This window comes from Megalops cyprinoides, chromosome 9, assembly GCF_013368585.1.
Source record: "Megalops cyprinoides isolate fMegCyp1 chromosome 9, fMegCyp1.pri, whole genome shotgun sequence".
NCBI classification, from domain to species: Eukaryota; Metazoa; Chordata; class Actinopteri; order Elopiformes; family Megalopidae; genus Megalops; species Megalops cyprinoides.
The window spans coordinates 2,203,246-2,347,424 of record NC_050591.1 but is presented as its reverse complement, the minus strand read 5'-3'; the positions used below and the strand labels follow the sequence as shown (position 1 = coordinate 2,347,424).

Genomic DNA, 144,179 nt, shown 5'->3' with positions numbered 1-144,179 from the left:
ATGACTGTCTCCATAAACCAAGTCAAGAAAGTTGTCAATTGATTTTAAGTGGTACAAATTCATAATAATGAAAACAGCTAGTTTTGGGTGTCATGATCACACATTTTGCATTGCTATTTACTTCTGTGACAGAGTACCGTCACTACAGTTGAGTATGTGCTCTGACTGCCATACCAACGAGCCTGGCTTTTTGGCGTCGCAGTCAAAGTCACATGTTTGGTACCCCGTAGACCCAGGTTCGAAGCCGGGTGGGGTGACTGCTCTCGCCCTTCACTACAAATGGTGTCAGCGGTGGGATGGCTTGCCGCGAGGCCATCGGAGGCGTGCCCAGCGTGTGACCGTATGAGGGACCCCCAGGTTAGGTTGACCCCGGTGTGAGAGACCCCAGAGATGGGTGAAGCACTAGTGAGTGGGACACCCTGGGATGGGAGAAGTATGGCAGGGGAATGCATGAGGGATGCCTCAGTGTGTGAAGTACATGGGCGTGCTTCCCAAAGGGGAGGGCAGTGTGACAGAGCGCTGTCACTACAGTTGAGTATGTGCTCTGACTATGCGCAAAAGCCTGGCTTTTTGGCGTTGTGGTCAAAGTCACATGGTTGGTACCCTGTAGACCTGGGTTCGATGCCAGGTGGGGTGACTCTCGCCCTTCGCTACAAGTTCTCTGCATATTTGAATGGGCTGAACATTCTGACAATTGGCTAAATTTATATTCAGTTGAGAAATTCATCCTTCCAAGTGAAAAGCTTTCCTGCACATTCAGCCTTGATGAAACATCTGAATATCTGTGGACTTAAACCCATGATCACCCCTGCAAAACATTACTGTGTTTCTCCACTGAGTTCATCCCAGAACTTGAAGCCTGATGAAGCCCATTTCCTAATTGTACCTTATCTTTTCTTCAGAACAGAAACAAGTCTTTGTTGAGCTGTACCAAAAGGTGCCTAAAATGAATGCAAGTCAACAAATTGAGCATTTAATGGTATTCCAAGAATATCCCAGTTCCACTGGTTTGCAAGCAATCGATCTCTAAGAAGGGCCAAAAGATAAGAGTTCTGCCTTCATGTTTGGAAAAATCTAACCCTTGATTTTAGACCCCTTGGTTTTTGTTATGCTGGCATTATCAATGTCTCACTAATTTAAGCAAGCTCTCTCTTTGTGTCATCTTCCTGTTGCCCTGCATCTTATTTATCTCAAAATTGGGAGAGACAAATATGAAACACTAGGTGACAAAAAACTAATTGTCATCTCAGCGCTCTGGAGGGATTGACTAGATTCGATGCCTCAGCAGAATAAAACTAATGACATCTGAAGGAAATGTAAATCAATTGTTCTGTTGACATCAAGATGTTAAACGCAGTGCACTGCTGCCTTGATCAGCACTCATGCATTACGTGCAGCCTGCTGCAGAAGACACGCCACCACAGCACTGGCATATATCTCAGAGTGGCTGCTACACTCAACCTCATATCTCCATGCCATCAGCAGTCAGGGCCACAGAGGAGCTTTAACCAAGAGCAGATTCTCCAGCTGTTTGTGGGTGTCTGTTACTGAGCGACAGGAGCAATAAAAACACAGAACTCAAGAGGTTACCAAACACTTTTTGGTCACATATATTTTTGTAATGTAACAATTCGAAGTACAATAAGAATAAAAGCTGAAGTCTATAAAACTTTCCAGCAGAAATCAATGATGGGCCAGCATCAGCCTTTTATTTTACATACCTGTTTCACAGACAGGTCTTTAATTATTTCTTCATTTTTTCTGTATAAAAAGGAAAAACGCTACATTTTTTTTCTCCTGTGCTACCTTTTATTCTACGTAAAAGCACCAGCTGTCTGTAACTGTATCTTAAAAGTTTATAAAATATAAATTATTTGAAAAATATTCAAATGTTTGTGAAACAAATACATAAAAGATTTCTTTCAGTAACATAAAAAATACAGAAACACTATAAAATATACAAAAAACAAACAACGGTAACAAAAAAAAAGTTTTCCTTGAAGATTACTCTGGTATACACCTGAATACCATTGTATCTGGGAATGGACATATTGGCAAAAGTAAGATCCACAGAGAAAGTAATACTATGGTTCAGTCACAGCAACTTTCTCATGTTAACTTATCCCCTTCTTCCAACAGACATGAAACATGTTTGATTCTGTTTAGCTCAACGCCACAGAGTGCTTCATGAAAGCAAGTCTTGAAGCACATGGTCTATCACAACTTAACCTCTTTTTCCATGTAAGCACAACAGGTCTCTACAATTGCAAGAAACATTCTTTGGAATAACAGGAAAAAAGAAACAGCAATTGCAATTGTATTTTGCTCCTGGCTGCTAAACAGTGCTACAGAGAATGTGTACATTTTGATGAAACCACCATGCTTCAGTTCAGATTGAGATTGTGTATAGAAATCAGAGGGGAAAAAGTCTGAGTGTGTGTGTGTGTGTGTGTGTGTGTGTGTGTGTGTGTGTGTGTGTGTGTGTGTGTGTGTGTGTGTGGATGCCAATAGTTCCTTCCTTGGCAGAAGGAAAAGAGTGTAAAAAACTGCAAAATTCTGTTAAGAAAAAGGGATTGTTCAGCAGAAGCAGTTGGGGGCTTCTCACCTAATCCAAGCACTAGGTACTACAGAATGGATAAAATTGAACCCAAGGCAATAACATTATTAATGCAGAGGAATTCTGGTCATTGTCTTCAAACACAAACTGATGAACCCAAACCAACCAGTCCTACCCAAGACCTCACATGTTTGGTTATTATTAGTACTTTGTTTGCTTGTTTATTTAATTGAGGTCTCTTAATAAAGTATATGAAATACAATCTATACAAATAGACAACTGTAACGCTATCATAATCATGGACACGTAACATTCAGCCATTGTAAACAATAACATTTGTATTTTAAAATGACATTTCAAGACGTTGAGTCCCCCCCCCCCCCCTCCCCAAAGGTCTTCCCGTGGTAATCTTCCCACAGAGATCAAAAATCTGCATTACGCATAAAATGGCTCCATTTTACCTATCAATGAAGTGGACACCAGGCAGCTCACTTGACAGATTTGTGAGGAATTGTAGCACATTGTTCAATCCACGAACAGCAAGTGCATTAGATATGAAAGCTGGAGTCACAGAGTTTACCTACATCACTCAGCTCCCAACTGTTGGTATTTACCCGTATAGCAGACAATACACTTATTTATGTGCTCCTTCCAGACACAATACAAAAAGCTGAAAGACATTTTTGTTTTGTTCTTAATGAAAAAGCCATTCACAAAATCAGCAATCAGCTACATCAGCTATTAAAGAAATACGTAACATTGAAAAGCATCTACAAGTTTGCCGGCAGCTCTCTCGCAAGCACCTCAGTTCTAAGATTTTCCAAAACAGCTGTTCTCCTTCAGGAGTCCCTCTCCTTGCCTCATATGATATATATGCTCAACACTCTCTCTTTCTCCAGTAAACAGTTCACTTGACAACGGCCAGTCCCAAACTTCACAGCCGGTCTCTGAGTTTGAGCACAGCACAGAGAGCAGCTCGATCCACCCTCCCACGGCTTGTCCATCCCCAGCGTACAACTATATTACGGTGCGTTCAACCAACATTCTCAAGCTCTTTGTCTGCAAGAATACCTCGAGTTATATGCCCTCACAATTCAGTTGAGTGCCATCTTCCTAACAGGTTCCTGGAAAATCAACATGGTGTGTCTTGGTTATGCCAGAGATGCAACAGATACATTCTGGCACAGACAAAGGTCAAACAGTGACAGCACGTTACAGGGACAAGAGCAGAAACCTGGGCAGGACCATCTCTGCGTTTTCTTGTAGAAAAAAAGAATATGTTTGTGGTTACACTTAGATCACAGTAGCAGTTGAAAGGCAACGGTCACTTTCGGTTGTGTAAGTCAGCCACTCTTGGAATGAGTAAGTATATTTTTCTGACGTATATGAAAATGAGTTACCCGCCCTGTAGTCTCCAGTGTCATCTCAGAATCCAATCAGTATTACCCAGTTTTCAAATTCTCTTAAAAAATAATCTTACCTGACTGACATACGGAAAGCTACAAGGCAGCAGGAATTTATAATTACATTTCTTAGTTACACCTTTGCAAAAACCGGTGAGGCCAATAATTTTTCATACTGGAACAAGGTATAATTCGTTTTGAGACAGGAGTTTAAGACAATAATACTGGCACAAATCTCTACTTAAAAACAATATAAAATTTATATATATATATATATATATATATATATATATATATATATATATATATATATATATATATATATTATACTTTTGGTCCCAGCTGAGAACTCCACCTGTGTGTTCTGTGTGCAGAAAGGCAGAGACAGTATGTAAGTACATATTATGTATATATTTCTATGTAGTTCCTTTTCTGATTTTGGAACAGTTTTGTAGCAGGAACTCTCCATCCACATTCATCCATTCTAGAATTTCCTCTGGCTCTCTTTCTTCAATGTCAGTTGCTTGTGTTACTTGCGCATTTTTTTTTCTTTTTCAGTAGACAATTTTCCATTAACCTTGAGAGCTTCAACACGATTACATCCACATGTATATGTTATACGTACAAATCTATAATGTATACATCTATTGCTGTGTGTACGGATACATTTCATAGACACAGTCTAGGGGGCAGTCACACAGGTGTTTTCATTTCACTTCCCCCTGAGAGTAGCCCAAATGGTTGAAATTAAAAAAACAAAAAAAACACACAAAGGCAACATGTTGAAAAAGATCCCATTTGGTCCTGACCACTCCCAACAGTCTGCAGAGAAGTCCTTCATGTCCTGGCCCCTCCCACTTCCCCTTTTCAAATCCCAGCCTGTAGAAGCCCCTTCCCCACCTGAGTGCGTTCACTCATCCATTTCAGGCTTAATGTCAAGCATGGTGTGCAGCTCCTCGGGGGTGTAGCCCAGGAGGCTTTTCAAGTCACAGACGAAGCGGTAGACATAGCGCTTCCCAGAGGTCTTGTGGATGATGTTCTTGTCGTAGTAGTAGCGCAGGCCACGGCTCAGCTTTTCATAGTTCATCTTAGGTTTGTTTTTTCTCTTGCCCCACCGCCGTGCCACCTGAAAGAGCCAATGAACACCTTTCGTCAAGAAACGTTCACCAGGGGGACGGCCCTGTCCCGCCACAGAGTGGTCAGGAGGCAAACAACAGCTCGCCAGTACTCCTGGTTGACATTTATTTGTGGCACTTTTGCATTCAGCTCAGCACCATTTGACAGGACTGACATGTGCTGAGATCTGCTCCGCCACTTTTTGCCAGACGATAGTTCTTTTTATCAGATGCACTTTTGTCCCCTCACCTTGCAAGTTGCTCTAGCTAAGAGCAGCTGTAAAGTGGCAAATCATTAATGACAGTGATGCGGACCAGACTCAAGCTTGAGTACCAGCCATGCACTCTAAAAGAGCTCCTTAAGCGATCAAGCCGCTTGAGAGGCTAGCTTAGGGGTGAGCAGGGCCGTTACCTCGTCTGGGTCGGACAGCTTGAACTCCCATCCGTCTCCTGTCCAGCTGATGAAGGCCTGGCATGACTTGTCTGTCAGGAGCTCAAGGAGAAACTGCCACAGCTGAATAGGTCCACTGCCTGTCACACCAAACAGAATGGGGAAGAATGGGTGAGAACCTTGGAGCATGCCTTGGAAACACAAATCCACATGGGCAAACCATTTCTAGATTTTGCCTTCAGCATATTCTTTAGCACCCTATCAACAAACCTTTCCCTTCACACATTCATATGGAATATTCTAGAATTCAAGAATGTTTACAAAGCTGCTGAAAGTTATAGCAAGAAAGGTCGTCTTTTGTTGAAATTACTCAGCGGTCTGTTGGGGTTTGACAGACAAGAACCTCCTTAAACAATGTTGAATTTACCCTTGTTTGCTGTCTTCTACTCAGGAGCAAAAACCCACCACTTTTTTGATTCTCTTGATATGAATTCCATGCCAATGACATCACCATAGCCTAAAAAAGGTTTTCTTCATCAGGCATGGAATACAGAGCACTGCTCAGACTGAGGGCTTGTATGTGAGATGACAGAGCCTTGCCTTCATTCATTCCATTCTTCTTGGTTTTTGCAATGCTGCATTAAAGTCACACTAGTCCCTCGCTCTGAGTTTGAGAACAGTATTATGCAGCTTGCTCCTTATCTTCATGTGCACTGGTATGCTTATTTCACTAACACTAATAGCATCACACTGGAAGTGCGCACAGCCCACCTTGTAGCATACAAGTGTTCATACACTCTGCAAACTCCTTTGTCATTCAATTTCAGTTCCAACTAACTGGCTACATCTCAACAGAAATCCCGTCCTATTTCAAGTTTGTGCCTGATTCAATTTGTTTGTGCCCTTTTGCCAGTTTAGTTTGTGCCAAGTTGGGCCAAGGCTGATTGCTTTGATGATGAGTGAGTGTTTTGATGAGAAAAAAAAAACCCTCAGTGTTTTGTACATTTTAATCACCTGACCTGGACATAAGCACTGTGCAATTTGAGACTGTGAGAAAGTTCTCCAAAAACGACATCTTCCAGAGTGGCCAAATGCCAACCTGGGCTTTCAGCAGCTCTGGATGTGGTTTTGCACTTCAGAGGGCAGCAGGCCCCTCTCCCCATCAAGAGTTTCTACCCTCTTCCTTTTCCACTCAGAAGGAAATGGACGTGGAGCGAATGCGAAAGTAAGATCTAAGATCTGCTCTGCCTGTAATAACTGTGTTCAAACTATTTTGCTCAGTGCTCACTAAGGCTCATGGCAACTCAGACATTGAAAGCACATTTCTCTGAAAGAAAAAAACTCTCCATAACAGGGAGTCCACATGAAAGATTATGGGCAAAGTTAAGTTGTGCCAAAATTTCACCCTTGTTTTCCCACCCCCCAAACAAAAAATCTCTGACTCAGAATGTGTGCAAGCCTCAAAGACTACCCCCAAAAAGGCTGCACGTGTCCGGCATGCACAATGTCATCCATTCACATCCAGTGGTGGAGAGGGGGGTGGGAGCGGAGTGGATATTTGTGGCCATTTTATGAGGAGACATCAGGCCCATTGTTCCTGATGACACTGAGATGGCACTGGCCACGTAACAGTGGTGCTGGGGTTGTGACAGTGTGTGCTAGTTGAGCTCTGAACTGTGCTAAAAACCTCATGAGTGGAGGCAATGTTTTCTCTCACCTCCACATATCAGCCCTTTCATCTCTGCAACAGTGCTTTTTCTGTGCCTGCATTTGCAACAGACAGCCTTATATTTCTATAAAACTTAATCTGATTATATATACATACATGACCAGTTGATCTACCTTCCAGTCCATACTTGACCAGTTCAACCCAGCAGAACACCATTTTAGCCATAGTCCAGAATGTCTATTGTGCAGTGTCAAACGCAATGTGTGAAGTGGCCAATAGCTAAGTTGGGTCAGATGGATCACATGATGTTTCATGAATGTTTTTAATGTGCACTATTCTTGATAAGTAAACTGAACTAATACATACTGTAGTTGTAGTTAAGAGACATTGCTTATGTTGTTGTAATGTGTCCACTTTCCACTGTTGGTGCCAATACCTCAGATATTTTCAGCATTTGGGATTAAAGCAGAAGAGACAGAATTCTTACTTTCTTCACTTTCCCGGTGCTTGCAGCGATTGATGGATGAATGAGTGGCAACAGTGGAACAAGCTGCTTGCCATCAAATGACCTTCACAATATTTCATCATTTCTCCTAAAACCTGACACCCCTCTGCAAAGAGTGCTAATGCATTTATGCTATCTTCTAATTTTTTTCTGTCATGTTTCATTCCATGTATTTCTTGATACTGATTATCTATGATAAGATTATCATTTGTGTTTCTTCCCCAGTTATTTCTGCTCCGCTGGTGTTCTTAAGTGAATAGGTTTCAGATTGCTTTGCCTGCTAACTCTGAATACATCATATTCCTCTCATTTAATTTGGTTATGTCAAGTGCATCATCAAAAATGGCAGGAAAAAAAGTCACATTGCATACTAAGAAATTGTGTTACTCAAATGTACAAGTGAATCCATAGATTGTTGATCATATTGTTGCATATATAAAGATCCATTATATTAACAAAAAATACAGTTCAAACTTTGTAGATGCAACTACAAATAATGCCAGAAAATTGCAGAATGCAAAGTAAGGCCACTTCAATAGTCCACTTAAGATCTGATTTTGTCATCAAAGCAGAAATGGCTTTGAGTTAATTATGACTGCCTAGGAAGGACTGCAACATACTGCTCAACTGCTTCACAGATGTTTAAAGTTACAATTTTGTTTAGTCATTTCTGGACAGTTTTTTGTTGTTTGACAAAAATTCATAGGCTACACAGATATGAGGTGCGTTCAAATTAGCAAACATTTGTGAACATTTTCGAAGTTTTCCATTTGCTTTGAGTTCACTGCGAATGTTTGCGAACACACACACACGATCTCAGGAGGTAGTTCTCGGCGAACAGACATGGACGCTAACAATAAATTTGTGGATGTTTGGAACAATGCAAGTCTTCAGATAATTATGTTGAGTCCTGCTGATCTTTGGCTTGCTAAAGTCCAAGAGAAATTTGAAATTGGAGCAGATTTTATGTATGCTCTGTATCAAATCGACTACATCTCACATGTTTTCCTCTGTAAAATCATCGATAATAACAGAGGCTGCAGCTAATACAATTGTCTTGTTGGTTGTCAACTTATGACAGTTTAAACCGAAAAATTTGGAATGTTCACACAAAACCATTCAAATTTAAAAGTTGAAAGAAAACCTGTTCGCCTGGAACGTTCGGTCTCAGTCTGCTGAATTTGAACGCACCTATGGACAGAACAGATATGGTAAAGGAAAGTTAATTCTGATTAATGAGATGCAAATTAACAGGGAAACACTAATTACTGAGAAAAGTGCGAAGTTTAATGAAATCTGAAGCATACATGAATGGTGACGCATATGTGTCTGGCACTTCCTTCATCCTCTCTCTGTGACCCTGTGACTGCAATTTAACACTGATTAAAGAGATTCCCTCTGGGGCGTTTTACTACCATGCTTTCTGGTGATTTTCCCACCCATGTCACCCTAGAACTGCATCCACTGTCTGTCCCTCTTCTCCCAGCTGTGACTCCAGTGTCTCTGTCCCTTTTCCCTCAGAGCCCCCCTCTGTCCTGCACTCTCCCAGCTGTGACTCCAGTGTCTCTGTCCCTTTTCCCTCAGAGCCCCCCTCTGTCCTGCACTCTCCCAGCTGTGACTCCAGTGTCTCTGTCCCTTTTCCCTCAGAGCCCCCCTCTGTCCTGCACTCTCCCAGCTGTGACTCCAGTGTCTCTGTCCCTTTTCCCTCAGAGCCCCCCTCTGTCCTGCACTCTCCCAGCTGTGACTCCAGTGTCTCTGTCCCTTTTCCCTCAGAGCCCCCCTCTGTCCTGCACTCTCCCAGCTGTGACTCCAGTGTCTCTGTCCCTTTTCTCTCAGAGCCCCCCTCTGTCCTGCACTCTCCCAGCTGTGACTCCAGTGTCTCTGTCCATGTGTATGGCTTTATTTTCCCTGCTTTTAGATGTCTCCCTGTAACCACAGGCCATTTTTGCCTCTTGGCATAGCACACAGACCCAAAGGGGAGCATCTGACACTCATACTTTCCACGGTCGATCATTGGTCAACTCGGTTGCCTTTGCCTCCCAAAAAACAACCCATCCAGAATCACTTCTGGATGGGTCATCTTGACCAGATGGTGATGTACACATATTGTATATCTGGGTCTTTCACAATAAAACAAGATTTGACTCAGCTGTCAATGCTCTGACCTAATCCTTAATCTAAAAAGCACTTTCCATTACATCACCAACATATACAAATCTGACCCTTTGCTAAAACGATTTAGATTATCTTCTGGCTTGTGCCAGAACATGCTTATTTTAGCGGGCACAGCATTAGTAACACAATTATGCTTTCACACACAACACATTTTTTGAAGTTTAAAATAGATTCTGCATGACTTCCTATCCTTTCTTAAAATGTGTGAAATGTTTATGTTTATGGGAGATTTGCTTTGCTATGCCGGTTGAAAGAGGTGCACAACGTCTACAGGCAAGCAGGTATCATTTTGTGTGGCTCACAGGTTGCCAAGGCGACCTGAAAAATAGGTCGAGATGTGGGGTAGATAAAGAGCGCAGATGAAAACTCATCAGGCGAGAAGCAGAGACTGAGAAGAAGGAAGAAAAGACGAGTTTATGTTCATTTCCTGTAAAGTACCTTGCTTAAACTAAGAAGATTGATTCAGCTCTCTTTGTGAAAGTACAAGCAAGATTCAAAGTACAGGGGATGCAGGTGCACTAAGGAACACTGCCTTCTGCCACAGTGGTATCAAACGGCTGTGAAAGAGGTGCCCCTTTTCCTGTACAGTGAAGCTTTTAAAAGCTAGTGCAAGGATCATGCCACCCACTATCTAAGCCAACATTCTTACCACACTTTGATCCTAGCACCACCACTGATAATCTGCAACACATTTGCACAACCTGCAATACTGAGTTATGCTTGGAGGGGAACCTTACAGTACATTATTCACACCCTTGGCACAGTAATTGGTTGCATGTAGATGTGATGCACACGCATCATTAGCAAATTGGCTGATTTTTCAACCACTTCAACCATCAAAAGACTGGCCACCACTAATACAATATCAGTGCAATACATTTTTCTATCCCTTCCGGGAGAAACTAAGAACTGTGGATGTTTTGTGCAAATAAAAACCACATGCTTTACTATATTGCAACAAATGAATGAAAAGGTGGTTCCTGCAACTACTGAAACATCAACAGTTGAACAAGAACAATGATTTCAGACATGAACTAAGACAACAGATCACTGGAGTTAAAATGTTAAAAACATACCTGTATACCCAGCCAGGGCCGCGGCTGGAATGACGGGTTTGTCCTTGTTGAGGTCAGACCGCTCCCTCACATAGTCCTTGAAGGTGCCCTTGGGCTTGTGGCCATGCAGCGCGCTCGGGTAGTCCTCCGAGTCAAAGCTGTCATACGACGGCACACGCTGCAGGCTGCTGAAGGATGACTGGCTGCTCCAGGACTGTGTGAGCCGGTCACAGCTCTCAAAGCTGTCAATGCTCTCAAAAGAGTCCTGGCCACCCAGCTTCCCTGCAGTAACAGAGGGGAGAGAGGAGGGAAGGGGAGCACACATATAAGAAGAGAGATACCCACCATTCCACATCCTGCTATGACAGGCTGTATCCCAGTATACATCATGAATGCAACGCCACACGAAAGGACCCAAAAATATTCTGATAAACATCATTTTCTTGCAGTTAGACACCACGCTTCCATCTGACCACTGATATCTGTCCTAGTCTTGAGATATCTTGAGATATCTTGTCAGAACCACAGGGAGATAATAAAGATCATGCAAAGAAAAAAAAATTAAACGGAAAAAAAATCATAAAGTTGGGTGCAAAAGTATGTTTCATACTGACCATAGCAGTGAGTGATGTGATCCCCAATTCATGCTGAGTACAGCACACAGCTGTACGATTCAGATAGCTACTATAGCTCACTGTTATAGTCACTGTCATTGCAATTGTCTTCACATCACACAATTCATTTTCGATAGTATAATGTTAAACAACAAGGTGCAACTAAGGAACACTTCACATCCTACAGTGAGTTTAGCTGCCATTACAAAGATCTGTCACAGAGGCTGAATTTAACAGAGAAGGATATTACACTTGCTTGAACATTCTCCAAACTTCAGAATGGGAACATACACAAAATACTAGTGTTCATTAATACTGTCCCCTGGCCAAAATGGCCAAAAACAAACACCCTTCCCTATTGGACATCTAACATTGTTGTCTATATATTCACTTACAAATTACAAAATCTACTTATTCATTTACAAATTGCCATTTCTTTTTGCCAAGCCAAGCAGCATTTCCCCTAAGCTTTACTTAAGAATGAAAGATAATCCCTTGTATTGCTACCCCCCCCCCATCTCAAAATTGCAAAATTGAAGCCACATGTATGTTTGACGATGCCACAAATACTTTCCCACATTTATAAACCACAGTGTACTGCCAAATCCTACGATTTATTGTATACTGGGCCTAGATATACATTGCAGGTGAATGTCCTAGCAACTCACAGGTCTACACTCTGCACCACAGATGACACTTGGGTAATTTGTTCAGCAGTGGTTTCACGGAACAAACCCCAGCTTTGCCAAATCTCACCCCAAAAAAATTCTGTTAATTCTTCTGAAAAGCATCACGGGGGGGAAAAACGGACAGATGTGCCAGAGAACAGAGCCAATGGAGGAATTTACGAAAAACACACACCCCCCTTGGCTCTTTTGACATCTTTCGCCTTTTGGTGTGAGCTTCAAAGTCACATGCCCAGGCAGGCTCAAGAAAGGCGCTTTTTAAAAGGTTACCTCGTTCTTGCTCTTTTACATAAAAAAGCCTGATTTAGACAAGGGCCCGTGTGGCTTTCTTCACTCCTCGCTCTGACTGAAACACTTCAGCTTTCTCTGCAGAGTCAAAATGACTGAGGCAGGCTGAGCTGAACCACAACCAAACCAGAAGAGGAGACTTTTTCTCTTTCTCATCTGCTGGTGCTAACAGATGTGGCATTTGCAAGATCAGAGGATGCACACACAATCACACTAGGTGTTTGGCAGAAACCCAAAAGCGCATGAGGCTCACCGCTAACACGATCGCGATTAGCGATAAAAGGCCCTTCTCACTGTTTATCTGCCATTTACATAAGCAGCACTGGATCACTGTGTCCTGCAACAGGGGTGACTCCAGCCTGGCTATAGGAGTTTCTGCATGGCTTTCAGCCAGCTACAGGTGTCCAGCCAACTGGACATTATGCATTAAGTATTTAGCATACACCTACACTCAAGGTGACTAACACATAATGCTTTTCATATAATCCATTTAGAAAAATGGACACTTACAGAAGAAATTCAGGTTAAGCATCTCACTCAATGGTACTACAGCAGAGCCTTAAGTACGATGTTACACAGCCATCAAAATTAGGCCACACTTCCAGGTTTATGCAGTGCACTACAGACCTCCAGGGGTGAGCTAGATAGCTTAAAACAAAAAGATGAGCCTCGTTTTCTGAGCTCACAAAGACTAGTCAAAAAAACAAAAGCTGAAGCTTGTAAGGACACCTTTGACCAAGGTCAGCTTGGGTCGCTGCATTGCACCCCAGTACCTTGCACTCAACGGTTTCCCACAGTTTATTTTTGGATCAGCTGGACTACTGGAGGGCAACAGTTACCCCTTTTCCACCAGCACGAACTACGTGCTAGTTCTGGGTTGGTGCTAGTGCCAGTTCGGAGTTGCTTCAACTTGCAAACCTTCTAAGAATGAGTTTGCCATGGGCTAGAGAGCCACGTCATTATGTCACTGTATATGTCTGTATACGTCTCCGCTTTCCCGCTAGTGCTAAGCTAGCAGTGGTGGCTGGTGAGCTGGAAACAGGGGAAGCCCAAACACTACCATTACATCTATCATTAGTTTCAACCTGTTCCCCTTTATCCTCCTTGATTAACAATAATACAAATAATTCACAGAATAGTCGACACCAGTCGCGTAAATAGAGTAAATGATTATGTTCGCAAAAAACCGCAGATTGTCTGTAGTTTGTGTGCTTGCGAAAGCTACAGTGTGAGATGAATTAACAAGGATGGCATTTATCGATTTAAATTACATTAAATGCTCATGACTCATCACAGCTTTTGTGAGGTCTGTGTTCTAAACATTATTGTTCATTAGCTCTGTTCTGTAATTTGATTTTTGTAACACAAGAAAGCTATACTGCAATACATTTAAGAGAAAGCTTTGGGATTAGTTGCCACTTAATTATTCAAATTGCCATCCTTTTTAATTAAACAATCTCATGCTGTAGCTTACGCAATAGCACACAAATTTCAGACAATGTGCGGTGTTTCGCAACCATAATGTTTCACTGGCTTGCAGCTGCCACTGCAAGCTAGTGGGAACAAACAACAACAATAAAAACAAGAGAACAGTGCTTTAAAAAACAAACTTGTCCACTACACTTGATACAATGTTAGCCTTTTGTGAAGCCAAATGTTAAGTGACATTGGTAGGTGAGTCAATGGCAATGTTAGAAAGTAGCATGCTAACGTTAGCTACTGTTACCACGGTTACGGTAGCTGGCTAGCTAGCTGTTGGTCAGCTAACATTACCCAAGCAAGCATAGCTACTAATTTCTCACATCAATGATATGAATGTCGAACATGACATTGATGTGAGAAATTAGTAGCTATGCTTGCTTGGGTAATGTTAGCTGACCAACAGCTAGCTAGCCATCAATGTTACGTTCGTAACATTGATGTGACAAATTAGTAGCTCGCTAAACAGCTAAGAAATACACAGCTGGCTGGCAACAAGGCAAAACGTTTGAAAAATAAAAACCTCTGTTTTTTTTTTTTAAATGGCGGTCACAAAGTTTTAGTTGGACTTATTGGTCACGATAATCCCACCCCCAGCCCCTGATGTTCTTTGTTCTAGACCAGCACAGAGTTGGTGCCGCTCTCGAACCAGTTTTCCTGGCCGAGAGCCGGTTCTTTGGCTGTCGAAACATGAAGAACTGGTTCAAGATTAGGCACTGGCTCCGAACCGGCCCTCAAACTGCCTTGGTGGAAAAGGGGTAAGTGAGACCAAGACAACGACTTAAAGTGAGGTTCAATCTTGACTCCCTTCTCTGCTGCCACCTATGTGCATGGAGGCCAGCTGTGGTAGGTGGCAGGCATGCAGCACTTACCTCGGCTAATGCGGCCTACACACATGTTGTCAGGGGAGATGACCTCCTGCTTGACAGAGAAGTAGTCCCCCTGCAGGGGGTTGAGGGGGGCATCCCGCAAAATAACATTGGGGTAATCATTCTCGTACTTGAGTGACAGTAGGTCCTCGGAGCTGATTGGGTGCAAAGTCTGGTAGGATTCTGTGATGAAGCCTGGCTCAGAATATTCAGAGGGGGGCACACACTGGGCATGCTCAATGCCATAGCCTGGGCAGGAGGAGGAAAGTTAAGTTAAGTAACCTTAGTTAAGGTTAACTGCTGGGCTCTGTAATGGTAAGGCATCTATGGTACTCTTAAACATTCATCAATGTTGTGTGGGACACACTCCAAAAACAATCATTAATGTAATTTTTATTTTATTAGACATGAAACAGTGTGTAAATTACACAAACATTAAATTATTATTTTTGGTGTGTATCCAATTTAAATAAGTAGGGGACAAACACATTACTTGTTTTTATCTTTGATTTGATTGAGAGAACAAAGTCCATCCATGAAGGCATTCAGACACATTCAGACACACTGAAATTACACTGCACACTTTTAAAAGGTGAGAGACACAATAAGGGCAGCCATACCAGAGACCGTTCATCACAAGGGAGACTACACGCTTTGTATACCTTCTCGGTCTGACTCAGGAGTTCCTGTTTAACTGCTGGCCCTAATGAGTTTTGGTGATGGAATGTTGGGTTCAACAATATCAAGGAACTTTCAACATAAATTTGAAAGAGACTGCCATCCTGACACTGATTATGCAATAGTTTTAGCCATACTTACTGACAAAGTAATCTGAGGTATAGCGGGATTCCTGGAAGGTGGAAGTCAGGCCATTGACAGGGAAATGCTTTGTGTCTTCTTCATGAAAGACGACAGTATCATTGTTAGAAAATAAGGTGGTTCTTAGCATAGATGAGCTGTTGTTTAATCATTTCTTCATCTAGAAAAATTGTCCTGGACTAATGAAGGACTCAAACCCTACTTTTCTATAGCATGTCTAAATCCAGGATTGCAGTCCTACCTCTCTGTAGCACTTCCAAATTTGGGAACCAATACCTTCCTTTCTGCAGCATGTGTAAATTGAGGATTGAAGCCCTACCTTTCTGCAGCATCTCTAAATGCTCCCAAAGGATGTCTCCAACAAAGTCCGGGGCAAGGTCCAGGAAGCGCTCCTTCCCCAGACCACAGAGGCTGGCACCGTTCATGCAGAACTTGTGGAAGTCCACGTTCTTAAGGCTGAACTCATTCACTGTCCATGCCAGCCACTCCCTGACATGGTTCTCTGTCCACTTCCAGGGATCTGAGGTGGGGAGGAAGAGGAGGTCACCATGTCACATTTTACAGAACCCGTACACCCCAAACAGCTACTTTTGTGCAGTTTGGGCGCGGTAGAATTTGAAGTCACCGCATTCAACATCAGAATCAGAGTGGAGCTGTTACACCTCTGCACCAAGTGCAAAACTAATTCTAAGAATTGGTGTCATTTTTTTCTTTCTGAGTGTTTCAGACTGCTGCCACATTAACCCTTGAGGGAAGGAGAAAGCATTCTGAAACACAGAGATAAATTTACCCTTTTCACCTTTTGTGTTCATCAATTCACACTTCTCTGTCAGACAGAGCTACACTGAACAGCCCGAATCTGAACAATGACCTGCTAACTACATTACTACACACTGTAACTATAACAGAAATAACTATGTGCACCGTAGCCTACTGAGGTAACGGTGGCACCGGCCATAAACTATGAATGCATTATTCCCTTAGAAATTCTCTTTGACAAGCAGAGGCTTGCATATTTTGAACTTCAGACTCAATCGAATGCCCTATGGTATTTTCTCTTTACCTTTGAGTAACACATTTAAGTGTTTATCATTACAAGTTCAGCAGAAACTGAGAATAAAATTACTGTGTAAGAATTTGAAAAAAATTTAATACTTTCTTAAATTGGGCGAAGCCAAGCACACACCAGCGTGCCAACGGGGACAGTGAAAGACATCTACTGTCAGCTTGGTGACATGAGAACGGAATGTAGGGCGTGTATATAAAGTATGATGATTCAATGCTGCATAAACTGCTGCCTGTTTCCTCAAGCACGTGGATCCAAATGCTGGGGAATCTGGATGACATGGTGATTCATGAATACATGAATTGCAAATACACAAATTAATAATATATACAAATAAATACACATTAAACTCGATGCTTTGAATAAATGTACACTTGACTCGGATTCCCAATACTCCTGACAACTCCCAAACAGCACTTTTAGGGTTGGGCATAGTTATATGCTTTTGAACTGTTTTCAACCTCAGATTAACTTTTCTGACTTTTAAAAGCCTGATGTTTGAAATGGACATAGTGCACAATACCATAGTAACACACATTGTATTCCGTGTACAGCATGCTGTATACCCAAGCTCTAGTGTCTGGCTCAATGCCTCCAAGGGGGGTGTCTGTGCTGGCTTTCATTCCAACCAACACACATGCTTAATTAGTCCAGCTGTATATTTGTGCATGCAAATTATACAAATACATGCATGCTGTTTATTCTCTATACATTGATGTATTTTACTGCAATATATAGCAGTTTTAATATTATTTATTATAAGAAACATATGTAAGCTTGACCTGTAATGTGCAATTACAAAAATTGCCAAGCCATGTAAATAGTTGGGCTTGTTGAGAAATTAAATATGATTGGTGCAAAAACCAGGATACATGTCTCCTGTGCAAAGTGAGTATGACAACCGCTGGCATGAGACAGTCTCCAATGTTAAATATGCAGAGCATCCCTGAATCAGATCTCCCTCTAATCATTCCTTCCAGACTCCCAGGCTTATTCAACACCTTACTCATCCCTTTCTAGCCAGAAAAAGCAAAAGAAATGTTTCTGTGTGATGTAATATTACTGAGCACTGAGCGCTCCCTTTTTTCTGGCCAGGTGCGTTACCTTTCGGTATTCCCAGTCGCTGTTGCTCCTTTGTGAAGCCACTGAATGTGGCCTTTAATGCCTGGGACATCATCTCTTTGCTCCCAGGAGTCAGCATGGGCACATCACCACATTCCAGATCTGTGAATCAAGAGGAAGAGTGCAATTAACAGTGCAACCTTGATTCAGTCCTGTTCAGGGGGAATATAGCATCACTCTAGATACGATCTGCCATTCCATAACTGTGGCCCTTTCAAATCACACCAGCAACACAGCCATTGGTTGACAGTGGCAAGTGTGCCACGTCCATTTAAATGAGTATTAGAGAGTGGGAGTCAACCTCCACAGCTTTGACTGTTTATTCTGAGTTTGGATGTACGTGACTAAGCGTGTGCAAAGCAATGTGACCCTTGACCCCTGAAACCCTAACCCCCCAGACCAACCTCGCTGTTTGTGGGACACAGTCTAGATGCTTATTAATGAGCTGCATCTCTCTTGTCAGCCCTACCACCAAGTCCAGGCAGAGGACAGAGGGGGTACTGTAGCAACAGACACTGCCAGGGGTCAAATTACTAACGGGGTTTGGGGGTTGGGGGGTGAGAGGTCTGGGGCAAGGGAGCGATGTCACCCCGGGTGCTGCAAAACCCTGGGGGGGTAGTGGGGGTGGGGGGTCTGCCAGACACACAGCCCACTGTTCTCTCCCTGGAACCATTGGGCACAGGGTGGGAGACAAGAGGACCCTTTGATGGCCTAAACCGAACTGATGACTCCTACAGATTCGATTAGCTTCATCAGTCCCTGTTGGGGCACAGAAGGGACAGGATCTCTGAAAGGAAACCCCCCCCAGGGAGAGATATAGAGAGATCACTGACTTGATCATGATAGATAAGCAGATGGTACTGTAAGGTGGTACACTCTTGCCTCTCAGATTCTCAGTAACCCCAACTATTAAACCAGAAAAGGGTGTCAGGGAGGGGGAGGGCTCTGCATCACCAAACCAACAGTGGGAAACAGAGGCTGGGGAGACATCTGCAGGTGTAGCCAGCCAAAGCAGGGACCAGAGCAGGAGGATCTGCGGTCCGCCTGAAGAAGGGCATCCTGTAGTGTCCCTCCCCTCTCTGCTCCTCCTTGGTAATCCGACTCTCACAGCAAGCTCCAAGCTTGCTGACTCCAATGCTAGAAGCTGACAAGTAACATTATGCAGTACATCTAACTGGATGTGCTGGATAATGCTCTACTATGTGATTTGATTTTGATTTTGATAGCCAGAGACACTCCCCTTTTCTACTTAGATGTCTTAATTGAACATTAGAGAGTTTAATTGGTTTTGTGCAATACAAAGGACCCACCATTTTCACATTACTGTCTCAGGCTTGTCTTTTGTCAGTCCCCCTCCTGTGAAAAAGGAACACAAATCTATTTGCACAGGAAAAAGTATCCACCAGGCTTTATGTAAACAGGGTGACCTCCAGGGAGCAGTAATGAAACAGAGGCTCTCATATAGAGCCTATAGTGCCAACAAATTGTTTTATGAATGAAAAATAAGTCAAAAAGACACATCTCTTTGAAAAAAAGGTGCTTGGAACGCCGCTGAGAGGAGGTAAGCTGCAGTCATGTGGATGCTGGACTGATCACATGGAAAAGCGGCCACCAGCTCGTTGTGAGTCCCTTTGCAATGACACCCCTCTCTCCTCTGCATTGCAGAATAGCAGGTCAGTGTGGGAGGCACAAAGCACAGCGGTTTGTGTCATGTAGTAACTTTTGAAGCAGGGCAGGTAATGAGTTCTGCACTTTCAAGCTGCTCTTGCCCCTGCCTCACAGGCCCCTTCATACAAGACCCAAAAAACACTCAACACTCGGGTCCTGCTCAAAGCAGCTCTTTACCCGACACTGTGGGCACAGGGTGATGCCTCACACCAAAGCACAGATTGCTATGTTTTTGTTTTTTTTAAATAAAAAAATTCCCCATGAGAAACATCTTAAAAGCTTGAAATGATTGCAGTCCCCAAACCCATTTGTCCACACCTTTATATCCTATTATATGGACTTACTCATTGACTGTAAGTATTTTCAGCCCACTGGTTGGCTGCCAGTGCTTCCGGTTGTTGTATGACAGAACTGTGAGCTATGCACATGAACGTGCTCCAGTCTGTAACGGTAACCCCTGCCTCTGCAGTTACTGGTTGTTACTGGTGTTAAAGTGAAAAAAACAGTCTGACAAAATGCCTCACTGCTCTCTACAATTACCTATAGCCCGAGACAAGGTGCAAATATGAGAATGATCCCCACGTTAAGGAAAGGTGCAATGACTAGCATCGCTTGTGTTGTTGTACTGCTTGACTGTGTGAATTAGCTGCAGAGCTGACGTAAGAGCTTCCTCCCATGTCAGAGCAGAGGACTGTAGGCCACAACTCAACTGTCAATTACCTGTTTAATGAGCCTGAATATTCTATGGTTTGAACATTCAACCACAAAATCAATCATCAGAGTGGTATTCCTTCTGGATTAGTAGTCTTAGTATGTGTCCTCAAAAATCATGAGTCCTGCATAAGTAACTGATAAGTCATTGACAAATATCAAATCAAATATCCTTCACAAAAGTGCAAGTAAATATACATCTCTTTGTTGCAAGTTATTATTTAGTGAGAGGTGAAGTTTCACACAGTGTTGGAGGGACTAAAGTGGGGTTACACTGTTTGAACATGAGGTCTTTGAAGCCATAGAGCTTTTAAGATTAAATTATGCAAGCCGATCACAAAGTGAATTAATGGGAGGGTTCAGGACCATCCAAAATTCCTGACCTCAGAGCAGAACAGATAACCAACCAACAGTTTCTTACTGCTGCCTGCTTCAACATCATTCATAATTTTGCATTGCAATGATGCAATACCATTCTCAGAACTGGCAACTTTGAATCATAGGAAGGAAAAAAACAATTTGGACTTATTGAGAAAAGCTATATTTAGACACACTTCTAATGTGTGTGTGTCTGTGTGTGAGTGTGCCTCTGTGTGTGTGCGTGTCTGTGTGTGTGTGAGAGAGTATGGCTCTGTTTCTGTATCTCTTTATGTGTGTGAAAAAGAGTAGGCGAGCAGTTTAAAATAGGAACATGTCTAAAGCTCATAGGTGTTGCGCCATTTGCTGAATGCTTTAAAGTAGCAGGGTCTATTTCTACCAGTACATGCGATTCATGGCTGCAGAGTACAATGTAGCCTGTGTGTGACATGCTGTGTGGGGCCCCTCTGGCCCTCAGATGCCACCGTCCCACCCGCAGTCAGCAGCTTGAAGGTTTGAGCATTTCACATCCTAAGACTGACTTGGGTCAACCTCTTCACGATGCCCAGCCTAAGTTATGTGCACTTTCACTGAGGGTGGGTGACCTGGGGTGACCTTGTTGGGGGTGACTGGGCACTGGGCATGACACTGGCTTTTCTGAACTCCCTCTGTCCCATTAAGAGGTGACACCACAGTCAGAGGCATCCTGAATCTGACTTCCAGAGGCTACTATCAGTTTCTTCTTTAGACATAATTACTGTGTAGATATATATAGAAAATATACAAAGTTTAATGATGAGAAGCCATTTAGCCCAGCTGGCTTGATATTTTGTGTTTGTTCTAGAGTCTGTCTATGTAGGACTGTGTTTGTGGACAGTGTTTCCAATGCAGATCCAATGAAAGAGAAAAAGACAGAGTCAGACCAATTTCTGCATAGTTTGAGAGAGAGACAAATAGATACAGACACAGAGAGAGTCAGATAGATTTCTGTAATTTAAGACATAGACAGATGCAGACACAGACAGATTTCTCTATAGTTTAAGAGACAGACAGATACAGACACAGACAGACAGATTTTGTTATGGTTTAAGATAGAGACAGATAGATACAGAGTCAGACATGGTTTAAGTAAAGCTATAAGCATTATTGTGAAAGAGGTTTATTTTACTCTGTTCAGCTGCACATGAGGCACTGCATTTGCCTTTGATCTTCCAGTCAATTTGGAACAAAAAGAAAAACAATATGGGAAGGGAAAAAAAGAAATCCAGCTGCCCTGCATCCCCCGACACATCCTAGGTGTATCCTATCAGCTGTCACCAGGACCTTGCCTTCTGAAACTATAACAAAGCATCACTAACAACACTCACAAAGCCAAAATATGTGGTCACATGCACACAGCCTCTAATTACGACTACCATTCTTATGTCTGTGTCAACACCGCAAGCTTGATGACAATAAACAGTTCCTGATGCCAAAATCAGGTGGCTCACAGTCAATGCAAAAAAGGGGGGGAAAAAAACAGGGAAAGCCTGGACTACAGTGTGACTACATGTCACATGTTCATTCGGGCTGCTAAACCACAACCATAAAGGGACCATATGAGAGACCTCTTAAACTGAGTTTCTACCTGGTGGGCTAGCTCCACTTTATCAGCAAAAGTAATAAAAAAAATACATAAAAATAAAAAACAATATCCTCAACATATCTAATCTCAACAGGGAGGCTTAGTATGTCTAGGAATAGTCAAACAGACATTGGCAGAAGAACTGTGGGAGCTACTACACAGTAGTGACGAATCAGCTGGGGTGTGGTGTGTTGTTTAGAGGAGGCTGGCAGCAGCTTCGCTGGCGCGGCACATGGCTGCAGGGCCTGTGACTCAGTAATTAGCCACACTGGACTGCTGAGGTGAAGAGACACCACATCAAGGGCTGATGTGACATGAGAGAGAGAGAGAGAGAGAGAGAGAGAGAGAGCGAGAGACAGACAGAGAGAGAAAGAAAGAAGTCCATGTGGCCCACAGATTAGAGCAGGGGGGATGTTAAACTTTAAACCTCCTAGCTTGTTAACCTCCAGCTGGTAACACACTTTTTGTGTTGTATTTTTTTATTTCCCAAAAAAGGATCATGTAGGAAACTATTGGGACAGGGTTTAAGAGAGGCCCCTCACTTCACACAAAATCTGATCTTTGAAACAACAATGTCCAGAAGATAAGCACTACGAACTACACATCAAAAGTTCTGATATTGAAATAAGATGGCTTCTATAAGCAAGATGCCAAAGCGTTACAAAATACTGGATATGTTCAATCAGGTGTCTGACACAAATTTTGTGTTTAACACATTTGGATGCGCAACTGTAGGCTTCTCTGGAACCTGCCCGTCCTTTCCAATCCAAACACTCACACATGCTTGCCATTTTCAGCTCTGATTCTTTTCAAGGTAACACAGTCTTTTATGACTAAGCTTTACAAGGCAAAATAAAGCAGAGCAGTCACTGGAGAGGAATTCAGATCAGACTCAGGGAACAGTTTCATGGCCACATGATCAGGGAGCCCTCATCCACAGAGAGGGACTCGGCTGATTGCAGCATTAATGTAAAAGGTGACGTGAGTCCCTTGAGTTCTCCTCCTCACAGGCCAAAGCCAGTTACCATGGATGGTACCTTATCTCCACCTGACTACAGAAACCAATCCAGTCCTTAAACAGACCTGTCCTTCAAGTGCAAATCTCATTCCCAGACTGAGATCACAGGAGGAGCTCTGACCCCACTCAGAACAGCAGGAAGTGATGTCCTGGGCACACATGCAAGGAACTCTGGGCAAAGAGACGTCAGACTTGACGCAGCACAAAAAATATTCACCAAGACAGGGGACAACAAGGATCCAGCTGCCACCCACCCTCTTTCTCAAAAAAATCCCCATTCAGATGACTCGGCTTGGACCAAATTTATTTAATGTGGGTTATAAAAAAGCTGACCCTAGGAGGGACCCAATGCAGTGTCATTTGTTTCCTTCGGCTGGCAACCCACATCAGAAAAACCAGAAACATCCCCGACTGTTTACACAGCTGCCTGCGGCCGGGCCCAATTCAAATGGAGGCAGATTTTTGGAAGTAGTGCTCGCCCCAGCGTGAACCCTGCCATTCTCGGCCGGCCTGGTGCAGCTTGCCCTTGCCGTGATGACAGTGTGGCTCACGCAGGGCTCCCCATCACCACAGATGGAACCAGCCTGCTTGTGAGTGTGCCTGGAGCCACGATACGGGGGGACAGGTGCAGCATCTTAATCAGATAAGAAGTGGGCCCCACTGTTGCCCCCCCAGGCGAAAACTCCTGTTGATCCTGAACGGTGTGCACCTTATGGCTCGGGGGGGGGGGGGGGGGGGGGGGGGGGGGGGGGCGGCACAGCATACTAGCCCTGTTCTCAGAGGGAGGAACTGGGCAATGGCGTGCACTACCAAGGCTTCTCAATCACATGGTGCCGATGGTCAATTCCTGTGCAAGGGTGTGCCCATCTTGCCAATGCCCCACTTTGCACCATTTACCTGCTGCCATTATGCCTTCATGACTTTAAAAGGATTCAACAGCACTGAAAATGAAAACTTTTCAAGGGCCCCAATAGTCTGCTGACAAAATTCAAACTGCCACTCCTGTGCAGTCAGGGGGCATGCTGCACTATAAGACATGCACACCCATGTTGGTGTGTCGGTGCCTAACTCACACTGACCTCCACTTCACATTCCACAACCTCAGCCCGGCACTTCGACCAACAGCACACATCTGTTCCCAGCCACCTTTTTTATTTCCTTTACAAGCAATTCCCGTCACTCACCAAGGCCTGCACCAATGACGCCAAATTTCTAAACCCGACTTGATCGAGTTTCACCACCCACATGAGCGTAGGCCTCCCTGACCCTAATGGTGTGCATTCAGGGACTGTCATTCTGTCTTCATCTGTCCAGCTGTGGTGCTTCTAGGTCTTTTTTTACCACATTGAAATGGATCAAGGGGAGAAATGAATCTGGAACATTCAGACGATCTTCCTACAGCAGCTGAACAAGGTGGCCCCCCAACTGTAGCTGAATACTATTTCTGAGTCTGCCTTTCTGGTTCTCATTGAACTCACCCATCCTGAGCATGATCATTCCTTTTTTACTTAGCTACAGAGACTTCAGGGTATTTTTTGTCTTTTGCTATTTTACTGCATGTTAATCGGCAATGCTGTCACTGCACAGCTCTGGGACCTGTTTCAGAAAATTAGTAGTAAGTAGGGGGAAGAGGATATTTCCACCTAAACAATATTAGTCGTCTGGCCAACAGAGTACAAAAAGCCAGCATATTGCATTTGTGATTATTTAATTGGACATCCGGCGGTACAACACCAAATAATGCAATATAGGGGGAGGGGTCTATTGGCTCCTCTAGGATTTTGGAGAAAGTATCAAAAATAGATTGCCAGAAATAATGTAGTCCTGGACACGTCCAAAACATATGTAATAAGCCTGCAGGGGCTTGTTTACACCTATCGCGTGTAGGGTCCAAATTTGGTCTAATTCTAGACAGTCTAACCTTGCACCAATGAAGTCGATGTACTACTTTGAACTGTATAACAACATGCCGTTGACAGATGGATGATGAGTAAATTCTTCGAATAATTCTCTGCCAGGTTTCTTCTGAAATTTGTTCATCTAAGTCCTCTTCCCACCTGCTCTTAAGATCATCTAAAATTACCAAATTGTGTAGATTGAGAAGGTCGTATATCCTACCTATAATCTGCTTGAGGTCTATCCTGAGTTTGAAAATAGAGTCTAACAGTAACGTGGAGGGATATAAAGGAAAACAATCAAAATGTGAGACTACAAAGCTCCGCAGCTGTAGATATCTGAAAAAATGTGATCTAGGAATACTAAATTTATTCACCAGTTGTTCAAAGGATGCAAAATTATTATCTATATAGAGGTCATGAAATGATGAGATCCCACTCCTAGACCAAATATTAAATGCTCTATCTGATGTTGAAGGGGTAAACATGTGGTTTTTAACTATCGGAGCGAATAGTGAGAGATTGTGAAGTGCAAATGACCGCCTAAACTGATTCCAAACTTTTACTGACTGTACAACAATGGGGTTGTTGGTATAATAAGAGATGGGCTTTTCCAATGGGAGTTTGGACCACAGTAACGCTGGTAAGGAGGTAGGGCTGCAAGATGAACTCTCTAAGATTAACCATTTGGGGGCGTCAATACCATCTACGTCCTTCAGCCAATACATCAACGCCCTAATGTTAGCTGCCCAATAGTAATACTGAAAATTTGGGAGTGCCATACCACCCCGAGGACGAGGCTTCTGCAGTATGCATTTCCGTATACGCGGGGGTTTTTTATTCCAGATGAAAGTTGATATAAGTGTATCTATGGACCTAAAAAAAAATTTGGTCAAAAAAATAGGAAGACTTTGAATAAAAATCTAGGTAACATATTCATCTTAATTATATTGATCCTTCCACTTAAAGAAAGGGGCAGCAAATCCCAACATTTGATGTCCTGTTTCAGACATGACACCAAGGGCAGAAAATTGGTCTTATAAAGGTCTTTGTAATTATGTGTAATCCAGACTCCCAGATACTTAAACTTCTCTGCGCTAATTTTAAAAGGAGTTGAACTAAAGGACGCACTTTTGGCAGTTGCATTAATTGGCATCAACTCACTTTTAGAGAGATTTATTTTGTAGCCAGATAGTTTGCCAAATTTGCTTAATAAATCGAACAATCTAGGAGAGCTCGACGGAGCGTCCGATATGTACAGGCGTAGATCGTCCGCATAAAGCGATAATTTATATTCCCGACCTCCACGACCAATTCCTTTAATATGAATATCCTGTCGAAGGGGTTGTGCTAGTGGTTCAATAGCGACGGCGAACAGGAGAGGAGACATAGGGCAACCCTGTCTCGTGCCTTGTTGCAGTTTAAAGTAAGCGGATAAATTATTGTTCGTACGCACAGCAGCCATTGGGGAAGAATATAGAGTCTTAATATAAGATATAAATTTTGGACCAAAACCAGACTTTTCAAGAGTGTAAAAGAGATAATCCCACTCCACCCGATCAAAAGCTTTTTCAGCATCAAGTGATAGTAAAATCTCTGGAATGACGGATGGAGAGAGATTATAAAGGATATTTAAAAGGCGCCTTATGTTAAAAAATGAGTACCTGTTCTTCATAAAACCTGATTGGTCTGTAGAAATAATTAAGGGAAGGGACACTTCAAGACGAAGGGCTAAAACCTTTGCAAGGATCTTTACATCTGTATTCAAAAGTGAAATTGGACGATATGAACCACATTGAAGGGGATCTTTATCTCTCTTTAGAATAAGTGAAATGGTTGCCTCGCGCATAGTAGGAGGGAGGGATTGAGAGGAAAGCGATTCCTGAAATACAGAAAGGAGAAGGGGGGCAAGTTGTTCTGAAAATGTTTTAAAGAATTCGGCCGGATAGCCATCCGGTCCTGGAGATTTGCCGCTTTGCATAGTTCTAATCGACTCTACAATCTCTGCGATAGAAATATTGTCCTCCAGCTCCGCGGCTAGTTTCGGATCTACTCTGGGGATATCAAGATTATGAAAAAAATTATTTGAGGCATACTCGTCATCTGGTGGCTCTGACGTGTAGAGGGAGGAATAATAGTGCTGAAAACATGAATTTATTTTGAAGTGATCAGTGTGCTTTAAACCTTGTCCATCACTTATTTCGGATATGTAGTGATTAGCAGTTCTCTGACGTTTCTGGTGCGCTAAAACTTTTCCAGCCTTCTCCCCATGCTCATAGAGGCTGTGCCTAGATTTTAAAATTAAATTCTCCACTTGGCGCGTCGAGAGAAGATGAAATTCCATTTTAAGTGCCAAACGTTGTTTAAGCACATCATCCGTAGGTGAATGGCTGTACACTACATCTAACTTCAAAATATCATCTGTCAACTGCCTAAGGCGTTCAGTGTCCGCTTTCCTACGTATTGCAGAGTACGAAGTATGCTTTCATCGACTCCCAAACCGTTGAAGGCGACATTCCCGGGGTCTGATTATGGGCGAGAAAAAGAACAATTTCGGATTTTATGAAATTTACGAAAGGTTCTTCAGAAAGAAGTAAAGGATTAAGTCTCCATGAGCGATAGTTGGGCCCTGCATTAGGGATGCGCACTCTCATTGTCAAGGGGCTATGGTCCGAAATAACTATGGGTTGGTATTCACAGTCAGTTAACATAGGGAGAAGCCTCTTATCAATAAAGAAATAATCTATTCGTGAAAACGTCTTATGGACTGAGGAAAAGAAAGAATAACCTCTAGAGGTAGGATTGCGGAATCGCCATACGTCTGATACGCCGTATGTCTTAATAAAAAGTTTGATTGATTGTGCTGATTTCGACAATGCTGTTGCCATAGGGGAGCTACGGTCCAAATTTGGAAAAAGCACACAGTTTGCGTCCCCACCTAATATAAGGTGATGCGTCTCCATACTTGGCAGTCGGGAGAAAAAATTAATGAAAAAAGCATTGTCGTCAAGGTTTGGAGCATAAATGTTGGCCAAAATAATTGGGAATCCGTATAATCGACCTACTACAATGACATAGCGCCCCGTGGAGTCAGATTCTATGCTTGACATTAAAAATGTTAAATGTTATTAATTAAATGTTAATTAAAAATTCTTACTAATTAGAATAGCCACCCCCCTCTCCTTGGAGCCGAAATTAGAATGATATGCTTGTCCTATCCACCCCCCCCCCCCCCCCCCCCAATCTGAATTGGTCAACGGTACGGAGATGAGTCTCTTGGAGGAAGGCAATATCAGTTTTGAGATGTTTAAGATGTGTGAGCACCCTTTTGCGCTTCACAGGATGATTTAAAGACTTGACGTTCCAGCTTACAAAATTAACCAGGCAACCTTTAGATCCTCCTAAATTATTTGTATCCCCCATTAAAGACCATATTGTATAATATACTATAAATATGCCCCCAAAAAGTAAAATAGCAAAATTGAAAATATATAAAACAATTACCAAAATAAACCAATACACGTACAGGTCTGATAGGTCCCCAACCCCTGTCACCTAACTGAACATGGTGACTGTAACACCCCTCGCAGAAAAACTCCACACATTGTGTGTAAGTAGTGGGGTACAGACTAGCGTCCAACAAACCAGCCCCTGCCAAACCCCCTTCAATTTGAAATTAGAAAAAGCGCATCGAAACATATAAACATTCAATGATGCCAATGGAGCAACAATGAGCTGCCCGAATAATAAAGAAAGATTATACTACCTGTCATCAAACCTTACAAATTAAGACAAAAAGAACAAGATGAATCAAATTATGAAGAGTCAGTGTACGGCGTCTGCTACTGTGATGGTATTTTTCACGTAGGCCAATGCTTTTTCCAGGTCCAGGAATTCCTTGGTATCCCCGTTGAACGAGATGCGGAGTCGAGCAGGGAATAATATACCATAGCGAATGTCACGTCGACCTCGGAGGAGGCTTCTAACGTCGTTGAACGCAGCGCGGGCTTTGGCAACGCTCGCGGTATAATCCGGATAGATGGCGATCGGTTCTCCCTTGTATCGAAGCGGGCCATTCTCTCGGGCTCGGCGCAGCACATCAACACAGTCCTGGTAGTAATGGAGTTTGGCGACGATAACCCGTGGTTTTCCATTGGTCTTTCTCGGTGCGAGACCTCTATGTGAGCGATCGACCATAATGTCTTTTTCCAAGTGCAACACTTCTTTCAAAAGCTTGGAAACTGACGCAGTAGAGCACGAACCAGGTTCCTCCGCAATACCTACGATTCGGATATTACATCTCCACATCCTCCCCTCCATGTCCTCGCACCTCTCCCGCAACTTCGCCATCTCAGTTTTGAGTCCAGCCACTGTAGTCTGTAGTGCAGTTACCTCACCCGACCATGTTGACAGGCCTTCTTCCATGTCCTTGATAGTTGTCTTCATGGCATCCATTTCAGAGCGAATAGCCGCTGTGCTGTTTGCAATTTGAGATTTAACCTCTTTTAGCTCGCTTTTAAGAAAACTAAAATCTTCAGCGAGTGCATTCTTTAGCTCCAATTTGATAACAGCAGAAATGTCCGCTCTCAATGAGGAGAGAATATCAGCTTTGAGAGCCGCGGTGTCCATTTTCGACTCTGACCGTGGGATAAGTGGTGGATCACAGCGGTCCGTAGAAATTTGTGGCGCGGAGGCTTTGGGCCTACTGTTTGAGGTATTGCCGTATTTATATTTACGGAGACTGGCGGCCATCGGCGCAACAGATACAGCCCAAACTTGCTCCGAAATATTCGTGCATGTATTAAAGAACAGATTTCACCTCAAATGTGGGAACAATGCGCAACAAAACAGTGATTTGAAGAAAGTCAGGCAGGAGCCTCTCTCAGTACGTCCTACTCCATTACCAACTCCGAACTGTTTAATTACTAATTAATTAATTAATTAATTTGTGCTACAACATTTTGGCTATGGGCTTAAAATTTCATTATTAGGTTACATATTTACATCAGACATCAACACTAAACATCAGACTATGGAATCTGGATCGGTACGTGAATCAGTAACGTCAGTCCGATATCCGATGAGTGAATTACGTCAGTATCGGCACCCAATACCAACATTGGATCGGATCGGTCCCAACTCTAATTAGGGCTGGGTGATATCACAATATATTGAATAGCTATTTTTAGTGCAATAACAGCTATCCCCGGTATATGGTGTTAGGTTTCTTCACGTATTTTCCCTTCAGTCATACCTGATGCGGGAGCACACCTCCAAAGTTCAGTGAAATGCTTCCGGGGCAGTGGCGGCAGGTGAGCTGGAAACAGAAGAAGCCCAAACACTATCATTACTTTCAACCTGTTCCCCTTTATCCTCCTTGATTAACAATAAAACAAATAATTCACAGAATAATCGACACCAATCGCGTAATTAGAATAAATGATTACGCTCACGAAACACCACAGATTGTCTGAAATTTGTGTGCTATTGCAAAAGCTACAGCATGAGATTGTTTAATTCACAAGGATGGAAATTTGAATAATTAAGTGGCAAGTAATCCCAAAGCTTTCTCTCAAATGTTTCTTGTGTTATAAAATTCAAATTACAAAATGGAGCTAAATTTAGTTCAATCGTTTTAAATTACTGAGAATAAACTTTTAGGTTAGGCTTGTTAATTAAACAATCTCACGTTGTAGCTTTCGCAAGCACACAAACTACAGACAATCTGCGGTGTTTCACGAGCATAATCATTTATTCTAATTACGAGATTGGTGTCAATTATTCTGTGAATTATTTGTTTTATTGTTAATCAAGGAAGATAAAGGGGAACTGGTCGAAAGTAATGATGGATTTAAAGGTAGTGTTCGGGCTTCCCCTGTTTCCAGCTCACCCGCCACCACTGTTCTGGGGCAGAAAAATATCACTTGTATCTGTATGTTGGTTAACATACCTATTAGCTTTGAAACACACATAACATATGTTTTCACTCTTTACCTTTGTAGCCATGTGTTTCTATCTACCGCATGGAAGCAGCATAGTGCTGTTGCTGTGATATCAACATTGAATAGATACAAGTGGCGTTTTTTCCCCCGGAAGCATTTCACATGGCCTCAGAAAACTGGAGGTGTGCTCCCAAATCAGGTATGACTAAAGGGAAAACAATACGGGAACAAACCTAACGCCACATACCGGGGATAGCTGTTATTGCGCTAAAAATAGCTATACGATATATCGCAACAGCTATATCTCCCATCCCTAGTGCATATGTCTCTATACATATTAGTTTACATTATTGCCAGCAAGCGTGTGTGAGTGTGGGTGTGTGTGTGTGTATGTGTGTATGTATGTATGTCTGTATGTGTGTATCTGTGTGTGCATATTACATCTGTGTACATCTGTGTGTGTGTGTGCATGTATGTATATATGTCTGTATGTGTGTGTGTGTGCATGTATCTGTGTGTCTGTGTGTGCGTACCTGTGTGTGTGTGTGTGTGTGTGTGTGTGTGTGTGTGTGTGTGTGTGTGTGTGTGTGCACGTGTTGAGTATATCTGTATGCATGCATGTGTGTTCTGCAACAGAACACCAAACACTGGCAGCACAGTGGACACAGATGAGACATATGTAAACACACCTTATGAGGCTGATGCTAGAGTTGCCCCCCCCCCCCCCCCCCCCCCCCCCCCAAATATGTTACCAATCAAAGCAATTGGGCCAATACCCAGTGCACCATACATGACCACACATCAGAAGCCTGCAGACCCATCATGATAAGACCTGGTTCAAAGAACACGGTGAAGAGTGCCAGGAGTAAAGCACATTGCTGTGCTGCTGACCTACTTGAACCACAGGTTTGCAGGAGCCACAACAGGTGCATCAGTGCAAAAGCCCACATATGCAGGACAAGCATGGGGCCATGGTTGCCACCCACCCCTGATGGTGCACAGAGAAAAAAAGGAAACATGCTCAGGCTTCCAAAATGATTTTGCATGAAGTTTTGGCAACCTCCTAGAAGCTGTCAGTAGCTATATGTGACTGTGCTTGCTTTTGGTGTGTGTGTGTGTGTGTGTGTGTGTGTCTTCTCCAGGTGTTTTTGAGGGTAAGCAGAAGCACATAGTTTCAAGGCATCCACCCCCCCCCACACACACACACACTGTTGTGTCTCTCTTCAGCTTGAGGTGGTTAAGAAGTGAGACCTGCGTTTCCATGACGTCTCCAAGCCGAGGTTCCCGGGTTGAGGGTACTTGGGCAAGCAAACAGGGCCCTTTGCAAAAATTAATCTTTAGAAAAAATGAAAGGTAATGAACATGCCCTGACCCTGAGGGAAAGGGCTCACATGCAAAGAGGTTTGGAGGGGGAGGAAACCACCAAGGGAGTGATCTCCAAACGTACTGTATATACTGACAAACGAGCCAGTTCCGTAACACCTCACCACGGGGCAGAGGGATGCTGGTGAGGCTGTGCCAAAATGATGCCCGGTCCCAAACCTCCACATCAGTCTACCAGGCCTCCCTTTGCAGCATGCAACTGCATGGCTTACAGGGCAAGGTGTAATGACCATAAATCCTGTATGACAACTGGTAGATGGTAGATGGCAGCTACCATTATGTAGCAGTCATACTTACACAGATTTACTGTTCTGAACCAGAGCACTGAATATTCATAAAAATATATTTTTGACCAAAAACAACCCTGGACACTATGGAACCTGGGACTACCTACACATTGGAGCATTTAGTTAGTTTTTAAAACACGTTCAACATGTTTGCAAGTGATTAGGTTTCCAACTCCATTATGACATGACCGTTAGTTTTGCCAGAGTGAATACTGCACTCCAAAGACTGGTAAATCCAATCCAAAGCATTAAGCATGGATTGAATTTAAACGTTGGTTAGTAAATTGGAGAGCTCAACACATGTGTATGATAGCATAAGTTCACTTGCAGGCATCTGGAGCTTCACTTCAAACCAACCCTCACCGCGTGCGTCAACTTCAGGCATGAGCTAGCAAGACATGCTGCTCCATTTTCGTTTGATGCAACCGAAAAGGCCCGTCTCTGTAACGCATAAAACAGATGAGAGGAGACAAGTATGTCTGCGGCCCTCCATGTTTCTTCCAGGCTGTAGTTATCTGTCATATCTTTAACTAATGTCCAAGTCTATCTTTAACAAATGTCGAAGTCTGAATGAAGAGTTGAGTTGCTTGTTTGGCACTCGAGTATAATTTACATTTTATATTTATTCATTTAGCAGAATAGCAGAATAATAATAATAATAATAATAATAAATCACAACTGGATTAAAGAAGATATGACAAAACTCACAATTTATATCATTTCATTCATGTAATTTAATTCACCTAATTTGACAGACAGTAGCCACCTGAGCTGAAAACAATACACCACTAAAGGTTAAAGATATTCAAAGCAGAATTATTCTTACAGTAAGAATAATAGCAATGGATTTTTTACCAACTACCCTTGCATGTTTTCATATTCTGATAAGAATATGACTTAACTAATATGAATATAAGTTTTAATATGATGTCTTGTAGTGTCCCTTCGGTCGGTTGAATTTGAAATGAAACCCGGGCAAACCTTTACACACATTCCTCTGCCCACACGCTAAAAACGCAATACTCGGCAGGAACTCTACTCATTTGTCCTTTACAAAAGTTGGTCTCTGCGATGCTTTCTATGGTCATTTGCGTTAGCAGTCAGTGACAATTCAGCAACGAAGGCGACAGGGAGAGTGCGTTCTCTCCGAGCAGTAAGAACTGCGTTAGCTACTCACCATCCACCTTTTCAGACTTTATGATAGTTAACGTCGGTTTCATATCGATAGCTGCCGTCATGACCGTCAGATCAAAATGTTCGGTAACGTTTTCTTCTACAATAGTCCCAAAAAATTGATTTCACTTTTTCTCTCGCGCTGCCAAAACACTTGAAGTGATTTCGCACGCTCCTTCCTTTTCCTCCCGCCTCTACACTTTTCCCCCCTTTGAACAGATTTAATTTCACCAGTACAAACTTCTCTTCTCCCCTCTCTCTCTCCCAATAATTTACTCGCTCACTCACTCAGTCGCTCTTTCCCTCCCACCCTCTAACTCCGCCAAGGCGTTTCTGTCCCTCTCGGCTCGGAGGAGGCTGGCCTCAACCGCGTTTACTAGCGTGTCGTAAGGGGCGAAGGGGGCGGCGTTAGCACGCTGAATTCAATTACATTCCTGTCTGCTCTCTCACTGACAGAATGCAGTGACATTATCACACAGCCCCGTGGGGGACAGCGATCGTGCTGAACATGTGTTTAGCAAATTACTCATCCCCAAAAGACCCTGATGGTTTATTTGGAGTAATCTGAGAAATCTGCTCATCAGTTCCAGGAGCTACCCATGCTATGTGTGTTTTCAGGCCTAGTACACACAAGTGCCTGAAAAAGTTCAGCTGGGAGAGCATATGGCAAAGTGTGTTGCAATGAAAAAGCAAGGCTCTGGCACATCATCACGTGAAGAAAAAAATGAAAAACCGTTTAAAACACAGAGCACAGCCCAAAGTATGATGATGGAAAAGGTGGCTTAACTGACCATTTTCATGCCATAAAAAGTGCACAAAAGATACTGATCTTAAATACTGCAGTCTTCCATATAAAACACACAATTTCTGATTCCACCCTAGAATTCAGCTCTTTTTTGGGGTGCAGAGACATATTTAGTTTTCAGTGGTAGTTTTCAGAAAAGAGACATGGCTGAAGTGCACAGTAATCACAGCAATGAACACAATAAAAACAACTTTCTCACAAGTACTCACAAAGCTATTTTGTAGCCTGTACTGTGTGGCCCTGTGACTGTGTGTGTGTGTGTGTGTTGTTGGGGGGGGGGGGGGGGGGGTAGGCCTATAGAGGGCTTGATGGACACACATAAAATATCATTTAAACCCAGGAAACTGTCCAGCTCAAGGGGGCCCCATATCCCCAAACTTGTACTTCTCCTCTTGCACCTTGCACTTCCTTTTCACATAGTGGGGAAAAATAAATATCACACTGGGCTTACAGCTACAAAACACAACCACTGAGAGCAATTTGTGGTGTCAATTTTTTCTCCTGTCCATTTTAGTCGCAAATGAAAACATCCAAAAGTATGTGTAGGTCAATGAGCCATTTATTGTCACAAATTGAACTGAATTGAGAGAGCCCCGTTACCGCAGCCCACAACAGGAATTTGCTTTGTACAAGCTTCTGTTTTATTTGTTGGACTTTATTTATTTTTTAATTATTATATTATAATTATTTCATTTTTAGATGGTAAATTTAATTAGCCATAATCAATATTTCATTTTGGTGATTGAATCATGCTGAGTCAGTTGGTCTTATATAGACAGGCTACGAGAGAGATTGTGAGGGAGAGGCCAAGAAGAGGAGGAGGTAGGAGGAGAAAGGGAGAGAGAGTGAGAGAGAGACAGAGACCCTCTTTGGACAATGAGAGCACTAAGCGAATTAGCTGTCATGGCAACAGAATGTCACTGCGGTTGTCACGTGTTTACGGTCCGCTTCCTCGAGAAGTAATAACACACTATGTTTATGTTAGCAATTGCCAAGAATCGTGCTGTCTCCGTCTCCTTTCCTTGCATTTCTATTACTTCTATTGTGTGTATTTCCCATGAACCAGCATTTCCATACATTTCCATTGCATTTCTATAAGTTCACACCACATGGCAGTATTCAAGACATTCAGGTCTGCATGGACATTCAACACAGTCCTGTGGGAGAAGTCGATACAGTGCTGCAACGCAGTCAGCAGCACAACACTGTATTTCCACAAGTGGGACTGTGGCTGCTGGGGGGAGGGGGTGGTGCAATGCAGATGTATTGATCCGGTATAGATTTTTAAACAGGAATCTTTTTGAGTTTCCATTAGCTCATTACCTCACTCATTCACTCTCTCTTGCTTATCCCCGCCCCTTGCCCCCATTCACTCATAGCCTCTCTTTGTTTTTGTCTTAATGAGTTCCTTGTATGTACTTTTAAAAGGACGGCCTGGGTCTTTCAATGCCTGGGGCCAGCCATTAGGACTAATGGTGTTTCTTGCTAATATCTGAGCCGGAGCTTGCTGGGTACCCCTTTACAGTCTTGGCTGGCTCCGTTTTCATCCTGCACATTTCAAGTTTTTGTTTGGCTGCTGTCTGTGGCAATGTGATGGAATGGCCAAGCCCTGAAAATGTGTAAAGGAACTCATGCATTGTATGGAGTTGAAGCGGGATGGCGTCAAGGAGGAAATCTCAATGTTCTTTTGACGTGAAATTCAGGAATGCTATGAGACGGCAGAGAGAGATGTCACTTTTCACAACTGTCCTGCGTTAGGTTCAAACCTAAAACACTGACGATAAAAGTGAGTAAAGTTTGTGTGCACGTGTGTGTGTGTGTGTGTGTGTACATGTGACCTTTAATCATCATAAAAATATGAAAATAAAGTAATTGCAAAAAAAAAAAAACACTTTTCCAAACATGCATTTATATGTTATCAATGCATGTAAAATAGGTACAAACTGCAGTACCATTTGAGTGGAATTATTTCATAATCTTGTTTATTACAGGAGAATTACATCATAATCTTGCATGCATGGCAGAGGAGAGGAGCAAGAGAGTCTGCTACAGAAGGCAACATAATCCCCTTGAGTAAGAACAGAAGAGCAATGGGGCCTTGAGCCTTTAGTTCAGTGAGCTACTGCTAACTGCTGTTATGTTGTAGACAATGAGGGTTGTGGTTTCAAAATGAGCAGACTCCCCATCCCTGTTTCATTTGTATTTAACATGTCGCTGCATTTCAAGAGCTTAACCAGAAAAGAGCTTGACTGGGAGGAACATGGAGTCGGGTTTTCTCCCAAAGCCCTTCTCAAATGAAGCCTGTGAGAAATTGCGGGAATGAACTTCACAAATCATAAGTAATAATTTCAACGTGGATTTCATTTGTTATGAAACTCATTCATATGACAGGACTCAAGGCAGGCCTTAGCTTAACAGCCCACAGTGTGCTGTGACCAGAGACGAAATGGCCAAGTGCACGCCACTAGCTGACCCTCTCTCGTTCTCCAGCAGCATCTTGCCAAATGCATAGCTAGGCAAAGGATGCTGGGAGCCTGTTCCATACCTCCAGAAAATTCTCCCGATATGTTCTCACTTGTCATGCGGGAACAGACCTGATGGAAAAACATGCTGTTGTAAGGAGGGACCTCATTGCAGCTGGCCGCGTCCCGGGTGAAATCAAGCTCAGGCCATGGTCGTAACCGGCGATCTTGGGTTCCAGCCTCTCTGTTTTTAAAACCTGGCCAATGCTGTTGCCAGTTTATAAAATAAAGATCTGATATTTATATCTGGATATTTATTGTCTGGACTGGATTCTAAGGTTGTCCAACCTGGTACATCCAGCTGCTGGTAAAAAACTTCTGAGATGAATTTGGTAACAAAATTGTTAGTGTGGAAACACAACTTGTAAATCTAAAACTGATTTGCAAAAGCAAAAACTTTTTGCAAGTCCACAAATGAAAATGTAACCCTGTGCTCACACTGGCAGTGACTACGAGCAACAAGCCAGCTTGTGGGCGTTGCTAACGTAGTTTTTAGGAAGTGGGCTTCAAATGTATCAACAAGAGATGTATCAATTTTCTACAAAAATGTATATACTAATAAATATTATAAATATATATTATATTTCATATTTATTTATATGTTTTATTTACATTGTCTTTACTATATTCATTGTGGAGTTGTATGTTCGTTTGTTCTTAAAGCAGGCCTATTGATATATATCGCCCAATATATGCGTGAACCCACAAATCAGGTGCATTCCCAATGAAAAATATGTTTTGGAGGGAATTTATTTTCCTATAGCCTAAAGAGTGTGATCTTGCTTCAAACACTACCTTTCACCATGGACAGCAAAGTAGCATTCGCAATCGCCGCTATGGGAACGAAAATGCTAATATATGAACTAAAGTTTAAGAAAACATTGCACAGCGAAAGAATATAAGAGGAACACATCTGCCCTAATTGGCCATCGCTCAACTCTGTCGCTGGTTATTTGCATGAAGTTGAATTTTGCTTAACTTTTTTTAGTCGCCAAGTTGAGGCGATCGCATCGCCAGGCTATGCAATGCGTCATGTTGCTCAGTGTCATCCAGCGACCATTGTAAATGAATGACTTCCAGCCACTTTGTCGCTTGTTGTCGCTGCCAGTGTGAGCGCAGGGTTGGCTCTTGTGTCCCAGAAAATTAATTGCCAGGACTTGAACACAGGAGGCTGCAGGTTTAATTCCCAGGTGGTTAATGTGGACTGCTTCAGGACATACCCAGCTGTTTAAATGTATAGCATGTTAAAATGTAAGTTGTGTTTGCTTCCAGATGAGGATGATTACTAAGCCAATCAACAGTGTCAAGTGAGGGCTCCTTTTTTCACAGCCAAAAGCTCAGTCTTGGCATACCTTTCACAGTTTGACAAACTTCTGAAACGAAATGAAACGTGGAAAAGAGGAATGTGGGTGCACTACACACTTCAACCCAGGACACAACACTGCCAACACCATGCATTGCACAATCATAGGCTTGGGAAACAGTTTTAAGTTGTTACTTGCTTATCTGACACTAAAAACAGAACCCTGACATTGATATTTTGGCTTTTGCAACATCTGGATGTGCTCACTGTGCAGCTGAGTGCAATTGTCTGCGGTTGACCATGAAACAGCTCACAGAGAAGCACCATTCACCAGAGTAAATAGTACTTACTGCAGCATGTATTTATCAGTTGTTCTGGTGCTGATACCATCTACAGCCACTTCTCCTTCCAACGCACACCCTTGTGTTACCTCATTTCCTTCCATCAGTGATTACAAACACCTCTACTTATATGCAATACCACCCTATATATCATACAATGTATATGTAGATACAGATAGATACAGACCTATATACACACATTTAGTGGAACTTTTTGACTCAAAAACTAAGCAGTATGTGTGGCATAAAGATATGTTCTTTATGATATGGCTCTGTTATGCTGTGGGGGGCATTTTGCTGGCATGGTTTGGGTCCACTTGTACCTTTAGAGGGAAGGGTCACTGCAAATCAATACAAAGTTGTTCTGAGTGATCACTTTTATCCTATGATGAAACATTTCTATCCTGATGGGAGTGGTCTTTTCCAAGATGACAATGCCCCCATCCATAGGGCAGGAGGGGTCACTGAATGGTTTGATGAATATGAAAATGATGTGAATCATATGCTATGGCCTTCGCAGTCTCCAGATCTCAACCCAACTGAACACCTATGGGAGATTTTGGAAAAACGTGTTAGACAGCGCTCTCCACCATCATCAAAACACCAAATGAGGGAATATCTTTTGGAAGAATGGTGCTCCATCCCTCCAGTAGAGTTCCAGAGACTTGTAGAATCTATGCCAAAGTGCATTGAAGTTGTTCTGGCGGCTCGCGGTGTCCCAACACCTTACTAAGACACTCTATGTTGGTTTTTCCTTTAATTTGTCACCCATCTGTATATACTGTATATTCACACAGACACAAACATAGTGGCCATACCCCTACCCCCCCCCCCCCCCACTTCTCCTGCCACTCCTGCTGGGTCACAGCCTCTTTGGCTTCTTGACCATCCACACGGGATGCAGGCTGGACATAGACTCCTGTGGAGACAGGGCCAGAAGGAGGGGGGGCCATGAGCAGAGGCCCACCTCTTTCTGATCAATTAGTTCTGCAAAAGGACACCTCTCTCCCCTCCCATTAGCTGCACCACGTGCCGTCCATCACTCCATTGTGCAGATAATTCAATTAGCTCTACCCCTCTCCTCCTTTGGGCTCCAGTGTGACTCAGCCCCCGCCCATTCAATTCAAATCCAAGCCCCAGCAGGAAATCCTATTGCACATTGTCTGCTGCCAGTCTGATGCACTAAACTGCCCCTGCTATTCGCTGTTATTAAAGGTGGCTATGCTGAGCTCGGGAGCGGACCTCTGCATTTGTTTCCTCCAGTTTCTTTTAGACATAGGTGCAGTAGCTCATGTAGACAGCAGTACTGCTGCCAAACACTGAGCGAGCTGATCTTAAACACAGAGGTTCAATTCCTAAAGCTAGGTACTTACCAGATTTGCTCATGTAAATATCCAGATATATAAGTAATTACATAATAATAACATACTATGTCCATTCTATTCAGTTGTTTTTTTAATTCTTTCAGCCCAGGAGACTGACTGACACCGGAATAGCTTCTGCTCAGTCTCAAAGGCACTAGGATACAGCTATAGGAGATTTTAGGAGCAGCGTGTTGAGAATATTACATAGGACTTACTTTTGTCTCTCCAGGTTGCTCAGGTTGTAACAGCAACACTGCAGCAGGTTTCACCAAAGGGTGGAGCAGTGCACCCACCGAGATGCAAGCAATCCCTAACCATAACCCTAACCCTAACCATTAACCTTAACTCTAAACTTAAACTATGCTTCTCCTCAACCAGAACCCTAATAACCATAATTCTAACCTTAACCCTAACATTCACCAACCTCATCCATAACCCCCACCTTACCTCTAACCTTAACCATAACCCTAACCATAATCTTAACCATAACCATAACTCTGATTGAAGAAACAAATATCAGATGTAACTAAGTAATTAAGTCTACAAGGAGCGCTATTCATTTAGGCAAACTCAGAGAGGGAATATTTGTTATTTGACACATTATATATAGCAAAAAGTCAAATCTATTCACAGGGTGGCTTGGGCAGTGTTGTATTTTGGACCGATTTCCCCCTTGCCTACTGACCTGAGGTCAAACAGAGAAGTGACATGCTTTCTGCAGAGTGTCCCCTAAGCTACAGGATAGCTGTGTCACAGGGAGGTGGTGTTTTTTTTTTGTTTTATTGTAGGGGGGAAGTGTGCAGCAGCCTGATTAGCATTGCCATTTCCTCCTTTCCCATAACCTCCAGACCCCCACGGGCCACCTATTTACTTTTCGAAATAAAAAATGTGTCTGCGCCCACAAGGACGTGCCCCCCCATCAGTGGCAACTCCCCATCCCTCTCCTCTCTCATATTGTCAAATCACATCAAATGAAACACAGCACCAAGGGCCCTGCGTATACGTGTGTGTGTGTGTGTGTGTGTGTGGGACAGACGCACAGTGACACACACTCTAGCAGTTGTTAAAGGCTAGGCGCAGAGTGTGAAAGTCTACAGGGCACTGGGGTGAATAGCGGGGAGGAAAGTGATTATAAACACCCCTATGGCATGGTAGACATCAGACGACTTTGTGTGACAGTAGGCTTAGCACCAAATATGGCCCCATAAATCACCCCTCTAACCTCTGGAGAAAGGCAAGGAACCTTCAAAAGAAGGTAGCTTTTTCCATACATATATTAGCACTGTGTAATGTCTGCATGTTATATAGGCTACCTATTACGTGTTCTAACAGACTTCATCATGGAGATGTATATCAGATTTATGCATGAACACTATATGATTACAAGAGTACAAACTACTTTTTGTTCTTATACGGTGTTAATTTGTCAACATGGTTCTTGTCTGCATTCCCAAAAAACAATTCTAATAAAACGTATGGATTTAGCAATAATAAGCACTGTTTAATTACCTGGCCTTATACATTACATTATTGGCATTTAGAAGACTTACCCACAGCGACATACAGTATGTCAGCTCCATTTTTTTTTTTTTTTTTTTTACAACGATATCCGTTTATATAGCTGGATATTTACTAAGGCAATTGTGGGTTAAGCACCTTGCCCTAGGGTACAGCAGCAGTGCCCCAGCAGGGAATCAAACCAGCAACCTTTAGGTTACAAGTCCTACTCCTTAACCAGTATGCCACTCTGCCGCCCCATCGCAAAAATAGCAAGCCTTGAGTGTGAGAAGTGTGGCATCAATTGACTGTACGTTTCAGTCCTCGTTTGAGGAAGTGGGAGACCGAAGCTGAGTGTGGAAGTTGGTTGAAGCTCAGGTGGCTTTGGCAGCAGGGCTGCATGGGCATTACTTGTGATCCACAGACACCGGGGGAGGCACAGCTGCAGAAGTGTGGAGCATCACCTCCTTCAAATGCCAATCACTAACTTGCATCAACCAACCAAATGGCATGCTCCCCATGGAGAAGCACAATAATTGCTTCAGATCAGGTGTCATTGACCACACAAGATAACTCCGCCCAAGTGAGGGTTCATGAAGCCTCGCTTCATTGCTCGTTATGAGGGACAATCATTTTCTAAGATAAAAGAGGCTGATGAACAATCAGCTCATTCTGGAGGCTAGTAAGGCTTAATTAATTAATTTGCTTTGCAACCCCCCTTATTGAGAGGAAATAATATAGATTATTATATTACATTATATTTATATTACAACTGGTTAATTTGCTGAAGCAATTTTAACTACACACCTTGCTTGCAAAGGGGCAGTGCCCCACGCAAGCATCTCAACCTGCAGTTTTTGTGCTAAGACTGCTCCCTCAGCACTATGCACCACTGTGAGAAAGCTGAACATGATTTCATTTTTCAGTGTGGGGTTTGGCTAAATAGATTCATATTCTCTATTATGTTTTTGCCACTTTCTTCACTTATAGCACTTTCACTACACAGACAGCACAAACACTGCAAATCCATCCACTGCTCTGAATGTTGTTACGAGGGGGTAGTGTTTCACCCACACACCTACACATGTATACTTTTGTTTTGGGTTTTTCTTTTGGCACCTGCTGCTATGTCATCACAGCAGCTGACGGTCCCTAGGGGGGTGGGGCTACCTCTGGTTGCCTTCATAGGAGCTCCAGGTGATCAGAGGTATGGAGTTTGGCGTGGTAATGGCGGCAAGTTTGAAATGAGTATGTGGTTTGCCTCCAAAGAAAAGGAGGGTCCGAGATTGATCAACTTGTGGGCACAAAGCCGAATCAGTGTTTGAGCTAGCGATGAAAGTAATTTAAGTTATGCTCATTTCGGTTGGTAAAATAAAAAAAATAATGACGGCACGCCAGTGAACCACATGACAGACGCCAACGCCATCCCCGTCCTCCCACGGGTTGAGGGATTTCTTTTTGCCTTTTTGTTTTGCATGGTGGGTGCTAACACTTTTAGGAAAAAAGGAAAAAACATAAATAAATAGAAATAAAATAAAAACAAAACCTGAACGCCTACAACGACCGCGGAGCTGGCCGCCACCGCAGGGCAAGACCAAGCTGGCCCAGACTGACACCGAGAACATGGAGCCGAGGGCAACAGGTAGGCTCCATCCCTTCCGAGGGCCGCCCGGTGCCAGTTTTATTTTGAATTTTTTTTTTGTACATTTACACTCACGTCAGGTCACGTCAGCCCTACTTAGGAAGTAGCGAGTTGTAACAATGTGCACACACTGCCTTGCCATCAATGACAGACTTCCCTCAGAAATGCTGCCCCAAGAGGGAGTTGGGCCGTGAGGTCTTTTTTCCATCAGACAACGTTCAGTCAGAGGTCCAGCGCCAGGCCTGGTAGAGGCACACAGTGCATCTCTGTAACCAAACGTCAAGAGAGCACTGTCAAACGCATCCCAGGCCAGCATCCCTGGGGCCCAGGAGGCTTGGGAAAAAAGACTACAGGCCTCATGCATGCACTTCCAGTAAGCGAGACAACAGACACACACACACACACACACACATCCAACCCCCGTGGCATGTGTCCCCATCTTTGCAATAAATCACCCTTTAAACAAGGGAGTCAAACGGAGGCGACGCGCCAGGGAGGAATGTTCCAGTTAAAAATAAACAAAAAAGTAAAAGTGCAAAAATGCAGGGCATGTGGCAATCCCCCAGGCGGAAAGTATGAGGCATCTGGTAAAGGCATCGGCCCCGAGTTCAGTGTCACACGTCGCACGCCCCCCTGAAAGGAGCGCTGCTGCCCCCTCTTCCAAAGGGCTACTCTCAATCTGGAAGAGAGCTCCACACTCCACAAGTGTGTTCAGAGTTAGAGCACATTGTGCATTTGTGTGTGTGTGTGTGTGTGTGTGTGTGTGTTTGTGTGTGTGGAATGAGTGAGTGGAAGATCTGCCAAGTGAACTGAGATTCAAAGACCTTTGTTGGCTGTCGAACTTCAAATTTAACAATCGAAAATCTGTTTTAGCTCTGCGTTGTTTCGCACATTAAGTTCATCGCACTTTGTGTCACTGTCAGCACTGTATGATCTCTTTTTGTGAAATCTACATTACGTGGGCCTCGGAGGAGATCGAAAAATATCACATGGTCAGATCTCTGAGCAGTACGCATGTACACAGTGGATTCGCTGCTAATTGCCTCAGGCCACTCTGCGGACCCTTACCTGCAGGACAGAACTCTGGGCCATTGGGGACTTCCTGTAGGGTCACTTCTTGTGGGTAGAGGGGCCATGCTGGGTAATGCTGCTGTGATTGACAGGTACCAATCACAGAAGCTTGTGGACTGACCATGCCTCCACTCTGTCTCTGCAAAAATGAGACACAATCTGTGTTTTTTTACTGAGTATGTATATTTTACAGAGTATATGTTTAGTGAACACTGAGAATAATGCAACAAATATGTAAAAAGTGAATATAAATATGAAAATTGTTCTTCAAATATTCACACTGACATTGCTTGTTGTGTATTTGGCAGTACAAAATGGTTGACCTTTTGACTCAGGTGTATGTATGTATGTGTGTATGTATATAGTCTGCATATAAGTATGTATTTACCTATGTTTTATGCATGCATGTATTTATATGTGTAAGCATGAATGTACACTGTATGTATATTTAGCACTGGTGATCATTCCAGGTGTAGGCATGAATGCAAAAGAAAAAATGGAACACTTTACTAGGGCTGTCCCGAATACCATTTTTTGGGCTCCAGAGCTTCGGTAATAATCAACAGCGAATATTCGAAGCTTTGGGGCTTTGGGGGGGGGGGGGGGGGGGGGGTGCTGAGCATGACTCAGAAAGGATTCACCCAGACATTTCTCCGTTTTCAGCTGAGATGGATGGCATAGAGCTGCAACACATGTCTTTCAGTTTAATTAAAGGCATCAATTTTTAAGGATTCTGTTATTCTACAGTATTGTTTATATTGTTATTTGTTAATAAAAACATTTTCCAAAAGGTTTGGTGTGTTTTATGCATGTTTGTAATCCCGAGGGGTTTGGTTGAACAAGGTCCTATCTATGCACTTTTTGTGACATAATAACAGCTTGTGACAATTTTTCTTATTATGGATAAATTAAAGACTTACATAAATGCTCATAATAATAGGCTCTGAATCAAAGACAACGCCTGACAAAGCGCTGTGAAACAGAAGCACAGAAACAGCATACTAGCTCCAACAAATTTAACATTTGAGATTTATATTTATAATATTTATAATATTTATAATTTCTTTATTGTCATTTCTCAGTACTCGCAATCACTAAAATGAAATTTGTCCTCTGCATTTAACCCATCCTATACACTCATCACCGTCACTGCTTATGGAGCTGCGGTATTTAAAAATGGTCTCACGCCCCACTGGAAGCAGAGAGAAGCATGCCATCACTGCAGCTAGCATCCTCCCAGGGTGACAAACTTAGCTAGGGGTCAGTCGAAACCATTACGCCCTCTGTTCGAGTCCCAAAGTAGGAACTAGGCGAACGCCAGCTACTTTTTATTTCCCATCACCATGACGTTCACTCTTGTGAGTGAGAGGGATGTCAGGCACCCAAGCTCAGATGGTATATACTTCCACATTTTAACAGTGCAATTAAAAAGTATAAATATAGTACAAGAATGTGCTGCCAAAATGTATTTTGCAGTTCGCCTTGCAGTTCGCCTATATCCATATGAAACATACCAATGCCTTTTGTAGAATAGAGAGGAAAAAGACCCTATGCCCATGTATTTCAGTAAATGGCCAAGAGTCTAAGTCGTTTGTAGTTTTCTGCTTTCTTTGTGCATAAAATCATTCTCCTGATTTAGTGACTGCAGCAAATGTCATTATATTAATTCACTGCAATTTGACTATCTCTCCTCTTTCTGAAAAAGCAGTCCATTGTAAGCTGAAATCCTCGTGTCTGACGAGGATCCAGCCTAACTCTGGTTGGAATGATTTAATGGGGGGGGGGGGGAAGTGTTGTCATAGTGACCTAATCATACACAATGATAAGCTCTTGTAAATTTGTCATTTATTTGTCATTGTCTTAACACCAGTCACAGAAATAATTAGCCACATTAGCCACAGACTTAAATAGCACTCAAATTCAAAATATAAACGTGCTTAATTTTAGACAGTAAGGGAAGGTGAGGTCAACGAAAACACCACCTACTCAGTAGCACCCTGTGTTTGGAAAATTGAGCTAATTGGGGGTGGGACAAAATATCGATACTGGAATGTATCGTATTACTTCCTCATGCGATACTGACACCAAATATCAATATTTTTATTAAGACATGCAGGTGCTCTCAACGGATTCACCCACCGATTTGACTTACTAGAGTCACTACATCATCATGACTCCTCGTGGTAGCGCTTATCAAATGAATGAGGGTAAACTTGCAGTGAAGAAATGGGCACAACTTCTCTTTCTCAGTCCTCCCTGGAAATGAGACCTGTCCAACTCAATTTCAGTAACGCTGACTAAACGGTTTGGATGGCAGAGACTGTTGTTTTATATAAATAGCTAGCTTCAGTTGAGTTAGCCAACTTAGCTAGGTAGCACCTACTTACAAAATTGTCTAAATTGAAAGGTACTTTACAATTATATCGCAAGTATTCTGAGTGATTAGGCATTTAAACAAAAGCTTATCTACCTAACATTATCCAAAAAACAGAATGTGGTTAAGGCATCACAGTCTCAACTCGAATTCGTCATTGGTTCCCGTTAGCAATTACTTAACTAATGTTACCTAGTCTTTTCCCTGACCACCCTGAATGACCTACACCCAGGTGGTAGGTACTAGCTAGCTAATGGCTAGCTCGCCAATTTACACCATTACGTTGCATAATCCTTAAACTTGCAGACGTTCATTTTAATAACTTGCTTTATGGTTAATTTGATGACAGGTCTACTTAGTTATGTTATTATCGGACAACTGACCGCCATAAAGATGTGACAATTGTAGGATCAATTAGCTAGCCAGCTAGTTGGCTAGCTATAATGTCATGGGTTGATGAAAACAGGGCATCAACTTAACTGAGATAACGTTTCTTAGCTGGCAAAGTAGTAACGTTATGCAATTTAAAGAGGAAAAATATATCTTCACTTACGGCTGTCAAATCGGCCAACCGGTCCCTCATCACACTTTTTTTCAACCAAAGTTGGTTTAAAAAACATCAGCTAGCGTGCTAACTAACATTAACTCTCTCTTACGATGTAATCCAATGTCTTGGTTTTATTTCCCAGAATGAAGTTGAAAATGTATCCACACACATCGGTTGTTGTATACGGTGATTGTCACATTGAATTTTGCTGTTAACTTTTCGCTGTATAAGGATGAGCAGCAATGCTTAGGGCTTTCCATGGTTTGTGTCTTCCCTTACAGTTAGCCAACCTCCCAACTCCTCAAAACTAATATGAACGGCAGCTTGGCCTTGGAAACGCCTCTTCACGGTCACGATTGTCCACACACACCATCACCACATCAGTTGAGACTGGAGGAAGGGTGTATTCAGTAAAAACATTTTCGTACTGATGGTGAAACTGACACCACAATGCAGTGAATACATACATAATTCCTGCTTTTGCCTTTTTAGGGGTATTTTTTCTTCTTCAGTTAAACAGATATTGTGATGTATCGTAGATGATTGTCTTGCAATGTATTGAGTATCGCAGAATCGCTGTATTGTGATACCATCATTGTCGTGGGCAGCATATGGTATTAGTATTGTATCGTGAGCTACTCTATGATTCCCACCCCTAGAGCCAATCCATGTCTGCGCTGCAGGTCTAAGAAGGTGCACCTTGGTGCAGTCCTCTATTGTGTCTGCTCTCCACCCAGCACCTTGGTGCTTGGTTCACCCACTGCCTACTGTCCCCACTCATGGTTAAAGTGGACATGAAACAGCCTCATTTTGACAAGTTTTGTACAGAATTAAGTGTGTTGGAATTTATTTCGAGAAAATTTTAGATATATAACGATTACATGTTAAATTATAATAGATTTATGTTTGGTACTAGCTTATGCTTTCGCTCTGGCTCGCTGCCATATTGCCATTGCGTCACTCACTACGTTATGAGGTTGGTTAGTTGGAAAGTCGACCAAGGAAGACAGCAGTCACGGTGGCGGTACGTAGAATTTCAAGAGAAACTTGCTTGTTGCTTGAGAGAAAAGTAATAAAAAATCAATAAAATCATTTTTAAATCAATATTTTGTGTCAAATTGATTTCTTTAGTAAGTAGCCGTGTAATAAGCGGATAATGTACAGCTTTGCGTCGGGGTCCTGCATCAACCCGTCGGGGTTTATTTTGCAATAATGACTGGCTCGCTGTACATTATCCCTTACATATTATCTAATCATTATCTTATAAACTAGATGGCTGTGCTTTGACGAGAAAAGACGTAACATAACCCTGGTCGTACCTCTCTCTGCTCTGCCAGATGGGCCCTTTCCTCACGGCGCACAGCTACTTCTTTGCTATTAGACTGGGTTGGATGGTCTGTACACCCAATCTTATAAGAGGAAAAGTCAAACACAGAGGGATTGGCCTTGGACAGCTTGTTGGTCCGGCGAACCACCAGTACGCCTGACTCTCGTCCACATCGTCCTCGTTTACAAAGAGCTCGCTACAAACCCTAGCATCACGGCTAACTGGGGGATTCTTTCGTTTCAGTGCAGCTAGCCAACGATAAAGAACCGCTTGCTGCTTAAGAGGCACACACGGGAAGTATGAAAGTGGACAATCTTTCTTTGGTTTTTGACTCTATAAAATTCATTGCTGCATCCAGGGGCAATACAAAAGTGACCCCCTTGCATCGCATTTTAGTTTGGCTTTTCTTATTTTCCATTGAGTCAGTGATTGTCAGTGCTGTCACTAGTTAGCTAATGTGAACTAATGTAGAATGTACAAGACAACCAACCTCATGATGTCACATTCTACACTAAAACAAGATGGCGCTACACTTGTTTCAAAAATGTAACTTAGATTACTTATTATTTTTAATCCAGTTTCACTGACAGTGTTAAACCTATAAGAATTTTTAGAGTGGGAATCCATCTTGTAAATTATGCTAACTAAATCAAGTGTTTCATGTCCACTTTAATGGCCACAGCTCTCTTACAACAAGCATGGAGCCACCACTTCAATAAGTACACTTCTTACAGTGAGACCAGGCTTATTGGATGCACTGTGTGAACTTCTCAACATGTTGTGGGTTGGCACAGCTTATCTCTGAACAAGCGCATCATGCTCCACATGTCAAACTCGTGGTTTTATGGGGGGAGGGAGTACGCATGGATCTGAGACAAAGGGACACGGGGTCCCGCTGAAACAGAAAAAGCTGGACCATTCAGCAATCTTGTGCTAAACAAAGTGGTCCACTGTCATATTGGTCATTATATCCCCATTTTATCATGATTAATTTGATCTTTGATAAATTTCGATATGTCATTGCAGACATTACAAAAGAACCAGGGAGTTTTTGATTCTCAAGGCTGCAGACAGCATTTCACCACACCACACATGGTGAATTGGATGCCAAGCTCTCATGGGCTGGAGTGAGCATTAATATTAATCAGCTGTATTGGATGCCCCAGACAGATCACTGTATAGTGATAACAGTGTGTTTGATGAATGGATTGGCCTCAGAAGGGCCATTACCATTCTTTCTACAGCACTATCTCCCAGTCAAGATGTGCCAGAGAGAGCAGCAGGATGACAGTGCTCATGCAATGTTTCTGACAGAAGCCAAGGTGAGCCAAAGACATAACAAGCTAAAATTGAAGACATAACCACCACTGAATCTAACCACTGTTTTGTCCTAAACATCGACTCTCAATTAAGCCTAACTCCTTTTTTTCTCAGTTTCTGTGATAAAAATGAATGAAACAAACAATGTTTTTACTGAAAAAAGAAACAAAGTCAGTATTTCACTGTCAAGTTAAGGGCAACCTGAGAGCCAAGCACCACTCTGCCATTGCCATTTGTAACGTATAACCCACCAATTTTCTAAGCTCCATGACTGGCAGATGCATGGGCAGTGTCGAGGTGGGGGGTACCGGGGGATGGGGGGATAGAAAGAACAACAACCCTTTTCTCTTTTAATTCATGTAAATTTAAAAGAGAAGGGAGAGCGGTGTCGCAGCCCACCTTTTGACCACGCCGGGCCTTCATGCAGTTATCTCAATTTCAAAGGCAGCTAGGGACCACCTGAGCCAATTAGGTGTGCAGGAGCTTTATTCCAGAAGATTCTGAGCAAGGCCAGGCTGGGTGGCTATTAGCATGTGACCTCCCCTTCTCACATCTAATAGGTTTTCTTCTGCATACAAATGAGTGCATTTTTTGCCAAGGTTTGCACTGGTGGTTTACCTGATGCTAATCCCTATCACAACCACCCCCATTCCCCACAATCCAACCAAACACACACACAAAAGCCTGTATTATCTTTTTGTTGTTGCAAGGTTACTTCTCTGTTTCCATTCTTTTTGAACCAGAGAGGGGATAATGCGGGAAATTTTCACCAGGTGTCTAACCCATATTAGCTGTAGTAACAAACACCCAAAAGCTTGACTGCTGCGTCGTCTGAGCACGAAAGTGCTGTGGTTTTTAAATGGGCTTTCTATTGCAGATCAGACTATGTATTGGCTAAACAGAAACAAATGTGTTATGGTTTGGCCTTTCTCTCAGCCGAATACACAGCCCAACATAACATTTTCATTTTCATTTTTGATTTCATTACCCCCATGGTCTGAGGACAATGGCTTCAAACGTTTTTGCTTGCATAAAAGGAGGAGGCAGAGGGGGTGTGTTTGAGCTGGACCGATCACCAACAAAACTCATTTGCATTTGCATCCTAACTGGTCGGCTCAGCCTGGACAGTCCTGCAGTGCATGCCATCACACTCAAATTCACACTCACACACGCATGGGGTGGGGGTGGGTGGGTGCAAAAACCAAAAACAGGTGATTCACGGTGGGGTCTTACCATCAGGTCCTGACAGTCGCAAGGGTGAGGCATCGGGGAGGCGGAAACAGGATCCATGTAGTAACTCATCATGGGGGTCTGCAAGAGGCATGACACAAATTCAGACTGATATGAGAAGGGCCCATCAATCAAAGGCTGTTTACCCCTAAATATGGCGCTCAGATGTCCCCACCATTTAGCCCATGTTCTGGTAACCTGCTACCATGCACCTGCCAGTTCTGAGGTCTGTGTTTTTACTGAACTCATGGAAATGGGTCTATTAGAATGTACTAAGCACACTCAGATAGAATGGCTTCTGGAGGTCAGATATATTAAGGTTTGGTATGGTATGCCCTGTTGTTTTATTTTCCTGTACATGTGCTTTTATTGTAATGCAGCCCAAATTACCTTTGTTGGTGCTTGGTTTAGCAGCTCAGGATCTGAGAAACAAAAATGCAATGAGACGACTTAAATGACGTTTGTTTTTGTGCAAATATCATCAATTTCTTTTGTTGGTTTCATATAGCAAGTGAAAGTTTCTGTCTGCATTGTCTTAACTGTTTTTCACAAGTCATCTAATTTATCAGAAAACGTCCGTTACACAAACCAGTCAAGATTAAGTAGAATAACCCTCCCAAAAATACAAATACAACATCGCAATTTATGCCTTTTCCTGAATCGACACGATTCTCCAAGCTATTGAAATGTTCGTTTCTGTCTGGAAGACGAATGTACTGTAAGCGGAAGGGGGCGGAGTCAGCCTCTGTAATCATTAATATTTCAGTGATGCAAACTCACGCCCTATACGTTTAACGTAGTAAAGGGTGAACAGTACAATACACCATGCATTCGTGAAGTATATGTCTCAGCTAATAAAAAAGGAACTGTAGCATGTGCGAGGAAAGAGAGAAACAAAAGCAAAAAATTAAATCAGTACGACATTCAGTATTTAAAAATATTACTATTAAATATTAAATGTCTCGTGAAAGTTATATTAGACGAATATAAAGAATCTATTGACAGAAACAACAAAATAATTCTTTATTAATATCTATCTAGATAAATATGTTTACACCTAATAAGCAGAACAAATGAACTATATATAATTTTTTGTGTGGATTAAGATAAAGATATGGGACATATTCCTGTCTTTGCTCACGGGCATACGAGGTATGTTATGAATATTAGTGCATGGGCATGTTATGATGTCAGTGATAAGCAATCTGAATCGCAGCCAACCCATTGCCAAATTTGTTGTAAATTTAGTTAATCCAATTTCGTTCGGCTCTTGCCATCTAAACACTCCAAAGATGTTCAACCTACCTGAACACATGCGCAAAGGTCACCCTTTTTTAAGTAGCGCACGTTGAACAGCAACTTCAAACCTTGCGTCTCCACCTGAAACCTCAACCGCCAAGTATTTGTGGCAAGCGTCACAACCGTTGCTGAATCGAAAATTATGCATCCATAATCTGTATTTTGCTTTCGAGACGTCTCATATTATACCAGCAAACAATTTTTTAAAAGTCTGAAACCTACCGTTGTTTGTCAGTGAAACTCTTGAAGTGTGTTCTCTCAGTTCCTGCGCAGCTTGCTGACTGACCGGACGGTGGCTCTTACCTGCCAGTTGCAGCGTTCACTGGGAGGAGGACAGAAAAGACACTTTCCAGATTAGTCCCACCCTCTGCAATTGCAGGGGTCCACTCAAAAACCGATGTGGGGGTTTTCCCGAAAATATGAAGAAGGACGTGTCAACATTTCTACTGGGCTAGACATAAGCAGGGTGCTGTTGAGGTGTTCATAAATTATTAGATGCTACCTCTTTGCATGTTATCGTCCGAGCTTTAACAAAACCATATGTGGAACCTTTTCATTTTAATTTAATGCGGTATTGCGCCGTTCAAATTAAAAATGAATGGAACTTGAACTTGAAGAAACACTTAATTGTAGCCTCTTACAGGGATAGCCCCAATAATGTGTGGGTTGCTAAAAGGTTTATATTGTGAATAATATGTTCGTGCACGTGGGACTGTAAGCCAAGACCAAGGCATTGTGACATTAGTTGGAGAATATCTTAGGCATGAATATTGCTTGTACGTGGTCTGTATGTTTTCTGGGGACATTCCAGTGCAAACAGACAAGAGTAGGAAATTACCCCACAACCGAACATGAACTGTGAAAATAAAATTGAAATAGCATATGAATTTAGCTTTAATGCTGCTCAGTCATGGAGCCATTTTACAATTGATAACGTAGTTCTTTCAGCTGATGAGGTCTAGTTTGTTTAGACCTGAGTCTCTCACCACCCAAGGTAATCAAAATAGAGACATAAAATGGAACTCCAATATTTCCCCTAAAATACTAAAGTCTCATAGATTTTCTCGTTATCTCTCTCATGTTCAAAGGTTCATGCTATCACACACACCCACACCTTTTAGGCCTCCCCATATCCCGTTATCTATGGTCGATTTACGAGGACCCAATATTTCCATAAATTCCAGGGAAAAATTCCATATAAAGTGTTAAAGGAAGGAAAGACCACAGCTATTAGGGTGACTATAATTCCCCTAAAGCATCCAGGAAGAACACATCAGGCGAGTCAGAAAGAATGGGAAAGAGTGGTCAGTCAGGGCAAGGTGGTCAAGGCCTCTTTCTGATTGCGTGCTTTCTTTGCAAGTGCATGGCTTCATAGCAACCATACAAACAGCACCTGAAAATGCATGCCGTAATATTAGAAAGCAATCTTGTGGGAAATGGAAGGGTGAGCCCTGTGCTCTACAATATTTCTCGGCTGATGGTGGGCCGAGATGCACAGGCAGCAATGAAAGGGGTCTGGGGTGGGGTACAAAAAAGACATTTTCTCTGTCAGTGGAAGGCTTCACAGCCAGAAGAAACATGTTATGGGTAAAACACTTGCATCTCCTGCAAAACACCTTGTGATACGCCAGTGGTCTCCAAACTCGGCATGCCATTTATTTGAATTAAAAGGTGCGTGGTCAAAGTCGGGAGCAGCAGCACTTGGGGCAAATCTGAAAGAGTTTACAACTCCAAGGTTAGGCCACACTGGGGGGTGCCAGCCGGAGCCCAGTCTTTCTCTGCCTTTTTTTGAAGCTGTAAGGTAGGCTCCAGCAGCACAGGTGGGCAGCGCAGCCGTGGCAGATGAAAAGAAGGGGATGAATTATCACCGCGTGGAGAGGTGACTGCTCCCTCCTGACAGCGTAAATTGAATCAAGGGAAATGAATGTGATCCAGATCCTTTCCTGATGTCATGGTATTGTTTCGATTAGCGACCCCGTCAGTTCAAAGGTGAGGCTTTGATGCAGTTTTGCTCCACGTGAGCCTATGCACTCATCATTTGCCTTGTTTTTTTTCATCTCCTTTGGCACCCTTTCTCTCTCCTCCTCCCATCACCTTCAGTCATGCTTTTACACTAAATAGACTGAGAGACCCTGTTATTAAACCCCATCACTCAAAGACCCCAGGCAGATTGTCAGTCAAACTTAAGTCACAGCGCTTCACAATAAGTTTTTAGCTGTAAGAGCACAAGAATGTCCAGCTTTGGAGCAGGATTTGTACAGCATTTTATATTCCAGTTGTGACTTCTACAAACGTATATTTTATACAGTGGGTGGCCACAACAGACCTGACAGAAATCATGTTTTTTGTTCCATGCAGACTCTATGTTATGTGTCTAGTTTGGGGCCAGTGCAGTGTCCTTCATGCCTGTGCAGTTGTTATGAGTACAGAGTCTGTGCACTGTTCATTCTTTCCTTCCCATTGAATGTAACTCTGCTTACACTACTGCAGGAACCCATAATAAGGCTTCTTATCTGAGAATATGCATTCTGATTCCCTTCTAAATGATCTTCAGAGAGCATTCAAAAGTCAGCTGTAAAAGGTGAACAGTGTCCACTGTGGTCATTTACATAACATGAGATGAATGGGCAGGATTTGATCATCTGTTTGCCAACATTAAAGTGCATTCTAAATTCAGTTCTGTATACAGCTGAATACTAGATTAAAGCATCCTCACTCTAAAAAAAATTGAATCTAGATCTTTTAATGTGTACTGTTTCTACATGTCACCCACCCGCTCTCCCAACTCTGCTCACTTTGACCGTGGGGACCAGCCTGGAAACCTCATCTCCCAGCACACTTTTTTGGTTATTTTTAAAGACACCTCAGATAGGTGATATTAATAGTTCTTTATTACACAGATCTGATTGCTGTAGGTTTGTTTTCTGTGTTCCACTGGCAAGCTCTCCTCTTGCTCCCTCTCACAGGAGTATCGACGGTTACTTTGATATGTTGCCCAAATCTTTCCCCTTTAGAGACTGCCCTGCAGATGTTGCTACACCAACTACAAAGAAGGAGCCCTTTATGAGTGGAAGGTTTATTTTGGGGGCCTGGGTTTCCGACTCCTGCGCTCTGAGAGGTAGAATTCTAAGCTTCTCTGATGAGGCTTTTATTTCATGCAGGGGTATTTTTAGATTAAAGCCCCATCGTAATGAATAAAGCAAGGATATGATACTTTATGACACTATCGACTTCTGATCACCAGGCTAGATTTAGACCTCCAAAAGAGGTCTAATCCCCCCCCCCCCCCCAGCTATAATTTATATATATAATTCATAATTTTTATATTTTTTAAAAAAAAATTATAATTTTTATAATTTAAAATTTTATAATTTATAACAAAAAATATTTTTGTTAGAACTGTTTTTCAGTAAAAACAACCTGTGTCACTGTTTTATCAGCCAAATCATCAAAAATGCAGAGCAAAAAAGAAAAGCTGTTACAGCAGAAAAAGAAATTTAATTCCACATTCTTTAGTTTCCAATGGTTTGTCCACAGCAATCCAGTTTTATCATCTAAGCTATAAGTAATGGCTTACAAGCAATATGTATTGGCTCATATGTATTCATAGCATCACACTGTTCTACAGATTGTTTCCTGAATGAGCAGTCTTTTTGTGACAGAGAAAGCTGGAGCCCCATTGTCAGATTTGGGTATCCAGGACCGTTGGTTCCACCTCTGCCTGGAGAGCAGCAACTTTGTTAAACCGTGTGAACAGAAATTCTTTGGAGCGATATTAGGACCTGATATTATCTTTAATTAAAGCGCCAATCCCCTCAGCAAGTTGTCTAAACATCTCTAAATAGGTCTCTTAAGTCAAACAAACATCTTTGGCTCTTTATGGTTTCAGAGCATTGAAATGGGTCCAGATGTTTCATGTTTCGCGTTGAGCACACGTTGTGACAGACCGAGGCAGTAATCTTCTATCTCAGAGCCACTCATAAAGGGCAGTTTCACAGAGCCATATACTGGTATTCTTTGTTAGGGGCCCCAAAAGTTCTATTTTCTGAGCATGCTCAGAAGACCTCTGTTTGACTGACTGGAGCTAATCCTCTGTGTGACAATATCTTGCTTATCAAACCAGTACTAAAAAAATTTAAGATATATTGGAAAACTAATTCTGGAACAAACTAAACCTCTGAAGGCACAATATAGACTGCTGACAGAAAAACAAAACTTTTAAAATGTTGCGATGGTGGTTCTGTGAGAAAGATGGCCAGGAAATTAGCTTGTTAAAGACCCTTGGGCTGTTTTGTGCTTAGAGCATCCAGCTTATTACTGTCCCCTGGGCTAATACAATATGTCAGTCTTTGAGGGCTGAAGTCCCTGAAAACAGTGATGTTTAGTTAAGGACACCAAGTTTAAATTTCTGGCTACAATGAATTCAACATGACTTTACCATGTCCACAGGGGACAGGTATGGGATTTATTGATATTGCAAGATTTCTCAGATTTTCAAACACTTTACAAGTTTGGGATAAGTGGTCTGACATAAAAAATAAATCTAAAATCAGACATAATAAAGATAAAGATTCCTTTATTGTCACTGCACTGAGTGCAATGAAATTGTGTAGCAATTCTGGCAGTGCACATAACACATTACACATAACAAACAGCAATAAGAAAAATACAAGAGTTCAAGCTAATTAAAAAAAAAACCTAGATATATAAATAAAATATGAACAATAAGATATGAAACAATAATGATATGGTAGATAAACTTATAGCAGCAGCATACATATTGCACATCGGGATATTGCACGTTTATTGTAATTGCAATGGCCCTGTGTTCAAAGTAGTGCAGTTTGGACTATATGAATACAAAGGTGCAAATATTGAAGTACTGAGGTGAGGTAGGTCGCAAACAGTCAGTATCGGTGTTTGGCAGTATTCAGTTCTCGTATGGCTCTGGGGTAGAAGCTGTTCCTAGGTCTGTTTGTCCGTAATATGATGGACCTGAAGCATCTACCAGAGGGCAGCAGGTCAAACAGATGATGTTCAGGGTGGAATGGGTCTTTCAGAATGTTGGCTGCTCTACTGAGGCAGCGAAAGCTGAATAAGTCCTCCAAAGAGGGCAGTGAGCAGCCTTTGCCCTTCTGGGCGGTACTGATGACCCTCTGAAGGGCTCTCCTGTCCGCTGCTGAGCAGCTGGCATACCACACAGAGATACAGTACGTCAGCACACTCTCGATGGAGCAGCGGTGGTTGGACACCAGCAGTTTCTCCTGCAGGTTGTTTTTCCTGAGGATCCTCAGTCACTGCTGTGCCTTCTTGACTACTGCGGTGGTGTTTGTAGTCCAAGAGAGATCTTCCGTGATGTGCGTACCCAGGAACCTGAAAGCAGGGACCCTTTCCACACAGTCCCTGTTGATGTGTAGTGGATCGGGGTCTGCACTGTTTTTCTGGAAGTCTATTATGGTTTCTTTTCTTTTTGAGGAGTTCAGAGCGAGATTGTTCTCTGAACACCACACTGCCAGTCTTTGGACTTCATCCCTGTAGGCTGTCTCATCTCCTCCTGAGATAAGTCCAACCACAGTCGTGTTGTCCGCGAACTTGATGATGGTGTTGGTGGGATAGGTGGGGGCACAGTCATGTGTGTAGAGGGCATAGAGAAGGGGGCTCAACACACAGCCCTGTGGGGTGCTGGTGCTGAGTGTGAGGGTGGAGGAGAGGTGGGAGCCTACTATAACAGTCTGGGGGCGGTTCATCAGAAAGTTCTTGATCCAGTGGCAGGTGGGTTGGGAAAGTCCTAAGTCAGTGAGTTTAGTGACCAGTCTGCTCGAGATGACAGTGTTAAAGGCAGATCTAAAGTCTATGAAAAGCATCCTGACATAGCTCCCCTGGTGTTCAAGGTGGGTCAGTACAGTGTAAAAAGCAGTAGCGATGGCATCTTCTGTGGACCTATTCACTGTGTAGGCAAACTGATGTGGGTCGAAGATGGGTGGGAGGAGTCGAAGGTGGGTGGGAGGACATGAAGAATCTGTGTTTGTTTAGATAATTAAAATGTGAAAAGAGACAATACAACAAAATCAAGTTGTTAAATTCTTCCAGTGAAAGGGTAAGAATTATTTGAATTTACTCTGTTAGATAAATCTCCATCAGCAAGGAGTGATAAAAATCACATGGTCATATTGATGTCTGATCCAGCGTCATGATTAAAGAAAAACATGGAATTCGACCTCTTTCTAGCACTTTAAACACGGAGCAGCCCAAGAGTGAAACACACCAAAATGAAAACAGAAACAGTAAAAGGAAGAGTTGGGGGGGGGGGGGGGGGGGTGGAAAATGAGGAAGAAAAAACAGGAGGTAGAGAAGAAGGGGAGGCATCCCAGTGCTTCAGTTAATGGAGGTCCAAAATAAACATGCATCGCTCTCCACCACCACTACCACCACCCCTTGTTTAGCCTCAACGTTCCATTTTTCTCTTAATTAGTGATGACTCCAAAGGAACATGCTTGTCTTGTAATGAGGAAGGGAGTGTGCTGAACAGTTTGGTAACACACGCTCATTAACAATGTGAAGAACAACCACAGAGCACCGCTTGGGGTTTGTAGAAGGGTCAGCTTGGTGCCTGTTGTGGGAGGGGGTGCGTCTGCTGTATGAGCATGATGTTGGGGGTTGGGGGAAGCAAGAACTGCAAGCAACAAATCTATTGATTCCCTCTCCCTACCAATTTCCTGGTGGAGACACTCTTTCTTGACAGCAGAAAGGAGGGACAGCTCCATTATCCATTCGGAGGGAACCTGCGGCCTGTTCAGCATCCAGGAGCACTTGGCCTTCAATCGCCACCAGCTAGCATGAGGAGAAACAGCCCTCTTCTACTCATTCAAACCAGACCCAAACTCACTACTGGGTGGGGGTTGTGTCAAAAATATTATTTTAATTTGTCCCCCTCAAAGACTTGAGTGCTTCAGTTTCTCAAACTCCCATCCTGCCCTGCCTCCTCCCCAGCTATAACGGATAAACCTGCTAGCAGCTTCATCCACCAGGCTGTTAGGAAGTTGAACTCTCTTCCCTCCCTCAGCCATCTGCTCCAACACAGGACTGAGCTTTGAAACCCACCCCCCCCCCCCCCCATACTGAAGCCTGGACTATTCTCCACCCATCCTTACTCCCAACATTAATCATCACACACACACTCACACAGATTTGCACAGTCACTTTACTTATATAAACAGTCTATATCGTATTCCTGTGGAATATGTAGTTATATTTATATTTTTTTATATTTATTCTTCATATTTATAAACCTACAATGTGCCTGGATGCCCTTGCTGTAAATATGTGTAATTTGTAGCAATTCTTGTTCTTGTCTCTCAGTGTCTTCATTGTGTTATGTCGAACTGTTGTATTGTCACCGTGGGCCTGAGAGAAACGCAATTTCAATCCTCCGTATGTCCTGTGCATATTGGAGAATTGACAATAAAGTTGACTTTGACTTAGCTCAAACCTTGAGAACAGCAAAAGAAGCCCCTTATCCCGATCCATTTCTCATCCTCACTAAGCCCAGCCTGGAGAAATGTTTATGGAGCCATTCCTGCAATTAATCACTGGACCACTGTTCTGGTCCCTGGTTCTGACGGGTTGGGTGCTGCTGGGAAGCAAAATCACTGCTGCCCTCATACTGCCCCCCCTCATACCGCCCCCACCCCCCAACCTCCACCACCATCCTAGGCCACAATCCTTGGAAAGTCTATGTCTCCATAAATCTCACCAACTTTGCTAGCTAAACCCTCTTCCCCAAATTGTACCCCATCCAACTCCCCACCCAGTCCCCAGCCCCCAACTGTGCTGCCCCTGGGATATATTTAGCCCACCACTGAGGTTTGAAGGATGTAAAGTCTATCCTGTGTGTGATTTCTACAAGGAAACAGCCTGCTCTCCTCCCTCTCCTGCTTTCTCTCCTCTCTCTCCATCTCTGTCACTGATTAAAAACGTGGAGAGGTCTTATTAACAGTGTGTCAGAGAGTTTTGTTCTTGGCCTCATGTTTAATTTGGGCCCTCATAAATCTGCAAACCCCCACCCTGCCACCTTCCCACAAACCTGACCCATCACCCATCCCCCAAAAGAAAATCTTTCCAGCCAACTACAGATCTGTTAAACTCCAGACTGCATCACACATCACGCAGTCATGCGTTGTAAAAATAATTTAACATTGGACTGGGATCAGTCATGCCTTCTCCAGAGCTAATGCACCTATCAAAGCTTTGCATAAGCTCAGTTCCCCTGCTGTTCTGCAGGGAGATGATATTGTTCTGCACCTACCCTCAATTCATTGATTTATTCCTGGGAAATGAATACGGTGCAGAAAAAGAAGGATGAAGGAAAACTGTCAATCAAGGTGCTCCAGGAATCACCTCCTTGAAACCAACTGGTGATAAGTGACCTGGAACAGAGGAAAAAAGGAAAGGCCCAGGCCCAGCTGTAAGTGTCAGTAATGGCACTCTTGAATGGGTTTAAAAACATGAAAAGACAATGGGGAATGGGGCTGGTGTTACCTGTCATCTGGGCCTGATTCCTCTGAAAAGCTACTGCCAGGTAAGGTATTCCCCAAAACTCTACAGTCATTCGCAGTAGTTGTGATGTTTAGAGCATTGAAAATTACTGAGCATGGTGCAGCAACAAAAAGGAACCCAGGGAAAGTATTCAACTGGACAATGTGAAAATGTGAAACGTACAAATAATCCCCACAAGGCCCAAAGGCCTTGTGTGTTTCATTCACAAAAACTATTGGGCATGGGGGGCTGATGGCAGCTCTAAAGTCAACTTCAACCTTACATCTCAATTTGACTTAAATATCTTTTAACTTTCTATGAACTTATCACTTCTGAGAAAGCAATCCACTGTCCACTGGCAGTCAATACATGTTTGTGTTTCCATACAAGGATGTCTGATGGTGATCCACAGGATAGTTGGTCTACATTCAAACTGAAGTTCTATTTACTTAACAGGAACCAGCAAATGGATGAGAAATTCAATCCCCTGATATTCTAGGAGCCAACCAGAAGGGTTGAGAAGGGTCTTTATGACTTTGGGAGTGAGGGTCTCCAGGGCCAGGAGTGGACGCTACCAAAGTGCAAGAGCTGAGGCGGGTGATTCCAGCTGTTCATTTTGAGTCCCTGGGATTTAAGTGTTAACAGCTGGATGTCAGATAACTCATCAAACATTTTTAATTTTTTAATTTTAGAAACTTATATTGTAAAACTTTTTAAAAGGTTTGTAAGTTTTTAAGATATCAGTTTCACATTAGCTGTTCTAAGATGATATTAATGATGTTGCTTCATGATGACAATGTGACAGACTACAGTAATGGAGTATCTGTTTGCATTTATGAATATCAGCATAAAAGCCTTAAAGTGTTTCAGGAACATTTTTTCCTGTAAGTGCAATCAAAGGGCATCATGTTTGGTTGGATGTGGCTGTCTCTAAAAGCAAACATTAGCATTTGTGAAAATGCTATAGTGGGTTGGAGTGACTTTTCAGCAATGGCTCCCAATCTTAGCTCAACTGTGCCCTCTATCAGCACAGTCCAAGAGCACAGGTCTCTCTAAAAAAATTGTGCAGAAGTGTGGCATGTATTGCATTACAACTGCATTTTGTTAAGCAGGCAAGTCTTTTGCAAGCCCCATCACTATAACACTGACTGTGGGTTTGAGTGTATGTTTTCTGTTTTTATCCAATTAGTCTGACTATTACCTCTCTTTAAATTCATTAGCAAGGATAGCAATCGTGTGGAGGGATGCCACAAGCAGTATCTGTGCTCACTATGGGGGGTATTCTCCGTATAGTCCGTAAGTCATTTTTTGCACGCCTCCAGTTACAAGCATTTCAGCTACGCATATTCTCCCCTACGCGCTCCAATCACGCCCACAGCGCTTAACTTCAGAATGAAGGCGGGCTCATGAAAGAGGCATGATTTATTTCAAATATAAGTGGACTGAGTCACAACCTCGTTTATTTTGGCTGTTGGGAAAACATGGAATGTAGACTCACATTTACCATGTGAATGTCATTGAAATCCATTCAAAACATAAACCATACTCTGATTTTGAAAGTAAATGCAAAGGGAGAGCTATATTACAAATCGCCTCAAAGGAAAACAGTTGTTTCTATGTATGACATAAACACAAAAATAAAGTAAATATACCAAACGACACATGTGCTGGGCCAATGTGTAAAGACATGTTTGACGTGTGGAGATTCATTAACCCTTTCGCACGTAACTTATTTTTAATGCTATGTAGAGCGCATGTTAGGCTACGTTACATGGTTCGTTATGTTTTCATTAGCGTTATTAAACTTCTCATAGTTTTCAGTTAGCATTTGCTATATTTTTAATGTTAAATCGCTGTTTCATCACAGCTAAAATTAGCTAGAATTTTTCCAATCTAGTTTTCTAATCGCACCGGTTTTAGCATACGAGCCAAACGTCTAATCACACCGGTGTGACCGTACGCGCGAAAGGGTTAATAAAAACGCACTATTGAGGAGCAACAAAATGCATGTTCCAGTGTCCACGCTTGAACTCATGCTGAATGGCCTATTATTAAATTTTATTAGTAATCACTCATCATGACGCTTCCAAAGTACTCTCTATTAGCTAAATTGATTAATGAATGGGTAACGCGCTGCTATTTATGCTCAATTCAATAGATATTTCTGTTTTATTCTAATTGAAGTAATTAATTACCAGGCTTGTTCACAACACCATGTGATGTAAAACGTTTTTTTTTCCTGTTTAACAATGTAATATAGGGTTGAAAGAAATGTTATGGTAGTTTAAAAATAATGACAACAAATATTGTAAATTTTGAACTTTATTTGTACATGTATAATAATGTTAAAAGTAGGCCTACCGCCGACTTAAAAGGCAATATGGTGTTTCGTCATGAAGAGGCGCTTGACTACAGCCATCAGAAGCGCATAGCTGAAAAGCGTGTAAGTCAAAGGCAGAATACGCGTAAATGGTGTTTACATAAGAAACGCCCAGATTTTGGGGTTGCTCCGCCCGAAGCGCGTAACTACCTTAATGGCGCGCAAATCGTAGACTTAAGTCAAGGGGAGAATACGCGTAGGCAGAAAAGTGCATAACTGAGCACTTTTTTGACTTACGCGCATGGTAGAATACCCCCCTATATGAACAAACAAGGAGCCACATATCCCCCTACTACCTCCAGGCATTCTTCATGCACTGTTTTTGCCAGTGTTAAGTCAATTGCCGTTTTCGCACATGAACTCCGGACAAATGTCTGGAGAATCGGGTCCGGAAATTGGCCGGAATTGCCCTTTCACACATGTAGCACACAACAGGAGATTGTCCGTGACAGACGCGTTCTCACATATTGGAAATATTCCGGTTGGTTTAGGCGAGGGGCGGCACCTGGGTAGGGCGTGCAGGAGGCAGGACATGACGCAAAACGTACGCTGCAGAAAGCGCAGTGGCTGTATTCGAAACCACCTACTGCATACTGTGTACTACATACTACACAAGTATACTGTATACGGCATGCTATTTTTCAGTGTAGTACCCAGTATGCGACCATTAATGATTACATTTGTAGTATGTTACATTGTCGTGCAAAATCATTGCGAGTTTAGAAACGTCCAGATTTAGATTTCCTCGTGGTATTTTCCAGTTAGACGCCACTTGCATTCTCACGAATGAAAAGTATTGACAAGTTCACGAAAAGTATTCATGGGTTGAAGTATTTTCAGGTTTTTTCTTTTCAATGTCTTACCTTTCGGTGGTACGGGCACATAATGTGGCACACAGGAGGAGAAGGCGAACATAGCTATTGTACTTTTGGGTAGCCTATAAAAAATATCACACATAGCCATCCAAATGGTGCTACCGGTAGGCCTACACATAATCATTTTTTAGATCAGCAGAAAAAAAGGAGACAAATATAACTTTGCTTTCCATTTATTACTTAAAGAACACTTAAAGCAAGGAACTTTTGCCCATGGTCATAAATGAAAACAACATTCAAGATGTCCAATAAACTCTTAAAATAAAATATTCAATACTCAATTGTTGAGTGCTTGTTCTGCTCTTCTTAGGCTGTATCCGAAATCGCTTTGAACAGATGAAATTGAGTGCTAGTAGCCTACTTTATGTTAGCTAGTGATAGCTAGATAGGTAGCAGTATTATCTAACTAGCAGGTTAATGTAAGTTGCAACTAGATGTTCATACAAATGTTCAAGTAAACTTGCAAACATAAAACTATATCCAGAAAATTATTAATTTATTCTAAGTCTGTGAGTGAGTGAACAAGTGAGAGGGCCTTTATCTTAGGAAGCAGCCTTTATCTTCACAAGTAAGGTTGCTGGTTTTTAAAATGGCGCTACGGTCCGTTTCACCACTATTAATTATACATTTATTATAACAGGAAGGTAAGGTTTTGTCTATGTTATGTTAGGTCACCAGTTCACCTATCTCACTATACCTATCACTATTAGCTACAGCTTAGCTAGCTACTAACCAGATAATAAACTACTAATCAACGTTATTAATCATCGTAAGGGACACGTTTTGGCAGTATAGCTATAGCTCACTATCTCTTTAACGATCGTTGGACTCAAAATAACATGTATTTGGAAGTATCCGCAATATCAACGGAAGAGTGGAAAGAAATATACAAGCAAGCAGAAGAGATTACGAAGCAGATGTTTGTATTCTTCCGGTTTCACACCAGTCACATGATAGAAACGTCATCAACACACCCACTCTCTCGCTGTGAACTGTCCAGCATATTACCTGCTCTATTCACACATGGGTTCACTCCAACATGAGACGGACTTTGTACTAGGGAGCTGGCAAAACGAAGTCCGTCTCATGTCCAGTCCAACTGATTTGGACGTTTGCGTTTGTGCATGTCTGAAAGGGGCTTTTCTTTCTGAGTGATGTAGAGAATTAAGGTGTTGGGCAGTGTCAGTTCCTCACAATATGTGATATAGTGTTGTGTTTTGGGATGCTGTCTTGGTGCATTTCTGGCGCTGTGGCCAGACTCAGGTTAAGATTCAATCTAACAGGCTGAATCTAATTGGCTGTCTTTATTTTTATTTCTTTTTTTAAATTATTGTATTTCTTTTTTAAGAAAAAAGGCAACAAAGATGCAAAGATGAAGCCCGGGGAAAAAAAATCCAAATCTGAAACCCAGGGGAAAACGAAATGACTCTCATATGGCTATTCATGAATGGTTGGTTACACAAATCACTTTCCCTGAGTTTTAAGGTCTCATAGAACAACCAATGGTGTCATTTAAGATAACGTTACCTATTTTTGGTTTCTAACAACACTACTTCTTTTCTGAAAGTTAAAAAATGCTTACTCAAGGTTTAGGATGGAAAGTACAGTGTAGATGGGCAGCGTCTGCATCTGCATTGTGTCTTTAAGAGAGGCAAAAGAATGCAGTGGTTCACTCCAGGCGTTCGGGGCAGTGCCCTCACAGTTGTGCACAAACAGGACCCCAGACCAACTTTCCCCATCCCCTCACTTTGAAGTCTGCTGCTCTCCTTCTTTGTGGGAGTGTGCCATGTTGTGCCTGGCCTATTTTCGTTTCATCCCAGTGTGCATTTTGAAAAAAGCAGTGGATTGGGCCACATTGTCTGGCCTGGCTCTGCGTGCATAAGACGCAAATCTGTTTCCCATTTTGCATGTTCGTGTTAGCCGGAGGGGGACTGGGGAAGGGGGCTGTAATTCTTGTTGTCCTGCGAATAAACATCACAAACTGTGCACGTCTTCACAGCAACACCAAATAGCTGCCACGGAACATAACACTTGCCAATCTTCTGACTGAACTGATGCCTTTTGCACAATATTCATGAGGAGCATCTTTTTGGGTGTCTTGAGTTTACACAAAGGTCAACATATACAGTATACAAACATACAGATATCCTGTCTAAATTGACAAGGAACTGGATAGTCTTAAAAACACTTCATTAATGTACGCAGGCTTTCTAGTGTTGTCAACAAGAATTTCAAATTGTCACGAGAATCTGAGGACTGGTTCTTATATTGAACTTGTGCAGTGAAATACGCAAGAGGCTGCATTTAGCCTAGAGCAGAGAGCCCTCTAGTGAGCAGTTTGTGTAATGATGGTCCCTCTGAAAGTGAGTTCAATAGCCAGTCACTTTATTGAATCCAGACTTGACCCTCTGAAGGCACAGATCAATGAATTTTGTAGTTTGGTGAGCAGCCCACAGTGAGTTCAGGCTGGCAGACTGTCCTCCTGTCTGGGGGACAGAAGCCTCAAAGTCAATGCCTGTGAGGGTATATTGTTGCAAAGGGGAAAGCAGGGTCCACTTTCACACGTATCTTCTTTTTTCATTCCTTTATTTCAAAGCAATTGAATGACAAATGATTCCTGGGTTTATTAGATGGTACCATTTTCAGATTTTAAAAGCAGTACTACTATGCATTCTCACTGAAAGCAAGCTGTTACTGGTAGCCAAGGTTTTAGTATTTCAGTTACAGGCCTCACACTAGTCTTTCTGTGTGGTGGAGCATGAGTGTATGTGTTCCTGTGTTTGTGCCCGAGTTTGGTATATAAGCATGGCAATGCATGCAGTCTCACACTTACAGAACATAAAAACATACTGCACGCACACACACATGCACACACACTTAGAGTACACACAGCCACTCACACATACATATGGTATACACAGACACACATAGTAAACATACCCATTCTCACACATGCATATAGTAAATACAAACATACAATACACAAACCACCTTGCACACACATATAGTACATAAATTCAGTCACACATACACATTCACACATATACATGTATCCAGCCCAGCTGGTTTGATCTTGGTGCGCATTAATCCTTGCCATTCAAACGCTGAGTGTGGAGGGTGACCGCTCACTGGTGACCCTAAATCCCCTCCAAATTAAGACCTCTTGGGGCAAACAGTCTTCCTCTTCTAAAAGCCTGCAGACCGCAGCTCTAGTTCTCCACTTCACTGCAATTTCATCATCACCGCCACATAACTTTCAATTTATAGACTGCAGCAAAAATGGCTTTCAATCCCAACCCACTGTCTGAAAGAGACCCTCATGAAAGATCTGCACTTTGCTTTTGCAATTGTTGCTTAACATACATATCCAACAGCAGATTGAAAAAAAAAGTTCTGTGAAGGATGTTAAGGTATTTGAAACTGAACCACAAGGAAAGTGTGCAATTGGATGCACCAAGCATACGCAAAGTCAATGGCCAATAAACAGCAGCTTTATAATTGCATAAATGCTTGGTACTTCCAAACAGAATATTCGACAGGGTTTATGTTCTTACAGAACCTAAATGCACCCTTTAAGCTACTCACCTATGTTGCAGTGTAAATTGTCTGAATGATGAGTATTTTCCCCTCCATTTTATTGTTTCCTATATTGAGCATCATATTCCAACCCAAATTAGTAAGTAGTAGAAACCAAAGCAGACCTCTACACAGCGTGTCCTTCAACTCCCTAATTTACACCGTAATCTCTGGGCATTGCTACATCCATTGGAATGATGAAACTTTTCAAGCTGATCTCATTAATACTTCTCTCATGGGAGGCAATTGCACTTGGTGTGTGGGGGAGAGAGAGCCCTTACACAGCATACATGATGGGAGACAGTTATGCAAAGCAAGTTGTCTTCACGTCTTCCCATCTCTGAGTGCACACTTATCTCTTAAAGTGCACTTGCTTTTGAAAACAAGTTCATCACTACTCACACCGAGCAGCAGAGCATCAGGTGTTTTCAGGCTCCTTTGGATGCCTTCCTAGTCTTACAAAACATTCACCATCATTTAATTTAATACTTCCCTGGCAAAATTATGGCACATGTGAGCTCCATACTGTGCACAGGGTAGAGTCTGAGACATCAGATTCTGCCTGCAAATTTGTACCATAATGCATAAATCTGGAAAACTCTTATCCTGGTCCATGAAACAGTATATCAGTCTGTGTGGATGTAAAAAGGACAAGGTCATGGCTGCTGCCCCGTGCGTTCTCATTTGACATTTGCTCACCAACTCAGCACAGAACTCTCCCAAAATATCAGGGTTCAAAGGGTACCAAGGGCTGTTCACTAAAAAAAATAGTTTTATATCATGATTTAACATCTGCTTGGAGCTTGAAATGAATTTGTTCTCCAGAAAATCAAACACCTGAGGATGAATTCTGGATGTATCTAAAGTTGGATACAGCACACTAAGCACACACCAAACGAAGACTGCAGATTTATACACGCTTAGTAAGTCCACATGAACATTTCCCTGGGGTTCAGCTGTATTGCAAAAGGTGCCCTCCAGGCTGAGAGCTTGGAGCATGTCACTATGTCAGCGTCCCCAGGGCTGGCGTGAATACAGTCTGTATCATGCCCCTGGGCAGAGATGGGCACAAATACATCAAAAAGTATCTTGTTACAAATTACAAATACTTGCTTATCAAATGTATCAAAATAAAATACAAAATACTGGTGTGAGAAAATGTATATAAAATACGAGTAATTTGTAATTTGAAAATACAAAAATACATACAATTAAACTGACCCTCCACAGACATAGAAAACTCATTAATAAAAAATATTATCCTCAAGAAGATGGCACAAGCTATTTCTCTGACAATGAAGATTAACCGCTATAAAAACACCTAAATTTAGCTGTTAGAAATTTTGTCCTTAGGAACAAAAGTAGCTAGCCTGATTTATTGCTAATGAAGTCTTCCATATATGACTAACCACAAGATGCCACTGTCCCAGGCTGTCTGAACATGCCTGTGATGTTAGCTGGAATGCTACTAGCAAGCTAGCAAGTAATACTGCATTCAAGACAGCTCGGAACTAGTAAAAAAAAAAAAAAAAAATGAATTGAATGGTTGTCAAACTAGGAATTATCGGTCGGAAATTCGGGTATCATTTTTGAGCTCCGATTTATCCACCCTGAGCACCGGTGACATAAGGAAAAGTTTCCAGCATTTGGGTTAAAATTTATGGGTTCAAAGGAAAAAAGCCTGTAAGCTACTGCATATGTTTGCTAGATAAATATCTTACTTCTAGAAACTTAAATGTTGTATAGGCCTAATTATTTTATATATATATAATATATATATATATATATAGACATTTATTAAATTTGCACTAATCTAATTTATGTCCCCTGTTCTTCAAAAAGTTCAGCAAGAAGCGGAGAACTGTAGCCATTAATCAACTAGTCATCGCACGTTTGACATAAGGAACGAAAGAAACAACTGTTAACATCGTCCTGACAGTTAAACCTGACTTGCTTCTAAACTGAGAAAACACTGACACGGCAAACTTCAGGATGTGTTAAAGTACTAATTAATCTGTCAAAAGATCATGACTGACACATGAAAGACAACTTGTCATTCAAAAAAAAAAAAAAAAAAAAAAAAAAAAACCGCTCGAGTGAATTTACTTTCCGTAATCGAAAACCGCTTCTCGGTTATAACTCCGCGAAAGTATGACATATCCATGCAATTTTTCAGGGTTCTGATAAGCGTTGCATGCTGTACATTGACGCAGTCAGGCATATCAGACTTGTATTGTTGTGTTAGCAAGTAAATAACTAGAAGAGTTATTACTGCCCCCTACTGGTGTTAGGAGAATGTTCAATTGTATGGAGATGTTGACACGTTTCAGTAAAGCTCCAACTCAAGTATAATTCCACTGTTGCCTACTTATATTTCATACATCAAGTCTGCATCAGGTAACATAACAGTATGGGCTCAGAGAAAATCGCAGTGTTACTTTTGTACCCCGACATGTTTGTGATAAGTCATGTTTGAGGTTGACGAATGATAGGTGAATCGTTGCATGTCATTTTCTTAGGGTCGTCCTTTACACGCTCGAAATGATCCCACACTTTGGACGATTTCCTGCCCGACAAAGTCCAATAACCTAAGGCGCAGCTCTCAAATGGAGTTTGAGGGGTTTTTTCCTGTGACTAACTGACCAATGAAAACTTGGTCAACTAAGACTCTTCTCATCGACTAACGTTTGGTCGACTATTAGGGGGCAGCCGTACATTTTTCCTATCTTTGTAGGCCATGGTGCTCTCCTCCTACTAAATCGGTCTTTCAGCATCTCACAAAATGTGCCATACTGAAGTTAAGACCATAAGGAAGCTACACTTTTACGATAATGTGGCAAGAGTGGAGGGGAGGGGGAAATTTGTAGTGTCGACTACGGCACCTAGGGGAATGTCACCCCACGGAATTAATTCAACCGCTTTACACCCAAAAGGATCACAGGTTTGAAACACAAGACCAGAGACATGATTTCACTGAAATAGAATTGTCAATTTTTACATCAAGACAGACAACCCTAACAATTGATTGACAATTCCATTTAAAAACCCAGCAATGCCATTTAAAAACAGACATCCCACAATTGATCAGACAGTACAGGAGTGACAGCTTAGGCAGACACAAACATTAACACCAAGGGGCAATGGGTAATAACTGGTTCCTTAATACAAAGGCCACTTGTTCTTAAGCTAGGATAGTACAGTGTACTGGGCCCAAATGAGTACAACCCAAGGGTTGGCTGTAGCTGAAGGACACAGTAGCTCCAGAGTAGTTAAACCCAAGGGAAAAGAATCAAAGAAAAATGGAGCAGGCAGCAATTGCTTAGCCACCTACACCCTGGACAGGAAACGACTGAACACACAAGCACAGAATGGCAATACAAAAACAGACCTCTAAATAAATCAAAGAAATGAAGCAGCCTTCGCTCAGCCACAGACAAATATATCCAATACAAACACCAAAACTGGATACAAAAATAAATAAATATAAATAATACCAGCGCCGCCAGGGAGAAGCGGCCGTGCATGTGGAAAAGACCATCCACCGTCGTGCACCACCAGAACTAGGAATGCCAGGGAGCAGGCACAGCTTCCCAAACGGCAAGGGGTGAGAGCTGCCAAGGCCATGGCTCAATTGCTCGCAGCGGCCCAGGTACTTGAACGAAGCGAAACTGCTTTAAGCAGAGACTCACAGCAGCAATGCTACTCCATATCCGCAGCAAAGACACGCGCCAACTATACTTAACGTCGTTGGAAAGCAAATCGCGAAAAGGTCACGGTACCTCAACCAGCCAAGCCAAACTGTACACACCACCAACCATCGAAACCAAGTTCCCCGAGAAAGAAAGGGAGTGCGAGCAAGCGTACATCCAGAAAGCGGTAGCCTACCAAGATATAATGCTGAAGAGGGACCGCCCGACAATTAAACGCTTGTGAATCGGCACATTCCGCACGAGGACGCTTAAACCCAGCACGGAGACAATTAAGTAAGCAGAGGGAGGAGGAAAACCTAATCTGCTACAATAACACATTGGATAGTCATTTAAGCATACTTCATATTTCAATGTATGCCCACTGAAATGTCTCTCTATAGTAGAAAACACTCTCTGAACAAGTCATCTTTAACACTTTCTGTACATTATTTTGAACAATTTGCTCAGAAGGTTTTCATGGTTTACGGTTTGTCAATAGCAATGGTAGGCTATTTCATTGTTCACCCAATGGGTCCCGCACTACCCACATGTCTTTCACACATGTTATTGATAATATCAACGTAAAGGTGCACTTGTTGCTGGGAATTTCAGGTTCCCTATCCTTTAGCTTTGTGTTCTTCCTTGTTTTCCTGCTAGGAGACTCTTCTATAACAGTATGATCAAACGTGAAATGTTCAGCCCAACCTAAAAGTGTCACTGGTTCGGCTTTATTAGTGAAGAACAAGGCTTTCTTGTTTTCCTATTTTTGTAAACTAATAGACATTAGTTTACAAATAGAAATCCAATGTGAGGTGATGAATATGAATGACAAGCAGAATGCTTTCCTGCTTGAAAAAATATAAAAATGTAGGCTACAGTTTTTATAAAATGTAAGGATTTGTTTAAAAATTTACGTAAATCATACGTAAGAAAAGCTTTAATTACAAATTAATCGCTTATATCCATATTTTTAATGTTCGTTGTAAGTCGTTTCCAGTATGACTGCATAGTAGGTTACTTGATGAGGTCTGCAAGCATACAATTCACAAATAAACATAAATATTGAAAACAGCATACACTGCACCGAAAGCTAGGTGTATTGTTTTAGCGCAAATATTTAAACAAAAATTAAGCTTACTCATTTGAGAAGGCACACATCTACATCAACAGAGAAGTTGCATTTCGTTTTCCTGAACACGTTTATTTAGCCTCAGAATAATAGAAAAACAATTAAGATAATATATCGAGCAATCGCAGCAGCCCAATTCTCTCATCCATACAACTCAGGGAAAGGAGTGAATGATCAATAAAACTCGTAAATTTTATAACCGCCATGATTTGCACGACATACATGAAACAGGCCATGAGACGCAAAAAAAGCATTAGAGAGCAAAAAGTCCGCTTATTAGTTCTTTCTCCTATCGATTTCTTAGATTTCTTCCATTTTCCGTCTGAAAAAGCCGCTGTGCACGACCTAATTTTGCAGTCCTCGGAAAAGTTCAGAAATCTTACGTTTTAAAAATGTTTAATTTTTCTTATTAAATTATTAAATCCGATATGGCTTACATATTTAGAATTATTACAGGTATATAAACATCCATCACCACCACTACATGTGTCCACTACGAAAGCATTCACACAAAATTAAGATTATGGCTGGCATTTATTGTTAAATTATCTCCTCTGTTTGCAGACAGGCCTCAGCAAAATGTTGACAGCAGAACAGAACCGGAATTAGATCAAAGCTATATTTTTTTATTCAAATGTATTCAATTTATTCAAAGCAAATTTGAGACTTATGGAAAATAATTAAGAAAAAATATAATGGATGCAGATAATAACACCATATTTGTTAGATGGTTTGGTCTGTCTGTATTGACATTTGCCAGTCAACTTTGTTTCAGCGAGGACAAATGTAAGATTTTGTTTGTCTTCCACTACTCTTTTGGCCTCCTTTTTTTTTTTTTTTTTTTTTTTTTTTTTTGCTGAAACAACAGATGACGATTGCTTCTGCCGGTAATTTGCATTTGGTAAACTACGCTATAAAGCGCATTCTCGACCGCCTACAGATAAACCACTTAAAATGATGACCCGGGGAAGTTGAGAATCCTATGCTTGGACAATTTCTGCCCATTTGCATTAACTAACTTCCTTTTACATTGAATTGCGGGTGGAGGATACAGACGCTGTATAGGAAGTTGAGTCAGTGGCCTGACTGGGGTCAGCAGAACAGGAAAGAGAGGCTCGCTGGGGACGCCTGTCTGTCACGAAGCCAAGGCGTGCAGATACTGTCGAAGGATTTTCCTCAGGGAATTATCATACAAAGTGGGTCCTGCAACTTTTACACTAGCTCTTGGACTGCTCTCTGAAAAAAAAAAACTAAAAAATATACTACTGAAAGAATAAAAACACAAACACCACCAGAGAAAAGTTCCTTGGCCACTAAAAACATTTTATCAAAACCTCCCTGGTGAGTTATTTATGCAATCGATTTGGGAATGTGACAGTCATCACTTTTGTGAATTTGATTGGGAGCGACATGGTCAAACATCTGCACACTTGGTTTACAATAGTTCTTGGGAACTGTTTCCGCGGAACTGTTGAAAGGACACCTATAAAAGACATGCTCGATCGGTTACATTAATTTGGGGAATAATTCTAGTGGCTGTGTATGGACTGCATATCTAATATCTAATGGATAACGTCAAAGTTAGCTTACTCTGTCTGTGGCAAGGAACTGTTTATTTACAGTTTTATTTCTATGTTACAGTGATTAATTAAACATACTATCCGCTATTTTATTAAATCAGTAGGAGTTATGGGGTGTAGACACTACCTCTAATTCAGCATAATGTAGCTAATATCCAAACCCAATATGAATGTGTCGTTAAACAGCAGGTGTTTTAAGGTGAATTACTTCTGTTATGAGTACCACTTTGATCAGCCAGTTGAACTCACTTGCCTTTGTTCTACAGCGGTAAGTGACATGTTGAAACCAGTTAGCAGCCGGGGAGGGAGGTGACTTGTTTTCGAACCTCACGCTTTTTTACGGGGCTGTTCCCATTTATGCTGAATTCCCTTATTTCACGCTTCATTGGACTTGGAGTCCAGACTCTTTCTTACGCGAGGATGCTGGGGGAGGCTTGTCACTCGTTCTTCATTGGCTGTCGGTTTGAAGGTCCCGCATCACAGAGACGATTCCATTCATACATCCCACACACCGTACGCTTTTCAAAATAATTTAGTCATCCATGGTAGCAACTTTTTCGTAGAAGGGACTGATTATTTAAATTGAGGAATAATTTAAGGGAAAGAGATACCGACTAACACGAAACAATCGAAAGGTGAGTGAGAGAGTGCTTAATTTCCACAACTTTGGCATCTGTTCTACTCAGCTGCAGCGTTCAGGTATCGTTCCATTAATGCATTAACATCACTGTAAATCCAGTGTTTTTAAATTATAATTTTTAATTTCTTTTCCCTGATCATTGTGCGTGCATATCTTATGTGTGTCAGTCAGAGTTTCCTTCACGTTTGTCGCTTGGAGATATTTTATATTTTGAGCTAACTGGTGCAGTATCTACAATTAATTTTTCTTTATTTTGGGGTGGCTGTAATGTACTATAACCTGCATACGCTTATTGTCGTATTTTCCTGAATGAATTCCGGATTAGTTTACCTCGAATTCTTTTTCGTCAGTCAGCCGAGCACAAGAGAAAATGCGCACAATTGAAATATGTATATAACGCTTTTCTGGGAAATATGTTTGTTCTAATTCATGATGGATAACAGCACGGTTCTCGTGCAAGGAAAGATTCTTAAAATGTAACACTAGAGGCACTCAGTCTTCGGGCCGTCCCAGAGGAAAGTCGAGGTATTTATTTAACAGTCCTCCCGAGCCCCGAAAAGGGTAATTGGGTGCAGATGCGAAATCGTACTCCTTCTTACCATTTAGGAATTGGATGCATTCGAGAAAATTTATGGAGCGAACCCAACGAACAGCCTACCTTACTGTGCACTGCAATCGATAAGCGACTATTTTAAAATGATGCCGTGATATGGCTTTATTGAATTGACGCTTGTTGCAAATTAACAGCTGGAAATATTGGCATAAAATAACAAAATCAGTTTGTGTGTGCGTGCGTATCTGTATTCATAATCTCATAATGTATTTTTCTTATTCTTGAATTTCTTCAGATGAATGCTTTTATTTAAATTCCGTTGAGTTGTTGACCGAGTTAAACTTTAGTTAAATCCTTGTAGTTGTTCAAAGATGGTTAATGTTTTCAAATGTTTTGTGTAAGGGGAACTGATGATGTCTAGGGAAATAATTTAAAAGTAACAACCAGTTTTGGTATAGCTACATTTAATAAATTGGGTGTTTAAATTTCAGTCTGTTGCTGCAGAAAACATTGCGGCTCTTCGAATGTTGCTCAGATAAAAAATGTTACCTGCCAGCAATGACAGAGAGCATATATTTCTGTTTTCCCCTTTGCCCACAAGCCCAGTCCTTAGATAGTAGTGTGATAAGCAACGATAAGCAAGTAAATTGCGGTATGGCTTTTGAAGATTCTGTTCTATTAATGGATAAATGAATAAAGAGGCCCTAACACTAACTTGAAAATAGAAGCAGTAGCGGTGGTAGCAGTAGTAGTAGTGATAGCAGTTAAAACTGCAGCTGTTGCAGCAGTAGTAGCTCTTAGTAATCTATCCAGTTCATACATTCGCTCGCACATTGCTTATAGCGTAGTTTTAAGCAGTAGCTGACGTAATTTCTCATGGTTATGTCTGTTAAGGAATGCTAAACCGCGTGCTCGATAATTGCAAGGTGAAGCAATGCCTATAGACACCGCACTCGCTGGGCCCTTTCACCCCAGACTTTGTAGGCTGCACTTATTAAAGAGGAAAGTGCTTCAGTATGTGGGAAGCGTTTGCCAAGAACCTGATGGAGAGAGGGAACGAACTAACTTTAAATAAATAAATAAATAAATAAAAACAATAATAATAACAACGCCATGATTATGGACCGCAACATCCCCAATTTCGTAGACTGTCGACTGCAGGTTGAATATTACAGATCTCAACAAGTCTATTATGTACGATCTGGACAACGACAGAGGACATTTTGTTATCATGTCGTGGAGATGAGGGAAATTGCCTCTAAGCATCCGCATATAAGTAGCTACCGTTTCTGTGTTTTTGTGGTTGGTCTATAAACCAAATTTTAAATATTTTCTTTTTTTCTTGGAAATGGTTGCGCAGCATGAAACTCGGCCCATGCACAATGGTGCAGAGTAGAGTGTTACGTTCCCCTCGTGCCAGGACGTGCTTATTACCATCTATAGGCTACTTAATATTAATATTGAAAATATTCAAACATTCTGAATGGTGAAACGTTTAGCTCAAAAATAATCGGCGGCTGGGACAATTGCAAAGAAACTGAAACTGCAAATGAGGTCAGTGGCAGAAATAATTATGAAATGTTGTATGCCATAAAAACAGAGGAGGAAATTTGGCGGTCCTGTAAGATAAATTGCATATAAAATAAATCCAAACAAAAACTACAGTCTGGGGAAGATAAGAGATATAGGAAATGTCTTTGCGATAAATATCAAAAGTGGACAATTTGTATTAGCCATAGGAAATGCACATTATGCAGGTGTAAAAGGGACGTTGTAATTGTAAAAGTTGAAGGTATTCTGCGAGTTATTGGATGCTGGCAAATAAAATAAATGTTTACGGACACCATAAGTCTTACCCCGTGATAGGTGACTGAAATATAGTGCTGTGAGCGATATGCTACTGTCGTGATCCAATCAACTATACTGTCAAGGGGGATGTGGGTGGGATAGTGGGATTACTCAGTTTATTCTTCAGTGACCAACAAGAAGTGTAACAGTCCATGTACCTCCGTTCAGGCCTACACTGTGAACGTCAGCACCAACGTGATGTGCTTTGGTCAGGACATTTTTGTTTCAGCCAAGTCATGGATGGTGGTGTTATTTAGTGTTTAGTGTGTGTGTATGTGTGTGTGTTGTGTGTGTTTCCAGCATGGTTCTTGCCTCTCAGTACATGTTTGCAACAATAGCAAGAATTTTAAAAATCATAGTTGTTTTTCTTGCATTTATATCAATGTTTTTTTTTTCTAATGTACTGCCCTCCCTGTATACAGGGCCTGTGAAGTGAGTACACCAACACATTTTCTGACCCTTTTTTCCAAAGAAAATGTTTCAGACTGTACCAGACACTGCCTCTTACGTCAAGGTAAGACAACATCGCCTCTTCGATCAGGTTGTGGTGGGGAAAGGGTCTGAGGCCGTTCTTTTTATTTCTTAACCTTCTATAACTCTTGTGACATATGCATACGTATGTGTTGCTTTCTGTGCAAATAATAATACACCTGTTTCTGAAATTTATTCATAACTTACCCCATTGGCCAAATTGAGAGACTAAGTGTTGGGCTGTAGCAATTTACATTTTAAAAAGCAACCAATGATATGTGACGTCATGATGTTGTGGAGCAGGGAAGCAAATTCTATTAAGATTGCTTATGTCATTGCAGTTGCTGATGTGTTACTGTGGAGGAAGTCTAAATGCAGATGCTTATGTGCTATAAATAAGATTTTTTTTTAATTTAATAAACATAGATGTCAGGATATATTTAATCCCATGGCCTCTGTGCTGGGTCACCCTGATTATTTTAAAACAATATTAGATTTGACATCATTTTCCTGCTCTCCTTATCTCTAACACAGTTTCAAAGAATGTAAACAAACCAAGAAGCAGACATCTGGTTTACACATTTTTAAAATATACTCCACACGTTGGGGCATATGGAGCAGCATGGAAATCATCCAGTAATGTTAATGTCTTGAGACAATTTGATGGGGATGGGGAGAAGTTTTTGAAATTGTCTGTGGCCAGGCTCCAGAATATGAATAATGTGGACTAAGACCCACTGCTATCATTGATTGTCTCTGAGGTGGAATGTTTGAAACTTTACTGGCTCATATAAAACACACGTCCCGTATCCTCTTCAATCGTTTCAGCACTGTACGCTCAGAAAGTGATGGAAATTGTCACAAGTGAAAGAACTATGGTTTTAGTCCAATTGTGTTATTTATTGCAAAGTGTCTTGTCTTGTTATATCCAGAGGGAGGAAAGTTTGGGTAATGTTCACAAACACATTTTTGTCAATATAACATAACATATCAATGTAGCTTGACTATGGATTCCAAAAAAAGTTTAAATTGTATTAAGTTTAACATGAACTTGTTTTGTTCTTACAATTTGTTGTCATTTTCATAACATAATGTCTCCAAGTGTTCAACAAACAGGGTGTTGTGGAACAATGAAAAGGAGTGTTTGCTTGAATTCCTCAAAGACAAAGCACATTGCAGTTTCATTGAATCTGGGCCTAGCCATCAGGCCCAAGCTACGGAGTGGCATACAGAGTTTGTGCTCATGGAATGGCTGTGCACCCACAGATTGCACCATGTAAATATACCAATGAGTAGCAAATGATAACATGGTAACACTGAGAACCCCTTCAAAGCAGCAGTTGTGTTATGAAGGCCTATTGCCCCTCACACTTGGACTTTTTTGTGCGATCGCAGTGTTTGTATCGCTTTGCACAAAGACTGTTTTTCAGACTGAGCACAGGCCTTGGTCCTAGGGACAATCCTCCATTTGTTTCAGGGTGGCGGGCTGCTATGGAATATTCAAGGTGAAAATATGCTTTGAAAATCAAATTTTTGTTCCCCAAATGGATCTGGAGTAGCCATCCATCAGAAAAGAGAACATCCAGGAATATGAGTGCTTTTCCCTGACCTTTTCATAATTCTGAGGCTACAATATGACATTGAAGATAACATAAAAATGAAAAAAGCCTAGATTTAAAAAAGAAGACCAGATGCACAACATTTAAATGGTGCACTTCAAAATTTAGTGATGCTGTTACCATAAGGGGATTTAGTTTATTTTGTTTAAACAGTTGAAGGTGATGCCTGGAGACAAAAGTCAATGCTGTTCTTCAGATGCCTTTATTTTGTCAGAAGCCCACACAACATTCACTTGAGTTCAAACGACTGAATAGGTAGTGATTTACTTGATGTGTGAATCAACAATCCAGCTAATGCTAAAGCAATACTCTGAAGCAGAAAGCCCTGTGTTTCCACTGTAATTGTAATTGTTACGATGAATATGATGAAAGCTATGGCACCGTTTTGAGACACTGAATGTCCACATGTGGACACTGTGTTAAGAGCATTGGTACATATTACAGTAAATTTACAATTTCAGATTCATTTCAGATTTTGAGTCATGTCCATCTTTCACTGGAGACCAGTGACCCTATGCTTATGCAGAATGTTGAGGAAATATGGCTTAATTGTCTATTTTAGGTAACCATTTTTCCAAGAAGCGCTACGTTATTTCAAATGGCAGCAAAATATAGGTCAGAATGCAAACCAGACATGCCTCAAGAAAGTTTTAAAGAAATATTCAGCTTCATTCAAGCAATTCTATGGTCTAGCTGTAGTTTTGTTTGGTTAAGGCCAGGCAAGACTCAAGTTCTCCAATAAAAATAAATCTCAAATTAATTATGGCCTCAAGCAAGTGGCCAGACAGTGGAGCTGTGTGGAATAGTCTCTGTGTCAGAACTCAGGCAGGGACTCAAGCGCAGACAGAGAAAACTGGGCACACAGGTTTATTAAGTCCAGAGGGCAAACCAGCAACGAGACAAGACACAAGCAGGACTTAAATAGGGCAAGGCTGATGAGAAGACGGGATGCAGGTGAAGACAGTCAGGCAATCAGGTGGGCGGTGACAGGGCGGAGAGCAGGGCAGGGCTGGAACACAGGGAAAAACAAAAGCACATGGACAGGGAAAACAAAACAACCGGCTAAGACGCCGCAGTCCTGACACTCTGTTTTTTACCCTCAGTGTTTTAACTTTGGCTTTCCTTTTACCCGAGAAAGGGTGCGGGCTTACCAGAACACTCCAATCTAATGTGCAGGCTGAAAGCTTTGATCCATATTGGCCGCACAATTTCTTGACTGAAGTGAGATGTCTTAAAATGTTTGTGACAAATTTTTAAACTGGTGTAAGGTTTGCATTTTCTATCATGGATAAACAGGGCAACATTCAGAAAAAAATAATAGGAATTTGGAATTTACCATTGATATTGATATCAGTGATATTACCACTGATATTGGTGATGGTCACATGAAAAAGAAACTCTCTGGAGATCTAGTTTAATTTCCATAACTGACTGACTGCTTCATGAAGGCGTACAACCTGCACGCAGCAGATACAACATGCTGTTCTACTATAAAATAGACAAGAAGGAGGGTGAGAATGATAGGAACAATAATAGTGTATTTTTGTTATTATTCTATCCTTTCATTTGACATAAATATCAGTTTTAGTTTAAGAAATGAAAAAAGAAGCTTGAGAGTGCTTGGAGGGGTGCATGCTCACCCATGCAAGGTACCTACTATCTGCTAGAAAATAACCGGGAAGACCTAGCCCATTTTTCACAGTTTCCGCCCAGTTTTGCATCCCTTTCCAATGGAGCAGGATTCTGTGGCCTCATGCAGTGTGCAGTGGGAGGACATGTTTGGCTGTCAAACCCCAGTGTCGATCCAGATGTTCTGTGGTTCACTGAATTAACCAACTTGCATTTGTTTACTGCCCTTCCAAAAATGTTTGCTCCTACATCATGGCTTAGAGACGTGCCTGGCTGCCTCTTCCATACATTTATAATTATATACATACATATATATATATATATATATACAGTGCAGTCAAATGACACACTGGACACACTTTTCGTTATTTATTTTTACCATTTTCCACATTTATAGTATAATAATAGTAAAGACATCAAAACTATGCAACAACACAAATGCAGTCATCAAAGTCTTAAAAACAAAAATCAAAGCTATTTCATATTTTAGATTCTTCAAAATAGCTAAAAATCAATCAATTACAATTTAATTAAACCCTCACGATTTATATTTGTCTAAGAAAAAATATATATGTGTTTGTGTGTGTGTGTGTATACAGTGACGTATTTACTTATTTTCATTATTTTACCATTATAAAACGTGCATAAAACACCCCACATTTACTGTGAGGTGGCAACGGTAACCTGAGTTCTGAACACTGAAACGTATGTGGGGTCTACGGGCGCTGCGCCACCGCTAGTGCTCTGTCACATCTTTGACACCTCAAAATAATCTTTCGCTTCAGGACTGTTTTGACCTACGAAATCTTTTTTGTGTGGTGACATGTCTTAATTAAAAAAAAAAAAGATAAATGAAACATATGGGTGCGATGCAATTCATTGAATCAGAACCACCCAATCACAAGTTGCTTTGCTACACTAAACTTTAAGTATATCACCGTGCACTCTTCGGTTTTGGTTGATCATCAAAGATTTGTGCTGTAATGCCATCCAAACATCCGTTCGCACCTTTGGTTAGTTTAGGTGTACTGTGGTTAATCTGCGGTAACGGATCAGCACGCGGTTGCAACCACAAAATAGGCTACATTATATGACATTGCTTTGGCCAGTATCGGTCAAGCAATACATTCCAGATTTCTTTTACTTGGATTCTTCTTCTTCTACTGTCGTCGGTCGTCGTGGGTTCTGTGGTATTGTGGCATTGGCTACTAAAGCTAAGTCGGCTTGGCCTTGACTAAGCAATTTAAAGCGCAATAAATTACCAAAACATATCTTTAGAAATACATTTCGTTTTATTTTTGTGTGATGTATATGAAAATGTATATGGATGTATACATAAAAATTGGATTTTACAAAAAGTGCTTTGATATTCATTCTGCTCTGTTCGCTTTACTAATTTGATTTTTGTGTTCTTACAGAGTTTGCATGAATATGTGTATTTGCATTGCATTGTATTTTATGGTATTGCGTAAAGAATATTGGAACGAGCATTTCATTTCTTAGCCGTATGCTTGTTTGCTGGCAATGCGTTGATTTTGTTAAACAATCCAGACCTATTTGTAATGGGCTATTGAAGCGGGCATAAAATTTCATAAGGAACTTGTGCTCAGGACATACGAAGCACGCTCCTCAAGCTCCCTCATCATTCGAGCCAACCGCCTCATTCCTCCACCCCCAGCCTAGGAAGACTCTGTCTCGCCATCCATTCAGAGATAATTTTATTTTAATTAAAACAATGGCGGGTCCACTTTTTCAGGCCCTCGGGTAACCACATGTTTCACGTCCAAACTCCCTATTAAAAAACATGCCTGCGTGCTTACAAGAGTTATACGCATATCTTAATGTAGAGAGCAAGGTCTGTTTGAGGACACAGTACTATTAGATTTGTACAATTACAGCCTGTAGGGCATCTTATATATATATATATAAGATTGCACTACGCTGGGCTAGCCCGAGGCAGGAGAAGCCTTGACCCCTGGCAGGATCCAGATGTGGCGATCTCGAGGGGGCCTCTCTCCGCGCAGACCCCCACGTCGACAGCAGACAGTCCGACTCCCTCGTGTCAGTCGCGGCGGTGCAGACTCCGTTTGGTATAGCTGCAGCCCCGTTCTTCGAGGTTGAGCCCCCATTGGTCTGGTCACGTTTAGCGTTGGGTCTGTGTCGACCATCTGCGCTGATATTTGGGCTGAATTGAGGAGTGTAATTTCAAGAAGCGGGGGGAAATGGGCTCCAGAATGCTCCCTCTCCAGACTCTGTTTTAGAAAGGATTTAAGTCAGAGACAATCCCCATTGGCAGAGATTTTATAGCCACGCTTACCGATTTCCAATATATTCTATTCTTTATAATAATAATAATAATAATAATAATAATTGTGTAAATGGATAATAGACTAGTGGTAAATTTTAGAGAGCATCCGGACTGTTTTGGCGTCCTTAGGTGAAACCATACGTGAAACCAAATTGGTTTCATTGTTGTAATAGGGTGTGTATTTAAATTTGCATTATTTACGTTGAAGCCTTACATCTGTCTGCTTGTCATTTTTATCTTTAGCTGTCCGATAACAGCGTGAGGGGTTGCGGGGAGAATTCAGCACAAGGGCTTCTCCTTTAGATGCCTTCAGTCTTAAAGAGATATAGAATCCATCATTCACTTCTAAGTTAGATAGAGGAGGCACGTGTAGAGCAGACTTCGAAAATTTTGCGGCAGGGGCGCGCGGAATTTATTAATGGTGTTTCAGGGAAACTTTACCGAGGTCAGGACTACAACAGCAAAGGAAAGATTGTTCAGTTCATTGTCGCAGGTAATACTCTGAGCTTGCGTTTTCCTTTCTTTGTTCTACTGTTCGGTTATTAGATGTTTAATGAAATGCAGCTGCTCCGACGATTTAGTCAGTCTGTTTTGGCCCTTTGTCTAGCAGAGTCCAGACTTACACGGACATTTACATTACATTTACATCTAATATAAATGACAGTTTGAACGTTTGAGTTGATCCAGATGAATCCAAGCGTTTAGACTCTAAGAGTTTCGGAATTCATTTGAGATTTTCAGCGAAATTCTAAGAGGAAATAATAGAACATCTCGCCGGCGTTTATACTACAGAGAACAACACACTACTCTAATTACATAAATGCTTTTTAATCTTTTGAACTCCTGAGAAAGCTGGGAAAATGTTAAAAGACAAACCCCACCTGAAGCCACTATGACATTTTGGTGTAAAAACAAACGAACACGTCGTATGCAAAACGCTCTGAACAATTCCATAAACATTTCCAAGTAAAAACATTTTAAGAAGGAAAAACTTCCATTGTTTACTCCGCTTATCTCCTTTGGACAAGTATCCTGCTTTTTGACGTTGTAATGAAGGCAGGGCTAGCAGTGACACACATAGCTTCCTACTCAAAAGGAGTGACTTCACTTCCCAAATTTAGAAAAAAAAAAACCATCCGGTTAACTGTCTCTTTCTCTCCGCGACATATCGGGCTCTGGAATTAATTCAGGAGCGTGTCATGTTTGGAATATTGTTGGGGTCCACTGAAAATTGCCTAAAATGGACGGAACTATTAAGGTAGGGTGAAGAACGGGGATCACGGCTTCGGGTGAGCCTGGATTTTGGCGTTGCGCCTCCTTTTAACTTGGTTCGGTCTGCTAATGAACTGTGCAGTGTGAGTGAAGTGTCGTTTTCTTTCGCCCCGAAAGCGGTAACCAGATTTCCTTCTTTTTTCTTTCTCCTGAAGTTTCCTTTTCCTTTGTACCGAAACTTTGTTGAACATGAAAAGGCGTTGCAAAAAGAGAAGGAACGTTTACCCAGAACCTGGGTAGGTCGTAGCTGGACAGCGCACCGCAGGCGCACGTCTGAAGTCGAAGTGGTTAATTTGTTTGAGGGGAAAAAACATTTATATTTCAAAACGCAATAGCAGTTGCGTTACATGGACGAACGTTGTCATTCTGCCGCGTTAAACAAAAATGTACTGATTGTGCGTTAGGGAGAGGGTTAATGGCGTTAGTTTTTATTATTTTGAGGTGTCAACGATGTGACAGAGCACTAGCGGTGGCGCAGCGCCCGTAGACCCCACATACGTTTCAGTGTTCAGAACTCAGGTTACTGTTGCCACCTCACAGTAAATGTGGGGTGTTTTATGCACGTTTTTTTTATAATTGTAAAATAATAGAAAATAAGTGAATGTTTCACTGTACACACACACACACACACACGCACACACACACACACACACACACACACACACACACACACAGTTCACTTAACTGTTTGTTCACCAGATGTGGTCAAACTGTCAAATGAAAATCCCAACTTTGTTAAAACCGCGTAACCGTGTAGTTTACCGTAAAACTAGTATAGGTCACGAAGAGAGGACGTAGCCTGGATGAGAGTACAAGAATGATTTCAGAAACGTTAGTCTCAGCCTGTAAAATACCAGATGCAGAGCTGAACACAGAAATACGACTTCTAGTTTCAGCTTTGCGTAATACCTCGTGCATCATGGTAAGGATGTTGTGGCTGAATACATTATTCGGAAGTCTCGAAATATTCGGAATATCAAACTACATTTTAAATGGGAAACAGTGCGTGAATGTTTTCTGCTATAAAAAAGGAATAACCATTCTTTTCCTTGAAAGCAGAAAGAGCGGGATTCTTGCGGTTGAAAAAGTAGGCCTATTGGGTGCGGTGTGATTCTAGGGTCCGCGAAAGCACTGACGGCGCATAATTGCCCGCTCGAGGAGAAATCGTTTTCAGTTCACCCTTCATCAGTGCTTGCGATTGAGATTGCAAAGTGCGCAACAAGGGCATCTAAGGAGAGTAGCAGTAAATAACGTGAATTAAATGGAAGCCTACTGAACATGCAATACTGCTACGATTTGCATGATCGAAATAATATCGGTAATTTCATGATAATTTTATACTATTGTTGTACTTCTGCCTCACACGATTGATATTAAAATAATGTGATTAAAGTATAAATACACTTAGCATAGTAAAACCAGTGTATGGGAAAGTGAGGACCTGATTTTACGTGTGATTGCGATATGATTATTTGCTTAGTTTAGTTTTTGTTATGATGGAAAGCTTTGACTATGATGTCTGTATGTGTGTATTTGTGTGTGTGTATGTGTGTGTGCGCGCGCGTTTTAGTTACTCGTATGTATATAGTACACTGTATATTGAATTTGACTGCAAACGGTTGTGTTTTGCTAGTTAATGTGTCTCTTCAAATTACGTTGAACGCTTTGCAGTCAGAAGGAAAAAAAAAACTCACATTGCTGCCCACACCCCCACCCCTATAAATATGGTTATGTCGCTCCTACACTAAAGAGCAGCATTCTTGATTGACTGCTAACTGTAACCAAACTAACGCATTAAAAGGGGACTTTTATCAAGCTGTGCTAGGCTTCCTGTTCTACACAATCTCGTTTCCGGACAGGTTTCCCTTTCCTCCTCAGACAAAAGACAGGAATGCTCGCAAAGGGTGTGTGAACAAGTTTTGTTTCTTAGCAGATCAGTGAAGTCGTGTCTGGCAATGTAGCCCTAGCGTACAAATCCCTCGAGTCGTGACGCAGTCGCTCCTGTCTAGCTGTGGCTGTGGCGAGTACTGGCTCCTCACGTGGCAGTTTTAGCAATGCATCTGCACATTAACGTCTCCCCAGGATCCGTTTATTCTAAATACCAGGGGATTGGAACCACAAATCCTGTCCTCCTCCCTCTTCTCCTTGTTCTTACTGTGGTAGTAAGTAGAACTACCAACAGGTTAATGGCACTTTTGTGCTTAGCAAAAGTAAAGTCAGTGGGGACTGCACATTCTCCTTTTGCACATGAAAGGTGTATCCTCTTTCATTCCCCCAACATGCATGCATGCATCCTGCACCCTCTCCATTCCCATTTTCTGTCACCTACCGTAAGGTGCACAACTGCAGTGAAAAACTATGCCAGCATGCTGTTGAGTGTGTGCAGGCAGATGTGTGAATTTAGACAATCCTATTTTTAAGACACTATAATCTTGGTGGAACATGCTGCATGCCAGGCATGAATTATGTGGGGGAGAATGACGTGTCACTGTGTAAGTAACGTGCAACAGCAGTGGTGACAGAGTTGTTCTTATCTGGCAACGCTGAGCAGGGCTGTGCAGAGACCTTTAGAGGGGCAGATGCTCAAATTTAAAAAGGGACACATGGATCAAGATGTTAGAACACCAACTACTGCGTAACCTGCCAAACTATAGCAACCAATATTCAAAGATAATGTAAAATAGAATCTTATAACAAACCGCATCATACTTTATGATTACACCCTAGCAGAGTTTGACATTTATCAAAATGTATTATTGTAATTATTATTTGATGATTACTCAGTTGCAGACTACTCTCAGGCTGTTAGAGGACATGGTCAGCTGGTGTACCTGGACATTGCTGTTTCTTGTCAGCTGTCTGCTGGGGCTGTAAGCAGACAAGAATGCATACCAGAAAGCTCTGTTGTGCACAGAGCAGTCCCAGATAAGTAAGGTAAGGCTGGGAATGTGTAAGGCTGTTCAGTTATGAATCTGTACTGTATATGTAATGTATAATGAAGCAAATACAAAACAATAGTATATTTTAGCTGTAGTTTACTATTGAAATAGACACAAAACAACAAAATAATAATAGTACTAAATAACAAATAAAATCTTTGGTGCCCACTCAAAACAGCCACACATGCAATGTTACTGTGTGTTACCGTATGATGTTCAATAGATGCATAACAGAGCACACACACACATACTGATCTGTAGATCCTCTCCTCCTGGTTACATTCACAGCAGAATCTTCCTATTGGCCATGTCCTGGAAAATGTCTATGACATCATTGTGGTTGATTGGAACAACACAATAAGACATGCACAAGTAAAACTGTAAATTGCAAAGTGAACTATGATAGATTTTAATTTAAACTGGCAGTTATGGAGAACAAGAAATTACTTACCTTCCTGTTTGCCAGTGTCACTGACTGCTGCTTCTTCAAATTCACTGGCACGTGCGAGCTGGTTGTGCGCTTAATTTTCTGATGGCCCAGTGTTGATTCAGATGATCAAATCGATACCACATCGGACCATCCATCACTATGCTAGCTTAAAAGGGGGGATTGGTACAGCCTGCTCATGTCTTACGTCTTCTCTTCATTTAGATCTCCCAATCTTTGCAAGCAAAGACACCACAAAAACTGAGTTTGTGGGATCTAACCCTACATTAATTGTATGGCTTTTGCTCAAGAGCAAACACACGTAAACACAATGCAGTTGCATAAAATAACCTGGTTGGATTTTACTTTCTGAAAATTTCTCACTATCAAAAACATGTAAAACGAATTATCAATATATTAATTTAGAGTAATTCATAATGCCCCTAAATGTTAAGGTCTCTATTCAGTCTAGCCACAATGTGCTCGGTTCTCAACTCTGAGGGGAGAACAGAAGCAAGTGTATGTCTGTATATTTCTGACACAAGGGTGTGAGTTTGGTGGTTACTGTAATAATCCAGAATGTCATGGATGAAGTGTAAAAAGGGTTTCACTTCCTTACTTTGAGGCAAAGTGCAATGCAGTTAGATTGAATCTGGATCTGGAGTTTGGTGTCATCTTTATCTTTGGGTTTCCTTACTAAATGTCATGGCCTACACTATTTCCACTTGTACATTTTTACCTCTGCTTGTTTTGCTTTCATGTAAGAGAAAGAAGGAGGGAAGTTGAAAGGCATTTTATTTCTTCATGCAATGTATTCTTATTATTTTGCTAATCTTTTGTGTGTGATACATATAGTGCTGTCACGATAACTGCAATATTGCAATGCCTCGCTATCGACAAGCCAACCGCAGGGTATGACAAGCAACCGCCACAGCCGCTACGCATGAGAAACTATTAAAAAATAAATTAAACAGTTTCCCTTGCGCATGAGAAACTTTGATAATTTTTTTTTCCTCATGTCCCCTAATTTGTTTTGCTCATGTCCCTTTAGGGGCTCTGTAGATTTGTACTTAAAAGATTTAGCCTAAACAATTTGCTTTATTTACAGTAGGCTAGTCCCCCCTTATCCGCGGGGGTTATGTTCCTAGACCCCTAGCGGATGCCTGAAACCACTGACCGAACACTATGTTTTTTCCTATACATACATACCTATGATAAAGTTTAATTTATAAATTTGGCACAATAAGAGATTAACAACAATAACTAATAATAAAATAAAACAATTATAACAATATATAGGGTTACTTGAACACAAGCACTGCGATACTGTGACAGTTGATCTGATGACCTAGACAGCTACTAAGTGACTAACGGGTGGGTAGCATATACAGCATGGATACGCTGGACAAACGGATGATTCACATTTCATCATGCTACTCAGAATGGCTCGCAATTTAAAACTTATCAATTGTTTATTTCTGGGATTTTCCATTTAATATTTTCGGACTGCGGTTGACCACGGGTAACTGAAACCACGGATAAGGGGGGACAATTTATATCTAGCCTAGGCTATAGTCTAGGCTTAATCCTTTTTTTTTTACATAAAGGAAAAAAGGCCTGTAGCCTACCTTGCATTCTTATTGCGCCTCATTGCCCTTCTGTGTTCTGCATTTAACAATAAACACGTATTTAATTTGTTTTAAAACTGTCATCTTTGTCATTTAAAAAGAAACAATATACCTAATAATGGCCTAACAATAAAGCTTATTTATATAGCAGTAAAATCAGGATAAATTAAGTAATTTGAAAAAAAAAATGGCGATAATACCGCATATCGCGCTGTTGACCCAGCCTAAATTACCGCAGGGGAAATTCCTTCACCATGACAGTCCTAGGTGCTCGTTAAATTGTCCCATTACATGTAAATGAACCCCGGGAAAATCAGCTTCTTTACAGCATTTTTACTGTAATGGACGCCATTCTGGGAACAGGTATCAATTCAGTCATCTCTGAGGATCCTGACTAGAGTTAAACATCTCAAGCCTGTCTTTACCTGTCTGTACAAACTAAAACTAAAACATACTTAAATCTTGTCTTTAAATATCCAATTTTTAAGGCTTATGTTTGAGTGTTATGTTTAAACATATTTTTTTTCACACGATTGGTCACTCCTAGTCTGGATCATGATGCAATAGTACTGCAGGAAAACTGGAGTGGAGTGCAGTGCAAATGAATACAAATATCTCAATGCCTTCTACCCACCTCTCAACACTGAATGTGTTATGATAGAATTACGGCTGACATCACTTGGTATCATCGATAATCCTTCATAAACTCAAAGGCCTAAGTTCCATTAAACCACAAGGCCCTTTGTCCTTAATTTTGACAAACTTTGTGTGACACTTTTTATTTCTTACACATTACACATCTTACACATTATGACTTTGACTTTGAAAACTGTTCCTTGGTAGGGTTATTTGTTCAAATGAAGTCATTGGTGATGGGATTAAACTCTCTTCTCCTTAAAAGTGGGCATGTAATACTTTGCCTTATGAATGTGGTCTCTGCTGACCATTCCACATTGCATTTTTCAGTGCAAATCCCCCGGGATTTCTGCTTATCTGCTTGTGTTTTGTGGCAATTCCCTGCAAAACACCCGTTTTGAAGCTGTTTACTGGTAAATTGCTTCAAAATCCCTCATCGAGTTAGCAGAAGTTCCACTCATTTAAAGCAATGAAAGCAATATTAAAACAATGTAAACAAGTAAAAAACAAGCAGAGCAAACAACTGTACAATATTTCTCAGAGCAAATGGTATACAGCACAATTACAGCAGGTATATCAGCAGAAACATGACAGGAGAAAAACAGACTTTTTGCTGTTATTCTTTCTCTGCACCAGTCAAATGCTGTTTTGCACAGGCAGGACAGGGATTATTGATGACATCAGACAGGACTTGTTTTAAATCTGAGTACATTGTGTAGTAGCCATCCTGTTCAGTAATGAGTTCACACAGGTGGAATGATTTTTCACTCATTTCAGGAACAGTCAATTTATAATGCTTTGGAAGTCACTCAATGAAACTAACACTCAATCAAACTGAGTTGGGTTAAGCTCAGCACCAGTCACATTGTTAGATTGAATAGCAGCATTACGGCAATATTTTAGCGGTTGGCCCCTCATGGATTTGTATCTGTCTGAGGCCTTTGCTCCAGACAGAGAGACGGGCAAGTCTGACAGGGGAAGGCCAACACATATCATCTCCAGACTACGGGTTTATTTTTGTTTAATAAAGTTACATTGCTCTCATTGAACCTCCACAGCAGGGTCACGGCAAAGCTGACCCCTTCCACCCCCCCAAGCTCCAGGTGTGGCCGTATGGGCCACAGGCAGGGGTATGATGAGAGCACCCCACTCACTTGCATGGCTTGCATGGCAAACTTTAACTGCTTGCAATTTGTTTCTGAAACGTTCTCGGGCATCGTCTTGTGTGTGTAAGCACGTATTTGTGTATATGTGTCTGTGCGAGAAAGAGAGTACGGTTTTGCTTGTTTTTTGTGTGTGTGTGCACATGAGGAAAACAATGTAACTCTTGGGGATGAGTTAAAGAAAACATTGACTGATTAAAAAAGGCTTACACAACATTATGAAAAGCTGAAATTAATGTGAAATACCAGGGAAAAAAGCATCTGCTTAAACTTAGAGTGAAGGGAAAGGTGCATGGCAGTTAGACAGAATACTGGCAAGAGTATGACAAGAGATGTCCAAGAGAAATTTGGTGATCATTTATTGCAGTTTTGGAACATTAAGCCATGTTAAGCGTTTTAGAATGTCCGAACTTGAGATGCCTGAGCAGTGTTGACATACTAATATTAATGCCATCCAGATTAAGTAACATTAATATTTCCCAGTGTCTCATACTTAGAAGGAAATAAAAGCAGATTAAATGTGGTAGTGCCATCATTGCCCTCTGTCTTATGCTGTAGCCTAGGTTAGCGACGACTGATAGCTACCTTAACTTTTCTCATAATTACAAGATCCTGATTATGAGATCTTTTCTCATAATTACGAGATAAGGTGTCTAATTTTTTTTTCTTTTGTGAATGCAATACGCTTCTGTAGAGGACAGCAGAGCAAAAGAGCCATGAAAAGAGCGCTTCGTCTTCTTATTTCTGATTGGTTCACCCCCCACCCCCTGCTCCCCCCTCTGCTCTTTCACTTCTGAAGCTACAAGTGCAAACTGGTTTTGCAACACGCTTACTGCAAGAAGTGTTGCAAAAGTCAAGGTGCGCAGATTTGAAGTTGGACCGTTTCAAGGGGTTGTAATCAGTGAGTTGTGGTTGTACTGGAAAATGGACTCAAGTAAAAAAAAAATAAATATGAGTAAATGTTGGATTACAAGTTTGCAGCTGTCATTGTATTTATGTAAATATCAATCTACACATTTGTGAATTTCAACATACAAGTTCACATTTTCTCTACAAGTGAAAATTTAAACATATGAGTTCAGATTTTTGTTCTAGAAGTTCTCACATCGTATTCCACAAGTTCTCAAAATCAAGTCTACAAGCTCTCGCATTTTGCAACATATTTACCTTCATAGTTTGAGGTGGAGCTGGGTGAAAAGGGCCCATGGGAATTTCAGTGTAAATCTCACATATCTACAAGTACACCAGGGCCAAGCTGTCTCATTGGGGAAAGGCTTTTTGAGAAACTTTTGCTGGTTTGGGTTTCCTCTCAAAATTATGGATTACCTGAGCAGTCAATGTAAATATGAATATAGAGATTTGCCTCCACTGCAGAGAATTGATGCATGTGATCTATAAAGATGAGGACAAACACAGACTGTCCTAATTCAGATTTTTTTTCCCTTTGAGGTTTTACTTGGGTCTGTACCTCCTTCTACAAATGACATGTTGGTACACCACTCAAATACTCCTGTAAACATCTTTAAATAATGTGTTTCACTGATGGGTCTGTGGCATCCTGTTTCTCACTGTAGACTTCATACAAGAGTCTACAACTCCCAGTGATAAAAAAATTCAAAAACAGCCCAAGGAGGATGCACTCCAAACATAATCATCTATTTTCCACTTCACCAGAGGTTAACAAAGACAAGCCAAAACGTCAATGCAACCATGAAAACTGTTGTATGGTGCAATATTTTGAACACAGACAAAAAATGATATTGACATTCATAGATTATTATTTTTGGAGCATGGAGCTCCCATTGTTTATTTTGATTATTCATTTGAGTTTCTTCTTGACCTGTTACGAAGGCTTTTTCATGTGTGAAGTAGATTCTGGGTCATTAAAAATATGAATATAAAATAATTGGATACATAACTTCAGAGCCTGAATTTTCTAAAAAGGCAAATATCTTATCTACTAGTTGCAGATAATGTTTTAATGTAATAACACATTTTATAAAGCATATTTTCAAACTCAAAATAATTATATTGTTTTGACAAAGACAGACTCGTGAATGTAAAATCATCTTTGTCAAGCTGCTATAGCTTTTGTCATTTCACAAGTGAAAAACATCTGAAGAGTGGTGTAGAAAACACAGGTCATTTATGCCTAACATTTACTTTAAAGTTACAAATTTGCTCTTTTTTGGCTTGAAAAATATCTCTTTTCGCTTTTTAATCAGAAGGAAATTCATTGCCTGGTCTGTTTTCCCTATCAGTGATGTGACATTAACTACACAAACTGGCACTGTGAATACTAGTCTGACAGTGCACTGCATCTTGAACAGAACAAACATCTGTTATGAAAATCTGAACCAAATTGTATACTTTATGGTCATAGTTTATGGTATGTGAATGAGGTAATCTGCCGATGCACAATAACAGAAAGACATTATAGAATGAGTGTACATTCTCCTCCTGTCCACTAGGAGGCACTGTCAGTGGTGAGCGAAGACCAGTCCTTATTTGAGCCACCATATGCTGCTGCTGCTGCCCCCCTCCCCAAGCCAGACATGACTGCATCAGGCACTCAGGACTATGGACAGCCCCACAAGATCAACCCTTTACCGCCTCAGCAAGAGTGGATTAACCAGTCTGTTCGAGTCAGCGTGAAGCGGGAATATGACCACATCAATGGATCCAGGTAGAGTATAACCCAGATCCTCTAGCCTTTCCCTTCTGTGTTCTATCCACTTCATTCTCCCATATGTTCTTCTCACTGTTTCTCTTTTCCTCCTTACAACTGTACCCCCATCACATGTGGAATGGTGAGGCAGCGATCAGACACACACATGTGCATATAAACATCCACACATACATGTGCACACCCACACATGCATGTAAATGCAGACATGCAAGTGTGCACACATACGTACAGATCCCCACATACAAACACGTGTGTACTTCTGTTAAGTCATGGTTGGCCATACAGTGGGAAGAGACATCACGTTTCTTACATAGTTCACTGAGGAGCAGTGCTGGATGTGGGAGAGTCTGTAAACTCTCTCTGTCTGCCACCTACTGTGCGGTCTCATAGACCCACATACATGAATACTCTGCCCTTCCATTCACACTGTGCACCGCCCTCTGCCCCTCCCCTCAGCTCTGTCCCCCACTCCTGCCACAGGGAATCCCCGATCGACTGCAGCGTTGGGAAATGCAATAAGCTTGTGGCTGGGACGGATACCTCTCAAATGACCTATGGGAGCTATATGGATGAGAAGAACGGACCACCCCCAAACATGACCACCAATGAGAGGAGAGTGATCGTCCCCGCAGGTTAGGACCGCCCAGGTGCTCTTTGGACTTCTCCTAGCACTCTTCCTGTGTGCTGAAATATTTCTCATGTGCCAGACATATCAGATCCCCCTTGAAAAAAAAGATGTCAGTCTCAGTGGGGTTTTCCTGTATAATAAAGGATAAATAAAACAAAAAATAACCTAAGAAATAAAAATAATTGTAATTAGCGTGTGTAGGCACAGATGTACTGTATGTTTTCAATATATTAATTCATTCAAATATTTCTGCAAAATATGGTATGCTAATAGAGAGTTTCAATTAAGCTCAATTCACTTATGCCTTTATGTTTTTGTATTCATATTTTAATGAGCTGAAAAATGTCATAATGGCTCTTTCCACACTGCTTGTTCATAAGCACCTCCAGCAGGTGATATTTCATTGTTCTTTAGTTCATTGGTCAGGTGGCTTGTTTTTTTTTTTGGCTCTCTCATTTTAATGGAGACATCCATAATCGCATTCACCATTTCCATAAATCTATGCCAAGGCTGAAAGGACATGTTTGCTCCTGTGTTACCCATGCATCTGCTCAACTGGTGGACCGGCGAGTGCTCTTTGAAGCTCACGTGCAGCTCTCTGACTAAACACATAAAGACTTCAGTTTGGTAAATAGCCATAATTAACATTCAAATAGGCCAATTGGTTCATGCATAATAGCTAAGTAGAAGCAGTATGAGGGAGACCACCTTCCCTGAGCCACTTACCACGATGGGAAAGTACCTCCGCTTGTGGGGACAGTGTCACAATTGACTGCCTGCTAAAGCGACGGGCAATATTTGTGGAAGAGGAAGACTGCCGAGACCAGGTAGCAGCGGACCAAAACAGGTGTGACTGAAATGCCAAGGATAGTAACCGGTGTGTCCCCTCATGGTGTACAAGCAGCAATGGCACAAGAGCTCCTCTGAGTCAAGCCAGACTAAGGGGATTGTTCAGTTTAACTGTAAAGTTGTTTGCTCTTGACTTTGAGGAAGAGGTGCAATGATTGAGCATCAAATTGGCCATGTGACCATCAGAGGTAGAAGAAATATTGAGAGAAAATAAATGAGTTATCTAGAAAATCACAATACATCAAAACCAAGCTGAGCTGAGCCAAAAAGGAAGACCCCCAATAATAACCACACACCTGTTTATAAAGCAGCTGATTAGGGCAGGTGTGGCTCGTTAATCAGTTACTAGTTGGACACAGACAATTCACAAACAATTGATGGAACTGAGATCTGTCAAAAATATGGCAAATGGATATGGACGTAGGCTCCATTCACACACATTTATATGAACAACTGTAAAAAGAGATAACATACAAATGACAACTAAATGAGCAAACAGTGTAGCTAATCTATAATGGAGGAAATAAGCCCTGAATGAACCAGCGCCTGAGCAGATGACTGAATGAAAAAGTGAAGGAATGTTTGTGCCATGACCATGTCCTGTCTCTCCTTCCACAGACCCCTCCCTCTGGTCACATGACCACGTAAGGCAGTGGCTGGAGTGGGCAATCAAGGAGTATGGCCTCCTGGAAATTGACACATCGCTCTTCCAGAACACTGATGGCAAGGAGCTGTGCAAGATGAGCAAGGAGGACTTCCTGCAGCTCACCACTGTCTACAACGCCGAGGTCCTGCTCTCCCACCTCAATTACCTCAAAGAAAGTAAGTGCTCTCTCCATCAGCTGGGTCCACCGAGTCTGAATCCAGCACAGGGTGAGGTCCACTGTTCTCCCAGGCTGAACACCATGCATCATCCATCCACTCATTGATAGCATAAGTAACAGTTGTGTACAGCTGTGACATAGGCTGTCAGTGGGTGACACTCAGGCAGGGGCAGCCCCTTTTATGGTGTTCCTAGAGCAGTATCTGACTGTGCTGTGATCTAACGGGAGGTGTCCTTCCAGCAGGCCCTGAGAGTTTGCTGTGTCGTGTGTGGGAGGGTTTGTGCCCCTCACCGCTGTGGACCTCTCTAGGAGGAGTTTTCATTAGGAATGGCCACTGCAGGACTCAGACCTGCCTTACAGGGCAGCCTGTTCTCAATGAGTTCAGTTCAACCGGTGTGTGTCTTGGAAGGAGAGGGGATATTTCTCAGCCCTAGGCTTGGCACCATAAATTGCTGCAGATCTGAAGAGTTCTGGATGGACTCTCAAATTCCTCTCAAGGCCACAGGGGTGGGGTACAGGGGGTTAGCTTTTGGTGATTATAGGCCTAGCGGTGTCCATCAGACGCTCTCCCTTACTACCGGGCTGTGGTTTGTGCGAATGGCAGGGACCAGTTGTGTTTATACTGAGCTTGATTAACATTCTTTGGTGTCATTAAGCTCCTCGGCAGCCGTGCCAGGACATTTCCGCACCCTGAAGGCAGAGTGGAGCAGGGCAGGGGCCAATCACACACACAGGTGTATTTCAGAATCAAAATGAGACATGCTCGGTGTATTCAGTCTGCTCCTTGGATTCTCCTGCCCCGGCTGTCACCGCCAGTAATAAGCCAACCATCAGCGCAACAGTCCCAGCCCCACTTCTGGTCAGCTGTCCACATTTCTGTATGCGATCATCAACACAGCACCAATGTGCTTTTAATTTGGCCGCAATTTGAAAATTTGTCCAAATTAATCTATCAGAGAAGAGTCTGCAGACTGTTTGCACTATCACACCTGTGCATGTGGGATTGGTGCCACATGATCTCCTGGTCAAAATCTCCCTGACAAGGAGATATCCAACGATACACATAGAATTGCAAGAATGATTGAATGTCGCTTCAATACATTCAGTTCTTATTCCAATCCAGACGTTCTGGCCGGACCACACTGCTTATCCTGAGATGAGGTGCTCTCATTCCCTCTGCGGGCTACACAAGCTAGGGCAGGGAGGGGATGTGGGCCAGAGCTCCCCCCTCACTTTCCTCTTCTCTGTCTGTGTCTCTCTCCCCTTTCCTTTCCCTCTCCCTTTTCCCCCTTCCCCTGTCTCCTTCCCTGTCTCACTTCATCTCCCTCCCTTTCTCTCTTCTTTCTTACCCTTTCACCCCCTCTCTCTGTGTCCCTCACTTACTCTCACTGTTCCTGTCTCACTCTCCCTCCCTCCCTCTCACCCTCTCTTTTTGCGCTTTCCTTCTTTTTCCCCCACTCCTTCCCTCTCTCCCTCTCTCCTCTCTCTGGCACTATTTTATTGAGCTCCTTGCTTTAGTCATTTCTTTTGGCAGATTAACACTGGTGTGTAGGTCCTGGGGCCTGGCTGCCTGCCTCCATGCCTGCCAGCATTGCCGCCCGCACTCTGGGCTGGCCTTCTAGTACAGGGTGCCAGGGACAGGGAAAGAGGCTGGAACAGGGGTCTGTCTGCTGTACTGGGATCAAGGTGCCAGGGACACTGAGTGAAGCGAGAGGTCAAGCAGGCTAGTACAGTGGTCCACCTGCTCCACTGGGATCAGGGAGCATGTGCTGCACACTTCCAGGCCCTGGCCTAGCAGACAGCACAAGTTAGCTACTCTTCCCCAGCTGCAGATAACTGTTGTCACTCTGTGCCTCCCAAAAGATGCCATAATTAAACAAACAGCCTACAGGGCTGGCACAGGTGGTGCTCAGAAAGGATGAGAGTGGCATAGTGTTTCTAGTGTGTGGGTTGCCAAGGACAAATTACAAGGAAAGCAGGACCAAACGTCCCTCTCACAGCATAGCCAGGCACTGTCTCATTCTGTCCCAGGTCAGATTTACTGCGTGGGGTTGCAGTGCAGTTGTCCCTGGGTTTACCAGCATCCTCTCCACAGTGCAGAAAGGGAAGGGTTAACCCCCTCTCTCAGGATCTGTCTCTGGCTCACAGGCCTGTCTGCACATGGAATTATTTTTGTACGGGGAACTGTGTTTGATTGCCGTACAGGGACTGCACCTCACACAATGGCAGCCCTGTTTGACTGCAGCAGGTCCAGGAGACAGGCGGAGCTGCGTATTTGCACACGCACTTGTGTGTGTATGTGTGTCTGTGTGTTTGTGTGTGTGTGTATGTGTGTGTATATATGCATGTGTGCATGCGTGTATGTAGGTGCATCCATACATGTATCTATGTGTGTATGCGTGTGAGTGCACATGTTTTCTTGTGTGTGTGTGTTTAAAATACAAGTGCTGGCCAGAACACTGCAACCCAACCCCGCAAACACAAGCACCTAGCACCACCTTGGATCCTTTCTGTCCAATCCAACAGCCAGCTTCATCCTGCTTTCCTAAAAAAAAGAGAAAAACAATGAGTTGTATCTTGTTATTCGTGTCCCATTCAGAAAAGCTGAGTTCCCTCCCAAAAGGTACCTCCCCACATCTCCTCTGTGTTCAGTCTAATACTTCCCCAAAACCCATGTTCTCTCTAAATTTTTTTTACTGTTTTCTTACCCGATGATTTATGTTTTAAGGCAGCTAAAATTAAGACACAGTATTACCGCCCAGGGCAACAAAAGAATAAGAAGCTTGTAGAACTGTAAGCTGTGAAAGATGTGGCTTTGTTATTCATGAAGTTGATACTGGATTTTCTGTAAGGATCACATAACACTATATTATGGAGATATACTGATTACCAATAAAGATATTTATTCAACTCTCTGAGCCATTATGCTGAGGACTGGACTTAATGGACTATGTATGCATTGTGATTACGGTGGGGATATTGTGATCTGGAATTAAGATTGAAACTGAACTGAAATGATTTTCAGTGATTCTCTTGGACTGGAAATGATCCATGAAAACTGGAATTCTAAACCAAAATCTATTTTCATTGGAGTTAGGTTTAGTGCCACCTACTGGTTCTGTAATTGTTGGACTAAAATGAGTTTTATAACAGGAAATGAACTGAGAAATTTCTCATTTGAAAATGATTTCATTTGATTTCAGTCCTAGTCTGTTTTCCCCTGCAGACCTCAATTGACCAGTTTCAACAAACTGAGAAATTAAAAAAAAAATCTTGACTTAAAGCAGACAGAAGATGAAACATCAACTAAAAATAAAATTGACACTTCACAGCCCAAGTTAATGGGGCACCAAATGAAGAAGCTGTCAGTGGATCATTGCAACCTCCACCAAAGTATAGCACCTGGCTACATATTTCTGTGTTTGATATTCCTCAGGGCCATGTCCCTCTGACCTATCGCCTGTTGTTTTGTGTCTTTCAGGCAGCTCGTCACTATCGTACAGCACTCCATCTCACACTGACCAGTCTCCACGCCTGGCTAAGGAAGGTAAGGCTATTCACCTGTCTGCAAGCTTCCCTCACTTTCTATTATTTACACTATGTCCCTCGTGTCCTCTTACAGATGGCTATCTGAATCCCTGCACCTGAGTGTCAAAGTGAGCATTTCGCGTCTGCACCCAACAGTATTGCTCTCGTGAACATTTTCTACTGGTGAATTCACATCTGCAGCATGGGGAGGGAGAGCCAGACGGTAGCAGGCAATGTAGTACCAATGTAGGAGCAAAGTAGCTCACATTCATTTCATGAAAAACAATAGATGTAACATTATGTTCTGGGAAGCTCTTCAACCCCAGCCATAGAAGGCTGCCAGTAATCCCCTCTCTACAGCAGTCGGGTGCAGATATGACCATAAACAGAGCTATCGGCAGGTGTGTTCTTTGTCAGGATGGTAATGATGAAGCCTCTCCAATCTCCCTTTCAGGGCCCTACCTGCAAAGAGTTGTGGGGAGGACGGTGTGGTGTTGAGGGCACCACAATACAAGAGCATTAGCAAGACAAAAGGCAGGCGGAGGCCTCCCATGCAAGGCCAGGGGAATTAGAGGCAGAGACAAGAGGGAGGCTGTGTGAGCACAGGGCCCAGGGAGAAGGAGACTGTCTCACAGGCACATTGTTTGCGGAGTTGTCCGAGGAGGGACAGGTGGTGGGGTGCACAAAGGGAGGAGAGCCACATGTCTTTATTTTTTTGGAGGGTTGGAGGGTGTGGGGGGGGAGGATGTGGCGCGGAAAAGGATGTAGTTCTTAGTTTGTGTGATCATATGGGTATGAGTGTGTGTGTGTGTGTGTGTGTGAGTGATTGCGGGTTGTTTTTGACCCCTTCCATCACTCTGAAATAGGGGCTGTCTCTGTAGGGTGGTTGTGTTGAACACCTGGTCATTTAAACAGTCAAATCAGGGTTTATTGTGCCTATTCCAGGGTAATGCCTCTTTGACTTGAGAGTCTGGGCTCAGTATTTTCATATCTGTAGGCCTGCATTCAGCATTATAGCACAGTCCACTTCACTATCAGCATATATGCAGTGCAGTCCTGCAGGCTCTTAGGGCAAAATAAACAGCCTCTGCAGACTGTCAAAAATTCCCTCTGCCTTCCTTGGTGCAACATAGTGTCTGGAAAACTAACTCTGAGGCAGTGGCTGAGACAGTGGCAAAGCTGCACAGCAAGCCCGCCATCTCACAAAGGAAGAAAAGGCCAGAATATCCAGCTTTCCTCTAGGGTTGCCGTTTATCTTGCAGATGCAAGAAGGCTTCAGCACTGCACCCTGGGGCAGGGAGATTGGTGGACAAGGCAAGTCCAAAGGCTTGATGGAAAGGGGCTGCAATAATAATGATAGGATCAGGAACCTGGGAGCAGCGCTATCCTGGACGGAGCTGGAAGAATGACAGCCGCGATAAGATCCCGGATGAGCCCCACTCACGTCCGTTGCATTCCCTCCCGCTCTGCCTTCACATGGACTTCGGTAATTCAGCTTGCCTAATGGGTGAGTTGTTTGACCTCAGAACAGTGGTGCACTTCCACCTACACCTTCACCTCACCACCGCATCCAGCCGCAGAGATCGGATCTAATCAGGGCACCAGATTGCCTCTGCCATTGCCACTTTCTCTGGCTTTAACCAGATACTGCCACTAAAAATTAATACAGCTTGCTTTGTTTAAACAGAGCAGTAGATGAAATGAAAGCATAAACTGACAGATTTTTAGATATTCTGTTGGGAGTCTGGTAGAGAGAGTTTCAATACAAAGATGTGAAGTATACAAATTCACAATCTATCAAGATCTCAATCTCATCATGTGTGTGGCTGCACGTGTGTGTGTATATGCTTGTGTTTATTTGTATGCCTGCATGTCAATGTGTGTGTGTGTGTGTGTGTGTGTTTTTGTAATCATGTGTGAGAGCGTATTTATGCATGTGTGTGCATGCAGGTGAGTGTGGATGTGCTTTTTTGCATGTGTGTGCATATACGTGAGTGTGTTTGTGTGTGTGTGTGCTGGTGTGTCTAGTGTGTCTGCATGCATATGCACAGTGTGTGTGTTTATGTCATTGTGCATGTGGGTATGTGCGTATGCATGCATGTATTTGGGTGAATGTGTATATGTATGTATATGTGTGTGTATGTATGTGTTTGTGTCTGTGTGTGAGTGTATGTTATAGCTTCAGTTTGCTCTCTCAGTGGTGGAAATGGGTATTGGTCTCATGGTTCTTACGTGCTGGCCCATAAAAGCTTGTCCCGCCAGCAGAGGGGTTTTTTCCATGAGTCAGTGAGTCTGCAGACCACTCTGAACTGGCCTCCCGGGAAAGCATGGCCTTGTTTTGACTGGCTGCCTGGCCATGGAGTGTGGTGGGGTGGGACAAGGGACATGTGCCCCTTCCTCTGGTTCAAATTTGCCGGCCATATACCAGGACTGGATCATGGCTGTTTTCACCGGTACTTCCCTTAACCCTGTCTGCCTAATTGAATTAGAAACACTCATAGCCTCTTCAGCTGACATCACTCGCCATGAGTCCTTCACATCCACGGGTCCCCTTGTTATGTAAAGGCAGACAGTCAGAGGAACACCAGCGCACACCCCCCACCCAACCCCACCCAGTCTGCTCCTGGCGACAGTAGCAGAATCTATTGTTATTGTTTTCTTTTCAAATTCCAAACTTGTGTTTCGTCTGCCTGGCTCTTTTTTCCCCTTCCTCCCCCCCTCTCTCTCCTTCTCTCTCCCTTTCTCATTTTTCCATGACCCTTCCCTTCTCCTGGAAGGAGGCAGCCCCTGTGTGTTGTTTCACAGAGGGAAAAAAATGACAGAGAGGGTGAAAGAGGAAGGAAAAAACGAGAGAGAGGGAGAGGGGGGGGAAAGGGTCATTTAAACAAAGAGGGGCTGTCCGCAGGCAAGGCAGGCAGGAAACACAACTCTCCCAGGACTTTCCCCCCTCCTCCAGCTATCGCAGCATGCCCATCCCTGCAGCCCTGACAGGCTGCACAGCGCTCTGACTGGCGGCTCCTTATTCCTTGACCCTACAAGCCCCCCCCCCAACCCCCACACCAAAAAGCACACCCTGAGGGCAGAAAAAAAAATTCTGCTTTTGTGTTTTCACAGCTTTCAGTCAGGCGGCTGAGGAATAAAACAAATAAAAGAGAAACAGAAACAAATAAAATGTTCAAATTAGGAGGCGACCTTTTGCTCAGTGGGTTAACAGGATGCCAAATCCACAATGGAGCGGGCGCAGAAGGCAGTCTGTCGTATGGTGTTTGCAGCCATTATTGAATATGAACTGTTTTCATGTAGTTTGCGTTTTTAAAATATGTGATGCAGCAGTGGGGTGTCATAGCAGTTGGGCAGTGTGTGGTGATATCTCATGTTGTTTTTTTCCTGTTTTTAAGGACCCATCCAAGTGTTTAATGGATGTTCATAGGGTCAGACAATAAGCCCAATGTAATTTGGAAATGGAAGGAGTTTTCCTTTTTGTCAGTGTTACTGCTCCTCCTGGTTGACAGTAACCCACACTTAAAATATGAATAATGTGGCGTAAGCTGTGAAAATGAGCGATGCTAGGTTGTTTGCCTAATGAATGACTCATTAAATGACCAATGACATGATAAAACTTTGTACATTTGTTAATCCTTTGACTTGAACACAAACAGCAGAGCCAAACTAAACCACACTACCACAAATACCAGCAAACATATGTGATGTTGTTTTGATTTTGTAGGCCACAAGAGGGCACCGTTGTCCTGTGTTTTGAAATCCGAAGGGCTGACACTGCATAGCAAAATGTAGAGGAGTCATTGGTGAAGTCATGCGTTACAGACTTTCTGAGCCATGCAAGGCAGCTAGGGCATAGAACATATGAACACTACACTTGTGTCAAGAACAGATAAAAGAACTGTCTGAATAAGTTCATGATGTCTTATTTTATATACATAAACATACAATCACACTTGACAAAAAAGATGCCTGATATACATACAGTATATACCTGATATATAGGTGTGGTGCAAGTGGTGAAATTTCTAGGGCTGTATCGAATGCCATTTTTTGCCATTCGAATTTTAGCCAACCTTTTTCGAAAAGAAGCTTCGAATGTCTGTGACGTGAAGTCATCGTTTTGGCGTGTTGTTTCGGCTATTTCGTAAGAGACGAAATGAATGTAACAAACAGTTCTGTCTCCAAAAGTTCAACCGGATTACTTCTGTCAACAAATTGAGTTTCTTTTGTCCACAAAATGAAAAGCACAAGGGTCAATTTAGTGCATGACAGGAATCATTCGTTTTGTTTTCTGTGCAGGAAAGTATGTGCTCTCAGTCTCTTCAGTATTTCGTGGACACAATGGTGTTACATGGTTTCGTATTGAATTTATGTGTTTCATAGCACAGAAGGCATTTTGTCTACGAAAAAAGATGTTACACTTGGCGGCGACCCACAAAAATTATGTTAAATGATAATAAAAAGTAGGTCGCTTTAACATCTAAATTTCTTGTATTACAGTAGCAATAACCTTAAAACTGCAACTGAGTACCCATCCTAAAAATCAAATGCTTAATTTCACAATCTAATGCCAATTCAATGAACGAAGCTTCGAATTTTTCAGTACAGCCTTAGAAATTTCCCTTTGTAAGTGACCTCAAAGGCTGCCTAAGAGCAAGCCAAGGGTTACAGTGGCAAGGACAATATTCCCTCCCTCACAAGCAGACTGGACAGTTCAGAGAGTGGGTCATGCCCAGGAGAATCAGAATGAAAGTTTTATGGGAACATCAGGGCTTTGGGGATAAAAAGGCAGTATAACAAGGTCTTGGAGGGTGGAAGCTGTGGGTAGAGGCATATTGCAGCCCCCTGTAGCTGCAAGTGTTGTAGCACAGAGTGTGTCCCATACTCAGAGGGCAGACCTGTGATGCGAGGACAGCTCTGTTCATCCCTCTGAGGAATGTGGGATCACATTTGTAAGAAGCTGAAATGTCTGTGCAAAAGCGAGACAAAAAGGTCAGTGTCATGTGGGAAAGCACACTCATTGCTACAGTAAACTTGAACACAGGAGGCTACAATCGAAAGCTGAAAGGCTGAGAATGGATTCAGTCACACAGAAAACTCTGAGGTTGCATTAGTGGTTGGATTTGGAGAGAATGGCAACACTAATGCATCCTGTACCTTAACTCAACTAACTAAACCTAACTAACTTTTTAGTTAGTTAGGTTTTTAGTGTATTTTAGTTAGTACCTAACTAAAATACAAACTCTTTGCTATTTCTTCTGAGGCTGGAATGAATAGTAGCAACTGGTGAAATTCCAAAATTTCCTGACTAAACCAGGTTTGAAGTGAAACAATACATAGCAACCTGGCTTGAATTAAATGAACTCAATGTAGTGTGTGTGCATGTGTGCATGCATGTGATTACATTTGGGTTGGTATGTTGGTATGTCTCCAGACTGCGGGAACCTTGATTAACCTTAATGGATTTGACTCACATGACCTTGTTTTCTGTAAACCATTTTTGTGAGCTTCTTCTGTGTTGAGGCATAACTGCATACTGACTCCAACATCAGGACCCCAGCCAGATATCCTAAGAAGTTCCTCTTAGATGGCGCTCTGCATATAGCCATCTCTTTGCGTGGGTATCCTCCTCTTTTCCTGTGACAATCTGGTTACTCACAAAACCCAACTTTAAGGGTTGTTGGGTTAGGTTTTGGGGGTAAGGGAGGCAGTTCTGTGTTATACACAGAATCCTGCCCATCTTTCTGAGATGTGGGCCAGGGGTTTCTTCATCACGCTGTCACTCTTCACTCCTGAGCATATGCATGGGGAAGCTATCAGAGGTGTGAGATGAGGGCTGATAGCCAAATCCCATGTTTGAAGACTGGTCACATTTGCATCTAAGACCCAAGAGTTTTTTCCCTTTTTTGGAATTGCAATTGGTGGTCATTGTCCATCCATTTTAGGATTGTTTCAAGATATGAGATGCTTGGGGATGCACGGACAAAATGTTTTTGTAAACATATGGCTTATTATTTTTGCTCTCTCTCACACATACTCTTTATCTCTCACATCAACAGACATTCTCCCTTAGTTCAAGTTCAAATACACTTTTAAATTATGGCCATAGGATGTTATATAATACATGAAAAAGGAACAAAGAACAAAAAATAACAGTTTTACGCCTAAAGTAAATGACATATATAATGATGAAATACTTCAGTTATAAATTGATGAACAGCTACACTCATTGTTCCTATAAGTTTGTAGTTGGTTTCTAATTGTCCCTCAGGTAGAGATGGGCTGAAATGCCCTGCCAGACTAGTGAGGCTGTTAGTCCTTCCCGTAGCAGGATTCAGTTTTCAGAAACTGAAAATGATGTGGAATATAAATTCCTTATTTAGGATATTTTGTCAAAGTATAGAAGGAGGTGCATCTCTGTCTCTACTAGGGGTGGAGCCGAATCCGATTACGGTATTCGGCAAAGCACAAATAGTGGGGTTTTACGAATATTTATTTCGTACAAATATTTTTTAAATTATTTGTCTTCGGAAAGAAAAAAATATCAAATAGACGGTGTTCCTCATAACTCTGAGCGCGGTTAGGGTTATTTGTTTTTTAGTTGAATTATATTTAAAGTTCAATAAAAGCCACTGTTAAAAAGACACGGTTTTTTTTTACCCTTTCGCGCGGACGGTCACACCGGTGTGATTTACCGTTTAGTACGTATGCTAAAACCGGTGCGATTAGAACACTAGATTGGAAAAATTCTAGCTAATTTTAGCTTTGAGGAAATAGCGATTTAATGTTAAAAATATAGCAAATGCTAACTGAAAACTATGAGAAGCTTAATAACGCTAATGAAAACATAAATCAGCAAGAGTTTCCTCTAGTCATCATAATATTAATAATTCATTGATTATATTTTTCCTAAACATGAAATATAGTTAAGTGTGCAGGGCGAGACATGGTGAAAAAGGGTTAATGACAATATAACGATTAGGAATTATTTGTTTAAGACAGGTATAGCAGAGAACAGGAGAGTTCGCTCTGTAGGTAAGTTTTAATCCTCAGTTTTTCGATACAAATAAAGACTCACCCCCTTATTTACTGAGGTAGGTGCAAACCAGGTAGATTAAAAAAATAATTTTTATGTTTGCGCCTAAATTAAAACGTGCTTTCACTGGGCGGTATAGTGTGATTAAATAATAAATAATAGATGTTTTTCCTTTAAATCAGGCGCAAGGAGCTAATATAATAATTAGAATAAACCCATCCTTCATTTTTGCGCTCTCTGACTGACACTCCTTGAAATACATAGCCTATTCTTCACTTCTACAGCTCAAGTTGATCCCCGGGAAATCCCCGCAAATAAGTAATAAATATATTTTTCAATGTTATAGCAGATACACTGGAATTATAGTGTGTGTGTGTGTGTGTGTGTGTGGCAGGGTGCGCCGTGATGTCTGTCAGCCATCGACGATGGCCCAGCCCTACTTGACATGAATTGAGATATTTGCATAGCCTGTTAGGCTACTCTCCCTTTTTCAGACAGCAAGATCTATAGTTTGACAGGCTCAAGAACACTTATATTAACACTGTAATTTCCTGAAACTAGAAGTGTAATAAAAACAAAAACAGGATTGTTATGCCTATTTCCACTTTTATTTGAATACAAATACAAATAGGCCTACAGATAATTTTGCTGCCTCAACAAATACAAATACAAATACTGGACTCCCCTGCACATGCCTATGTCTCTACTAACCATGACTTTTTGTGTCTGCCTTTCTCAGTAGCTTTTATCAATTAAAATTAATTTTACTATTTGATTATCCCTAATTCACAGTTTAAAAGAATTGCTGACATGCAGCTGTTTTGTATCAGTAAATGTTAGTATAGAAAATGTTCAGTACTAGCTGACTGAAGGAACACTTTTCAGGTGATGTCTTGGCTTTGAAGAGTTTTGTATTGGAAAATTTGGGCTGGATTTTAGGTGCTCTATAAAATTGAGTGTGCTTTCATGGATTTTTCATGCCTTGCATGCATTATTGCAAGTACTTGCAGAATGTTCTTGCAGAATTCTGCATACAGGTGTTCAGTGGAGTGTTTTTCTGATTAGTGCAGTCTTGCTGGCTGAGGCACCCACATATTTCATTTCCATATGGTATAATTGGCATCTGACACAATTCAGATCTTTTGACCAATTCGAATATATGTTTTATAGATTTTTTTTTTGATTGCATGGAAATCTCTGTAGGCTTTTTCTCTAAATGCATTGACTGCCAGACCGAAGCGTCCTGGATGCACAGATTTTCAGTCCAAAGTAAAGGGCAGTGTTTCCTAAAGTAAAGCATTATCTCCTTATCTGAGATCTAGGCTTCTTTGATTGATCTTTGTCTTTTTAAACTGGGTTCTGGCAGTATTACTGAACGTGGTCCAGGTTCTGCTGTAACCCTTGTTCAGTTAGGGACGGCAGGACTGAATCATCTTCGGAGAATAGGAATTTAAGTTCCATGTCATTTAGGATGAGACCAGAAACTGAAGATTAATCCAGTAACACCGTGAAAAAAACTGATATTTTTGCCAAGTTTTACTCCACACTTGGTTCCAGACCTCAGGGAATTAAGTATTTATGTTCTTAATACCATCTGATACTGTCCCTTGCTCTTCCTGATTTGAGTTTTTGGAGTTTTATTCCTTGATTATTGATTCAAGTGTTTTCAGTTTCTCTTGGATTAGTTTCTGTTGCAATTTTAGGTCTTTTGGGCTATATTTTTCCAGTTTTGCAGTTCTTTTGTTACTTATGTTGATGGTAAATAGAATCTTCCATTTCTGCAAGTTTCATGAATGCATTTTGTTTCTTCTGTTTTAAGTTTTGTTTGTACAATTTAAGGGTTTCACAACATCAGAGGTGTAAATCCGAGTTTTGTGATTGGTGGTGTTTTATGTTTGATAGTTGTCTTAGTTTACCTCTTTTTTCTTATTCTAATTAATTATCTAATTCTCTCTCTCTCTCTCTCTCTCTCTCTCTCTCTCTCTCTGTCTTTGTCTCTCTCTGTCTTTGTCTCTCTCAGACACCTCCTATGAAGCTGCACGACAAACGGGATGGTCGAATAACATGCACAGTGGAAAACGTGAGTGACAGGAAGACTGGTACATTCCAATGACCATAGTTATCAAATCCTTTGATAGACTTCCTTTCGCGTAAAAGGTATAGGAATGGCGCTCACACAGGGAACAGCCACCTGATGCAGAATCACTACAGTTTTTATTCTTTGAAGAAGAAATCAATTTTATTTTGTTGCTTTCCAACTACCTACATCAAATACATATTCAACGTCAATTTAAATACCTTCCATGAATGTACTTGAAATACAGTATTTTATTTTAATTCAGGAAAGTATTTGAAATGTTTAAAGCACTTAACACAGTTTTCCAAAACAATGGATTTGATTTCAGAGATGCTTTTGAAAATACATTCAGGTACCTTACATCTTTATGTGAAATAACAACAAATACATCTATGAAAAACATAATTTTTTTGACCATCTAAGAATTAGTGCTATCCTTTGTTACCATTCCAAAACAGGGGTTCAAAGAGGTTGTCTGACAGTGAGCAGGTATCAGTACTGTGTGAATGTGAGACTATGAAATTAGCTTTGCAGGTTTTGAAGTGTAATTGATATTCATTTGAAAAGTACTGGATAAAAGTATTTGACACCTGTTTTGAAATATTTGCGAAGCAAGTTAAATACATTTGGTTACAAGAAAGTATTTAAAAATACTTCAAAACACTTTGACAACATTACACATGAAAAAAATGCTTTTCAAATACAGATGCTGAAATACTTATGTATCTGACCCAGGCCCGCATTGGACCCCAGGAGCAGAAGCTCAGTAGTTGTTTGGTTTCTATGGGCACCTCTCTGTCCCTTTTAATAAGTGGCTTTGTGTGACCACACACGACAGGCTATGTCCCAGTGACTCAGCACTCATAAGGCAGGTCTGGGACGGGAAAGGCTTCCAGCTCCATTAAGCACTTAGTGGTGCGACCAACTCCTGCCCTGTTTTCTTTGGAATTGTCTCCTCGTGCAGTGAAAGTGTGCTGTGACTGTCCGCGCCAGCCAGCCTGACTGTGACTCTCCAAACCCCCTTCCCCCCAGGCTCGCCAGTGGTGACACAGAACATGTCCAAGACGGCCGAGCAGCAGCAGCAACAGAGGCCACAGCCAGGTAACACTTCTGCAACATTGCTGTTGTGCCCTTTACAGACGCCCTCTGACCCATTTCTAACACAAGTTGTTAATTACTTTGGTTGGGACCACAATGGCACTGGGCCCACCTGAATTTTTCAAGTTGCGGTTCCCTACCCGCTGAGCCTCATGCTCTCTTGTCCCATGGGCATGCTTCTGTACTGAGAGATGCACTGCAGCTTGATTCTAACAGATGTGTTTTTGCGTCTCTGTGCCCCCAGATCCATACCAGATCCTGGGCCCCACCAGCAGCCGGCTAGCCAATCCTGGTAAGAGAATGTTAGGGGAAGGCACAAGTCTTATGGCCTTGGATATAAAACATGTTGTGCCTCCAGGACCCTACCTACATCTACCTCTCGTTTTAATAGAATGAAACATAAGGATATTGCCAGCTCTCATGTCAGCATTAAGTGATACTGGACGCATGGAAAAGGATGTTCAGTGATAGTGGATGTTCAGAGATAGTACATGTCTAGTGACAGTGGATGTTGGAAGGAATGGAGATTTTGATCGGGACATTGTCCCACACTCCCCTAGGCTCCGGTCAGATTCAGCTGTGGCAGTTCCTCCTGGAGCTCCTGTCCAACAGCGCCAATGCGGGCTGCATCACCTGGGAGGGCACCAACGGCGAGTTCAAGATGACAGACCCGGACGAGGTGGCACGGCGCTGGGGCGAGCGCAAGAGCAAGCCCAACATGAACTACGACAAGCTGAGCCGTGCACTGCGCTATTACTACGACAAGAACATCATGACCAAGGTGCATGGCAAGCGCTACGCCTACAAGTTCGACTTCCATGGCATCGCCCAGGCACTGCAGCCCCACCCCACGGAGTCATCCATATACAAGTACCCCTCGGACCTGGCCTACGTTCCATCTTACCATGCCAACCAGCAGAAGGTCAACTTTGTCTCGCCGCACCCCCCCTCCATGCCCATCACCTCCTCCAACTTCTTTGGACCCACTGCCCCCTACTGGAACTCACCCACTGGGGGTATCTACCCCAACCCCAACGTGCCTCGTCACCCCAGCTCCCATGTGCCGTCCCACCTGGGCAACTACTACTAAAAAACTGCCCCCGCCCCCGTTATACCTGCCCACTCTCACCTGCACTCTCTAAGAACACAAAAGAGGTGGGGGGTTGGTGGGGGGTGGGGTGGAGTCCTCGCAATTGAAACCCTCCCTAAATTGGCAGAATGAAATCAAGGATACTTGATTTAAAGAAGAATTTATTTCTAAAAAGGAAAAAACATGGATTTCACAATCCACTTATAAATGGAGTACTGCTTAGTCACATGTAAAATTACTTTTTTTATAATGTGTTTTTGTGCCTTACTCCCCTGAAAGCTGCATCATACTCAGGGGTGGGTGTCAGAAATCCCCATCCTCAATATTTGTACATCCATATCCAAACATACATGGGCATTATGGAACCACAGAGACGTTTCAATGTAAAGCTGTTCTATGGCAGAAATAGGCCCAGCTTTCCTTGGTCTCAAAGTATCCTACTACCGAATACCGCTCAAGCCTTCTGACTTACACCCTCCACGGTCTCTGGGGTCCAACTGCAGTTGTCGCGTCTGTCTCGTGTTGTGTTGTCAAGTCTGTCCGTCTTCTCATGCCTGAAACTGCTGGGATGCCCAAACAGAAAAGAACAAGAATAAATGAGGATATCTCAAAACCAGAGTGGATCTGGCAACTGGAAAGACTTCTCCTCCAAACTGGAAGTTGGCAAAAGCCAGAGATGGAGCACCATTTCATGTTTCAGGTTCTCCCCTACCAGCCCCTAACTCCCAACCCCCAACGCTCAACTGGGAAAGGAAGCCAGTTGGCATGGAAAACCGCAAAGTCAGTGCCCCCCACCCCCCCTCCAGACCAGTCTGAATATGAATACTCTGTAGTACCATTGCACGCCCTCCCCTTCAACTGTGGTGGTGCTTCGGAACATTCTGTGGTAGTTCCATTTCATGGTCAGTGGTCTGGTGGCTCTGGGCTGTTCCACTAACTCGGGTGTGTCCACAACTTCTGTCCAATGGACACCCAGCCATGGACCCAGGCCACTTCCTGTACAGCTCAGAGGGGTGGACACTTGCAGTGGTTTGTCATGTTAATTTGATGCTCACATTCCACTCCGTGTGCCTACACAGAGTTCAAGTCATATCCTATTCTGACTATTTTGAAAAGCTTTTACACCAGTGAAGATTTTTTTCAATGGCCAAACATATGCCGACATACCTTAAAACATTTGTTTTACATAAAAGCAAAACAGATGAGATTAAAAAAACAGAAGTCCTCAGATTCGCGAATGCTGTGCGTTCGTTAGACCTATTTTAGACCTTTTTGCTTGGTTTTTTACCTTGGTCAGCTAGGCATTAAAGCAACTTACTGTATAAATTATGCATAGATATTTTCATATATGACAGTACTGAAAGATCAAGAGAATTAAAACGAGTTGACCTCAGTCAAAAAATGCAGATTTTTTGGAAAAGAGTCAGTTGCTAATATGTAGTATGTACATCATTATATTGAGTATTTTTTATCTGTGCATTATGAGCAAAAGATTTATACTGATATTTTTTTTAGCTGTGGCTGAGCAGCGCTAAAAACAATAATGGTCTTCACTCAATGACTGACTAATGCCCCCAAAGTAATGACTGTACCTTTCTTTTACAAGTACCACTAAATGGCAAAAAGGCGCTACTGCAGGATTCCACCAAAGTCACAGCCTTGAACAGTGATGGTTATTGCTTTTGTTTTTAAATGGAATACAATTTCTTCTTCTCCTCATGCCTTGCTGTGGCAAATATTATACAATCCCAGATGCCTTACTTTGTCTTTACCCAAACCAAAAAAGGATTTACATCATACCGTCCAATACCTGAAGACAATCAATGCTTATTTTCATGCTAGGATTTTGATCTCTTTGAAATATTTGTGGGTAAATATAACCAATGCTTAAAAATCAAGCAACCCCCCCCAAATAGGCAGATTTTCTCCCTGTGTAAAAATTGACCTGAGGCATCAGACAAGCAGCAATACAACTGAAGAAATTGCTTCCCCAAAGCAATATCCACTTACGTAGCAGAGGAGCAATACTCTGAATATTCAAAACGGCTACCCAAATTAAAGGGGGAATGTGCTTCTTATATATGCAATGTACTTTGTATTATATATATATATATATATATATATATATATATATATATATATATATATATATATATATATAAATTTTGCAAGTAATCATGTTATTGTTGTTTCTGCTATGTATTGAGTATTACCTTTTGAAAAAGGGATTGGTGTATAGGGAAATATATATACAAATATGTGTTTTTCTTCCAAAAAATAAAAAGACCTACTTTTATTGCTACTTTTGTCTTAGTTGAAATATTATTATCTACAATTTAGTTCACTTATTCTTATAATCAGAGTTTGAGTTTTCTCCTGCTAAAACTTGTATTCACTTATCAATCATTTTATTTTATAAAGTTTTCCATGAAATGTCTAAATATAATCTAGATGACTGAATCTAGATAACTTTTTTGAAGGAACTTTTTAGGAACTTTCTCCCCTCTGACCTGTGAACAGATATAATTGTGCAACATATTCATTTTTGTAACATCACTTCACTGATGTCAGATATAGGAAGGAAGGAAGTAATGATTAATTTTGGTTCGTGCAGAACAGTGAAAATACATTCAATATGGTAATACAAATTAAATGTGTGTCTGATAACTTTAAAAGAGAGCAGTTGAAATTTTATCAATTCTGAAAAGTAGATTAAATGATGAAATGAAGCTCATGTCTTGGGGGGGGGGGCTTCTTCCACTGAAAATAAGTGGAAAGATATGTGGAACAAGTGGGGTGGAAGCAATGGTTTGGTGGCCAATCTGTGGAATCACAAGCAGAATTGAAGTTGATGGTGAATTGTTGGTTGTAAATGTCTAACCAAAGGGATTGCATTCACTCTGACTGCTACACTGCGTCTGCATTGACTAACAACTTTGAACAGGTGCAACATTATTTTATGGTTTCATAAACCCAATCAGTTTTACTGTCCTTAAAGTAAATCAAAATATTCTTTCAAAACTAAAACGTTATGTTTAGGTAAATATAGTCATGGAGATGCACAAATGTCTTTGCAAATGGAAGCAGAAAGTAGAAGAATATTCTTTTCATTGTTGTACACAACTAGTTTAATGTCATTCACCAACAGCAGACAGCAAAAATAAACAGCAAACAGCAAATCAACAGAAACATGGATGAATATTCATCATGAACCAATCTCCTTCATTACAGCTTCTGACTTCCTGTTTCCTGTTTCCCTCTAGTAAACAACATAGGCCAATACCAGAAATACCCAGACTGGCCTAGTTCAGTGTTATTATTAGGGTGGCAAGTTAACCCTCAAGGCATTCCAAAAATGTTTTTCGGCAGAGTTATCAGACTGATTGTCTTCATAAATCTGAGCGTAAATCAAATCAGCGTGAGATATATGCACATGAACGCGCTTAACGTCCACTCCCGCAATAGTTCTTATATGGACTGAGACAATCCTTTAAGTCGTCGAATTAGCATATTAAAGATCCCAGGTAAATCTGAGTGAAATGCAGAGACTGATGTTGAGGATCAATGGCAGGACGTAAGAAGAGAAGTTATTCGGACACGGAGATAGAGGTGATAGTTGATGAGGTGGAGAGGAGAAAAATGTCCTTTTTTGGAGGCCAGACTAGCGGCATGTCAAATCGACGGAAAAATGCGGAGTGGCTCATAGTGGTGACTGCTATGAATGTAGTTTCACCAGAGGTGCATACGGTGGAGGAAAAGAAAAAGAAGTGGTCAGATTTTAAACCTGAGTGTCCTCGCACCATTTAGGGAATCGGAGCATTCGGAACGTAGGTGTACAAGACGCAAAATAATAGAATTTATGAATGATTCTAACCACTGAGAGATGACTGCTCAAATCAACAAAATAATAGCCAACAGTGTCAAGGTCATTAAGTAAAAAAAAAGATAATCGGATCGTTTTGTCTGTCTTTCTGCTCATGCCATGCAGCTCTCTTGCTCGCTCTCTCTCTCTCTCCCTCTCTCTCGTTGACCGAAACTTTACTTCCCTGTGTCGTTTCTAACGAGTATTCCAACGTTTCCAATATGTTTGTTGTTTGTGCTATTTTTCTATAGGGTACATAAAACTTAAACTGGGGGGGCAGAAGATACAACTGAGGGGGCAAAGCTCCCTCTTGCCCCCTCGTGGCACCGGGTGCAGACACACTGGTCCTGTGTGCGCTTATTCGTTTTTTCGCCACTCTTTTAGTATTGGCTTCACCACTGCTGTGAAATAAATGTATTGTTTGATTTTGAAACAGTAGTCTTATGTTGTTGTTATTTAGCCTTTCAGATGCTATTGCATGGTTAAATCAAAGAATATCATTAAACCTACCACCAGACCAACTTGGTGGTGACCTGGCAATCTGCCCCAAATATTCCTATTTCATATTATGGCCATGACGCACAAACACATAGAAAAGGTAAGGTAGGGAATTGTTCGCATCTAATCAAAACGCCACTATATTGCCACTCGCAGGATGAAAAAAATGCAGAAATAGGCAACAGCAGGATGATAATCTACTGTCTTACTATATGAAAAGATTTGCCCCTTCGCCATTTTATCCTGGCGCCGGGGCCTGGCGCGATAACACTCATCAATGATTGACACAACACCCGTTTACTTGCATCACCGTTAGTTCCTCTTGGTGTCGCCAATCTGCAAATTACAAATTTTATGCGTATTCCACCTCGGGACCATGCGCAGAGGTACGCATGTTTTCCCGGGAAGTATCTTTTGATAAATACCGTTTTATGTGTAGAAAAGTGCTCAGCACGATTTTAGCGCGTACGCACCGTTGTGGCCCCCTGTCTTCTGACCCTGTGTGTTACGTGGCATGTTTACTCTGCATATTCCTTCCTCTGCTTTGCCGAGAAAGCTGATGCATGCCACAGGGACGGATCCTCGGCTTTGTGTCTTCGTGTCTTCACTTGAAGGACCCGCTGTGCTGCTCTGCCTCTCTTGTGAACTGAATGGGGGTTGGGGGGGATCGACACTGCCCTCGTGCGGCGGTTACGCGGGAAGGTCATTTCAAATGACTCCGTATTCAGCGTTGTCAGCCGAAAGATTTCGTCTCCGGAGTCTGCGACATATGCAACACACAGTAAGTCAGTTGAAACTATTCTGTTGGTAGTTTTTACAACAGAAACACTAACACGCAGTGCATGTGTTAATCATACCCGATCAAAGTACTGAAGATGTAAAGAGAAGAAAGAAAGTCACAATTTCCTCCATACGGAAGCCGAGAACGGCCGTGCTTGCCATTGTTTGCTTGCCGTTATCTCGAGATCACGAGTTAATTATTTCGTTATCTCGAGAAAACAAAGCTCGTTTTCTCGTGATAACGACATAATTATTTGAGGAAACAAAAGGTCGTTTCCTTTTATTATTATCATATTATTATCAGAGATCAGGAGTGCCATGCCAGCATGCATAGATGGCATCTTGACAACTGTAGCAACTGATTTAAACTGAAAATGTCAGGAGTACCAATGCATCAGACTGTACTTCAGTCAAGGTCTAACACAGGCAGAAATTGCATTGTGTCTTTCTGTTACAGATAACATTCAGATCCTCCCCGACAGTCATGACAGCGATCTTGAAGGCTAAAATCAGGTGTGGTCAGATACAGCTGTGAAAAAGGCTCGCATGTAAGATTTGAGTGCTGCCAACCTCCAATCTCCTTTATCGAGCTACATCGGACAGCCCACCAGCAATTCGTCACCACGAATCCGAACTTTCCGCCAATCAGGGCGAATTATTCGCCCCCCCCCCCCCCCATCAGAACTCCGCCAGCAGCAGAGTGAGGAAGACGTGCGCCATCGGCAGTTGCATAGAGTTACGAAAGTCATGTCTAGTTGTTTAGTTAATATGGGGAGTTGTCTTTGAGTGTTGTCTGTGCGTTCGTCTACCAGTGAGTATGGTTGTACATATATTTATACCATTAGTTATCTTGCATTTGTACTAGCCAGCTATGTTGCGCCATTTGTTTTGTAATTGCTGTAGACGGGTAGAATGTTTAGGCGATAACATTCCAATCGCGTTTATATTTACCGGAGAGGAATTACCGGTAGTTTAGCGCATGTTTGTAGTAATTGTAAATGAAACTTTACGGAATTTTCGGCTTGTTACAACTTCCTGCCGTGACACCGCCATAGTAAGATAACTAGCTAGTTAGGCCAGGTTCACAGTACACGATTTTAGCTCTGATTTTCCACTCGCTGACAGTTTTTGGATATCGCCGACAAAAGCCCCAGATCAGAGGCAAATCGGCGTTTGCTCGGGGATCGGAAATCGGCTCTCGATCGGTATGTATGAATTGTTCAAAGACGCCATCCAAGAGACTCGCCGATGTCTCGTAGACCCCCGACAGATATCTAGCAGGCTAAATATCTGGACCTGTCGGGGATTCCAAATCCTGTAGTGTGAAAAGTGTAGTGTCTGGCAGTAAGTGCGGCGACGAGCTACAGCCAATGGACAGCGCAAGAGACTGGGTGAGGGGAAACCCGGGGGATCAATAAGCACGGCTACAACAGAAGTTCCGCGATCTGCTTGGATCCAAGAAATGGAGGAAAATTTGGTTGAACTTTGGCAGGAGCACCGATGCCTTTTTGATGTTTCCAAAAAAATAATAAATTCCTGCAGTACTGTGAATATGATTTTATGACTTAGGACTGTCCAGCCGACAAATTTTCCAAAACTAAAAACGTAGTGTGGAGACCAGACAGAGTCGTCGGAGATTCCTTCTGGTGAAAAATCTTGTAATGTGTGACCGCCTGTCGCTGATCAGTCATGTAATGTGCAAGCCACAACGAGTTCAAAATTCCCGATTTTAAAGTCATGTAGTGTGAACCTGGCCTTAGCTGCTAGTCGGACTGAGGCAGAAATCCTACACCTTTCTGGTTAGGCGCGCATGCGCACTGAATGTTTGGCGATGGCGTTGGTAAAGGCAGCTGCTGTGTACACAATGGTAGATACGCCTAGTACTCCTATGCTTTATGCACAGTTGAAATGTTTGTTTGTTGATCTGTTATTTCATTTAGAATGTTCTAATTCAGTAGATAAACTCCTTATTGTTGTGATTTATTTATGCATCAAGACCAATACTGTATTTTGTTGTTTTTGCAGAACCACACATACCCACTATCACTCAATAAAGAACATTTGAGAGAAGATCACGTTGTGGTGTTTGGCAACCCCTCATAAGGAAACGGACATCACGTTCTAACCGGACACCTTACAGCGATTCGTACGATCCGAACCCAGCAAGTCCACCATTAGCTCACTCCAAACTCCACATAATTTACAGCAGCATTTCCCAAACCTCTCCTGGAGGACCCCTTGTCCTGCATGTTTTAGATTTCTCCCTGCTCCAGCACAACTGATTCAAATGATCAACTCACTCCTGAAGCTGCTTAATAAAAAACTGATCATTTAAATCAGCTGACTGGAGCAGGGAGAGATCTAAAACATGCAGGACAAGGGGTCCTCTGGGAGAGGTTTGGGAAACGCTGATCAAACAAACCAGACACTCCTTTTCGAGTTCTCCATAATTATCCCGTGATGTCAAATCTGCCTTTTGTTTTCTTGAGATAGGGAAATAATTAACTCGTGATCTCGAGATAACGGCATTAAAAAAGTAATTGCAAGCACGGCCGTTCTCGGCTTCCGTACCTCCTGATATACCATTGGTATAGAATTTATTTATATTCATTATTTATTTGTATACTATTTGGATATAAAATAATTTCACTATGACGCAGGCATGTATCTTCTGCCTGAGCTTTAATGAGCCTTCAGGAAAAGGGCCATAACAAACAGTAGAGTATATGAAAATTTGTATTGACGTTACATTTTCTCAAGATGTGGGTCAAGGAGAACCCGTCGATTTAGATTTAATCAGTACACCAGGGACAAAACCTCCTTATACGAATCTCAGTAACAAGAGTTCAGTGTGAATACAATTCCAGGTTACATTATATTTTGAAACGCATTTGCTGTTACTCACTTTCTTTTTTTTCCACGTTGTTTACTGCATCAAACAATAATTAAACATTAAACATTGGATAGTGCTGAGTTTACTGTCACAACTCGGCTTGTTTGAGGGTAAAGTTAAGTCGTGTCATGAGGGTTTCACCTTTTGTTTTTATGACATTTTTTATCTTGTAAATCGATGTTAGGTTTTGATATCATGTTTTGCAACAGGCCAACAGTAGTTCAGCGTCACTGTCATTGATTTGACGGTGTGTTTGCCTGTGGGCTGCTACGTTTAGTATTGACTGCTATCTGTAATAGCTCAATTATTTAGATTTATAAAGAACTTAAGACTTCTGTGTAGCAATCCAGCATAGTATTTTCACCACACTCAGACGATTCATTAGTGTTTTTTTAAATAAACGCCATACTGCAAGGACATTTGTTATCTTGCAAACGTCTTGCTGCACGCTTCACGAGATCGGTGTACTTGTTACTGATATTTCTCTGCTCCATCAGGGATGGAGTGGAAAGCTGATCAAGGTGGTATCACATTGTGTGTCAAGGATATAGAAGTGCTGTACTTCAGATTAAACCATTTTTACATTTTTAATTTGCAGTGAAAATGTTTGGGTGTGAGACTGTCGGTATGAAGATAAAACCAAAATAAGATTAAATAAGTATGTAACTTCTTTCTGCTTCTGCACAGTTACTATACAAAAGATTAAAGCTTCTGTCTTTTTTAGGTTACAATAATTGCAGCATTTATTGTTATTGCTGCCTTTGGGGCAGAGTCATAATAAATCCAACTCTGCATTTGTGTCTCTTTCCACATTGACATATTTTTCTTGCAAAAGTTGGAATAAGGCTGAGTTGGTCACATGGTCTGGGTGGCAAAAACATTTCCAAAATGCTTTTGGTCTTATCTCTGTGGTTGACTGACTCTTAACAAGGTGTGCAAAATTTCCATTGTTCCCGTTCAAGTTGCTCATTTGTCAATAGAAAGCCATCAGAACTTAGCTCAGAGTTAACTGTGACATGCTTTAACATACACCAGCGGCATTTCTTTGTTTTGTCACCTGTGCTTAATGTTTTGCTCTTATTGTTTTCCCATTTAGCTTGAGAAAAAGTAGTTCTGCAGAGGCAAATTAGATGATGGACCATTTACCTTTTACAGGCAGATCAGGTTTTAGTTAATTAGTTACTTGAATTAAGTAATTCAATTAATATTTAGTGTAAATGTGAATAGAAAGCATTGGTAGCATCTTTCTTGTGTTTAATTTTTTCTGACATTTTAGTTTTTCTTTTGAATTAATAGGTATATGCTTTATAAAAAATAAAACACATCTGTGAATGATTGTCAGTTTCCTTGATACCTGTGTTTCGTTACTATGCACAGAGTCTGGGGAACCTGGAGCAATGAAGTAGCTGTGAAAACACAAAGGAAATCACACACCTCAGAAAAACATCTTTATTGTTGCCAGCACTGTGTTCCCCTGAGTTTAAATACGAAACTGCTTGATAAAGAACTTATCATATACCATTTTTTCCTCACATATTATTGCTTGACTTCATGTTGTGGCTGAGTGCAGCTGTATTCAGTATCATTTTCTGAACATTAGTATTTCCTGAGTGTGAATGAATGCAGAGGAAAAATAACACTATTAAAACAAACAGCTTGCACAAACAATCCTTAATAAACCCCTTTATTACTCCTACAGCTTTTAAATATTTCATAAAAAAGGACTTAAACTATAATCCCCTCATGGGTAACCTCTAGGCTTTTCCTGTTCAACTATGAATTAATAATGAAGCTGTTCTTCCTTTCTCATCCTCATCAAAAACAAGCCCGATGAGTCATTTTGAGATGAATTTACCAGTATGAGACTGTGTTTTCCCACCCTTTGCTTCACAGTATATCACATGTAGACCTAACCCTAAGGTTTGGTCCAAATTCTCCTCTTTTTCAGTTACAGAAGCAATATATTCAGCTTTTCACTTGGACTAGCAATTAAGAGAAGATCCTTGCTAAAATATTTCGATAATTGCAAAGGAAGTGTTTCACCATTCTCTGTGCTAGATTTGTGGTTTGTTGAACAAGCATTCCTTTCCAAGTGAAAAAACTGGGAAAAATTCCAAGAATTGGACTTATGTCATTATTTCTGAACATTATATATAGTGTGTGAACCACTGTCCTACCCATTCTAAGGCAATGAAACAATATTGCCTGTTACATTAGTCTTATTTAAGACAGGAGCGATAGATACTATTGCATAATCCTGTACTAATCATAAGTAACTGCGAATAGCAGTACCCATATTTTCTCCCACAAGGCACAGTCCACCATTTTAGGATCTCTGGTGGGTCACGCTAATGATGTCACATGGCCCAAAACCTTTGAAATGTCCACAAGTAAATTCTTTCAGTTCTGGAACTCCTGGAGTCAGCGCTGTCCCAACCCCAGAGTGGGCAGTCCCACCTCCAGCCACAAGGGGCTCACATCTTGGTGCCATCCGTTGGGTCATGGATGTCAATTACCTCAAAGCCTTGGTTGTCTATGCCCGTGGTGTGGTGATGGTGGCCCTTTTCATTGTGGAAGCAGTAGGCGCAATGTGCAGTGGCCACGGGCACGGTCTTGGAAAAGTTGGAGAAGTCTACCCTGTACTTGCCCTCTTTGGTGCGGGAGATGATGGGCAGGAAGCTGTAGCCCCACTGGATCTCCTGTGGAATGAAGGATGTCCGCACCTGGCAGGTGGAGCTGGTGGACTCGGCCGTCCCCTCCAGGAACACCACCAACTCGAACTCCTGCTGGTGGAGGGTATCCACAGCCATCTCAAAGAAGGGGCTGGCCTTGTCAATTACGTGGCAAAGGGTGAGGGGGCAGACGAAGAAAAGGTTGTCCTTGCCAGCGTCCACCACAAAGTCAATGTTGATCTGGTCCATGATAATTGTCTCCCCATCAGGTGTGATGGTTGTCCTCAGCAGCTTGCCATAGATCTGGCTTCCGATCAGCAGGGTCTTGCGCAGGTTGGCTACACGTATTAGCAGACACAGGCTGTTCCTTTTGGGGCAGATGACGGCTGTCTCACTGAAGGTTATGGTCTTAGCTCTCTTCTTAGGGAGGGAGATCTTGGCCAGGATGACCCCGCACATGAAACAGTTGATAATGGCACCTAGGAGGGACTGGATGATGAGGAGGGTGACGGCTCCCCCACAGTGCTCCGTCAAGGCACGCCCACCATACCCGATGGTGGTCTGGGTCTCCAGGGAGTACAGGAAGGCAGTGGTGAGCCCATTGACGTTGTCCACACAGCGGGTATGGTTTTTAGGGGGTTGCTGCCAGCTCAGGTCCCCATTGCTCCTAGCAATCCAGTACCAAAGCAGGCCAAAGATGAACCAGCTGCCTGTGAAGGAGGCAATGAAGGTGAAGACCACATAGCGCCAGCGGATCTCCACAAAGGTCGTCCAGAAGTCCACCAGGAAGGCAAAGTGGTTGCTGTACCGCACGTTCCCGAACTCGATGTTGCAGCGGCCATCCTTGGTAACCAGCCGCGACAGGCGGATACGCCTCTCCACCAGGTGCTCCTGGATGCGCTTCTGAAGGGACTGGAACATTCTCAAGCTGCGGGAGTTTCTCTGAGGAAGAAACAGAGGCAGGACTGAGGCAAGCTTGCTGACCAAAGCAGCAGTTCCTTCCAGAAAGTGACACATTCTTCATTAAGCTATCAACATGAATGTTCATGCTATAAGCACTGTTTGTTTAGATTTGACATATTTGTTACTATACAGTCTCAGCTGATGGCTTTGCTTTGATCAGTAGGTAATGCAGTGGCGTTACTAGCATGTCATCCTGGGGTGGGCATTTGGATATGGTGGGTAGGCAACTATATCCAATATGAAAAGAGCCACAACTCAAAAACCTCTCTTTCTGCCTATACAATGCAGGTTACTTATCATTCAGAAATACTCTGATAAAAGCTCTAGGCCCTGTTGAAGGGATTTTGAAAGACACAGCAGACAAATGGATGCTTTACTTTGCTTTAATGCCTATAAATTTACATTCTAAGAGTTGTGAACTTCAGGACATAATTCATGAAGAACAAAGTTTCTTTTGGGTCCTTTTGTTAGAGTGACACAACCCCTTTTTCAGGTGCTGGAGCAGATGGTGTCACCCTTGGTCTTCCCATTGACTTAAAGATATAACAGTTTCAACAGGCCCACATATACAATAGTAAATGCAACTACGATCATGCTATTCCCACATGACAAAAATTATTACAATTACTGATTATTTCCATTTATACTGTAATTGCAGTTATTAATGTAGCTTGATAGACACAAAATTTATAGAAATGAAGGATCAGAGTGCAGTACTAGTAAACTTAATGCAGAATTACAGGCTGTCATTTTCAAGCCTAGCAAGACAAGAATATCAGATGTAAGATAGCCCTGTGTTTTTTCTTCTGGAACACTGGAAAAAAAGAAATCTGAAATAAAACAAATTCTCAACTGGTGCAGTCTATAGGCTCCTAAGGCAAAGATATATAACACAAAAAGAAACTTTCTCCCTCTCCCTGACTGCTATGCCCATGGAAAGCAAGTTCGTTTACCGGGAGAAACTCGCCAATGCTTTTAACGTAATATTTAGTTTTTTCGACCTGACTTTGCCCTAGCAGATGTGCGACACTTTCACCAATAGCCATGCCTGTGCTGATATTCTTGCCAAGCAGACATTGGACGCATGTTTTTGGAAGCCACTGTCTCGGTTAAGGGCATGTTTCCTATTTGTGATGCCACGCTGGGTGAATATGTCCTCCCTATAACTGGCACCATGCGACACGAAAAACAGAAAACTGCATCACGCTGTGCTGAATACTCCAGCCACGGTCGAGACTGGTACCAGCTCGTGCTATAGAATCTTGTCTTCTGGCCAAACAATTTTTGGCTGGGAAGGTTTAACATTATTCAACTCCCAGTCTTTAACAGTGGAAGCATTCAGGGGTGGCAGGTCGTGTGTTTTTAATGTCGTGTGCCGCCGACACTGAAACAGGGCTAGATCGGCAGAAACAGCAATGGTATTGTTGCCACCATTAAACCTGGCTACAACTTCCATTCATTTGAACTATTAGTACTTAGCTTTGCACATCCTGACAAGACTGCATTTCAGCTATTTACCCTTGTAATAGTTTACAGGCCACCTGGCCCTTACAGTGTTTTCTTATCGGAATTTGCCAATTTTTTATCTGACCTGGTTGTCAATACAGAAAAAGCTGTAATAGTAGGCGACTTTAATGTGCGTATGGATAATGAACATGACCCGTTCAGAACAGCATTTTTGTCCATCATCGAACCCATTGGACTCTATCAAGCTGTGGACAAACCCACACATTACCGCAACCATACTCTTGATTTGGTCCTCACATATGGAGCAGACACTAACCAGGTGGAAATTATGCCACACAATCCTGTGTTATCCGACCACTATCTCATCTCTTTCAATTTACCACTAACGTGCTTCACATACTCGGAGCCTAGATTTTCTTCCAGGCGCACGTTTTGCTCTTACAGCAAATGCCTTTATCAACGAGCTCCCTACATCATACTACCTGCACAACGAAATCTCCTCTAGTTTATGTTCAAACCCTAGCTCAACTGAAATTAACCTACTCGCGGACAGTATCGACTCTACTTTGCGTAAAACTCTGGATGCCGTTGCTCCCCTCAAAAGGAAGAAAATCACAGACAAGAAGCTAGCACCTTGGTATAATGACCATACTCGTGCTCTCAAACAAGCTACGCGAAAACTTGAAAGAAAATTGCGCTCCACCAAATTACAGGTTTTTTCTCCTGGCGTGGAAGGAAAGTCTCCCAACTTACAAGCATGCCCTCACAGCTACCAGATCTAAATATTTCTCTACCCTTATTGAGAGAAACAAGGACAATCCTAGGTACCTGTTTAGCACTATCGCCAGATTAACCAAGAGTCCTGCATCAGTTAACCCTACCATACCAGCAATTTATAGTAGCAATGACTTCATGAACTTCTTTGATAGTAAAATATTAAAGATAAGAGACACAATACAAAAATTCTCATCAACTTCTGGCTCCTCCCTGGCCAGTCCCGTTCCAGATTATGTAGGCATGTCTATTAGGCCCGCCTCGCACTTTGACTCTTTTATACCCATTGAATTTAGTGACTTTTCTTCTTATATTAATTCATCTAATAACTCTACCAGCCAACTTGGCCCATACCAACTGGCTTCCTAAAACGGCTACTGCCTGCAATTGGCACACTGCTATTAAATCTTATCAACGCCTCTCTTATGTCTGGACACGTACCTCAGCCCTTCAAAGTAGCAGTTATCAAGCCTATTCTGAAAAAGCCTAATCTTGATCTCAATGACCTGTCAAACTATAGGCCCATCTCGAACCTTCCATTCCTCTCAAAAATTCTGGAAAAAGCAGTATCAAAGCAACTCAGTGCCTTTTTACACTCTAACAACATTTTGGAAGTTTTTCCAGTCCGGATTTAGGCCTCACCACAGTACGGAAACCGCTCTCCTGAAAGTGCTCAACGACCTTCTACTCTCCTGTGACAATGGCTGTATCTCTCTTTTTGTGCTGCTAGACCTAGGTGCAGCCTTTGATACCATCGATCATTGTATCCTCCTTGACTGCCTCGAAAACCTGGTTGGCATAAGTGGACAGGCCCTATCTTGGTTTAGGTCTTATCTATCAGAACGATATCAGTTTGTCTCCATTAACAACGAATCCTCCACTCGTTCCAGAGTAAGATATGGTATACCTCAAGGATCTGTGCTTGGACCTCTGCTCTTCTCATTATACATGTTGCCTCTTGGCGATATCATCCGTAAACATGACATTAATTTCCACTGTTACGCGGATGACACTCAGTTATACATATCAGTCAAACCCGATGTCCCTCTGAATATTTCAAACATGGAGGCCTGCCGAACAGATGTAAAGAATTGGATGGCCCGAAACTTTCTCCTCCTTAACCCGGACAAAACCGAAATATTGGTCATAAGCCAAAATTCAATCAGGAGCAAACTCACTCATTTTACACTGGACCTTGATGATGTCTCCCTTGCCCCGAGTGCAGCCATCAAAGACCTTGGTGTTGTTATTGATCCCGAGCTCTCTTTTGAAACTCACATAACTAACACCTCTAGGACTGCCTTGTTCCATCTGAGAAATATTGCTAAAATCAGGAAAATCGTATCAATTAACGATGCTGAAAAACTAATCCACACCTTTGTAACATCCAGATTAGACTACTGTAATGCCCTCTTGTCAGGATGTGCAAATGTCTCATTTAAGCCCCTTCAGCTGGTGAAAAATGCAGCTGCTCGAATCTTAACTAAAACTAAACGCTTTGAGCACATCACCCCAGTTCTGGCTTCTCTCCATTGGCTACCTATTAAATACCAGATCGTTTTTAAAATACTCTTACTCACATTTAAGGCTTTAAATGGGCTTGCCCCCAACCCCCCCCCCCCCCCCCCCATCTTAAGGACCTTCTTCACCCATATCTTCCACAGAGAGCCCTTCGCTCCCAAAATGCCAAGCTTCTCATCATTCCAAGAGTGGGCAAAACTACTGTAGGCGGTAGAGCCTTTTCCTATCAAGCCCCTCTCCCTTACCCTCAGAGATTCAGGGAACAGACTCTCTCTCCACCTTTAAGTCTAGGCTCAAAATATATCTATATAGTAAATCCTTCAGCTGAGGGACATGGCCTGGTGCTGGCATGGATCATAGAGTCTCTGGTGGACTAAGTGGTCATTGCTTTCATGGACTCTGTGCCGTGATCTGGTGTTGACTGTCTTAGGGTCGCCCTCATGACTATGCCGGTCCCTTGCCTCCCGTCCCCCAGGTATGCTGCCATAATGTTAGCCTGCCGGGGTCTTTCCTTGTTGCACACCTTTTTCTCTGCCCCTCCTCTCCTGCCTCTCTGTTCTACATCCCTGCCATTCTCATCATCCACTAACCACTGTTTTCTGTTCGCATCCTATCCCTGCTCCGGGCTCCTGTCCGGAGCTGTAGCCCAAGCATCTCATCCCGTTTTCCAGTCCTGCTACCTCGCTGCCCTGCCCATCAAAGCCAACTGCGTTCCAAGAACTGGACATCCTAGGAGACATTCTTATAATAACTCTGCTGTTATTGTCTGTCAATCATAAATGTCTTAAAGTACATTGCATAACTTGTCTGTAACTCTATCTGCCCAGTGCCGGCCAGAAGCAGATGGGCCCCCCCTATGAGCCCGGTTCTGCTCAAGGTTTCTTCCTCATAGGGAGTTTTTCCTTGCCACTGTTGCCTTAGGCTTGCTCTCAGGGGGTCTCAGGCCTGGGAACAATGTAAAGCTGCTTTGTGACAACTTGTGTTGTAAAAAGCGCTATACAAATAAAAATGAATTGAATTGAATTGAATTATTGTCTGTGGCCTTGTTAGATCATTTTTGAATAAGCCATCTATGCATTCTTAAAACTCAAGAAACTTAACTGCCCAAGTGAGCTTGATAGGTTACTTTAAAACAAACCAGCAAGGAACTAGCGACAAACCCCAGTTAACGTTAACACTGGTCAAAAGAGCGTTAGCTGTAGTTATAGGCTATAACCTAAGAAATGACACTAGACAGTAGTCAACACTACGAATGAGGAAAAAAAAATGGATAACAAAACAAAAGTTTTATGAACAATTCAAAAGTTTTTTTTCGGGCAAAAGTATGCAAAACGTTGGTGACTCGCACAAGAACCAGCCGGTAGCATTTTCTCATTTGAATGAAAGTGCTCTGACACAAGGTTATGCTGATGACTGTTGGAAGTTTTCGACCACTCCTCTTTCATTATGTCACACATTTGAAATGACCAATGATTCATTAGAGAAATATAAAAGTGAAGATAAGCCATATATAAATTAAGCTAAACCTGTATTAATTTAACCGATTTTTCACAGGGTGGGCAATGGCCACCCCAGCCCACCCGTAGACACGCACCTGAGATAATGTGATACCCTGTTTGATATGTCTTCCATTTGGTTTTAAGTATTAAAAGCCTTAGCAACATCAGAGAGCAGTTGCATAATATTTGTGGTGGCTGTTTTATTTGTGAAATTTATTTTTGCTGCCTCAATATGCATTTAGGGGCGTATTCTCCCATGCGCGTAAGTCAAAAAAGCGCGCAGGTACGCACTTTTCACCCTCCGCGTATTCTCCCCTTGACTTAAGTCTATGATTTGCGCGCCATGAAGGCAGTTACGCGCTTCGGGCGGAGCAACCCCAAAATCTGGGCGTTTCTTATGTAAACACCATTTACGTGTATTTTGCCCTTGATTTAGGCGCTTTTCAGCTACGCGCTTCTGAGGGCTGTAGTAAGTCAAGCGCCACTACCTGGCGAAACACCATATTGCCTTTTAAGTCGGCGGTAGGCCTACTTTTAACATTATTATACATGTACAAATAAAGTTCAAAATTTACGATATTTGTGTGTCATTATTTTTAAACTACAATAACATTTCTTGTAACCCTATATTACATTGTTAAACAGAAAAAAAAAAGTTTTACAACACATGGTATTGTGAACAAGCCTGGTAACTAATTACTTCAATTAGAATAAAACAGAAATATAAATTAAGATGCGCATAAATAATAGAGCGTTACCCATTCATTAATCACTTTAGCTAATAGGGCAGGGGGTCGGCAACCTTAGGCACACGTGCCACCATTGGCACGCGGCAGTGTAATCATTGGCATGCTGGCGATAAGCGCGCGAGAGAAGATTTTTAATTTATTTTTTAACCCTTTCGCACGTAACTTATTTTTTATGCTACGTAGCGCGCGTGTTATGTTACATAGTTTGTAATGTTTTCATTAGCATTATTAAGCTTCTCATAGTTTTCAGTTAGCTCCCACCGCCACGTTCTTCCGGATAAGATGACGCGCCCCTTAAAACTGACGTTCCACCAATGAGCGGAAAGGGGCAGGGGCGTAGCGAGCGCTGGTTGAATACTAAATAAAATGCAATAAAGAAACGTGTCTTTGTAATAAACTACAGTCAGCCTTTTCGACAGGGTTGCCAGTATGATTTCAAGTGACGTCACATAAAAAGCTGAAATCGTGTTACACACTATCAAAACCGATTCCCAACAAGGTTCGCTTTGGAAAAAGCACTAAAACACCACTCTGCCAAGTGTTTACTTACAATAAACTGCTAACCATGGAAACAAACCGTGGCTATTTCTGCGCAGGAACGAATATTGAAATTGATGGCTAAAATGCATGTTCAATTCAATTCAATTCAATTCAATTTTGTTTGTATAGCGCTTTTTACAACACAAGTTGTCACAAAGCAGCTTTACATTGTTCCCAGGCCTGAGACCCCCTGAGAGCAAGCCTAAGGCAACAGTGGCAAATGTTTTATTTTGTCTGGTTTGACCCGATCTCAGTAAGGAAGCCAAACTATTGCCATTTCAGTCACACAAGTCAGTGCGAAATCACTACCAATTAGGCAAAAATAATTATGCCAAACCTGGCAGCCCGGGTTAGCGGATTCTGTTGTATTTACGACCAATAATATGTTGTTGGTGTTATTAGTTAGCCAACGTTACTATAAAACGAAATTACCAAATCGTTCCCAGTGACCCGGTGAATGAGAAGCTAATTTTCGTTAATACGTTTGATATTGTGGCTCATTAGCTACCATATGGGGTCATTTTGATGTGTAACTTAAACGTTGCTCAATGTAAACTTATTATCCAATATTGATTTGTTATTCAGTACTATCACTATTTTTTCAAATTTTCAAGCTGAAGTCAAATTTCCACTCTTGATTACAAAGGTGGACAATACAGCTGTTTTCAATTTAATTTTCTAAAGCACCTTGAGTTGTATGCACTTTCTGTCAGAAAGGTGTCTTTCCTTTTAAATATGTTCATGCTCCCAAGAAGAAGCATATGGATGTTTTATGTTTCTGACAATCATCCCTGAAAATTAATAAAATTATTGTTAAGCAGATTAAAGAGTAGTGTTTTTGTTATTTTGAAATTTTACTTTAGTTTTAGAATGTTAATTTTCTATGAAATATATTACATTTAAAGTAATTTCACATAACATCAACATTTATTTCTGGCCCGCGGCCCTCCATGCAGATTAATTTTTTGCCCTTCATAGGAAAGAAATTGGGCACCTCTGATTTAGAAGAAAATATTTTATAGGGAGCAGGGAAATTAAACTTTAATTTCTTATAGTTATAATGTCTTATTTAAATTAATGTTCTGTTTAATTGGTTGGGCATTCATGTGCAATTTGTTCAATAAAAGAATGTTCGAAATAATTTATGTCATTTCTTTATTCAGTGGGCATAGGCTGTTCAATGTTTGGGGTCTATGCTATGCAGTGTGCCTATTAATGCAGAAAGACATAGGAACTGTATAGCTAGTATGCACACTTCAATATTTGCTTATTTATCGCAAGTCATATCGTCATCGCAATATTGAACAATGTTATCGCACATCGCAGATTTTCCTCATATCGTGTAGGCCTAATGTTAAATTTAATGTTGATATGGCACAATAATTAACAAGAACATTTCAAACTGGCACTTCATGTCAGAAAGGTTGCCAACCCCTGTAATAGGGAGTAGGCCTACTGTGGAAGAGTCATGATGAGTGATTACTAATGAATTTTTAATAACACGCTATTCAGCAGGAGTTCAAGCGTGAACATTAGAACATTCATTTTGTTGCACCTTTTCCTCAATAGTGCGTTTTTATTAACCCTTTCGCGCCTATGGTCACAACAGTGTGATTAGCCGTTTAGCCCGTATACTAAAACCGGTGCGATCAAAAAACTAGACTGGAAAAAATCTAGCTAATTTTAGCTTTGATGAAACAGCGATTTAACGTTAAAAATATAGCAAATGCTAACTGAAAACGATGCGAATCTTAATAACGCTAATGAAAACATAACGAACCATGTAACGTAGCCTAACGCGCTACATGGCATAAAAAAAATAAGTTACGTGCGAAAGGGTTAATGAATCTCCACACGTCAAACATGTCTTTATACATAGGCCCAGCACATGTCTCGTTCGGTATATTTACTTATCGTTTGGGTTTATGTCATATATGGAAACACATGCTTTCCGTTGAGGCGATTCGTAATATAGCTCTCCTCTCCCTTTGCGTTTATTTTCAACATCAGAGTCTGGTTTATGCTTTGAATGGATTTCAATGGCATTCACATGGTAAATGCTTACGTCCACGTTCCACGTTTTCCCGACAGCCAAAATAAACGAGGTTGTGATTCAATCCACTTCTATTTGAAATAAATCACGCCTCTTTCATGAGCCCGCCTTCATTCTGAAGTTAAACGCTGTGGGCGTGAACGGAGCGCGTAGGGGAGAATATGCGTAACTGAAATACTTGTAACTGGAGGCGCGCAAAAAAGGATTTACGCGCGAATGGGAGATTACCCCCCTTAATGTGTTAAATTAATTCTATCAAATTCTCTAATTTACACTGAATTACTTGATAATAGCTTGGTGTTGAATTCAAGTGCACCTAAAGGTTTTGCATGACAAAAGTAAAAGCCCTTGAATCTCCTTAGAACAAGTTAAATTATTACTCCTAAACAATACAGTGCAAAGACATTTTCGCTTTTGTTTATGACCATGAAATTATGAATATTCTCAATGGGAAAAAAAGAACATTAGGGTCCAAGCAAGATTCCCACAAAGCACATAGGAGTTCACAGAACACAAGAGATAGTCCTCCATCTCATACCATCAGCATATTTTATAACTGTAAGAAAAACATTGTGCAACTTTGACAGGAGTTATTGCCATAAGAATCAAACTGAGCCAAAATCTATTCCAGGAATGACACTCCAAAAACTGATTGTGACTCTGATCCCTCACGGTAAACCTAACTCATGTAAAGAGACCCAAACACTGATTTCAGTCAGATAAGGAACAGATCATTTTTGATCATGTCACCTCATACACAAGCATCTGTAGACTCCAGCACACGTACCTGTGTCTGAGCATCCTCTGTCATGAGATTGTTTAGGTGATATGGTTTCTGTCTGCATGCAGGCTTGCCTGCATGCACTGTGAGTTTCTAATCCCCACTGAAATTCTATAATCCTGGGCACATGCCACAGTTTACACACTCCCTCAACTCCCCTCTTGCCTCCCCCCCAGTGCAGAAAGAAAGGGCTGCATGAAACGTATCACTCTCCCATCCCAAATCTGCCAGCTACTCTCATCCCAAACCCACCAATACCTGCAATCAATTGCCCCTGAAGAACCACACATGCCGCCACAGGCTCTGTTTGACATAGCTACCCCAGCGCAAGGTGGCTGATGGATCTATATGTGTCCTTTTGCCACAGGAAAACACTACTGTGCTTGCAAGTCCATCATCCTCCCCCGCACCCCTGCATAACACTGACCTAGAAGGTGTTGCGCTCAACTAAGGGAGTCTGAGTGTGACAGAACAGCACAGCCAGTAGTACTAGAGCCCAGTGACCCTTTTCTGTTTTTTTCATTGTTTGTTTGTTTTGCTTCTCACGGGAACACCATAACGTTCCGTGTCTCGTGGAGTAATTCTTTAATCCCGTTTCACGTTTTCTTTGCGCTGGTGTGCTTTGGTCTATTTAGAGCCATACCCAGCCTCCATACTGCCAGCCCTGTTCTTGCAGCCTTGCCAAGAGCTATGTGCAGGACAGCTGAGAGCACAGACAGTGTTTAGAAGGAGACCACTTTTTTAATTAATATTGTATTCTTCAATGCCCAGTAGTCTGCTGTGATGATGTTCAACTCAACATCCCATTCATTTTCCATTTCTGTGTATGTATGTGTGTGGGGGCACATAACTAATCAACCACCATGCCAGTGAACTTAGATTATTATTAGGTATGCTAATAAATGTACAGTAGTTGAAAATGAATGTGCTGGAACCAAGAAAAGACCGTGACCTTCCTCGTCCCTGTTATGGGCTACAAACAGGGTCACCAGAGGGGAGGAGAGCCATGGAAAAATACTACCTGTGACATGATGTTACTTATTTACTCAAACTTTCTGGATACATACTGAGACCCAAATGTTATTCACACCCACAGTCCTTCTAGTCAACCTTCAGTCAACCAGTCAACCATTCAATCAATAAATAAGATATTTTATGAAGGTAGCTTTTTGGATGAAAAAGGCAGCACAGAGCAGTGCTTGTAAAAACTGATGGGTCCACTGTGAACCACTGCTAATCTTCTTGTAATTGTTATCTCAAGGCTACACCCTAAACAGAAGTTGGAGCTTCCTGTTCTGTATGCCCCCAACAAATGATCCAGTATCGTCTCACTCTACTTTAATTGCTCATCCTAAGCTTTACATGAAATAAGTTCAAGCTGATCAAAGGAGTGGGTGAGAGATGGGGTACAGTCTACCAGTCGGAAGTCTATATACTATAACAGTGCACAAGGGCTGCTAAATGGCACCTCAGGGGAACACCACCCCAATGAAGTGTGTTTCAACCAGTCAGTCATTAGACAAAGATCCATTTATCTGTTTATCCGCAATTGATTCTTACATTAAAATACCCCTAGTTGCAGGGAAACGGAGAGCCAGAAGAACTTTAAAAGATTTGCAAGCTTAAACAGAAGGAACCCTGTGTCTCATGTGAGTTTTGCACTCCCACAGGTAAGGTGCAAGCATGTTATTCAACAAAACTGATCTCACCACACATCCCTCATCCTCTGAGCTTTTTTCAAACCCCAGAGCAAATTAGTTCACCCTGGGTTCTAAACTTACAAACAAGACATAGTCAATGGAAAAAATAACTATACTCCAACTTTTCCCATGATTAGCTTAGCAACAGCACTCACTATTGTAACTTTATCTAACAGACAGTTTAAGATTGATTTACTGAGTTACACAAGGATCAGATGCATAGTATTAGAGTGTTTGGAGCCAAAATTAGTTTCCACTCCAGTGCTACAGCAGATTTTCAAAAAACAGAAAGGGAAAGGGAGAGTTGTGGAGAGAAATGGATTTTTTTATTAAAAAGAAGAATTTGAAGAATTAAATTAAAAATGCACTACAGATTAATCAAAAGTTGACCACTTATGCATATTAAATTTTCAGGCAAAAGTCTAATGCTGTACATAATTGTCAAGGTGGAGATATTTGATTCTGGTTTTTATAAACCTTCTTGAGGATATCCTCTGAATCTTGTGCAACTGGCCCCAACTGACAGACAGAAAGTCATAGCCCTGTTGCGTAACATAATTATGTAATCTTTTCATTGCCTTGTCTAAAAGGGGAATAATTTGCAGCCAATGTTATGCATATACATGTACATACATGCAATAATATAATATTTTATTTGAGACTTAATCTTTTCACTTTAGAGGCTTGGTCATTGCCATTTAAAAGCTGCTGTTCAGATCATTGATAAATATTTAACCTGACACAATAGTTGATCTTGTAGAAAGCCAGAAAGTTAAGCTTGCTTCCTGTCAGTATCATGTAACAACTAATGTGGTGTATGGTTTACTTCCATGTGTTTTAGATACTTCTGTCTCCCAAGATGTTTTCTACAGCATTTAAATAATGAGTGGCATCAGGTCCAAAAATACCTATCAAGGCATTGGCAGAGAACTAGGGTGCAAAGCTATCACTGGAGCCCCATTTAATCTCCATTACTTATGCTCACAAACAGAGAGACCACTTGAGAGGTGAGCAGGCTAGAAACTAGTGTTCTCAATATAACATAAAAGGACATTAGTCTGATGGATGACAGAGTATGATGCTGCCAATGTTAACTTTATGCCATTATAACAGAGACATGCCACAGACTGGAGAGAGACAAACTACATTGCAGAAAGAAGCCTGCATTTTCAAATTCATAAAAGTCAAATTCACTAATTATTATGTAGCCTCAACTCAACAATCAGAGCTGTAAAGCCAGCAGGATCAAAAAAATATCTCCTTGACTGTGGAGCTCACCTTGTCAGAGTGACACAGGACACAGGAGGAAAGTTGCAAGATCAGAACTGGAGTTGCACCCCCAGTGTAGTACAGGTGAAGGCGTGTCGTCTGAGTGACTGGAGGAAGTTTTCTAACACCCTGCACTGCACCTGTGGCTTTTTATAGAGTTTGCCAATGTCCCAGAACCTGTTCGAGTGATGTTTTTTTTGAACACAGACACACAAACAAATACACACAAGCGAGCATGCGCACTGATACACACACAAACACACAACTTAAACACACCCTGATGTGTGAGCCAGTGTTTACCCTACAAACCCCTGTCACCCTAATCCTCAAGCCCCCATTGCCACCGGCTACCACTCTCTTCCCTTCATCACCCCCTCCCCCACCCACACACACACACACACACACCACACACTCAGTACACCATCTCCCAATGACACGATCGAGATGATACAGCAGGTCGGTGTTTATCTTTGACACACACACCAGCATGCGCCATGTTTAAGCATGAAATAAAGGCTTTTTGTAATGTAGCCAGCTCACACAATCTGCAGGAGGTTCCAGACACCAGGGGCTATGGCCTATCACAGGTAATAGCTTGCATCAGCAGTGAGTATATCACAGTTCCAGAGAGGAATGCAAAAGGTATAAAGTTAACTTTGCTATCACGGCAGGGTCTGGCGGAGCCATGCACTCACTTAAGCGGCTCACAGCAGAAAGGACACCGCACTGCAGAAATGGGTTAGTCCAAGAATGAGTGTCAAATCTATAGATAACAGAGTCCATGGCCTAGTTCAAAATAGATCACTCTCGTGGGTGTTGTAAGAATTAGTCCCATTGTATGAGTGAACACACAGAATGTGCCAAAAACCTGTGTGTGTGGGGGGGGGTGTGAATCAGCTGTGAACTATTATGAGGCTCGCCTTTCACGGCTGTTGTTGGGGGTACAGGCAGAGACAAAGGGTAGTGATATTACCTTCCCAAGATCTTCCACTCAGAGGTCGGTTTTCTCCTCACTCATACACCATAATGGCCTGTCTGTGGGTCCATTGTGTGCACACACAATGAGGTGCTGCGGACATGTACCGTGTGTTTAAGGCTGCCCGCCATTGTGATGGTAAATGGCTACTTAATCTCATTCGAGCAGCATATTATTTTAGTACTTTTCCATTCTGATGCTCTCTGCCATGCTATAGGTTCTACCTTTTCACATGCTGTTTTGGAGAAACATTTTGTTCAGACACTAAGAGTATAATTATCTGAGCTGAGGGAAGTGATGACCAGCCAGCAAGTCAGAGCTGGGCTCTCGCATCGCGTTGACCAAAGGTTTTCTGGCTGTGAAGTTCACAGGTTGGCCAGCAGCTTTTTCAGCTCCTATAACATCTGCATTAGTCATGAGACTATGTTTACAGTGTTTTAAATTATTTTAGGCCTTCATGTAATCCAATATTTGTGAAGTTGCAGAAGCCATTTTAGAACAATGCTTGATTAAAGGAAAGTGAGTCTCCCCCGGGTAATGAAACACGCTTCCTTCTTTGTGTGGTAGTTTTTCAGAAGAAGCTCTTCCTAAAACTACACTTCTTATTTGTCTGTCCTTTGTGTGAAGATATTTTATGTGGCAATGCAGCAAATGATTATCAAACGATTGTATAATATTCTATACAATCGTTCCATGTAAACAAACACTATTATTGCCTAAAAAACCGGCCTCAATCTAGTAGCTCTTAGTTGTGATAGGCCAATGTGGATGCCTGTGTCACTAGACAGCCTGAATTGACAGACCCCAAAAGAAACCTGATACAGGAAGTGATTCACAAGATTCCTCTAGTCCTTGGTTAGGGTTATATGATGGACTGTAGTCGCTTTAGGTCACAAAACAGCTTCTGATGTATATTAAGGGTTGACAGACCAGAGCTCCTGTGTGGGGCCGGAGCAGTAATGCATTACCTGAGAGTCAGCAGTGCATGCAGTCCGCTCAGCCAATGTTCCACATTTAAATCATGCACTGAAGACACCTTTACAGTTGTAACAGCTAAGAAGGAACAGCAATGCAAGCAGACTGAATCCAGGATGATGTTGGAAGTGAATGTGAAATTATGACAGGAGAACATTCTTGGTAGAGGTCTGGAACTCAGTGTTCCTTGAATTGTGTGCACTTGACAGCAATGCACCACTTCCTGTCAACAGACTGTGTTGAGGTGCAGCAGCATGCTGTGTTTTTCTGCCATTGGCAGGATGAGATGGGGGGAGGGGCAGGGGGTTGTTGTGTTTTAGGCACATTTGCCGACTCCTGATTGGATATGACCACCAAAGCCCATGTTGGAGATCAAACCAGTGGAGTGACCTGCCTTTGTGCTCCACCCACCCCTACCTTATGAGTTTTTCCCCTCTTCCACCAACGCATTTCGAGGGCCGGTTCGGAGCTGGTGCCTAATCTCTAACCAGTTCTTCACGTTTCGATAGCCACCGGCTCTCGGCCACGAAAACTGGTTTGAGACCGGCACCAACTCTTTGCTGGTCTAGAGTCAAAGCACCGCTACGTCAGGGACTGGGGGCAGGATTATCATGACCAATAAGACCAACAAAACTTTGTGACCGCCATTAAAAAAAAAAGCCAGCTATGTATTTCTTAGCTGTTTAGCGAGCTAGCTACTTAGCTGTTGGTCAGCTAACATTATCCAAGCAAACATAGCTACTAATTTCTCACATAAATGTTACATTCGACGTTCGTCATTGATGTGAGAAATTAGTAGCTATGCTTGCTTGGGTAATGTTAGCTGACCAACAGCTAGCTAGCCAGCTACCATAACCTTGGTAACAGTAGCTAACGTTATCTACTTAACATTGCCATTGACTCACCTACCAATGTCACTTAACATTTGGCTTCATAAAAGGCTAGCTAGCGGGAACAAACAACAACAAAAACAAGAGAACAGTGCTTTAAAAAACAAACTTGTTCACTACACTTTATACAAGCTTTATACACTGTAGATACACCGTAGATTGTCTGAAATTTGTGTGCTATTGCGAAGATTGTCTGAAATTTGTGTGCTATTGCGAAAGTTACAAGATGAGATTGTTTAATTAACAAGGATGGCAATTTGAATAATTAAGTGGCACCTAATCCCAAAGCTTTCTCTTAAATGTGACACATTATAGCTTTCTTGTGCACAAAATTCAAATTGCAGAAAGGAGATAAATTTTTAAATCGATTTAAATTACTGAAAATGAATTTTTATTTTAAGTTGAGTGCAATGAACAATAACGTTTAGAACACAGACCTCACAAAAGCTGTGATGTGTCATGAGCATTTAACGTAATTTAATTCATGTCATCCTTGTTAATTCAACAATCTCATGTTGTATCTTTCACAAGCACACAAACTACAGACAATCTGTGGTGTTTTGCGAACATAATCATTTACGCGATTGGTGTCGATTATTCTGTGAATTACTTGTTTTATTGTTAATCAAGGAGGATAAAGGGGAACCGGCTGAAAGTAATCATAGATTTAAAGGTAGTGTTTGGGCTTCCACTGTTTCCAGCTCACCAGCCACCACTGCTAGCTTGGCGCTAGTGGGAAAGCAGAGAAGTATGCAGACGTATACAGTGACGTGACATTGTGATTCTGGGATTCTGATTCAGGTTTTCTTCCAGTCTTTACAGAGGAGCGCTGGGGGCACATCTGGCTACAGGAGAGAGTGGACAGCCCCAGAGCCCATATGGCAATGGCCAGTCAGGTAGTAGAGAGGGCATGGAGGAAATTGTCAGCTGCACGTGGGAAATTCCAGAGCAATGTGACAAAGAGTCTGTGGCATTGGGGATGGAGGGGGCATACAAACAGTATGCTGAAAGAGGGGGCGATGGGCAGTGGGACAAAGAGGCCATGGCACTTGGGGGATGCAGCTACCATGCTGAAGGTGGGACAATGGGCAGGGGGACAAAGAGGCCATGGCACTTGGGGAGTGCAGTTAGTATGCTGAAGGTGTGATGGTGTGGACAAGGAGGGGGTGGGTGACTGTACAGGACTTCAGTGATCATAGGACTGAATGGGTGGGAGTGTAGGGAGCAGAAGGGAGTTAGGATTGGGGGGGGGGGGTGCAGGAGAGGAGAAGGGTGTTGTGAGTAGAGTAGAGGTGAGGCTGTGATTTTAGGCTGAGAGACTCCAGTATGGTAGGGATTGCAGAACTGTGTTCAGGAGTGCCTGAAAACTTATAGCCTTAACCTTTATTCTACACTTGTATTCCGTATTGACATTGTTGTTTGTGTTTGGACATTGTCACTTCATCCATGCATTTGAGGTATATTAGTTTGTTATTATCCCTCAAACCTGAACATTCTGGCTCTTAAGGTGGGCCGTTTCAGTTGATGTGTTTCGGATGGAAGAGTTTTGGGGGGCCGGTCACACTTGATACCAAGAAGGGAAATTTCAGGGAAAAATGTCATTGAAACGGAGTGAGCAAGCATATGTCAAAAGCTGTTGGCTAACCCTTTACAGCAATTAATGTTTAAAAAAAATAATCCTAATTAGCAATTGAAGAACCTTCACAATGGAGGTTTATTTTTTATTTCATTTCAGTGCTATTTTAGGGAAGGTCACATCCCCAAGGGGTTTCAACAGTGAGGTCTTTAGTGTATTTGGCTTGCTTTGCTAAGCTGGTTGATTTTTCCTTTTGCAATAGGCAAAGTATCTTGCTGACTCTTGTGTATTTTCTTTCCTTCAAATTCTGCTCCAGAAGTTAAACCTAGATCAAGGCTTGTCCCCTCCGCTCTATCATTGTATCCTATTCAGATGTCAAGACTGAGTTCATATACCTCTCTGATGATGCTCACCTTAAAGTCTTTGAGTCCAGAAGGGTTTTGGTGAACTGAGGTGGGATGAATGGTCATGGTGCTAGTGTATTTGTATCTGGGCTATGTGCACACTGGTTCACTCTCAGCTGTGGTTGTATGTCCACCTTGATGGGGGGCGCAGGGTAGGTATTGTGTATTTTCTTACAAACCACATTTGCCATATACTCATCACACTCAGGTGCTGGCTTTGCATTATTCAAGGTGCAAAGCCAGCACCTGAGTGTGATGAGTATATGGCAAATGTGGTTTGTAAGAAAATACACAATACACTCAGGTGCTGGCTTTGCATTATTCAAGGACTGAAGTCAGGGATTATCCTCAAGCACACACAGTGTGTCTCACCGGCAGCTTCACTCAAAAGGAGGTAATTACATGGCAGCAAATGTAGTGGTGTCCTGATTAAATGGGCTTTTTCTCACGCCTGAAAAGCAATTCCTCCTTTGGCAATGCCATCGTCCTCTTATTCAGGCCAGAGTAGGGTGTGGTGGTTGACGAATGTTACCCTTCTGGAAAAAACAAGGTTCTTTAATATACAGCCTTGTTGCCTGGATTGTTCAAAGTATAGTGTAGGACCTTTGAAGGAAGTAGAGGCATTATTGTCTTTGTAACAATAGATCAACTGTAGGATTGTTGGAATTTATTCAGGAAAACTGGTCTAGTGAGTTTCAAGAAGGTTTTTGGACGCAGCCATCATCTTCTTTTATCCAAATTTCTGTGAAAAGTTTCTTCCTCTTGCAAAATCACCCTTGACACTGGAAAATGCCAGCACAAGCCTGTCAAAACTCACGTATGTCCTTCAAGTGGTCAGTAAAAGGACGCTAGTATGGTTATCATGACACAGGGGTTAACACGTTTTACAGTTAAGTCAAATGTACCACATTTCCATCTAGACTTCCCATGATTCATCAGGGTTCTATGAGGGGAAAAAGCTGGACAGGCCTGATTCTGGTCTTTATTGATGGAGCAAGGGAAACAAGAAAGGCCTGCAGATTTTTTCCTGTTGGACATTTCTGAACACAGACCTCCTCAAAAAAGCCACAGGACCAAACTGAGAAAGGGGAAGTCCACCAGAAGAAGACAGATACACAAAATGTCTCCAGGGTTCTAACCACGTGCTGGGAGTCTGGAGGAATATTCTGGCAGATTCCTCCCAGCCCATACTGGACACCAAAGATCTGACAGCTCATCTTAAAGAAATGGTCAGGATAAATCCTTGCCACAAAGCTATGTGTGTGGGGTAAGTGAAATGACCACCATTGGAAGCATAATATCACTGTGATTATTACATGCCCATGTGTACATGGCTCTGGTAGCTGGTTGGCAGCATGGGGTTGTGTTTAACGAACTGGCCCTATTACTAGAGTGTTATGGGCTTGAAACCCAATGGGAACCCAATGGTTGCAACCATGGGAAAAGTACTTAACCGTGATCACACCAGTAAATAACCATTTACATAAATAGATAGTATGTCAGATGTGTGTTGTCTAATTTGTCCTGGTGCATCTGCAAAGAGAATAGATGAATAATGTAAAGGCATGGCACTGTGAATAGTAAACCTCAATCATGAGCCTACATCCACCTCAAGTCCATTGATTTAAAATGGGCAATCATGGATTGGATAGATTTATGGAAGCTGTACTGGTCTTCTCCAAGCCTCATTCCCTCTCTTTATAAAGAAAAAAAAGCCTGCACTTGTGTATCCACTCTGGTTGCCACAACTGATCCAGGATCTGCACACCCAACTCCAAAGCCCAATGATAATGATATGGTTAAGCTAATTGATCAAGTTGGACACTTTATAACATGCTGTTATTATTGAAATCCATGTTTAGAAGTATTGTTTTGTTTTGTAGGTATATGTTTTGTAGTCATATATTATCTAAAAGTAAATTGAAATTGCGCTGAATTATATGGCTAAAATGCATTAGGACAAGTAGGTAAAAATTAATAATAGAACAAGTGGGTCTATACTATGAAACTGTTCATAATTTCAGCACATTCCAATCACTGCAGTATGCTCTGTGTTCCATATGTTTCTTCTAGGGTGAAATACTGATACATACCATTCTTTAATAATGAATGAATGGTGCGATCATGCGGACCTTGAAATCTTCCCAGTCCGGTCTATTTTTTTTAAACGTCTAAGCTACCAGCAGCTCACTTTAGGGGAAAGGATTATTTGCCTACACAATTTACTGTGTAGGCAAAAGTTATCTATTGAAGTTAAACAATTCAAAGAGTGGATTTATACAGGTAGCAACAGAGGGATAATAGTGGGAGAGGTCCCAGCCTCAGACTATGCCTCCCTATACCCTCCCACCAGGTGGACAAAAGCATCCCTTGATATGCTTTTGTTGATATGTTTTACTTTCCTCAGTCAGTGGCATGTGAAATTTCATCTGCAACAATGAATGAGTTGGCCATTGATTGGCCCATTATAATTAAAGAGGAAATTTGCCAAAAAAAGAAAAAAAAATCTGAAGTTGATGTGTTACTACTTACCTTTGGCAACCTTCCTCCTGGCTTCTCTCACATCTCAAATCAATTATGGTGCTCCAGACATGAAACATGTCTCATTGTTTCTCCAGAGACACAAAGCAATACAGATTCACAGATTCTTAGCATACCAAGATGGTTCTCCTCATAGCCAGTACCTGCTGATAGCCAGTCCAGATACTATATGAATCAGTGGATCCATGCTTAGGCCTTGGATTTTTTGTTTTATTTCTTCATTAATACCACATACTGTACTTTCTGCACAGATTTCATTATTTTGTCATCTGGATCAGCTGATATAGCAAACAGAATATGAAGAGCCATCCATGTGATTTAAAGATCAGTTCTTATGAATATGTGCAGCATCAGCCTAGAAGAACAACCCTGTCTGCTGCAGAGTTTGATTTGAGACAAATAAAAAAATAATAGTATTAAAAGAAAGGGACAACATAACACTTTTTGGAATTCCTTTTAGATAACTGCTGTGCATATGTATACTTTTCCTTTCATTGACTGGTCTCTACAGGTGATCATTTTTGTTTCATAAGGGTGTTATTTGCTATCATGTAACGGTTGTATTTTAACATGTAATAGTTTGTATGTAATCATGTAACATCATAGTTTGTGGTAATCTTGATTGAACATTTTTTGTCCAAAATAATTCAGGAGGCCATAGACACATTAAAATTTCATAAAGGATTCCTTGTTTGCCCTCTCTCGCTCCACCCTCCCTTGCTTTTTGGGTCCATAATGTATGCAATCTTGTTATTCCTGGCCAAATCCTTAGTGAACTCTTGATCATTCACATCAAGCTGTCCTTGTTCCCTGCCACTTCTGGTGTTTGACTAGGTTGAGGTGTTGTGTGTGCCCTGATCAGAAGGTCAATCTGGGTGCGGTCGGTTGGGGGTGGGCAAAAACACAGGGAGAACAAGGGGGAAGACAAGAAGGGGAGGAGTAGGTCACCATTTTATTCATCCCCAGATTGGTCACTTTACATCCCAGCTTGCGTTTCCCCCAGACATCGTGGCTACAACACTCCGGCCAGACATGGTCCTGTGGTCCACAACAGCCAAGTTGGCATATATCGTGGAAAGAAGGAGGGTTCCCACCTGATGACCCCAATGACGGACCTACCCTCCCTTTTCATCACTCCAATCCCGCTGCCAACATCAAGAGTGCAGACTTACCACAGGGATTGAAACATCAAGTCCTATTAGCTCTACTTGTCTCTGCCAACACAATATTCTATTATAAAATCTATTTAAATTATTTTAATATGCTCAGAAAATTCATAATGCCTAAAATGGTGATTGGACAAAAGTCTAACGAAGACAGTACAGAACTGCAGAAATAGCGCCCCCCCCCCCCCCAAGCCAGTAGTTACCTCAGTGAATGGTTCATTAAGTACTTTAAATGGCCACGTCAGTAGCTTCAGGTTGAGTATAAAGTGTATCTAGACCACAAGTGACCACTCAACATGACTGCAAACAGCTAAAATGTGGCCGTCTAAAGGGATTTTGACTAACAAGCTCCTTGATCAATGGCTGGGCCTGGGCATGTAATTGCACCCCAGAGATGT

At 41.9% G+C, this 144,179-nt stretch overlaps 3 protein-coding genes and 1 long non-coding RNA gene across 9 annotated transcripts; 2 read left to right on the top strand and 2 right to left on the bottom strand.

Moving 5' to 3' along the window:
• Positions 1-4,301: 4,301 nt before the first annotated feature.
• On the bottom strand, positions 4,302-52,588 carry ets1 (v-ets avian erythroblastosis virus E26 oncogene homolog 1). Of its 2 annotated transcripts, XM_036537475.1 has the most exons (11): positions 52,520-52,588; positions 51,605-51,636; positions 51,218-51,295; positions 44,414-44,555; positions 17,796-17,915; positions 15,945-16,145; positions 15,626-15,703; positions 14,810-15,055; positions 10,892-11,152; positions 5,488-5,606; positions 4,302-5,086 (listed from the first exon to the last, which is right to left on the bottom strand). In XM_036537475.1, the coding sequence occupies exons 1-11, from the start codon at positions 52,527-52,529 to the stop codon at positions 4,871-4,873; spliced, it is 1,503 nt and encodes a 500-aa protein (XP_036393368.1). In that variant the 5' UTR covers positions 52,530-52,588; the 3' UTR covers positions 4,302-4,870. The 2 variants fall into 2 exon arrangements, with proteins under 2 accessions (XP_036393368.1, XP_036393369.1); XM_036537476.1 differs by lacking the exons at positions 44,414-44,555; positions 51,218-51,295; positions 51,605-51,636; positions 52,520-52,588 and adding an exon at positions 33,876-34,189.
• A 22,300-nt stretch (positions 52,589-74,888) lies between these two features.
• fli1 (Fli-1 proto-oncogene, ETS transcription factor) lies at positions 74,889-112,530 on the top strand. Of its 5 annotated transcripts, none has more exons than XM_036537086.1 (10): positions 74,889-74,912; positions 77,741-77,832; positions 93,882-94,096; positions 94,580-94,731; positions 96,195-96,398; positions 99,882-99,947; positions 108,988-109,047; positions 110,077-110,145; positions 110,387-110,434; positions 110,703-112,530. In XM_036537086.1, exons 2-10 carry the CDS (start codon positions 77,794-77,796, stop codon positions 111,230-111,232), a joined length of 1,383 nt encoding a protein of 460 aa, XP_036392979.1. In that variant the 5' UTR covers positions 74,889-74,912; positions 77,741-77,793; the 3' UTR covers positions 111,233-112,530. The 5 variants fall into 5 exon arrangements, with proteins under 5 accessions (XP_036392979.1, XP_036392977.1, XP_036392980.1 ...); XM_036537084.1 differs by having other exon boundaries at positions 94,556-94,731; XM_036537087.1 differs by lacking the exons at positions 74,889-74,912; positions 77,741-77,832 and adding an exon at positions 84,490-84,603.
• A 4,541-nt stretch (positions 112,531-117,071) lies between these two features.
• Positions 117,072-118,639, top strand: LOC118783489. The gene is made up of 3 exons (XR_005005193.1): positions 117,072-117,183; positions 117,498-117,577; positions 118,398-118,639. It is a non-coding gene; the product is annotated as an uncharacterized LOC118783489 (long non-coding RNA).
• Positions 118,640-120,644: 2,005 nt separating this feature from the next.
• Positions 120,645-135,351, bottom strand: LOC118783130 (ATP-sensitive inward rectifier potassium channel 1-like). The gene is made up of 2 exons (XM_036536838.1): positions 135,263-135,351; positions 120,645-122,879 (listed from the first exon to the last, which is right to left on the bottom strand). The coding sequence occupies exon 2, from the start codon at positions 122,856-122,858 to the stop codon at positions 121,740-121,742; it is 1,119 nt and encodes a 372-aa protein (XP_036392731.1). The 5' UTR covers positions 122,859-122,879; positions 135,263-135,351; the 3' UTR covers positions 120,645-121,739.
• Positions 135,352-144,179: the final 8,828 nt, after the last annotated feature.

What these genes read in the sequence shown, in the direction of transcription:
- ets1 (XM_036537475.1), bottom strand. An exon ending in GGCCCTGGCTGGGTATACAG is followed by an intron (nt 5,607 to 10,891) that starts GTATGTTTTTAA and finishes TTGGTGTGACAG; the next exon opens with GCAGTGGACCTATTCAGCTG. An exon ending in AGCTGTCCGACCCAGACGAG is followed by an intron (nt 5,087 to 5,487) that starts GTAACGGCCCTG and finishes TGGCTCTTTCAG; the next exon opens with GTGGCACGGCGGTGGGGCAA.
- fli1 (XM_036537084.1), top strand. Translation starts at nt 77,794, where the DNA reads ATGTTTCAGACTGTACCAGACACTGCCTCTTACGTCAAG. An exon ending in CCTCAATTACCTCAAAGAAA is followed by an intron (nt 96,399 to 99,881) that starts GTAAGTGCTCTC and finishes TGTGTCTTTCAG; the next exon opens with GCAGCTCGTCACTATCGTAC. An exon ending in TAACATGCACAGTGGAAAAC is followed by an intron (nt 109,048 to 110,076) that starts GTGAGTGACAGG and finishes CCTTCCCCCCAG; the next exon opens with GCTCGCCAGTGGTGACACAG.
- LOC118783130 (XM_036536838.1), bottom strand. Translation starts at nt 122,858, where the DNA reads ATGTTCCAGTCCCTTCAGAAGCGCATCCAGGAGCACCTGGTGGAGAGG.